General features: G+C 44.6%; 2 protein-coding genes across 13 annotated transcripts; both read left to right on the forward strand.

Annotated features, from left to right (window-relative positions):
* The first annotated feature begins 18,682 nt into the window (after positions 1-18,682).
* LOC139537886 (la-related protein 1-like) lies at positions 18,683-72,122 on the forward strand. Of its 5 annotated transcripts, none has more exons than XM_071339758.1 (20): positions 18,683-19,354; positions 36,641-36,711; positions 37,129-37,194; positions 39,673-39,729; positions 42,771-42,921; positions 45,312-45,446; positions 48,046-48,198; positions 49,101-49,263; positions 50,182-50,326; positions 50,755-50,932; positions 52,267-52,451; positions 53,229-53,657; positions 55,035-55,158; positions 56,948-57,153; positions 57,944-58,050; positions 58,281-58,438; positions 58,951-59,095; positions 66,538-66,647; positions 66,892-67,019; positions 68,928-72,122. In XM_071339758.1, exons 1-20 carry the CDS (start codon positions 18,958-18,960, stop codon positions 69,147-69,149), a joined length of 3,330 nt encoding a protein of 1,109 aa, XP_071195859.1. In that variant the 5' UTR covers positions 18,683-18,957; the 3' UTR covers positions 69,150-72,122. The 5 variants fall into 5 exon arrangements, with proteins under 5 accessions (XP_071195859.1, XP_071195856.1, XP_071195857.1 ...); XM_071339755.1 differs by having other exon boundaries at positions 18,695-19,354; positions 39,673-39,753; XM_071339756.1 differs by having other exon boundaries at positions 18,695-19,354; positions 39,673-39,753; positions 53,244-53,657.
* A 20,602-nt stretch (positions 72,123-92,724) lies between these two features.
* macroh2a1 (macroH2A.1 histone) lies at positions 92,725-117,337 on the forward strand. 8 transcript variants are annotated; one of them, XM_071339762.1, is made up of 9 exons: positions 92,725-92,839; positions 94,574-94,793; positions 95,901-96,007; positions 96,279-96,473; positions 99,106-99,216; positions 109,407-109,506; positions 111,492-111,581; positions 116,382-116,556; positions 117,043-117,337. In XM_071339762.1, exons 2-9 carry the CDS (start codon positions 94,622-94,624, stop codon positions 117,206-117,208), a joined length of 1,116 nt encoding a protein of 371 aa, XP_071195863.1. In that variant the 5' UTR covers positions 92,725-92,839; positions 94,574-94,621; the 3' UTR covers positions 117,209-117,337. The 8 variants fall into 8 exon arrangements, with proteins under 8 accessions (XP_071195863.1, XP_071195861.1, XP_071195866.1 ...); XM_071339760.1 differs by having other exon boundaries at positions 94,599-94,793; XM_071339765.1 differs by lacking the exon at positions 109,407-109,506 and adding an exon at positions 109,938-110,028 and having other exon boundaries at positions 94,599-94,793.
* The last annotated feature ends 26,842 nt before the right edge of the window (positions 117,338-144,179 follow it).

The following is a 144,179-nucleotide window of genomic DNA, read 5'->3' on the forward strand; positions in this document are numbered from 1 at the left end:
TAGAGCGCACGGTGTCTCCTGTACGTGTGCATAGCCCGGTGCGGGTTATTCCACCTCCCCGCACTGGCAGGGCTAGATTGAGTATTGAGCCGGATGTCATGAAGCCGGCCCTACATATCTGGCCACCAGTGCGTCTCCTCGGGCCGGTTTACATGGCACCAGCCTTACGCATGGTGTCCCCGGTTCGCCTACATAGCCCGGTGCGGGTTATTCCACCTCCCCGCACTGGTCGGGCAACGGGGAGCATTCAACCAGGTAAGGTTGGTCAGGCTCAATGCTCAAGGGAGCCAATACGCCTGCACGGTCCGGTATTTCCGGCGCCACCTCCCCGCCCCGGTTCAGTGCCACCTGTGCCTACACCACGTAACAGGCTTCCAGTGTGTCTCCAGAGCCCTGTTCCTCCTCCACGCACTCGTCCTATGGTGCGTGTCTCCAGCCCGGTATCACCAATTCCGGCACCACGCACTAAGCCTTTTGTGCGTCTCCAGAGTCCTGTGCATCCTGTTGCTGCTCCCCGCATTAGCCCTGAGATGCGAGTCCCCAGTCCGGTACCACCAGTTCCGGCCCCACGCACTAGGCCTAATGTGCGTCCCCAGGGTCCAGTATGCCCTGTTCCTGCTCCCCGCACTAGCCCTGAGATGCGTGTCCCCAGCCCGGTGCCACCAGTCCCGGCACCACGCACCAGGCCTACAGTGCGCCTCAGCCGGCAGGAGTCTGCCGTCTGCACAGCGATGACTGAACTGCTCGTCTCCCCAGCGCCATCTGAGCCATCCGTCTCCCCAGCGCCATCTGAGCCATCCGTCTCCCCAGCGCCATCTGAGCCATCCGTCTGCAATGAGCCTGCAAAGCCGCCCGTCTGCCATGAGCCTGCAAAGCCGCCCGTCTGCCATGAGCCCACTGAGCCGTCCGCCAGACAGGAGCCGCTAGAGCCGCCAGCCAGACAGGAGCCGCTAGAGCCGTCCGTCAGACAGGATCTGCCAGAGCCGCCAACCAGACAGGATCTGCCAGAGCCGCCAACCAGACAGGATCTGCCAGAGCCGCCAACCAGACAGGAGCAGCCAGATCAGTCAGCCAGCCATGAGCAGCCAGATCCGTCAGCTAGCCATGAGCAGCCAGATCCGTCAGCTAGCCATGAGCAGCCAGATCCGTCAGCTAGCCATGAGCAGCCAGATCCGTCAGCTAGCCATGAGCAGCCAGATCCGTCAGCTAGCCATGAGCAGCCAGATCCGTCAGCTAGCCATGAGCAGCCAGATCCGTCAGCTAGCCATGAGCAGCCAGATCCGTCAGCTAGCCATGAGCAGCCAGATCCGTCAGCTAGCCATGAGCAGCCAGATCCGTCAGCCAGCCATGGGCCATCCCTCAGTCCGGAGCTGCAGTCCTTCAGTCCGGAGCTGCAGTCCCTCAGTCCGGAGCTGCCATTCTTCAGTCCGGAGCTGCCCCTTATCCTGGTGCTGCCCCTTACCCTGGTGCTGCCCCTTACCCTGGTGCTGCCCCTTACCCTGGTACTGCCCCTGACCCTGGTACTGGCCCTGACCCTAGTACTGCCCCTGACCCTGGTACTGCCTCTTACCCTGGTACTGCCCCTTAGTCCGGAACTGCCCCTGAATGCAATGGGGTTAAGGTGGAGGGGGGTCGTTTGGAGGAAGCCTAGGAGGTGTTTAGGTACTGTGGTGACGTGGGGACCACGACCAGAGCCGGAGCCGCCACCGTGGATGGAAGCCCACCCAGACCCTCCCCTAGACTGTGTATGGTGCGCCCGGAGTTCGCGCCTCAAGGGGGGGGTTATGTCACGCCCTGGCCTTAGTATTCTTTGTTTTCTTTATTATTTTAGTTAGGTCAGGGTGTGACATGGGGAATGTTTATGTTTTGTTAGTTTTGGGTGTTTATATGGTAAAGGGGTTATGGGGTGTAGTATATGGGTTTGTGTTGAGTGTAGATGTCTAGCGTTGTCTATGTATGTTTAGTTGTCTAGGAGAGTCTATGGTTACCTGAATGAGTTCCCAATTAGAGACAGCTGATTTCGGTTGTCTCTGATTGGGAGCCTTATTTAGGGTAGCCATAGGCTCTCATTGGTTGTGGGTAATTGTCTATGTAAGAACGTTTGTAGCCAGTGTGTGTAAGTGCACAACGTTTGTAGCTTCACGGTCGTTTTGTTATTTTGTTGTTTTGTTAAAGTGTTTTTGTGTCGTGTTCATCTTCGTGGTGTTAATAAAAGAAGATGGCTTATTTTCCAACTGCTGCATTTTGGTCCGTTAATCCGCCACACGATCGTGACACAGATAGAACAAAATGATACAGATACAGCCACCAAGTATTAGGTTTTGTTGTGGAATTTGTTAGATATTAGGTTTTGTTGTGGAATTTGTTAGATATTAGATTTTGTTGTGTAATTGTTAGATATTACCTGTTAGATGCTGCTGCACTGTCAGATCTAGAAGTATAAGCATTTCGCTACACTCGCAATAACATCTGCTAACCATGTGTATGTGACCAATAACATATGCTGACCATGTGTATGTGACCAATAACATCTGCTGACCCTGTGTATGTGACCAATAACATCTGCTGACCCTGTGTATGTGACCAATAACATCTGCTGACCATGTGTATGTGACCAATAACATCTGCTAACCATGTGTATGTGACCAATAACATCTGCTAACCATGTGTATGTGACCAATAACATCTGCTAACCATGTGTATGTGACCAATAACATCTGCTAACCATGTGTATGTGACCAATACCATTGGATTTGATTTGATGGTATTTAAATAAAACAATCTAATGAATGTAAGGATACATAAATTGTGTTACTTTTTCGGCCTGGGGCGATCTAGAAGTTACTGCTGCCTCCCCCCCTAATCTCTCATCTACTACCGTCTATCAATCAAACATGCTTGTGTTTTTAAATCGTAAGGAATGGGAACTTCCCCCGCACTCATTAAAATAAATGGTGTTACTGTTGATAACCATGTCATTCAGCTTCCTGCTAACATGCTAATATCTTCCACAGAGATGGTAGCCTGAGTCTACTCCCTTCAACATTGTCCTTGCCTGGCCCTGGGCTAATCTGTAGAATAATGAGCAAAACGATCAGGCTTCCTTCAACATTGTCCCTGCCTGGCCCTGGGCTAATCTGTAGAATAATGAGCAAAACGATCAGGCTCCCTTCAACATTGTCCCTGCCTGGTCCTGTGCTAATCTGTAGAATAATGAGCAAAACGATCAGGCTTCCTTCAACATTGTCCCTGCCTGGTCCTGTGCTAATCTGTAGAATAATGAGCAAAATGATCAGGCTCCCTTCAACATTGTCCCTGCCTGGTCCTGGGCTAATCTGTAGAATAATGAGCAAAACGATCAGGCTTCCTTCAACATTGTCCCTGCCTGGTCCTGGGCTAATATGTAGAATAATGGGCAAAATGATCAGGCTCCCTTCAACATTGTCCCTGCCTGGTCCTGGGCTAATCTGTAGAATAATGAGCAAAACGATCAGGCTCCCTTCAACATTGTCCCTGCCTGGTCCTGGGCTAATCTGTAGAATAATGAGCAAAACGATCAGGCTCCCTTCAACATTGTCCCTGCCTGGTCCTGGGCTAATCTGTAGAATAATGAGCAAAACGATCAGGCTCCCTTCAACATTGTCCCTGCCTGGTCCTGGGCTAATCTGTAGAATAATGAGCAAAACGATCAGGCTCCCTTCAACATTGTCCCTGCCTGGTCCTGGGCTAATCTGTAGAATAATGAGCAAAACGATCAGGCTCCCTTCAACATTGTCCCTGCCTGGTCCTGGGCTAATCTGTAGAATAATGAGCAAAACGATCAGGCTCCCTTCAACATTGTCCCTGCCTGGTCCTGGGCTAATCTGTAGAATAATGAGCAAAACGATCAGGCTCCCTTCAACATTGTCCCTGCCTGGTCCTGGGCTAATCTGTAGAATAATGAGCAAAACGATCAGGCTTCCTTCAACATTGTCCCTGCCTGGCCCTGGGCTAATCTGTAGAATAATGAGCAAAACGATCAGGCTTCCTTCAACATTGTCCCTGCCTGGCCCTGGGCTAATCTGTAGAATAATGAGCAAAACGATCAGGCTCCCTTCAACATTGTCCCTGCCTGGCCCTGGGCTAATCTGTAGAATAATGAGCAAAACGATCAGGCTCCCTTCAACATTGTCCCTGCCTGGCCCTGGGCTAATCTGTAGAATAATGAGCAAAACGATCAGGCTCCCTTCAACATTGTCCCTGCCTGGCCCTGGGCTAATCTGTAGAATAATGAGCAAAACGATCAGGCTCCCTTCAACATTGTCCCTGCCTGGTCCTGGGCTAATCTGTAGAATAATGAGCAAAACGATCAGGCTCCCTTCAACATTGTCCCTGCCTGGTCCTGGGCTAATCTGTAGAATAATGAGCAAAACGATCAGGCTCCCTTCAACATTGTCCCTGCCTGGTCCTGGGCTAATCTGTAGAATAATGGGCAAAACGATCAGGCTTCAAAGGGAAAGACAGACACTTGTTGACCCTGTGTGTGATCCTGAGTGGCCAGCTTGTTTGTCTGTCAGCTGGCTAGTTGTGGGTACTGGGTAGGTAGTTAAAGTAACAGTAGTCAGATAGTATTAGTAGTAGTAGTTTGATTTCAACTAATTTAAACATTCTGTCATAAAGAACACATGTCCATAAAAAACATGTTTTCCCGTCTCAAAAATACTATAGTAAGTGCCTATTAAGTGCCAAATAAAATAACAGGGTTGACAATTGTATCTTTTAAATCAGCCATAAATCCCCTTGTGACAGAGGGAATGAAAGCTTGTTGTGTGCAACAGGGAGGGGCAATTGAAGGCAAGCTTCACAAAGAAAATGCAATTGTTCTATTTCTAGGCTGTGTATCTATGGGTAACAGGGTTGACATGTTACGCTCGAACACACTTATTTTCCCATCACAAAACACCAGAAAATGGCCGGCTCACCTGCTTCTACACTATGACTTGACAATTAGATGTTAAGTGTTTCTTTTGAATATATACTGTATCTATTTTTTTTAAAGGAATAGTTTCCCCATATTAAAATGATAGTTCAGTTCACATAACAAGGTCGACCTGAAAATGAGGGACAGGCGTAAATGAATTGTCACGGCCGTGAAAAGAAGAGGACCAAGGTGCAGCGTGGTGAGCATACGTACTTTTAATAGTAGATGTCGCCAACAAAACAATAAACAATACCAAAACAAACCGTGAAGCTTAAGGCAATGTGCCATCAAACAAAGTTAACTTCCCACAAAGACAGGTGGAAAAAAAAAAAGTATGGTTCTCAATCAGAGACAACGATAGACAGCTGCCTCTGATTGAGAACCATACCCGGCCGAACACAAAGAAATAGAAAACATAGAAATAAAGAAACTAGAATGCCCACCCTAGTCACACCCTGGCCTAACCAAAATATAGAATCAAAGCCTCTCTATGGCCATGGCGTGACATTAATCACTAATGATATGCAATAAATAAGAATCTTCAGAAATGACTTTATCAAAGCAACAAAATAACTAGAGCTTTACATTGATGGTGAACATTTTAGAAGTTTGGGGATTAAGTTGAGGGAGGGACATGTAAAAAGGCTGAATTTTGTCACTTTACCAAAAAAAAATATCAATAAAGGCTTTCTAGAGATTTATAATTCTCTATGTGGTCTATATTAAAAGAGCACTTCATTTAACTTCTTTGGGGTAGGGGGCAGTATTTTCACGTCCGGATGAAAAGCATGCCCAGAGTAAACGGCCTGCTACAAAGCCATAAAAGCTAGAATAGGCATATTATTAGTAGATTTGGATAGAAAACACTCTGAAGTTTCTAAAACTGTTTGAATAATGTCTGTGAGTATAACAGAACTCATATGGCAGGCAAAAGCCTGAGAAAACATCCAACCAGGAAGTGGGAAATGTGAGGTTGGTCGATTTTCAACTCAGCTCCTATTGAAGACACAGTGGGATATTGGTAATGTTGCACTTCCTACGGCTTCCACTAGGTCAACAGTCTTTAGAACCTTGTCTGATGCTTCTACTGTGAAGTGGTGCCGAAGGAGAGGGGAATGAGTAAGGTCTGCCATGAGCTGACCATGCTCTGACCGTGCGCGTTCACATGAGAGGTAGCTCCTGTTCCATTTGCTTTTCTGAAGACAAAGGAATTCTCCGGTTGGAACATTATTGAAGAATTATGTTAAAAACATCCTAAAGATTGATTCAATACTTCGTTTGGCATGTTTTTACAGACTGTAATATAACTTTTTTAACTTTCCGTCCGTACTTTCCGCTGGACTTGCCCGCGCGTCGTGAGTTTGGAAAGTGTACTGAACGCTAGAACAACAAGGAGGAATTTGGACATAAATGATGGACATTATCGAACAAAACAAACATTTATTGTGGAACTGGGATTCCTGGGAGTGCATTCTGATGAAGATCATCAAAGGTAAGTGAATGTTTATAATGTTATTTCTGACTTCTGTTGACTGCAAAATATGGCGGATATATTTGTGTCTTGATTGGGCTCTGAGCGCCGACTCAGATTATTGCATGGTTTGCTTTTTCCGTAAAGCTTTTTTGAAATCTGACACAGCGGTTGCATTAAGGAAAAGTGCATCTAAAATTCCATGTATAACAGTTGTATCTTTTAGCAATGTTTATTATGAGTATTCCTGTAAATTGATGTGGCTCTCTGCAAAATCAAAGGATGTTTGGGAACTTCTAAACGTAACGCACCAATGTACACTCAGATTTTTGGATATAAATATGAACTTTACCGAACAAAACATACATGTATTGTGTTACATGACGTCCTATGAGTGTCATCTGATGAATCATTTTATCTATATTTCTGCTTTTTGTGAATCCTCTCTTTGGCAGGAAAAATGGCTGTGTTATTCTGTGAATAGGCACTCACCTAACATAATCGTTTACTTTGCTTTCGTCGTAAAGCCTTTTTGAAATCGGACACTGTGGCTGGATTTTTAATTATGGGATTTCTGTTGTTTTGAATTTGGCGCCCTGCAGTTTCACTGGCTGTTGAAGAGGTGGGACGCTACCGTCTCACGTACCCTAGAGATGTTAATATAACAGGGTTTTAATATGCAGTATTGGTGCACAATTTCTTCTTAAAATATGAAAGTCATTCATTTAAGCCACTCATTTAATTTAACTCATTTTCAACAGAAGGCCCTAGGATCTCACGTGGGCTGTTTACAACAGGCCCAGAGATGCATGTCAGGGTTTGCAGGCCTCATCATGTCCACCACTCCCCTGAAGCGTAGTAGGTGTAACAGGTGTCACTATTCCTGTTTAACAGGCCCAGTAATCCGTTAGAAACACTATGCCTGTTTAACAGGCCCAGTAATCCGTTATAAAGACAACAGGGCTAGAGAGCACATAAACCCTCCTACAATTGCCTGACTGCCTCGGTGTAGTGGTGAGGGCTCTTTCCTTAGGGGCGACATCACAGAGGATGGGACGGACAGTTGTAGCCCAATGGAGTGTTCTCAGGGCGTGGACCTGAGAAATTCCCCAGGGGAAGCTCCTAGGCTGTAACTTTCTCTCTCACAAACGCTCACTCTCTGTCATCACCACTAGCTGGCAAGCAAATCCAACAACATTTACAGATAACTAGCTAGGTAGTTTAATCAAAGGAAAGTTAGCTTGTTACCTAGCTGGCCAAATTGACATGATTTGTCATTAGAGTACCCCAGTGTGAGTCATAATACCCATAAAACCTTGCAGTCAAACACGGAAATGGTTCCAAACGTTTTTTCACCATTCATTTTTTCCCATAGGGGATTTTAGAAACACTTAAAATAAGGGCTGTGTTTCGTGTCGGCTTACCCTGATGTGGCATTTTGATAACCGTGTAAATCACTCTCGGACAAGCTGACTTCTATCAATATTTTGCCTGTATTTACCCCTCCAAAGTGCTAACTAGCCACTAATGTGCCTATCATACAGAACTACACATGCCTGTCCAATGCTTCACGCCACTCACCAGTGCAATGATGATCTGGACGAGACTGACGAATCAAGGCAAAGGTTAGAATACAAGCCCCAAATCCAGAACAAATTCAAGAAAGCGTATAGTATTATATTGAACCCTTATTGCATGGAACTTCCTTCCATCTCATATTGCTCAAATTAACAGCAAACCTGGTTTCAAATAAACAGATAAAGCAACACCTCACGGCACAACGCCTCTCCCCTATTGGACCTGGATAGTTTGTGTGTATGAATTGATATGTAGGCTACGTGTGCCTTTAAAAAGAAAATGTATATAGCTGTTCTTGCCTATTGATGTTCTGTATTATGTCATTCTGTATTATGTTTCATGTTTTGTGAGGACCACAGGAAGAGTACAAGTGCAACAGCTAATGGGGATCCTAATCAAATACCAAATACCAAAAATACTCTTAGCTAAATTCAGTAATTAATATATTGGCTAAATTTGTTTAAATGGACAATTCTATGAACTGTCTTGGGCAAGTTTTCAAGTTTACACACTACCTGTTATCTAGCTAGCTAGCTCGTGGTTGCTTGATAGAAAATTAGTCTAGCTAGATGTCTAGATTAGTGGGGGCTTTTATAAACCAACAGTCTAACTTGATAGTTAACTAGCTACCTAACTTAGATGCCGGTCTTGATAATGTTGATTTGTGTCTTTGTGGCTTAGTTATTTAGTTAGTTACTATTATGACTTGTAGCTACCCTAACTAGCTGTATTATTTAGGTTTGGCTTTTTGAGAGATTTCAGAGATGGACTGATTTAGCATCCTCTCTTGAGTCAACAGTGTGCTAACTTTACTGCGGGAAGACATTGATCTGTTTGCTGTCACTCTCTGGACAGCATGTGCTTATTAGTGTAGCTACTAGGCAAGGTTATGTAACCTTATTTAGTCCTACCTGCTATGGTGGGTTTTAAATTAATTGGTATTCACACATTTGTTGTTAAATTAGAATTACTGTCATATTATTGATGCCAAATTGCTAACTTTATTTGCACTTTCTCTATTCCAGAACCAATGGGTGTGCCTGAGTCTCATCACCTCTCAACTAGGTCAGCTGGTTCAACCTGGAACACTATTCTCTTGCTTTGGGCTGTTTCAGTCGTTGTAGGAAGTCCTGAAGAGCAAGTGTGAGAGCAGCCCAGCTCTAACACCCGACTTAAATAATAAACTTAACGAATCAAGGCGATAGGCTATGAGCTGGGCTGGAACAAAACCTTGCACACACTCCTGTCCATTCAGATCTGGAGCAGTCCACCCTTCGATGATATTGATATATATATATTTGGGCTCCCGAGTGGTGCAGTGGTCTAGAGGTGTCACTACAGATCCTGGTTCAATTCCAGGCTGTATCACAACCGGCTGTGATTGGGTGTCCCATAGGGCGGTGCACAATTGGCCAAGCGTCGTCCAGGTTTGGCCGGGTAGGCCGTCATTGTAAATAAGAATTTGTAAATAAGAATTTGCTCTTAACTGACTTGCCTAGTTAAATTAAAAAGATATAACTCATGCTCCACTCTCAAGTAGAAGTTGAACTTGTTGAACGATGACAAGGTGGTTGCTGCTACGGAGGGAGCAGCTGGGAACCAGAAGACTGCAGCCGAGGCAGCACTGGCCCACACCTGCCCTGTCTGTCAGGAGAGTAGTATTGGTTAGGTACTGTATGTGCCTTTAGGTTCCTCTCCATGTGTAGACTAATGTACTGGCCTGTGTGGTACAGTCTTTCATATGTGTAGTAGTTTGTTGCATCGTATTGCTTAGTTTATCGTTTGTGTCAATTTTTGAATGAAATCAAAGGCACAGATTGTTAATGTCCTCCATTTTCTGTCCTTGACCTCTATAGACGCAGACCTGATGACGTTCAAGCAGCACTTTGAGAGCAAGTATCCTTTTTACTGCAGTGGGCTAAATCAGAGTGTTTCTTGGTAGTCTTTAACAAATCTACTTTGAAACAAAAGTATACAGTATACCTCACACACGATTCTAATTATTATTACATATATTTTTTAATGTAACCTTTATTTAACTAATGCAAGTCAGTTAAGAAACAAATTCTTATTTACAATGACGGCCTACTCCGGTCAAACTCGGGAACGACGCTGGGCCAATTGTGCGCCGCCCTAATAAGGGACACCCAATCACAGCCGGATGTGTTACAGTCTGGATATGGACTTAAAAACAAAGAAAACACCATAAAGTTGAAATGTATTCAATTTTGAGTTTGCATGCCAATATTACACTTTATATACATCACAGAAGAATGAAATATAACAAAACTGTTTGACATAGAAACACCGGATTTTCGGCATTAATTTTTTTTCCGGCATTAATAAAATATACATTCATATTAATTATGAAATTATGAAAAATATTAATAACGTTCCACCCGTGAGGCCACCAGAGGGCGCTTTGATCATTTGACTGCAGGAAAGGGTTACAAGTGTCGTACTGTTTTTGTTACCTTTTTTTCTCCTCACCTGTGTAATGCTGTCCTCATCCTGCTTATTCTGGGGTTCAGACAGAGGTATATGTGCTGCTCACAATTTACATGAGTGTTCTTGCCCACACATAGCTGTGTATATAGACTTCGGTGTGCCTAAACTACTGTTTGGCTAATGATTACACTCCAGGTGTTTCTCCATTTACAACTCACCCGCCAAAAATCACTATGTGCTATTTTACATTTGATTTTATTTCCTATAATTCTGAAAACGGAAAATAACAAGAATATGTTCTGCTCTCGGATAGTAATAATAGAATGAACAAAAATATAAACATAACTTGTAAAGTGTTGGTCACATGTTTCATGAGCGGAAAAAAAATATCCTAGAAATGTTCAATACCCACAAAAAAAGCTTATTTATCAAAAAATGTTGCGCACAAATTTGTTTACATCCTTGTTAGTGAGCATTTTCTCTGTTGCCAAGATAATCCATACACCTGACAGGTGTGGCATTTCAAGAAGCTGATTAAACAGCATGATCAATACACAGGTGCACCTTGTGCTGGAGACTATAGAAGGCCACTCTAATATATGTAGTTTTGCCACACAACACAATGCTACAGATGTCTCAAGTTTTGAGGGAGTGTGCAATTGGCATGCTGACTGCAGGAATATCCTCCAGAGCTGTTGACAGAGAATTGAATGTTCATTTCTCCACCATAAGCCGTCTCCGACTTAGTTTTCGGCATTACGTCCAACCGGCCTCACAACCGTAGACCACGTGTAACCCCGCCAGCCCAGGACCTCCACATCTGGTTTCTTCACCTGTGAGATAGTCTGAGACCAGCCACCTGGACAGCTGATGAAACTGTGGGTTTGCACAACCAAAGAAGTTCTGTACAAACTATCAGAATTCCCTCTTGGGGAAGTTCATCTGCGTGCTCATCGTCCTCACCAGGGTCTTGATCCGACTGCAGTTTGGCATTATAATGAACTTCACCGAACACACCTTCGATGGCACACTGGAGAAGTGTTTTTTTTTTTTTCACCCCTTTTTTCTCCCCAATTTCGTGGTATCCAATTGGTAGTAGTTACAGTCTTGTCTCATCGCTGCAACTCCCGTACGGACTCGGGAGAGGTGAAGGTCGAGAGCCATGCGTCCTCCGAAACACAACCCAACCAAGCCACACTGCTTCTTAACACAGCGCCCATCCAACCCGGAAGCCAGCCGCACCAATGTGTCGGAGGAAACACCGTACACCTGGCGACCGTGTCAGCGTGTACTGCGCCCGGCCCGCCACAGGAGTCGCTAGTGCGCGATGGGACAAGGATATCCCTGCCGGCCAAACTCTCCCCTAACCCGGACGACGCTGGGCCAATTGTGTGCCGCTCCATGGGCCTACCGGTCCCGGCCGGCTGCGACAGAGCCTGGACTCGAACCCAGAATCTCTAGTGGCACAGCTAGCACTGCGATGCAGTGCCTTAGACCACTGCACCACTCGGGAGGCAGAAGTGTGTTTTTACGGATGAATCCTAGTTTTAACTGTATCGGTCAGATGGTTAACAGCGTGTATGGCGTCATGTGGTTTGCCGATGTCAATGTTGTGAACAGAGTGCCCCATGGTGGTGGTGGGGTTATGGTATAGGCAGGCATAAGTTACGGACAACGAACACAATTGCATTTTATCGATGGTTATTTGAATGCACAGAGATACTGTGACGAGATCCTGAGGCCCCGTTGTTGTGTCATTCATACGACGCCATCACCTCATGTTTCAGCATGATAATGCACGGTCCCATGTCTCAAGTATCTGTACACAATTCCTGGAAGTTGAAAATGTCCCTGTTCTTCCATGACCTGCATACTCAGTCACCAGACATAATGCTCTGGATCGACACATTCCGGTTCCTGACAACATCCAGCAACTTTACACAGCTATTGAAGAGGAATGGGACAACATTCCACAGGCCACAATCAAAAGCCTGTTGAATGATATGCGAAGGAGATGTGTCGTGCTGCATGAGGCAAATAGTGGTCACACCAGATACTGACTGGTTTTCCAATCCACGACCCTACTTTTTTTTAAGGTATCTGTGACCGACAGATGCATATCGGTATTCCCAGTCATGTGAAATCCATAGATTAGGGCCTAATAAATTTATTTCAATTGACTGATTTCCTTTTAAATGAACTGTAACTCAGTAACATCTTTGAAATTGTTGCATGTTGCATTTATATTTTTGTTCAGTGTAGTTCATATGGCGCACTTTGAAGTCCCAGGTGTGTGGCATTGATGAATAAATAATTTTAGCTTTACTTAAAGTCAGATGTTTATGTAGAAAAGGCATCTGAACCTGGTGTAGCTTTCAGCCTTTTTGCAGATGTCTTCAATACTATTGTGGATAATTTATGCTCCCATTCAAAAAAATTAAGCGTTAAAGGTAGATCGAATGTCTGGTACACTCCGGAGTTATCAGAAGTCATTCATAAAAGAGATTAGATTTGGGTCAAGGCCAGGAACACAGGCTAAGATCCTGACTCCTAAACAGCTAATCAAATGGCTACCCACACTATTTGCATGGGTGATTTGTGATGATTTCTTTGTGATTTCCATGACTGTGTTTTTGTATTTCAATCTGTATATGGTTTGGGTATAATGTGTATATTTATGTTTGTATATAAAGGCCACATTTGTAAAAGAGACCTCGGTCTCAATATGTTTTCCCTGTTAAAATAAAGATGAATATAGATCTACACATTTTAACGGTAGTGTATATATATATGATGTATTGTTTACTATTTGCCGTGATTGATTGGCGACTAGATCTATTCTACTTGTTCACTCATGATTACGGATACATTCTACAATGAGTTTCTCAAATTCAATAAATCAAATTGATTTTAGAAAGTCATTTTTACATCAGCAGTCGTCACAAAGAGCTATACAGATACCCAGCCTAAAACACCAAAGAGCAAGCAATGCAGATGTAGAAGCACGGTGGCTAGGAAAAACTCCCTAGATAGGCAGTAAACTAGGAAGAAACCTACAGAGGAACCAGGCACTGAGGGGGTGACATTCCTGTTCTGGCTGTGCCGGGTGGAGATTAAGAGTACATGACCAGATCTTTCTTCAAGATGTTTATACATTCATAGATGACCAGCAGGGTCAAGAGTATTTAGTATTTTATTAGGATCCCTATTATCTGTTGCCAAGGCAGCCACTAATCTTCCTGGAGTCCAAATAGGAGCAAAAATAACACAACACATCACAACAAAACAATAGTCTACATCATGAATAATAAAATAATACATCATACAAGACATTGCGCACTATACAAATTTACGCAGGTTAGCGTTTTTCGTATTGAATCTTGTTCTGGAGGCATCTGTGCAGAGTGATCACAAGCTGGCACAGCCACAAAGAATTATTCTATTCTACTGAGCCATTTACTTTATGTTCGTATTATTATATTTTATGAATTGTTGCATTGTCGAGAATCAAATCAAATCAAATTGTATTTGTCAGAGAGAGAGAGAGAGCGAGAGAGAGAGAGAGAGAGAGAGAGAGAGAGAGAGAGAGAGAGAGAGAGAGAGAGAGAGAGAGAGAGAGAGTTGAAACAGCAGGTCCAGGACAAAGTAGCCCGTCCGGTGAAACAGGTCAGGGTTCCATGGACACAGGCAGAACAGCAGAACTGGATTGGCAGCATGACCGGGTGGAATGGGGACAGGAACAGCCAGGAGTCGTTAGGCTAGGTAATTCTGAGGCATGGTCCTAGGGCTCAGGTCCTCCGGCTAATCTGGCTTTGAATCTGCAACAGAACATGTCAACAAGGTACTTCTGAAATCTGACACCATGAATTGAAATAGATTTCACCTCGTTATAGTTGGCAGAAATTGTAAGGGATTAAATATTAGACCACTGGCTGAAGAAGTAGAGGATCTGGTCAAATAAGTATATGTTGCTAATATCATCTAGGTAGCAGAAAACTAGCCTATTCGTGGCACATTGTAAATGTCATTGACTGTGTCATCGACTGACAGATTGCTATACCATATGATGTGGTTAGCTGATACGCACAAATATCTATCTAGGCGTTTTATGATCTAGCGGGCGTCAGCAACGCCTGGGCAGAGGAGTGTGGCCATGATGTGGTTAGCTGATACTTTATGCCTCGTTCACGTGCTAGGAAACTCTGAAATGTTCTGCTGCATTCACGTACTAGTCGGATCTAGGAATCTCTGAAATGTCACTCACTAACTGGTTGTCGTTATACACGTGGCACGTTCAACAAATCAGCAAGTCGGAAATGTCAGAGTTTCCTAGTTCTGACTAACATGTGAACGCGGCATTCGACTTGCTAACTGGTTGTAGCTATACACACCCCACATTCAACCAGTTAACGAGTCGGAACATTTTTAGTTCTGACCGGCACCGGAACGCGGCATTAAAGTCCTACTTCACTCTCCTTTTCAGGTAATTTATCACCTGGTTAACTTAACAAAAGGCACATCTCAATAGGTGGTCCAGGTGTCCTTATGACACGGCACAAGTGGAGGTGTGTGCCTTTGCTCTTCTCTTCTCTAATGCTCCTCCATTGTTCCTCAAGCAAGGGAGGAGACCGATGACATCACGAATTCCCATCAGACCAACTCCTTGAATGCCCTACTCATGGAAGTTTTGCAGGTGTCTAAACAACACATTTCTTTCTCAAAACGAATTCGTTTACCCTTTAGTGTGTGTGCTTTACTGTATTTATACTTGGGATATCGCTTTTGAACAGTAACAGTTTAAAAAAAAAAAGTTGGAGGATGTCTTTAAAACACCTATCAGAAGCTGTAAGATCTGGCATGCATCAGCAACGCCTGGGCATAGGAACGAGCCCGTTGTCATGTCTGTCTTCGGCAGGAGCAGAGGTGATTAAACGGTCTCAAGAAAATGTTGATATGGGGATAATGTTAACTATCTTAAGTTTCAAGTTTTAATATCACATGCACAAGTACAGTGAAATACCTTTCTTCACCACATGCACACGTACAGTGAAATACCTTTCTTCACCACATGCACACGTACAGTGAAATACCTTTCTTCACCACATGCACACGTACAGTGAAATACCTTTCTTCACCACATGCACACGTACAGTGAAATACCTTTCTTCACCACATGCACACGTACAGTGAAATACCTTTCTTCACCACATGCACACGTACAGTGAAATACCTTTCTTCACCACATGCACACGTACAGTGAAATACCTTTCTTCACCACATGCACAAGTACAGTGAAATACCTTTCTTCACCACATGCACACGTACAGTGAAATACCTTTCTTCACCACATGCACACGTACAGTGAAATACCTTTCTTCACCACATGCACAAGTACAGTGAAATACCTTTCTTCACCACATGCACAAGTACAGTGAAATACCTTTCTTCACCACATGCACACGTACAGTGAAATACCTTTCTTCACCACATGCACACGTACAGTGAAATACCTTTCTTCACCACATGCACACGTACAGTGAAATACCTTTCTTCACCACATGCACACGTACAGTGAAATACCTTTCTTCACCACATGCACACGTACAGTGAAATACCTTTCTTCACCACATGCACACGTACAGTGAAATACCTTTCTTCACCACATGCACAAGTACAGTGAAATACCTTTCTTCACCACATGCACAAGTACAGTGAAATACCTTTCTTCACCACATGCACACGTACAGTGAAATACCTTTCTTCACCACATGCACACGTACAGTGAAATACCTTTCTTCACCACATGCACAAGTACAGTGAAATACCTTTCTTCACCACATGCACACGTACAGTGAAATACCTTTCTTCACCACATGCACACGTACAGTGAAATACCTTTCTTCACCACATGCACACGTACAGTGAAATACCTTTCTTCACCACATGCACAAGTACAGTGAAATACCTTTCTTCACCACATGCACAAGTACAGTGAAATACCTTTCTTCACCACATGCACACGTACAGTGAAATACCTTTCTTCACCACATGCACACGTACAGTGAAATACCTTTCTTCACCACATGCACAAGTACAGTGAAATATCTTTCTTCACCACATGCACAAGTACAGTGAAATACCTTTCTTCACTGTACTTGTGCATGTGACATTAAAACTTGAAACTAAGCTAGCTAACATTATCCCCTTATCAACATTGTTTTAAGACCGTTTAATCACCACTGCTGCTGCACAACGAGACAGATATGACAATGGGCTCGTTCCTCTGCCCAGGCGTTGATGATGCGTAGGTACATTGGTTGGAGAAAAAAGTACATAGCTAATTTACCACAATGTTTAGGCAGATTTACAACGTTTCTAGCTAACTTGTAAACATTACTTCTAGCTAGCTTGCTAGATGGGAAAATGATCCCTTCTGCTGCTTGACAGGCAGAAACCACAATGGATTTAAAAAATATATACAGTACCAGTCAAAAGTTTGGACACACCTACTCATTTCTTTATTTTTTACTATTTTCTACATTGTAAAATAATAGTGAAGACAACAAAACCATGAAATAACACATATGGAATCATGTAGTAACCAAAAAAGTTTTAAACAAATCAAAATATATTTTATATTTGAGATTCTTCAAAGTAGACACCCTTTGCCTAGATGACAGGTTTGCACATTCTTGGCATTCTCTCAACCAGCTTCAACTGGAATGCTTTTCCAACTGTCTTGAAGGAGTTCCCACATATGCTGAGCACTTGTTGGTTGCTTTTCCTTCACTCTGCGGTCCAACTCATCACAAACCATCTCAATTGGGTTGAGGTCGGGTGATTGTGGAGGCCAGGTCATCTGATGCAGCACTCCATCACTTTCCTTATTGGTCAAATAGCCCTTACACAGCCTGGAGGTGTGTTTTGGGTCATTGTCATGTGGAAAAACAAATGACAGTCCCACTAAGCGCAAACTAGATGGGATGGCGTATCGCTGCGTAGCCATGCTGGTTAAGTGTGCCTTGAATTCTAAATAAATCACCAACAGTGTCACCAGCAAAGCACCCCACACCATCACACCTCCTCCTCCATGCTTCACAGTGGGAACCACACATTCGGAGATCATCCGTTCACCTACCCTGCGTCTCACAAAGACACAACGGTTGGAACCAAAAATCGAACATTTGGACTCATCAGATCAAAGGACAGATTTCCACCGGTCTAATGTCCATTGCTCGTGTTTCTTGGCCCAAGCAAGTCTCTTCTTCTTATTGATGTCCTTTAGTAGTTTTGCTGTTGTTGTAGCAATTGGACCATGAAGGCCTGATTCACACAGTCTCCTCTGAACAGTTGATGTTGAGATGTGTCTGTTACTTGAACTCGGTGAAGCATTTATTTGGGCTTCAATTTCTGAGGTGCAGTTAACTCTAATGAACTTATCTCCTGCAGCAGAGGTAACTCTGGGTCTTCCTTTCCTGTGGTGGTCCTCATGAGAGCCAATTTCATCATAGTGCTTGATGGTTTTTGCAACTGCACTTGAAGAAACTTTTAAAGTTCTTGACATTTTCCCTATTGACTGACCTTCATGTCTTAAAGTAATGATGGACTGTCATTTTATTTGAGCTGTTCTTGCCATAATATGGACTTGGTCTTTTACCACATAGGGCTATCTTCTGTATACCACCCCTACCTTGTCACAACACAACTGATTGGCTCAAACGCATTAAGAAGGAAATAAATTCCACAAATTAACTTTTAACAAGGCACACCTGTTAATTGAAATGCATTCCAGGTGACTACCTCATGAAGCTGGTTGAGGAAATGCCAAGAGTGTGAAAATCTCAAATATAAAATATATTTTGATTTGTTTAACACTTTTTTGGTTACTACATGATTTCTACAATGTAGAAAATAGTACAAAATAAAGAAACACCCTGAAATTACGAGGTGTGTCCAAACGTTTGACTGGTACTGAAAATGGCTAAAACATTTACCTAAAAACAATACTTGTCACGTAGAGTACACATGTATTTTTATATCACTCAAATCGAATTAAATTGTGGCCAATATTGAGAGATAGAGGTATACTCCAGCGATGTTTTGCACTGTAAATCCATTGGAGTAGGTTGTCGGTTTGCCACCCAGCTGGAAATGGATTGCTTTTTAAACGTAACGAAATATGGCGTTATTGATAACAACCTATTGCGCGCACATCTTTGCGTGGTTACTCCCCTCCATCGTACGTGCGCGCACCCTTTATCGCGTGGTGGTGATCATCCATATTGCTGCTAGTGGTGGAGATTATCTTGTAATTTTAAAGTCTTTCGGACGCTTTTTATATGTTTTAAATCAACACAAACCACTCTGCGTCTTAGACTGAAGGCTATTTGGTCTAGGGGTGGAGTGGAGTAACGATAGAAACGAGTTTACTCGAGGAATACTGGACATTTTCATTCTTGAGTTGAAGGCGAATTTGGGGATATCGTGAGGAAAAGGGGAAATGGCCACTCAGGTGGAGACTCTCCTACCCAACAATCCTCTTATCAAAGAAGAGGAGCATGGGCATGCGAGCAAGATGATACAACACGGAGAGGACTGTCTGGAAAAGGGGGCCAAGCAGACGGGTGTTGCCGACGACGGTAGCAATATGAAAGCAGACAACTCGGAACTGGGGGGGGTCGCAATGAAGGAGCAAAACTCCAAACAGGCTAAAGAAGAGAGTAACAATCAAGAGAAAGACATCCTCGATCAAGAGAAGCACACGACTGGACAAACGGAAGACTGTGTGAAATGTAGCAAAAAGGAGTTTGCTGAAGCACCCCCGCCCAAGGTGAACCCATGGACTAAGAAAATGAATGCGGTGACCGTGGTCAACGTGAATGGACAAGCACATCATGGTTTGTATTCCTCCCATAACAACATTATTTTGTGGTGACTACTGCGTTTATGGTGCATTCACCTGAGCCACATAAATGCCAAGCATGATCTGCTGTCAGATATGATAGTGGGGAGTTCCTCGCAGGATAATGCTGCATTGCAAGCTTGCTCGCATCTAGTAGACTGCTCTAACTAGCTATATATAGAGCAAGGCCCCAAACTATTTCTGGAATAGTCGATTGTAAGCTCCTTCTAAGATCTAATTGGAGTTGACGTTCCAAACATGGTACTCATCTCTTTCAGAAGAACACCTACTTTGTACATTTGTGCAAATGCAATAACAAACGTTAGCTAGCTAAGTTTTCTGTGTGTTTTTTTTTGTTGCTAGCGTCAGGCCTCAGTCGGGTACAAGTTGAACCTAGTGAGGTTTCATGTGTCGTGATATTTTAACACCATCGTTACACTTACTAGACGCCTGGGCGTCATGTTTTCTTTGCACAATTCTGTCTCTTTGTGCTAGTTGCCGATGAAGTGGCTTGCTAACTAATTTAACTAGTTAGCATGGCTGTATAGGCGAAGTCTGACCTGAAGCAGCAATGCGAATGACTACCATTGTCACGGGTGACACGCGCTTTGGGTTTTAACTTTTACTATTAAACGCCAGGTATAGCATAGTCATTTTACTAGGCACTATTTTTGTCCAGGTTTGAAGCACTGTTTACAGTGACATACTACCAATTCGATATTTGAAGCTCCTGTTTTCAGTTGATAAATATTAGCCTAACACGCTGAAAGAGAGTGCTGATGGCTAACAATAGCGACTAGGCCAAGGTAGCTAATCCTCATGTTCGAGCTAGCTTGGTAAAGCAGACAGCTACCGGAATCCAAATCACGTTATTTATAAACACTACACGTATGGCAGATCGTTTGACACATTGCTAAAATATATAATGCAGCCCCCTGAAACAATTTGCGCGGTTTTATCTAACACATAAGACGTTAAACAAATAGCTACATTTAATGGCACGTCACGTGTCCTCTCCACGTGTTCCCGTCCAGTAAATGCATAGGAACAATAGTTGTATTTAAAATGTAGCTGGCTGTGTTTATTACGAATGTCTATCAATTTAATTGGTGTCTGTCGTAGAACACGCCAAGTCGTGTGTTAAGATTAGACTGTCATTACGGGCAGATAGCTGGCTCTTAAATTGTAATGATTCATCATGGCTACATCCATCTCATGATCACATGCTAGCTTGGAGCTAGCCACTAAACTAGCTAGCCCTTTGCTATGCTAGCCACTTAGCTAGATATAAACGTGGACAACCCAATTTGGTTGCTTGTGGACCTGTCGCCAGAGACGAATAGTCGGGTCCGCCTGATAAAGAATAATATGTAGAAAGGACGTCGTTTTAATAGCTCGTTAGTTGGCCGTGTCACCACATGCGTTTGACACCGAGATTGGGAGGAGACCGGTGCAAATGTGTGTTTCCCAGAATTCCTCAGTAGTTATGTCAAGACAACGTGGTCCCTCAGCCATGTGATTTTTCTATATCGTCGATTATAACGGCGGTAACTAATTCTTGGTACAGTCTAACAGCATAACACAGCAGAGTGTGGTCGTTGTCATATTATTTAGGGGGCTTTGTTTGCTTGGCTTTTGCGGGAAGGACAAAACGGGCGTAAACAATGCAACTAGGCCTCACTACTCAAACGCTCTCCCCCTCCCCCACGCACAGTGAGCCAGCCAGCTAGCTACTAGCTAGTATTGCTAGCATCATCAAGTCTGCCACATGTTGTTTTGAAACATGGCGAAATGTTATGCATTACTGTGAAATCGAATGTGAATTGATTCAACACAGTTTTCTTAATCACTAAAGCTGTCATTCAGTGTAAGATTTAAGGTAGTTGACATGTACAAATATTGTCATGTTTGCCTAAATAGTACACGTTGTGCAAAATGCCATATGTCTACATCTTCACAGATCCCTACTCATGTCTCTGATATTATCATGCTTCTTTGAAGCATGGACTATCCCCCAATAAACAGCTGTAAGGGACAATTAAAAAATAAATAATAATAATTAGGACATATAGCTAGATTTATTCAACCAATGTTGTGGCTTCATTTTGTCTTAGAGTAGAGGTCTGAAAGCATCTGACACTTTGATTTTAAAGTTTAATCTCCTTTTTAAGTCTTATTGTTATGTCTGGTTCATATTTTGAGGTTATATGCATACATCTGTTTGTGTGCTATTACCCCTTACAGATGCTTACTTGTTGCCATATTCTCACCACGTTGGATAAGTACAGGAAGGAAGGGAGGGACTGAAGCATGTTTTGAAGATTTTAAACTGACCATATTTAATTTTGTCAAATCTCATCTGGGATGTTTAACTTGAGTCTAGTATGTATGTACTGTAAGGGCTCAGACACCAATAGAGATTGAGTACACCGATATTATTATTTTTACATTGCGTGTAAAATGTCGGCAGTCATTTTCAACACAGCGTACTGAATGATTGGCAGACGAACGCTAGATCAGGACTCTCCAACCCTGTTCCTATAGAGCTTAAAGCCTATTTGTGCTTGATCTGGAAAGGTGGTCAGCGGATCCGTGTGGAAGGTGTGGCTCAAATTGATCTCCGCATCGCTGTGCGCCTCCCAAATTTTGTAACAAAGCGGAGGGCTCTGTATAGCTCCGCATTGACGTGATTGGTTGATGGTAGGTGGTGGGGCGAGAGCATGTTTAAACTCACTTCCTTGACAAGGTCTTTGAATGCCCTGACTTATGCGGAGGCTGTATCACCGGAAGGGGCAGCGCGGCCAATGCAGGTGTCGGATTGACCATGCAGCGCCATTTACTGTCCTGTAGGTTTTTACCGCCAGCGCACCTGATTCTAATAATTATATGGTTGATAAACTGAACCAGGTTAGATACAGCTGTGGTTGGAGTGAAAACCTACAGGAGGGTAGCTGTCCAGGAATGAGTCTGGTGGCCTGATCTGACTTGTTTTGGCGACTCAGGAATGACTGTCAGGTTTAGTCTGAAACGTTAGTATTCCTTTAGTGCTATGGAACCTTCAAACAAGTGAAAATTGAGGCCCTCTGTTTTAATTGCATTCGTACTAGTACAGGGCTCTCCAACCATGTTCCTGAAGAGCTACCCTCGTACTAGGTGTTTTAAATAAAACAATTTTTAGCTTCAACCCCAGTTGTAACTAACCTGATTCAGTTTAACAACTGAATCAGGGTTTAACATCTGTTAGAATCAGGGTGCACTAGATTACGGTTGGCGTGAACCTACAGGACGCTAGCTCTTCTGGAAGAGGGCCCTGTACTAGAGGATCCTCTGATTTTTAAAGTCTTTGTAGAAGGGCCCTCAGACGGTTTTCTTAGTAAGCATAGGCTTAGATTTGATTTGAAGCCCAGTTTAAATCTAAAACACATTTTATTTATTTAACCTTTATTTTTACAAAGTCTTTTATTTAACTAGGCAATTCAGTTAAGAACAAATTCTTCTTTACAGTGACGGCCTGCCGGGGCCAATAATGCACCGCCCTATGGGACAGTGTCTGCGTTCAGTGTCTGCGTTCTCACCTGTCTGTCTCCACTTTAGTGTCTGCGTTCTCACCTGTCTGTCTCCACTTTAGTGTCTGCGTTCTCACCTGTCTGTCTCCACTCTAGTGTCTGCGTTCTCACCCAGGTTCTCAGAGGAGACTCTTTGTTGTTGCCCTGAAACAGAAGGCTACTAGTGAATTGTCCTGAGCCTTTGTAGTTTCAAAGGTGTCAGGACCCTGCTGGGACCACAAGCTGGAAGTGTAGATGGCTGATTGCCTAGTTAAATGAATGAGAGTTAAGGCGTCAGCATGCTTCAGGCTTACCTGTAGGTTTTACCTTCCGTTCGGCTAGCGGCTAACCGAACAAGCGTGCTCGCTAGTGCCGTCCCAGGCAAAAATAAATAAATCGTAAGTCGGCCAGAAGTCGCCTGTTCTTTCGACCAGTCGATTAGTCAAAATTTTAAAATATGTATTTTCCATATAGACACCTTATGTGTTTTAGTGAAATCGACTATACAGGCATTTAGCTCACTGTTTGCTGAAATAAGATACAAACGACTCGAGGGAACCAGACATCAAGATAACCAGACAAAAAATTACCTTAACCTGTCCCGTCCGTCCTCCTCTACTGGCTTTCACAGATTCTGTCGTTACTCTCCGGAAGTTGCCGGTAATGGTCCACGTGAGGAATTAGCAAACTTTTTCATGTGGAATGACAGTTTATCTTACAATTTCTACCGATCTGCGTGCCAGTTATGATTTTTCATATGCACATTGTTGTAGAACAGTTTCATTTATATCTTCGTATCTCAAAATAATTGTCATGTGGTTTAATCAAAACTCTATCTAAATGACTATGATACAAACTTAAAAAGTAACTTTTATTGCCATTGCCAACTATGTAAAAATAGCCTATAAAGCCAACAAATAAAAACATTGCAGCCTGCAGGTAGAACATTTCCTGATTTAAAAATAAAAAATAAATGTCCTATAAATCATATTGGCCAAGCATGGCCCTTCTGCAATGAACTTGAAACATTGTATCAACTAATAACTTGGGTCCAGCCTGAAGCTCCTTAAAACAATGTATAAAATATTCTGGGCCCTCAGAGTTTACCGCACCATTGTGCAGGTAGGCCTATTGTATGACTTTCCACTGGATCAGAGTATGACATTTTTCCCTTTCACGTTGAGTGGTTATCAAAAGGGGGAGAGCTGGAAAGATTTTTGAAATACTATCAGTATTTACATTTCTATGCCTACATTCGTGCGCAGGCCTGGTAGCCTATAGGCCTACTTCTATGTGTAATCATTGACATGAGCGGTTCAAACAAAAGACAATGACTCAACTCGTAAATAGAATGAAATTAACCAAAACTTGTTTCTCGCAAGTGTAAGTTGTGCGTTCTGCAAACAACGTGTCCACTCTGACAATGAGAACCGGTAAAAGACTGGAATACTATATTTTAATACATTAACAGACATTACCGTAACCAAACAAACATTGTAGATTAGGAAATTATATGAATTAATGGTAAGTATGTACTACTGGTGATATATGTAATGGGGAATTGATAGATCCTAACAATCTAAAACAATTCACGCAATGAAGTTATGAAACAATGAATGTGCACAAATTGACGGGAGAGAGCTCATTCTGGAGAGAGAAGTGCATTGTGCAGCCGTCCTCCCATTGGACTGTGCCATTCCTGTGGCCTCCGCAGTGGCTTAGTCTTGGCCTTCGCAATGGATTAGTTCACTGAGATGGGCGCGAATAAGACAGGTGTATCGTGTGCCATTTAAAAATATATATATATCTCAGCAAAAAAAATATGCATCCCCTTTTCAGGATCCTGTCTTTCAAAGATAATTCGTAAAAATCCAAATAACTTCACAGATCTTCATTGTAAAGGGTTTTAAACACTGTTTCCCATGGTTGTTCAATTGAACCATAAACAATTAATGAACATGCACCTGTGAAACGGTCATTAAGAGACTTAAAGCTTACAGACAGTAATGAAAATATAGGACACTAAAGAGGCCTTTCTACTTTATATACATATATATTTACTACTGCTCGACTAAAAATCTTGTTCGACCAGCAGCCTATCAACCAAACAATCGACCAGTCGAATAATTGGGGTGGGCCCAAGTACTCCCTTAAGACATTTGCTTGGAAAAACGAGAAAAAAGCTGAAATAGTATCTGTCCATTTTGATACTCCGTAGCCAGTATACACTTCTTCAAAATAGTCACAATTAATCGAATAACTTAAATTACATTAATTTGACTGTTTTTCCGAGGAGATCTTAGTTGTGCGTTTTTACATCTAACTAAGCTGTATAATTCTGTATTTCTAAATGAAAACGACTAGTCTCTTGTTGCATGACCAAGACTTTACTGAAGAATCCCTACTGTTGACCAGTCTTGTTCGACTAGCAGCCTATCGACCAAACAGTCCCCAACGAAGGAGCGTGGACGTCGGCTACAGGAGACTTCGGCTTGCCTCCAGAAAAAAATGTTGTGCCCGAACAACCGAAAAAACCTTTACCCAAAACAAATTAATAACGTCAGAATATATGCACAAACTCTTCCTATTTTTTGGTGGGGGGCTGGGAAACATGCGGACGCCATTAGTCTGCTTACTAGTTGGTGTAAATTAAGTTCTCTCTCACCGTAGTGAGTGATGCTAGGCTGCAAGTGTTTTGTCTTTTCTTATCAAGTTGTGGCGAAAATAAATAATGTTAGACGTTAATCACTAGTTAGTTGGCTAATAAATGTACTGAGTCTGAGCAAACGTAGCTGACTTGTACAGCCTGATACTAGTGCTGGTGTTGGTCAAAATCAGCAGGTTTATGCAACAGTTTCTTTGAAATCAAGAGGAGAATAGGTGAAGAATTAGCTAGCTACATGAAGTAAAATAAAACATTTTAATGTTGGGTCCCCCTGGGAAATACTAACCAACACTAATGGTTCCTACTGTGGCACAATAACTCCTCACTGGCTTTTACATTCATTGTAATGTCAAACACTGTATTTAAATTACCCACTCATTCAATATAAAAAAGTAAACGATACCACTAAATTTTTTTCTCCAAAAAGTAGATGAATAGACAAATAGTGCCCACTTGTATTCTAATTATAGAAATAGATTAGTTATATTTTCATGATTCCAGCAGTCCACCCATGTGTTTTGACCTAAATTGCATTTGCAATATTTAGTTAAAAATAAGGCCTAGATTTTTGTTGTTGCCCATATCGTGCAGCCCTACGTGGCAGTATGGAAATTCAGAAATGTATGAAAATTGTGGTTGAAATTTGTTTTTATATGGTTATATCAGAATGGAGAAAGACCCATATGAAATCACTTAGAATTTGTATTGCCACTCTAGGGCCATGCAGTACTCATAAAGCAAATGTAGAACTTTTATTATTCAAAAAACATAAAATACCGTCAAAAAATGTGAAAGATATTGTGACATTTTTTGTTGTTGACATTTTCACCCAGCCCTAGTTTGTGGTGGAGTAGACCAGACAGTATGAACTATATATTCAGCTTTGAGTTTTTGTTTGAGAAAGTCCCTTTTGGGTTCACTGAGGTACCAGTCTACCATGATAATAGGCAAAAACTATAGGTAGTGAAGTCCTCCCCTCATTTCTCTCGGCTGTTTCCATAGATCAACTCCGTCTACCCAGGTTTGTGTCTCAGCTATGGCCTTATTTTTATTTTTTTTATCTTTAAAGAGCTGCATCTGTCTGGGCACAGCGATATGGACACTTCCCAGTGAAAACTCACTGTTCTAAGGGTGTGGGGTGGGTGGCCACAGGCAGAGCCGGTGACCTCTCTGCAGCTCAACCAGCACTGTAGTGTCTGAGCCTGTTACTCAGCGGGTGGTGATGTCACCCTTCTGATCATGTGAACTAGCAAGAGTCTTCAAGAGGAGGGGGGGGGGGGGAGGGAGGGGCAGTGTGGCCGCTGTTGGTGGCATGCATCCTGTCTTTTCCTCCATATTTGGTTCTCGCTGGCCTCAGTCATCCTGTGCTGCAGCAGCAGCTCTGCTACTGTGCTCCGTGGATCTAATCCGGCCCAGTTCTAGATCGGGCTTCTGTCCGAAATAACTAGTGCTTTTTAAAAAGAATAAACCAGATTTATTTGGTATCTTTTCATGTCTGCCGCGTGAGGATTTAATAAGCACTTCTCACATGCTCTAATTAAGCTCTCAGACAGACGTCCCATTTGTAGGTTGCTTGCTTCGATTATATTGTTTGTGGCAACTGGGATGTTTAATCCAATTCCAAATGTTAGCTGGTTAGCTGTGCTTCTTACCGTGGCTTGCAACACAGCTGAGCACAGTACAAACGTACTACGTGTCCTAGAGTAGCAACATGATTGGCTAGCAGTGGCCCTGTTCCATTCCGTCTCCTTCTGGTGGCTCTCTGCTCACTAACAGGGTTGGATGGATATTGCCCCCCCTGTGTACAGTGTTTAAGACCTTGGTGTTACGTGGCACCATGCTTATTAATAGCCCCCATATCGTGTTTTTGTTTGTTTGTTGTTGCTGATTTTCAGGGACTCTGCACTGAGAATGAGGCTTTGGTCTCCACCTGAAGAGGTTTGGAGGGGATGGAGGGGGCTATGAGTATGAGGGAGTGACGCAAGGTGGATAGAGGGACGCTGGTTTGGGGGGGGGAAGCGTCCATGACAGCTGGCTAATGCTAATCATTGCCTCTGGCTGTGTGTGCACGACTGCAGAGACTTGCTCTGATCTTGACTGCAGGGAGGGAGAAATGGACTGAGGGAGACAGACGGCGGTGATTGAGAGAGAGAGAGGGCGACTGGGCATAGTGCTGCGTTTCCCAGGAGCTGTCACAGGGCTGCAGCCCCCACGTGGTTGACGATCCCTCACAGGTGGAGGTTGGACCAGAGCGGCTTGCTGCTAGGCTGAACACACACACACACTGGAGTGGTGTAACAGAACAGTTATCAATGCTCTCACGGGGTTAAGCAGGTTGAGCACACTGCTGTACTTCCCTTGAAGTCCTAACTACACACACACACACACACACACACACACACACACACGGTCATAAGCCACGGTATATATATTTTACTAAAAGTGTAATTGTTTCAACTTCTTTACTTTTTGGAAAAAAAGTCAAACACCTGATATCGATCTGGAGACATCATTTCAACTTTGTTTTACAGTGTAAAACTTCCCATCAGCTAAACTGAAATTGTATTAAAATATGAACAGAGGCTCTATGTATCATATTCCAGGTAATTACATGTTATTTCTGATAACGCACGGTTGGTTCTGCCTTATCGCTGGTGTTCTGCAGTACAGGCTACAGCGGGGATCATCAACTACATACCACCTCTACCCCTTCTCTACCCTCTCTCTCCTTCCCTACTCCCTCTCTCCCTCCTCTACCCTCTCTCTTTCCTTGTCTACCCTCTCTTTCCTTGTCTACCCTCTCTATGGCCCCCCCCCAAAAAAATAATAATTTTGTGTGCCTGTTGCTGACCCTGAACTACTGATTAGCAGATGCTCTTATCCAGTGCGACTTACATGAGAAATTAGAGTTAAGTGCCTAACTGAAGGGCGAATCAACAGATTTTTCACCGAGTTGGCTTGGGGCTTTGAACCAGCGACCTTTCGGGTTACTGGCCCAACGCTCTTAACTGCCAGGCTACCCCCTATACCAATAGGCCATTTGAGACGTAGCCCGTCTTCTCACAGCTGTCCTTTTTTTTAAAATATCATCTGATTTGCTTGGAGCACAGTGTTGACGGCGTACCTAATACCCACATGGGATACATAGTTCACCACTGAACACACCATCCCTGAGTTTGGTCCGTGTTCAGAGAACTGTTTTGAAGAGAGGGCATGTACAAAGTAAAGTTTTTTTTCCCTTTTTTCTCAATCCCTCTGGACAGTTTGGTTAACTGTATTACTGCGGTCCCTGGATCATTTAACTCTCCTGCGTCTTAACCTTAGACTGTGTGTTGCTTTCGTTCCAATGGCTTTATTATCTTTTTCAATGAACGAGACCATTTTGGCACAGTTCTTTAATCAGTGTGACAAAGGGTTTGAGTGCTACTGCTTAAGTATGAAACGCACTATGTTAAGACCTTATCTTTGTTTCAGCATTATTTAAAAAAAATTAAATAACAAAAATAATTTTTTTGTTTGAAAGGTCTTACTGAAAACCCTCTGAGTTCACTATCAGCTTCGCTGATAACATTTAGGATTTTGAGAACTGGGGACATTTATCTTTTGAAAGTTAATGTTTAATCTTTTTTTTTTTGAGACCAGAGTACATACACCTTTTTTATTTTTTTAAAAAATGAGACTGGCTTGTTGCCGAGGGTACGACTGTTGCCTGAAAATCAGTAGCTTAGGTGGTGTAATAAAATAAATTCTAGTTGGGCTGTCCGGCATAAGTTCTTGCGATAGAAAACGATTGGTGTCATCAGCTTTTGGCACGTCAATACCTTTTTATCTAATAAATAGTTGAGGAAACCATGTTGTAAGCACATGGCAATCAACATAGGCCTATAACACCCCTCTCCTGCCGTGCGCACAACTGTTTGCCCAATATATCAGGTCAGAAGCGTTCAAGTTCTTTGACAGCCATTACCTTCGACTGTGGAACTCTCGGGTAATTCCCCCCCCACCACCACCCCCTTATCAAAAAGGTCAGGAGGTTATTGGAAAGGGTCATAGTAAAACTTAAATGACCAGTTCTGGGCTCCCCCTTTTAGTCCTATGAGTTCAGTTCCACCCTGCCCTCACGCCTCGTCGCTCTGGATATGGCCCAGTTGGCTCGGCTTCTCCTTTTTTCATGTTCGGTAACCACACATTCTTTTATTCAGAGGTGAAAATCTGTCGCAATCTTATTAGTCGAGATGAATATGATGAATCCTACAGATGGGTTTGTTGACGAGTGGCGCAGTAGTCTAAGGCTGTGCTTGAGGCGTCACTACAGACCCGGGTCTGTGTTGTCGTGACCGGAAAACCCATGAGGCGGCGCACAATTTGGCCCCGGTTTAGGGGAGGTTCTTGGCTGGGATGTCCTTGTACCCATCGCTCTCTAGCGACTCCCTGTGGCAGGCCAGGCTCAGTGCACGCTGATACGGTCGTCAGTTGTACGGTGTTTCCTACGACACATTGGTGCGGCCGGCTTCCGGGTTAAGCGAGCAGTGTGTCAAGAAGCAGTGTGGCTTGGCAGAGTTGTGTTTTTGGAGGACGCATGGCTCTTGACCTTCGCCTCTCCCGAGTCCGTACGGGACTTGCTGAGATGGGACAAGACTGTAACTACCAATTAGATATCACGGAATTGGGGTAAAAAGATGTTTTAAAACAATGGCATGCATGCTTGGGAAGGGTTTTGGCAGAAGTTGGGCATAGAAAACTACTGCCTCAGAATATAACCGATGCAGTTTGTTTCCCTACTGGTCTTGGCTCTGTTCACCTGAATCCTCGTTCATTAGTGCGCATGTAGTACCTCCCTGTTTCAGTCCATTTTCTTCCGTTCGTTACCTAGGTAAATATGACCCTGTCCCAGCTCGTAACGCGGGATGCCGTGAGCACTACCACCTGTTTGAGAGTACTGCGGCCATCAGCACTTTTCACCACAACTGCTATTAATAACAAGACTCTTACTGACAGACAACATTTCGTCGAAGCGAGGTGGCACATTGTAGTTATTAGCCATCCTCTGCTACCAATGTTAACTCGAAATGACACAACAACAAGGTTCCAGTTTAACAAAGTTTACTATACCATATGAACACCCTCAAAGGTCGCCATTACACTCAAGGCTAGGTCCATCAACGACAAGACTTCCTGCGCATGCGCACTCTTGACTGAGTGATAGCCCCGTAATAACAGAAATATAGGGATACTTAACATGAACTTAACAGCCATCAGCACTTTTCACCAGAACTGCTATTAAGAAGACTCTTACTGACAGACAACATTTGCAAAGTTAAACAGGGAAATTCCCTTACAAAGATTAGGAAATTAGCTGTAATCTACGCAGTAAGTGTAGCTAGTGTTAGTGCTGCAATGGCTCTTAACCAGTTCATCTTACCGATGAACATATAAAGCGATTTGAGTGGTATACAGTTCCTAAGTTGACGTTGTAATTAAGAACACCGGATAGGGGGGTGTACTCCTCCTCCTACTCATTGTAGCTGTCGGTCGGTCACCATGCCGATCTTTAGTTGCTAATCGGTGGATTTGTTAATCCACATGAAAGGATTGTAATGCTGTATGAGTAATTTTTTAAATCTGTACATTGAAACACAAGAAAAGTTAATCTCGTGCTGTTTTTTCCCCCCGTCCTTGATTACAATTATATTTTTATCAAAACTATGAAATTATGCATATGGAATCATGTAGTAACCAAAAAAGTGTTAAACAAATCAAAATATATTTTAGATTCTTCAAATAGCCACCCTTTGCCTTGATCGGAGCTTTGCATGCTATTGGCATTCTCTCAACTAGCTTCACCTGGAATGCTTTTCCAACAGTCTTGAAGGAGTTCCCACATATGCTGAGCACTTGTTGGCTGCTTTTCCTTCACTCTGCTGTCCAACTCATCCCAAACCATCTCAATTGGGTTGAGGTCGGGTGATTGTGTAGGCCAGGTCATCTGATGCAGCGCTCCATCACTCTCCTTCTTGGTCAAATAGCCCTTACATAGCCTGGAGGTGTGTTGGGTCATTGTCCTGTTGAAAAACAAATGATAGTCCCACTAAGCGCAAACTAGATGGGATGGCGTATCGCTGCAGAAGGCTTTGGTAGCCGTGCTGGTTAAGTGTGCCTTGGAATTCTAAATAAATCACAGACAGTGTCACCAGCTAAGCACCATCACACCACCACCTCCATGCTTCACGGTGGGAACTACACATGCGGAGATCATCTGTTCACCTACTCTGCGTCATACAAAGACATGGCGGTTGGAACCAAAAATCTCAAATTTGGACTCATCAGAACGAAGGACAGGTTTCCACCAGTCTAATGTCCATTGGTCATGTTTCTTGGTCCAAGCAAGTCTCTTTTTGTTATTATTATTCATGACATAAAGTAATGATGGACTGTAATTTCTCTTTGCTTATTTGAGCTGTTCTTGCCATAATATGGACTTGGTCTTTTACCAAATAAGGCTATCTTCTGTATACCACCCCTACCATGTCACAACACAACTGATTTGGCTCAAACGCATTAAGAAGGAAAGAGATTACACAAATTAACTTTTAACAAGGCACACCTGTTAATTGAAATGCATTCCAGGTGACTATCTCATGAAACTGGTTGAGAGAATGCCAAGAGTGTGCAAAGCTCTCATCAAGGTAAAGGGTGGCTACTTTGAAGAATCTCAAATATAAAATATATTTTGATTTGTTTCACACTTTTTGGGTTACTACATGATTCCATGTGTTATTTCATAGTCTTGATGTCTTCACTGTTATTCTACAATGTAGAACATAGTGAAAATATCGAAAACCCTTGAATGAGTAGGTGTTCAAACTTTTGACTGGTACTGTACTCAGTGCATTCAGACCCCCTTGACTTTCCCCACATTTTGTTACGTTACACCCTTAACTTCTCTGGGATATGTGGGATGGCCAAAATCCAGAAAAAATGTAGCGCGCCAAATTCAAATATATTACTATAAAAATCAATCTTTCATGAAATCACACATGAAAGACACCAAATTAAAGCTACACATGTTGTGAATCCAGCCAACACGTCTGATTTCAAAAAGGATTTAATGGCGAAAGCACCCCAAACGATTGTTAGCTCAGCACATAGCCACAGAAAAACACAGCCATTTAAAAGATAGTAGTCACAAAAAGCAGAAAGAGATACAATTAATCACTAACCTTTGATGATCTTCATCAGATGACACTCATAGGACATCATGTTACACAATACATTTATGTTTTGTTCGATAATGTGCATATTTATATCCACAAATCTCGGTTTACATTGGCGCCATGTTCAGAAATGCCTCCAAAATATCCAGAGAAATTGCAGAGAGCCACGTCAAATAACAGAAATACTCATCATAAACTTTGAAAGATACATGTTTTACATAGAATTAAAGATACACTTGTTCTTAATGCAATCGCTGTGTCAGATTTAAAAAAAACTTTGCGTAAAAAGCACGCCATGCAATAATCTGAGACGGCGCTCAAAAATAACAACATTTCTCCGCCATGTTGGAGTCAACAAAAATATGAAATTACATCATAAATATTCTCTTACCTTTGATCATCCTCATCAGAATGCACTCCCAGGAATCCTAGTTCCACAATAAATTGTTGTTTTGTTCGATAATGTCCATTACTTATGTCTAAGTAGCTACTTTTGCTAGCATGTTTAGTGCACATGTCCAAACGCTCGCGCAGATGCAGGCGAACTCGGACGAAAACTTCATAAAGTTATATAACAGGTCGAATAAACTGGTCAAACTAAGTAGAGAATCAATCTTCAGGATGTTGTTATCATAACTATCCAATAACGTTCCAACTGGAGAATTCCTTTGTGTCTCTAGAAGTTATGGAAAGCAAGACGATATCGTTTGGAACGCGCGTTACCAGGAACTGGCATTCTGCCAGACCAATGACTGAAACACCTCCCATCCGGCCCCACATCACACTAGAGGCTTCATTCCACGTTCTACAGACTGTTGATATCTAGTGGAAGGCGTAGGAAGTGCAAACAGATCCATATCTTACAGGGAATTGAATAGGCGATGAGTTGAACATTGACCAGTCTCAGAATTCTCACTTCCTGTTTGGATTTTTTCTCATGTTTTTGCCTGCCATATGAGTTCTGTTATACTCACAGACATCATTCAAACAGTTTTAGAAACTTCAGTGTTTTCTATCCAATAGTAATAATAATATGCATATATTAGCATCTGGGATAGAGTAGGAGGCAGTTCACTAAGGGCACGCAATTCATCCAAAAGTGAAAATGCTGCCCCCTATCATAAAGAAGTTAATGTAACAATTTACACAATAGCTCATAATGACAAAGCAAAAACATATATTCTTAAAAAAACAAAAAAAAAAACAGCCTAAAACCCCAAACGGCAAGCAATGCAGATGTAGAATCACGGTGGCTAGGAAAAACTCCCTAGAAAGGCAGGAACCTAAGAAGAAACTTAGAGAGGAACCAGTCTATGAGGGGTGGCGAGTCCTCTTCTGGCTGTGCCGGGTGGAGATTATAACAGAACATGGCCAAGATGTTCAAACGTTCATAGATGACCAGCCAAATAATTATCACAGTGGTTGTAGAGGGTGCAACAGGTCAGCACCTCAGGAGTAAATGTCAGTTGGCTTTTCATAGCTGATCAAGGGGCTTTGGCTCTAGGAAGTGTCTTTGTGGTTCCAAATGAATGATGGAGGCCAATGTGTTCTTTGGGACCTTCAATGCGGTAGAATTTTGTGTCTGTGTGTGTACCTTTCCAAATCCTGTCCAATCAATTGAATTTACCACAGGTGGTCTCCAATCAAGTTGTAGAAACATCTCAAGGGATGATCAATGGAAACAGGATGCACCTGAGCTTAATTTCTAGTCTCAAAGCAAAGGGTCTGAATACTTTTGTAAGTAAGGTATTTCTGTTTTTGTGGAAAAGGTTAAGGGGTCTGAATACTTTCCCAATGTACTGTGCATGCATTCATGCAAACATACAAGCTGATTTAAAGAAGTGAGCACGAAGAGGTCATGTCCTGCTATAGTTTGAAATTCATAACTCTTAGTGGAGGGCAGGCCCAACACAGAAATCCCACTCCACACACACACACACGTCTGTTCACACATTTTCTTTGTAAGTGGCTTTGGCAGAGTTATTTTTTTTTTTACTTCTCACTGTGTGTCTGGCTTTGTCCGAGGCCATGATTGCCAGTAAGGAGATTTATACAGATTTGCACGGGTTGTCAACAGCTCAGCAACTGAGCAGAGCGCTACACGACCTCACCAGCTCAATGCTTCCTTCTTAGCTTCCTTATGGTAGTCAGTTGTGCGACTACTTTCACAGCCATCAGGTTCACAATGGACAGGCTTTGGGGAAGAGTACAGTATGGTCTACATAATCAGATGAATGTGAACCTCCGGTCAGGTGCAGTACTTTCACGGTCAGTCCTAATTCAACTTAAACACAGTGCAGTCTTTTAGCGGTTCAGTTTCTGCAGTATCACCAGAGCACATCATTTCAAACAGTCCCGTGCTGTTACTTAGGCCTTTATCAAGAGTTGACTGTGACTGCTTTCGTAATGCCTGCTCGCACATAACCGCTGCCCCCCCGCACATTGACTCTGTACCGGTACCCCCCTGTGTATTGCCTCGCTACTGTTATTTTACTGCTGCTCTTTAAACTATTTGTTTAAATTTTTTGCTTATCTCTTCTTCTTTTTTTTAACTTAACCAACGATGCTGTTTTAAGAAAAATAAGTGTTAAGGGCTTGTCAGTAAGCATTTCACTAAGGTCTACTACACAAATAAAATTTGATTTGAAATGTCACCCTATTCCCTATTATAGTACACTACTTTTAACCTTTGACCTATGGAGAACTTTGGAGGACTGAGAAGGTTTAGCAGCTTCATAATGGGCTGTTATAACCTCCTAAATGAGATATCAGACAGGCTCAATGATGGGCTGTTATAACCTCCTAAATGAGATATCAGACAGGCTCAATGATGGCCTGTTATAACCTCCTAAATGAGATATCAGACAGGCTCAATGATGGCCTGTTATAACCTCCTAAATGAGATATCAGACAGGCTCAATAATGGGCTGTTATAACCTCCTAAGTGGGATATCAGACAGGCTCAATAATGGGCTGTTATAACCTCTTAAATGAAGTATCAGACAGGCTCAATAATGGGCTGTTATAACCTCTTAAATGAAGTATCAGACAGGCTCAATAATGGGCTGTTATAACCTCTTAAATGAAATATCAGACAGGCTCAATAATGGCCACTAAGAGTGTTCAAAGTTGTCATCAAGGCAAAAGGTACTTTGAAGAATCTCAAATATAAAATATATTTTGATTTGGTTTAACACTTTTTTTGTTATTACACGATTCCTTGTGTTATTTCATAGTTTTGTCTTCACTATTATTCTACAATGTTGAACATTTTTAAAAAGAAAAACCCTTAAATGAGTAGGTGTTGACTGGTACTGTACATTTTAGTTAAGTGTTGCATTTTGTGCACAGAATTAGCACTTAAAAAATGAATGTGGTCCACTAGATAGAGAATAGGGAGCCATTTGTGAGCCTGTGACTCGCTTTGAACCGGGAGAGGTGTTCCTTCTGCCAACGCCATGAGCCATCGGATATCCTCCTCACTGACACAACGTCTTCCTAGTTTGTTCTGCTAGTGGAATTGAAGGGGATTAAAAAACATGAATACATGGCTCCGTGACTGTGTGTAGTTATTCAGATTTTTTTTTTTAGGAGACTCGTTAAATCCTAAAGACGACCCAGGTCTGCTTCCCAATTGGCACCTTGTTCCCTATACATTGTGTTACTGCTGTCCAGAGCCCATAAGGTTTTGATCCAAAGTAGTGTACTACATAGTGAACGAGGTGCTATTTGGGACGCTTCCAAGAGGTTATGTAGAACTCTTAAAAAATATATATATGTGTTTTTAGCCTGTTTTTATTGATGGCTGTACAAGGCAGACTTGTTGTGATGTCCACCATCTTTTGTTGTTTCTACAGAGCTGCCGCCCACGACAGGCCCGGCCAAGGTGGTGAAGGCCCCAAATCCCCGGCCTCGGAGAGGAGGAAAGGTAACAATCCACCTACTGCTGGCCAATCCATTGCCTGTGTGTGTGTGTTTAGAAACAGGCCATGCTTTCTGGTATGCAAATGATAGAAACCATTTAAAGAGCTTCATTCACACAGCTTGGATTTTTTTCTCTCTTCCCTTTGTTGTAAATGATGACATTTTCTGGGCCACACCTTGTTGATTGATTGTAGTGGAGCTTTAATATGATCAGCATGAAGTCATGTTGGCTTCCGGAATGGCACCCTATCCCCTATATGGTGCACTCCTTTCAAATGGGCCCCCTCTTGTCTTTCTCTCTCTGTCCATATGGGGCTTGGTCAAAAGTAGTGCACTATATAGGGGTTAGGGTCCCATTCGGGACAAACACTCTAAACCATGTTACATTCCTTGGATGCTTTAAAAAAAATATATTTTTTAGGTTGGAGATTTTGGCGATGCTATGAACTGGCCAACACCAGGGGAGATCGCAACTAAAGAGACGCAGGTAAGTCAGCGCCCGGAGATAGATCTGCTAACACACACACACACACACACACACACACACACACACACACACACACACACACACACACACCAGTGGCCAGTTGAGTAGGGCACAGTGCTGTTTGCAGTAGTAGTGAACACATAGCCTCTCTAGATATCAGGTTTTCCTCCCACAATAAAATAATAATAATACAAATTCCTGTTTTAAAACGTCTGTACGTAACAGAAGGTAAGCTTGGCATAGAGGAACTATTTCACCACCTTAATCCGCTTGAATTAAATAGTAGCTAGCAAGATGGAGGGAGATCGAGGAGTTTGTATTTCTAACATTTTTTAAAGAGTGCATTTCACAGGTGGCTAGTTGGCATCAACTACCTTCACTTAAACCAAGATTTTTCCTGAAATATCCTCGGTTTTGAATCGCAACGTTCTGGCATGTCTGCCTCCGTTATTTGTTTGAGAGAGTTGTCTGTCTGAAGAGAACCCACCCCAGAATATATATATATATATATTTTCTTTCTTATCCAAGTTGACGAAAGAGTCCGTCATTGAAACTAGAGCCCTAGTTACTGCTGTTGCCTAGGGTCGGGTTTTTGGAGACTAGAGAACACGCAGCTCTTGTTTATTCAGAAGGTTTACAGGACCTCTACAGACACGACAGCCTCAACCAGTCTTAACCAGTCACCTTGACTTATCAATGAATAATACCTCTTAGAGCAGGAGACTTGTTCTAGCCTCTCATTGGTGGGGAAACAACGGTGTGCAGGCTAGGCAGAGATGCAGAGTTTGTGGAACGACACAGGAGAGGAGAATAGTCACTAGGAGGGGAGGACGAGACGTAAATAAAGTTGGCTCTCTATTCCCCCCTGATTATGATGCCGCTGTGGGTGTTTTGTGGTGGGGGGAAGGGGGAGTGTAATTGTAGAACGCTTTCAGACAAGTGGACCCGACTGGCTCTTTTGTCTCTTAGGTTGCTAGTTAGCAACACAGTGGGACTACGTGAGGCTGCACATAGATTGGGTTCTCTTAAATGGCACCCTATTCTCTACATAGTGTGAGAAATTAGTCTATTTTGAGAGTACACTTGACTATGGCCCTGCAGTTAGAAAAATACCCCTCTTTCCCCTTCCCAGAAAAATACCCCTCTTTCCCCTTCCCGAGAGGTATAGGACCCCCCCCGCCCCCACCCCGAGAGATCGACTTGGGGCAAACATGAACTCCAAGACTCAGCACTGCAGGCTTAAATACACATCTGAGACTGGTAGAGGGGCTCTGAGCTATAGCGGTGCAGTCACCTGAGGCATCCATACGTTCCAACCTTCATTTCCCCCCAGGTGCTGGGTACCACGGACAGGAGGATGCAACTCATTTGTGACCTCTTACAGTAGCATATCCCTGCAGGCTATTTCTGACAACTGGGATCGGGGAGATAGTTTCTCACTGGCAGAGTGACCCCAAGTATTAAACCCCTTTTTTAGACAGGTGGGGGTGGTGGGGGGAGTGGCTGCTCTGCGTACGTTCTGCCAGGCTAGCGTAGGCCTGAGGAGATGTAGGTCAGAGCAGGGCCAGGAATAACCAGGCCTGGACGGGTCCCTATAGATGGGATGTCCTTTTAGGGATCCCCACAATAACCCCAGGACATCTGCTGCTATTCTGGGTGGTTGTCGGCAACCAAACTTATCCAAACGCTGCTTAATCAGTCAGTTACTTGAAGAAAGAAAAATTTGGTATCAGAATTTGATATTTTTGTACTTTTTTTAAGCTTTTAAAATAGGTTGGCTGTTTTTCCCAGAAAGGCTGTGAAGGTTTTGGTTCAGTACTGCAATGAAACTAAAGCTTTAGTATTGTCATTACCATGTTCCCAAGGGCCATTGTATCTTTTGCTAAGACAACTTCACTGCCCATAATTTCCTCTGAGAATTGTTCAGTTATTTTAGGTGGTTTTCTAGAATTGGTTGGAATTGAGGTTAACACGATTAAAAGGTTGTGTTTTTACTCAGTGGTTAGGTTTGTGTTGGGTGGAGGGCCCGACTGTAGATGCCACACCTCAACTATCACAACCCTCCCCAGACACAAAACCTTTATTCTCCATTCTGTGGCGTTTTGTAAAGTCTTTTAGAATCATGCCTGTAAAATGAGAATATTTTCTGTAGAATTCTGCCCATAGAATTTTCTGTAGAATTCTGTCAGCAAATTTCTATAGAATGAATCAGCATTCTTTAGTTTTAGAGGACATCTCATAAGCAGTCACATAACAATGATGAATTACATACAATTTTCAAAACACACTCCAGTTACATGGCATTGAAACACAGGCATATACATCATCATCATCTTATCATTGTCTCTGTGTGTGTGTTGTTGAAATGGCATTTAAAAAAATATATATATATTTCTTTTCATCCAGGACGCAATCCTGTAATTGTGATTTGCGCCCTTATCCTAAAAATACCTTCCCTTCTGTCCCCCCTGTGCTCAGATTGAAGTTGTGACTGGGATTGTGTCATGCCCCATGCCTGTCAGGCAGGTCAGAGAGGTGAGCTCCCCACGGAGATCCCCAGTAAGTTCACCCTTCACATGGACCTGAAAGCCGCCTGGTCTAGGAGCCTCCACGGCCTCCTTGGCTTCCGTAGAACCCGAATGACCTGAAACAAAGGATACTCCGTAGGAGTATAGTGGTTGTGACGTTAACCAATCAAAAAGCTTGCTGGGGAATTTATAATAATAATAATTGGGGAGACGGTTGCACGCACCCTGATTTTTTTTAAGCCAACTCCTGGGTTGAACAGAACTATGGAGACCCAGCATGAAAATGGTTTAGTCCAACCGTAGACGTAATGTGGGTCTGTGCAACCAGTAGTTTGTGGATGCCCAGAAGGAGTATGATGGTGGAACGGCTTGCTGGTGGGGTGAACATAGCCATTGGAAAGCTTGATGAGTGGTATTGATTTAACTTCCAATCGCACACAAGGAATCAGTATTTCATCAGAAATTGGGTATCAGGTTTGCGGTGGCCACAGGAAATTAGCATTATAGTAGGTATTCAGTGCTCAGTGGACGTTAACTTCCCATTTTAGGCTATTGGTTTTCCGTTAGTTGCTCATTCATACTTGGCAATGTTAACAGCTATTCCGGTTCCTGTTCAAAAACAGAAAAGTGTACAGTATTTCTATTTGAATGTGATTTACAAAGGTTTGTATAGAAAGTGAGTTATCTATTCCAGTGCTTTGTTAGGGGGGGTCTTTGCTCACCAAGTGACTTTTTTTTTGTTGTTGTGTGGATTACTTTCATTTTTTGCGACATGAAGAAGAAAAATGGAGAGAGAGAGAGAAAAAACAACTACGTTTTGAAATGCGTGTAGTACAAGTGTGAAAAAACGACTAGGCCTTGTCTTGCCAAACTAACCTTTTAACTGGATGCTTTGCATGGGGCTTCCTATGCAAAGTGCCCTGATTAAAAGTTATTTAACTTAGTGAGTGAGCTCAAACATCCAAGTGAACTAAACTTGCATTTTAATTTGACTAAGTCTCAAATGGACACGCTGCATGACTAATTGAGCAGAGGTGATTAAACACAGGATCTGCAACTGTCTCTAGGCAGCTCTCTGGCCATGTTAAGACTTGGCAGTTAATGCTGTTTTTCTATTCTGATCATGGAATTTCTGATCTTGGAATTCCGAACACATCGTGTGTCTCTACACTTAGGTTTAAATGTGTCTGACATAGCCACATAGTGGATTCCCTTTTTCCCTGCACTGTTTTCAAATGCCAGTATGCATACTGCAAATGGTGGAATAGGCTAAATATGGTGACACAACTTGATGCCAGTAGCTAACCTCTGTAGCAACGTTAAAGGGATTGCAAACAGGTTACCGTAACTGTAGCCAAACCCCCAAAAAAATATTCTAAATATTAGCTTGCTGGCTAGCAAAACATGTTCCTCACACGCTAGGAACGTATTTCTTCAACATTTATAATGAAAATGAGCATGTCGCATGAATGAAATCTAAAAATGTATTAATTAAAACAAATTGGACTGAGACTGGACCGTTCAGGATAATCCACCGCAGTCTTATGAATGTCTAACCCTGGGGTAATTTCATTTTTCAGCTGGACAATTAAATTTATTAATTAAATTTATTCCAAAGACACGCCAGAATAGCTTCCAATAGGCGTTGAGGTTTCCTGAGTGGTCCAGTCTCAATCTTGACTTAAATTTGCTTGAAAATCTGAGACAAGGTTTGAATGTGTTCTGACCTGCCAGACTCTGTTTTTATTTTATTTTATATAACTTAAAGTTCAAATAAGCTAAACCATAGTCTGTCACATCACATAGCGATCGACGACGGCTGACCGAACATCATCGCTCGACTGATGACCGCAGTCAGCCTGCAGGCGTCCGGCCCACCACAAGCGTGTGATGAGCCAAGTCATCATCCCAGGCCAAACCCTGACCTAACCCGGCGCTGCCCTTTGGGACTCCCAGTCACAGCCAGTTATGACACAGTCTGGGATCGAACCCGGGTCTGTAGTGACACCTCAAGCCTTAGACACTGCGCCACTTTGGAGGCCCTATAGTAATACATTTTATTGTAATACCGCCCAACCCTACTCACTAATCTTAACCCCCGGGACAGGTTGTGTCCCAGAACAAGGAGGAATAGAAAGGTATGTCTTTGTCAAATTGTTACCCTGTTAGAGCTGGCCCGGTCAACTGTAAAGTTTGGTGGAGAAGGAATAATGGTCTGGGGCTGTTTTTAATGGTTCCCGGTCAACTGTAAACGTCTAGGAGCAACAACGGCTCAGCCGCGAAGTGGTAGGCAGAGTCCAGGAGAACACTACCTAACCCCAATGCACAGTGCCAACTGTAAAGTTTGGTGGAGAAGGAATAATGGTCTGGGGCTGTTTTTTGTGGTTCGGGCTAGGGCCCCTTAGTTCCAGTGAAGGGAAATCGTAAATGACTAAAACCATATTTTAATGTATGTAGAAAATATATTGGAGCAATATTTTTTCTTCTTCTGAGATCATCTTTGAGAACTAACAATCATCAAAATAAAAAAACGAGACAGTCAGAATCTAAAATGTCATGTCATTCGGCACCGTATTGATTGTGTTTATAAGCTTGAGTCGCTCAGATGGCATAAGAACACGGCGTAAGGCAAAATGTGTAGAATTTCAGGATATTAGCTTTATAGCAGCGGACGGCCTTTAGCACTGCGCCATTGCCCACACCTACACACAAACGCCGCTACTCCTGGAGGAAACGCTAACGTCAAAATGTAATATTTGTTGACAAATATTCTGTGTTCGTGTTTTTCACTAAATCATTGGAATGAACGGTTTCGTGTGGTTTCTCCTCAGTGTACTGTAGGTGACCGGTGACCTTTAACCTTAATGTTAGTCTCAAATGGCTCCTTATTGCCTATTCATTGCGTTACTTTTGACCAGGGACCAAATTGAGAATAAGGTGCCATTTGGAATACACACTTAAGTGATGCTCCTAAACCTGGTTGTTGGGAAGAAAAGAAAAAAAAAACCCTGCTGGAAACATTGTACCTTGTGTTAACCTACTCCCCAGGCCCCCAAGAAGCTCGTGGTTAAGAAAGAGTGGAAAGAGAAACGTGACACCAACGAAGAGAGCAAGGAGAACCAGAAGGCCAAGTCGGACGACTCTGGAGAGGAGAAGAACGGAGACGAGGACTCTCAGAAGAATGGACAGAAGAAAAAAGGTGGGTGATTTTTATTTTATTTTTTACTAAGGGTTGACCTCTTACTCTTTTTAACTAAACTACAGAGTGTATGGAAAGTGCATTTTCACATATGTAGACACCGGAGATGGTGAATATGAGGTTAAAAAGTGGTGTAATTTCCCTTTAAAAAAAAATTGTTTTTACAGAGCTCAGGGAAACAGAACCCTGTGCGGTAGGACATCCGACCTAAGGGCTTTTACACAGAACAAATGTTTGTCTGACACACAAACTATAACAAATAGCCAATCATTGTGTTAACATCAATGACGTCGTGACTTGATTAACAGTATTCGGGAAAAGCTGTCTTTTGTTTTTAATTTACACTCATGCTGTAGGCCTAAACAATGTAGGAATATCCATTCCCACTTGAGGAAAATTAATCATGTTTACTAAATGTTTTGCATGGTGCAGGCCCCAGTCTGGCTTTGTAGTGACTACTACTCCGAGTCTAACCCTCACGGAGTAGGAGGCGATGCAGGCAGGGAGATGTTTTGGCAGTAATAAAGGGTTGAAATTCCACTGGTCTGCCAGCCAGCGAGTGTTTTCTGACCTTCGGAATGAGGTTTTTCCTCACTGACTAGAGCGAGAGAGGGAGAGCGAGAGACTTGCCTCTTTCTGGCTCTGCAATGCTCTTATTCCCCCTTCCCTTTCACCCCGGGCACCCTGTCTTTAAAAGAGTCCCCTCGGGCAAACGGTTCAGGTCTATCACAACCAAACCCTCCTGTCACCCGAACAGTGTTGCCTCCCCCCCCCTGTGGCCCTCACCAACTGCCCACCTGGTCCACGTTTACCTTCCTACTTGGACTATGCACCCTGCACTTTCATCCTGCAACTGCACTCCGCACTGCCTTAGATCTCTGCCACTGACAGACTCTCGTGTGTGTGTGTGCCTCTTTCTGGCTCTGCAATGCTCTTTTTCTCTCTCTCGATCTCCCTCCCTTTATCCATCCCTCCCTTTATATAAATGCAACATGTAAAGTCTTGGTTTTTAATGAGCTGAAATAAAATTACCGAGAATTTTTCCAAATGCACTAAAAAATATATTTCTCTCAAATTGTGCACAAATTTGTTTACATCCCTGTTAGTGAACAGTTCTTTCTTGCCAAGATAATCCATCCACCAGACAGTTGTGGCATGCCAAGAAGCGGATTAAACGGCATGATCATTACACAGGTGCACCTTGTGCTGGGGCCAATAAGGCTACTCTAAAATGTGCAGTTTTGTCACACAACACAATGCCACAGATGTCTCAAGTTTTGAGGGAGTGTGGAATTGGTATGCTGACTGCAGGAATGTCCACCAGAGCTGTTGCCAGAGAATTAAATGTTCATTTTCTCTTCCATAAGACTCCTCTAATGTCGTTTTAGAGAATTTGGCAGTACGTCCAACCGGCCTCACAACCACAGACCACGTGTATCCACGCCAGCCCAGGACCTGCAACCATCCTGCTTCTTAACATGCGGGAGATATATGGTTGTTCCTGTGACTGTAGTCATTTGGCTGACCAAAAATGTCATCCAAAATTCCAAAATGAGTATCACAGCCCTAATCTCTACACATAGTTGTAATTTATAGTGCAGTCTGTACTGTTTATAGCTTCAGTGTTCATAGTGCGGTCTCTAGTGTTTACCTTCAGTGTTCATAGTGCAGTCTAGTGTTTATAGCTTCAGTGTTGATAGTGTACATACTATATGTGGATATATTGTATTTTTTTTGCGTATTGTCTCTAACTCTGCAGCACCGTTTCACTGAGTGAAATTCGTGTTCATGCAAATGTATTTGGAGAAATAAATATGATTGGTTATTCTCTCACCGACGCCTTCAGCAGACAGGGCCACGTCACTCTTACTCTCCCAGAGTGCACTGTCAAGAGTGACGTGGCCCTGTGCCTATCTGCTGACGGTGTAGGTGAGAATCACTTCTGTTCAACGTGCTCGCTCTAGTCTCCTGCCCTCGAGCACACTCCACTAACAGAGCACTGACACCGCCAACTGGCCAGAAAGGGTACTACACCTCTGGCTGAATAAAAACTGTTCCAGCAATTACAAAACGGATTTGTGCAGAAGACGGAGTAAAACGTGAGGTATTTATTTTAGATGTCAGTGTTTTTATCAGATTTCTCAATAGGGTTTACAGTTCTAGCTGTGAAATCTTATAGGACCTAATAGGCCTACCAGGAGAAGTTACAGAGCGCTTGTTGAGTGCTGCTCTGTCATTTCCCCTGCAACATCAACTAGTTTCCTACTATCCCGGGCCGCCTGCATCTCACACTTGGTCGGACACTAATCAAAACTATTGGTGTTGTGTAAATGTGACAGACAGGCGCCGTTCTAACGTGTGTGTGTGTGTGTGTGTGTGTGTGTGTGTAGGGAACAAGCACAAGTGGGTGCCGCTGATGATGGAGGTGAAGTCAGAGGGGCCCAGAGAGCGCTCTGCATCCAGGAACAACACCCGTCAGAACGAGGTTCCCAGGATGCCCCCCAACAACAGGAACGACCTCCGAGGTGACTGACATCACCCAGCAACAGCCTGACCCCATATGTCTGCCTGGTTGGGTACCATATGGCACCCTATTCCCTATATAGTGCACTACTATAGCACCCTATTCCCTATATAGTGCACTACTTTTGACCAGGTTCAGTATTCCCTTCAGAAAATATTCACACCCCTTTACTTTTTCTACATTGTGTTGTTACAGCCTGAATTTAATATAGATTAAATTAATATTTTTTTGGGGGGGGGGCTCCCCCCCCCATTGATCTAAACACAATACCCCAAGTGGAATTGTTTTTAGACATACATTTTTACAAATGAACTACAAATGAAAAGCTGACATGGTGTTAGTCCATAAGTGTTTAACCCTTTTGTTACGGCGAGCCTAAATCAGTTCAGGAGTACAAAATGTGCTTAACAAGTCACACAATAAGTTACATAGACTCATTCTGGTTGCAATATGTGGATAATGTGATTTTTTTTGATTTACTACCTCATCTCTGTTACCCCACTCATACAATTATCTGTAAGGTCTCTCAGTCGAGCAGTGAATTTCAAAGGAAACCGTTCAGGGATTTCACTGAGGCCAATGGTGACTTTAAAATGGCTGTGATAGGAGAGAACTTGACCTTGTTGTGGTCCGGTCCCAGCTAAATAAAGGTTAAATAAATGTAAAAATATACACACACAGACAGACTCACAGCTGTAATCGTTGCCAAAGGTGATTCTAACATGTATTGACTCAGGGGGTTATCTAATCCAAATTGTTTTTATGTAGTTGTATTTAATTCTTTTTTTATGTTGACCTTAGTGTTTTGTTTAGATTGCTGTAAAAAAACACACACTTAACTCTATTTTGTTCTCACTTTGTAACACAACAAAATGTGAAGTCAAGGGGTGTGAATACTTCTTGAAGGCACTGTAGTGCATTGAATCTGACTGGGCCAATGGGGGATGGATAGGTGCAGTGATGATTTTAGCATATAAATCTTGATGGGGCAAAAGAAAATACAACATTTGGGGTGCATGCCAGCAAAGCCACAACACAACACTAAACAATACATTAATTGCACTATAACGGTGACAAACGGTGCCCACAAACTGTTAGGGCCTACATAAAGCTGTCCCAACAGCAGAGCTTTCTTTTCAGCAACATGGAGTGAATCCTTACCTCTGCTACACCTGGTTATCAGCGGAGCCATGTCTGGCAGCGAAACAGTTAATTCAGCCTCATTTACTGCCTTTAAAAAAAATAAAACAAGTTGATATGGCGGACTTGTTTAAACAAATGTAGTTTCTGCTGACAATCTACACCTGCATTGCTTGCTGTTTGGGGTTTTAGGCTGGGTTTCTGTACAGCACTTCGAGATATTAGCTGATGTACGAAGGGCTATATATAAAAAAATATTTAAAAAATAAATAAATAATGTACAAACTATGGAATAATGGGACGGTGAGCGGATAAGAGACAATCTGTAATTTCGATTAAGACGTTAATGAGCAAGCTAGGATGGACGTAACGTTCGTCAATATAACTATTTGTATAGCACTTTTTAAATGTACAGAGACAGAATTCATAACATGGGCCATTCTTAGTGTTCTCCCTGTACGAGTCAGAACCGTAGGATAACTGAAGGGGGCATATAAACACACAATGAAAGTGATTACAATATTTGATGATTACATTTCTCTAAAACAGGTTATCGGCTATATGTGCACCACCAAGCCAGATCAATAGCCAAAATTAATAGGTGAAAGTCCACATTAAGTACACAATAATGAGAAAATATTTTTTTAAAGGGTGTACCCTTTAATTAATCTGGTACCTAGCAAGGGACCATTGTGTTGTTTGTGGTGTTTCTGTACTGCACGTTCTGGTTTGTTTTTATATGGCCCTGTATCTTAGTCCTTTATCTTACCTTAGAAGTGTTTACTTCAAGCGGACTAGCATCTAGAGTTGCCATGTCCCATGAATTGAATGTCCAAATTAAATTTTTACACAAAATAAGTTTTGCAGCGACACAATCCAAAAGGTATGCCACAGCTAACAATTTATTATTTTGACTGTTCACAATACACAAATGATAATTTTGATTCCCGTGATTCGATTCACCATGTTTGAACCGAACCCCAACTACTATAATGGCGAAGCAAATAATTTGATTTGTAAATTCATATAAATTAATATATATGTATATATTTATTTTAACTTTAAAAACATTTTTTTTAAGTGAGACATCCGTTTATACAGTAATTTAACATTTGTATGGTCAATGCTATATGTAAAATGTAATAATTTGACTCTGCGGGAACAAGGCTTAGTTTATCTTTATAAAGTGGTCAACATTTTACATTTTAATTTAGTTTATTTTTGTGTGTTTTGTTAACTTAAAATGACACAACGATTAGGTTCCAGTTCAACGTTTTACTAAACCGTATGTCCACAGTACATGGTTGCCATAGCACTCAGGTCAGGTCCATCTCCAGTGACACTCCCGCGCAGGCGTACTAACAACAGACTGATGGCACCGTAATAACAGAAATATATAGGGATACTTTAAAATAAACTTAACAGTTTTACATGGTTTTTATATATATTTTTTTTCTCAGACTGGCACAGCGGGAAGTACGAGCGTGAATGTCGTGAGGACCATGATGAGGTGTCCAGCGTGAAGAGTGAGGGTGCTCCCTTCCGTGCCGGGTTCCGGGGGCGTGGTCGTGGCAGAGGCAGGGGCCGGGGACGAGGCAGAGGAGGTAGCAGAGGTAAGCTCTCTGTGTAAATGAACAGATATGGTATCGCGTTGGATGAGAGCCACGCTCTCAGTGATTGAAGAACAGCAATGTCCTAATAGCATTTTATTGAGAGTAGTGTGTAGAAAGTAACACAGTACACTAGCAAAGATTTAAAACTCCATTTCAGGTCTGTTTTTAGTACTGAAGTCTTAAAATACATAATTATTTTCATTTGTGTGGTTCCAAGGCTCTCTCTCTCGCGCTCTCTCTCTCTCTCTCTGTGTGGCTGTGCTCATGGCTTTGCCTTTGTCCGATGTAACCCTGATCTGGCCCCACTAAGGATACAGTAAAAACTATTTCATAACAACCGGAGTGTGGTAGTACTAGGCGAGCCCTGTGATCCCTCAGTGCCACGGGTGGAGGCAGGGAGCCTGGGCCTGCTGGTTCTAGCTACCAGTCTCTCCCCTCTGGCTTCGCCACAGGAAAACACTGCCCCCCCCCCCTTTCGTTTGAGGGGAAAGTGGGAGGAACAAGGGAAGTAGAGCAAAGTTAACACACTCCTTCCACCTGACCCACCCACTGTCATTATGAAACCTGCCGTTCTTCTCCTTCTTACTAGGCCGAGATCCCCCTGTTTGGAGTTTTATCCCCCCCCCCCCCCCCCCCCCTCCCACAGGAACACACCGTTTCAGCAATCTAAGAATGTTTTCCTGACAGGAAGCCATATTTAAATTCTCTCTCTCTTTGCTGATCTTTAGACGAATATTTACTCTCTAGCTCTGTCAGCTTGCTCTGATTTTTAGAGTGTATTCGCACGCCTTCCTAGGCTCAACAGCTGTGCTGCAAATGTGTCTCTGCTGTAGCTTTGTTTATTTTAGTAGGTATGTGACAGCCGCCCAGTAATGGTTGACTACTGCCTTGTCTCCTGCCAGGTCACTATGACTACCATTACGGCTACAAGGCCTACGACGGGAAGGACGGCGCCTACGGCCAGAAGTTTGGCGCTCCAGTGACCTACTACTATGACAACATGAGCAGCAACGACCTGTACTCCGTAGACCAGGACCTGCTCAAGGACTACATCAAGAGGCAGATGTGAGTACTGCCGTTGGTTACTATGCTTTAGAACTACTGCCGTTGGTTACTACGGTTACTACGCTTTAGAACTACTGCCGTTGGTTACTGCGCTTTAGAACTACTGCCGTTGGTTACTACGGTTACTACGCTTTAGAACTACTGCCGTTGGTTACTGCGCTTTAGAACTACTGCCGTTGGTTACTACGGTTACTATGCTTTAGAACTACTGCCGTTGGTTACTACGGTTACTACGCTTTAGAACTACTGCCGTTGGTTACTGCGCTTTAGAACTACTGCCGTTGGTTACTACGGTTACTATGCTTTAGAACTACTGCCGTTGGTTACGGCGCTTTAGAACTACCGCCGTTGGTTACGGCGCTTTAGAACTACCGCCGTTGGTTACGGCGCTTTAGAACTACTGCCGTTGGTTACGGCGCTTTAGAACTACTGCCGTTGGTTACGGCGCTTTAGAACTACTGCCGTTGGTTACGGCGCTTTAGAACTACTGCCGTTGGTCATTGTTATTTTCAGGGTTGAAATAATGTAAATAACCTATGCTGTTTTAGCAGACACTTTCAACCAAAAGGATTGGCATTCATGCGTGTATACTTTGTCATATGGGTGGCCCAAGAATATAACATGGAATCTGAATTTAGGTGTACATAGGCGGCCTATAATTTCCATGATCAAATTCCATCTTCAATACAACGGATTGTAGTTGAAATTCCAGTTATTTTCAGTCCAAAACGAAGCTGAGAACATAGCCAAATATTTAGTCTCAACACTTTCCCCATTGTATCATTGTACTCCCTGACGAGGGCTTTGCCAACAACAAAAACATTCTTCAGATTTTGTTCTATTGAGCATGTCTTCATAATAAAGGCATTGTGATTCTAGGAAGACTGATTTTGTTGACTTCCTGCATTTTCTCCGTAGTGAGTATTACTTCAGCCTTGACAACCTGGAGCGGGACTTCTTCCTGCGTAGGAAGATGGATCAGGAAGGCTTCCTGTCTCTTGGCCTGGTCGCTAGCTTCCACAGGGTGCAGGCCCTCACCACCGACGTCAACCTCATCATAGAGGTACGTACGTTCCCCTTCTTAGCTGTTTCTAGCAAGATGGCGGATGGCTCTAGAAATAAATACGTTTCTCTACCTTCAGAACTCATCAGTTTTTAGAATTTGTAGATAATTCAAGGCTTTTTCATCGAGTTTTGACTTCTCAACAAAAAAACACTGCAGTAGTTTCTTTCCCTCTTAAGTTTTTAGAAGTGTTTGAATGTAATGCAGGAATGTGGTTCCAACTTGCCAGGCACTGAGAATAATCTAGATCAGGGATGTCGAACATTCAGGCAGGGTGCCTGATTCGGTCAGCAAAGGGGTCCAATCCTGCCCTTGTGTGGTTTTTGTAAAAAAATAAAAACACACAAAACACACATGCGTATACGATAGATGGGTAGATACTATTTCATTGTGTTTCATACCCTGAACACTCTTAAATCTACCCCTAGTCTTTAAAGGGTAGCAAAGAGGTGGAGATTATTGAAATGAAGATCCGCCGAAAGGTGGAACCCGAGAAGTGGCCTCTACCGGGTCTTTCCATGGGACCGGACCACAACCAAGTCGATCTGACCCAGCTCATCCACTGCCCAGAGTTCGTGCCCCGGCAGACGCCCGCTGAGCAGACAGGTAATAGCAGCTACACCCCTCCAACTGTAGAACAGATACCCATCCGTTCTGTTTGACTATCCCGTTTAGCTACTCAAAACGGGTATATTGATCCATCCAGTCAGCCACATGCACTTTAACAGACTGTGTATTTAGAATCCTATCGAACAGACCTGTGTATGTATGTACCTGTCTGTCTGTCCATGTATTCACTATGAAAACAGACGGTTGTACACTTGGCCATACAGAGTTGCTATATAAGCAGATGGCTATACTCAGCTGTCTAGCCAGCCACAGTCACCGTATACTTGCTAGTGTCTCACTATCCACTTATAGCATTACAACACCCTGGTGAAGGCTAAACGCCTCACATGTTGGCTCAGTTTTGGGCCCAGCCTAGACACCTGAGTTTGTTTTATTATTATTATTTTTTAAGGGTGGGGGTATACAGTGTGATACTGTGAGGTGGACTCATTCTGATTCAGTCAAGGGCTCTCTTGCTGTGTCAAGTAGACCCTGATTAGGCACAGCTGATTTAGTCCATTGGGTTGCTTATCTGGTGAGCTCACTCACCTGTCTCTCCACCTTGTACATCTGTAGGCTTGTCTAGTGACCGTCGTGTCTGTCTGTCCACCTTGCACATCTGTAGGCTTGTGTAGACTAGGGATCACCTGTCTGTCCACATGGTACATCCTGTAGGCTCGTCTAGACTAGGGATCACCTGTCTGTCCACATGGTACATCCTGTAGGCTTGTCTAGACTAGGGATCACCTGTCTGTCCACATGGTACATCCTGTAGGCTTGTCTAGACTAGGGATCACCTGTCTGTCCACATGGTACATCCTGTAGGCTTGTCTAGACTAGGGATCACCTGTCTGTCCACATGGTACATCCTGTAGGCTTGTCTAGACTAGGGATCACCTGTCTGTCCACATGGTACATCCTGTAGGCTTGTCTAGACTAGGGATCACCTGTCTGTCCACATGGTACATCCTGTAGGCTTGTCTAGACTAGGGATCACCTGTCTGTCCACATGGTACATCCTGTAGGCTTGTCTAGACTAGGGATCACCTGTCTGTCCACATGGTACATCCTGTAGGCTTGTCTAGACTAGGGATCACCTGTCTGTCCACATGGTACATCCTGTAGGCTTGTCTAGACTAGGGATCACCTGTCTGTCCACATGGTACATCCTGTAGGCTTGTCTAGACTAGGGATCACCTGTCTGTCCACATGGTACATCCTGTAGGCTTGTCTAGACTAGGGATCACCTGTCTGTCCACATGGTACATCCTGTAGGCTCGTCTAGACTAGGTATCACCTCTAGTCAATCTAATCGACATAATCTGCTCCAGGGTCTCCCCGGTCCTCCACGCCCGCCAGGGGCTCGACCAGGGCCTCCAAGCAGCCCAAGGTGGAGCAGGACGTGTCCAACCTGAAGAGCATGTCCAAGGGCCTGTCGGCAAGTCTCCCCGACCTGGACTCTGAGTCCTGGATCGAGGTGAAAAAGAGGCCCAGGCCCTCCCCGGCCCGACCCAAGGTGAGGAGAGGGACGGAAGGAGGATTCTAACCTCACAATACGATATTATCGCCATACTTGGGTGCCGATATGATTATATATTGCAATTCTCACAATTCTATGTGTGTTTGCGATTTCAACACTGATTTTATTGCGATTTGATGTTCCAAACATATTGCTCACCATGTGTCTGCTGCAGAGGGACGAGAGTCATGAGAAAATTAGTTTTGATCAGTCAATTAAATAGAAGTGCTGAAAAACAGAGTTGTCTCCCTATTTAAAAATATATAAAAAAACAAGATGGAGGACAAGCTATGAAGGAAAAATACTGGAGTTTTGGTGCAGGTAAAGCTAACTAGCGCAAAAAAATAATATTGCGAAATTGTCAAAACGATATGACAGAATGTGTGATATTCCTAATGTAGTCTACATTTATTCCACCCCCCATTCGCTTATATGGATATCAGGGCAATGTTGCATCGTCATGCTTGCAACAAAACCCAATCCTTGCAACATGATGCTTGCTACAAAACCCAATGGTTATAAAGGCTTCCTTCAAGACACCTACAACCAATTCCATGATCTAATATCAGCATCCCAAATGGCACCCTATTCCCTATTTAGTGCACTACTTTGGACCAGATCCCTAGTCAAAAGTAGTGCACTACATAGGGAATAGGGTGCCATTTGGGGGTATGTCCATACCTCTACATTGCCCTCTCTCCACTTGTCTCCCTCTCCCCCTTTGTCATCCATCCATACCTCCCTCCCTCCTCCCTGGGCGTTAACTGATGGTAGACCCCCTCGTTGCAGCAGAAGGAAGAGGCTGTCTCCCCGGTGCCTCAGCCAGGACCCAGCCCGATCCCCTCGGCCTCCCCAGCCCAGGCCTCAGCCACGGGAGCCAAGGAGGAGCAGGACGAGCCCGAGGAGCTGGACTTCATGTTTGACGAGGAGATGGAGCAGATAGATGGTCGCAGGAACACCTTCACCGACTGGTCCGACGACGACTCGGACTGCGAGATCGCCGACAACGACGTTAACAAAATCCTCATCGTGACTCAGACGCCGCCCTACCTACGCAAGCATCCGGGTGGCGACCGCACAGGCCACCACACGTCACGCTCTAAGCTGACCAACGAGCTGGTGAAGGTGATCAACGACGGCCTGTACTACTACGAAGCGGATCTTTGGGATGACAACTACGAACCCGAGTACGCCACCATCAAGGTCAGTCCCTTTCACGTCGACTCCGTAGTCGGGTATCAAGCACTCTTAACTAGAATAGATAGTCATGAAAGAAAGGAAAGTCGAGTTAAACCCACAGGGATTAGTATTTGTTTGTTTTCAATTCGTTTTTACGAGTGTTGCCGATGGGAATGTGGTGAATAGCAGAATTCTTTCCCTAACTAACTATTTAGGGAATAGCCTAGCCAATTCCATATCTCTAGTTAAATTAGGCATGTTACCAAGCTTCCACCAGGCCCAGAAACTATTTCTACAATAATAAACGATAACAAACAAACTGTTATGAACATCGTTTGTGTACCACTGATATATAACTTAAGTGGGCTATTCTGAAAAGTTCCAGGTGTCTATTCTGGCTGCAGTGTGGACGTTTCTGTCCAAGGCCTTATCACACGCGTGGTGTCTGTTTCTGGATGTGGCGGGCCACAGGATGGTCGTATTTTGAATGTGTGTTTGTTGTCCCTGCTCTCATTGTGACAGGGCTCTTTGTGTCGTTCACGTGCCCCCCCCCCCCCCCCAATCCAGTGGTGTGTGGAAAAAGAGTTCCCTTGTTTATAAATAAACCCTAACTAGGCTGCCTCCGCTTAGCTAAGGGCTTTGTAAAGTGGGTTACAGGGGGGGAAATATGGCTCTTCAAATGTCTTCAGAGGTAACTTCGCTAGACTTCGCGATGGCTGGGGCTGGAAATGTAAGTGTTGTTTCAAAATGGCACCCGTTTCCTCATTTTGGTGTGCTGCTTTTGACCAGAGTCCTATGGGCCCTGGTCAAAGCAGTGCTCTATATAGGAACTATCTTGCCATTTAGGACGCAGTGTAGAATTACAGTTTAGTCGTTGTTGTTTTTGCTATTTTTATACCAGTTTTGTCTTAGAGGAAAGTTGATGATTCTGTTGTGTTTTGGAGATCGTTACCGTTGACATTCAGACCAGTTTGAAATGGACTGGGATGAAATGGCAGTTAGATTGAAGGCTGTAATGTAGCCTTGTAGTTTCTTGGTCACCATGCCCTCTTGGCGTGTGTGTCCAACCATCACCAAACCATTAGAAGGTACATTAGGCTACATAGATCATTGCTGATGACAGGCCATTAACTATTTCCTCCGGCTTTTATTGTTTTGGCTCTTGAGAAAAACAACAAAATGTTTTGGACATGAAATGAGGCATGGTCAAATGTTTGGCTTTTTGAATGATCATCGCCTGGACACATAACTGCTAGTCCTGGACTAAAAAGCACTTTCAATGGAGAATCTCACATTTCTATTCTAGGACTGGGCTTAAATCTACCTTTCTGGGGAAACAAACCAGCCCATTTAAGTTTGACCACTGTCTCACTGAGGCTCTCTGCCATGTTGTCTCTGCAGCAAGAGGTGGAGAACTTCAAGAAGGTTCACCTGATCAGCCGAGAGGAGTTTGACTGTCTGACCCCAGAGCCCCCTGTCGACCCCAACCAGGAAGTACCCCCGGGACCCCCCAAGCCCCAGCAGAGTGAGTACCACGGACTACACACACACACACACACACACACACACACACACACACACACACACACACACACACACACACACACACACACACACACACACACACACACACACACACACGGCAGACACAGACTACACACACACACACACACACACACACACGGCAGACACAGACTATACAAACACACACACACACACACACACACACACACACACGGCAGACACAGACTACACACACACACACACACACACGGCAGACACAGACTACACACACACACACACACACACACACACACACACACACACACACACACACACACACACACACACACACACGAGGCAGACACAGACTAGACACACACACACACACACACACACACACACACACGAGGCAGACACAGACTACACACACACACACACACACACACACACGAGGCAGACACAGACTAGACACACACACACACACACACACACACACACACACACACACACACACACAGAGACACACACACACACACACGAGGCAGACACAGACTACACACACACACACACACACACAGACACACACACACACACACGAGGCAGACACAGACTACACACACACACACACACACACACACACACACACACACACACACACGGCAGACACAGACTACACACACACACACACACACACACGGCAGACACAGACTACACACACACACACACACACACACACACGGCAGACACAGACTACACACACACACACACACACACACGGCAGACACAGACTATACAAACACACACACACACACACACACACACGGCAGACACAGACTACACACACACACACACACACACACGGCAGACACAGACTACACACACACACACACACACACACACACGAGGCAGACACAGACTAGACACACACACACACACACACACACACACACACACACGAGGCAGACACAGACTACACACCACACACACACACACACACACACACACACACACACACACACACACACACACACACACACACACGAGGCAGACACAGACTAGACACACACACACACACACACACACACACACACACACACACACGAGGCAGACACAGACTACACACACACACACAGACACACACACACACACACGAGGCACACACACACACACACACACACGAGGCAGACACAGACTACACACACACGAGGCAGACACAGACTACACACACACACACACACACACACGAGGCAGACACAGACTACACACACACACACACACACGAGGCAGACACAGACTACACACACACACACACACACACACACGAGGCAGACACAGACTACACACACACACACACACACACACACACACACACACACACACACACACGAGGCAGACACGGACTACACACACACACACACACACACACACGAGGCAGACACACACACGCACACGAGGCAGACACGGACCACACACACACACACACACACACAAACTGGGCAGACACGGATGGGCGCGTGCGCACAGACAAGACGCAGACCTCTCAATAAAACGGGTTACACAGTTGTGGCCTATCCAGTGCCAAGCTCAACCACTCAACTGAACCAACAGGAAATGACACCATAGAGCAGAATAATGAGTTGGAAGTGGTTCTATGGCTTTTGCAACACACACTGAAAAGCTTGGAAACTATAGCAATACCTCCACATAAGATACCTGTCTTACTCATGTGCATATCCTTTATATAGCTGTGGTACTAAAATGACCCATAACTGTATTCCAGATATCACTCATGACTCTCTCGCATCTCTCAGTTCCTGTAGACGCCTTGGCGAACAAACTGTTCGGTGCCCCTGAGCCTTCCACAATAGCACGCTCCCTCCCGACTACTGTGCCTGACTCACCCAACTACCGCAGTGCCCGGACACCCCGCACGCCTCGCACCCCGCATCGGAAGGACCCCCCCATGACGCCCCGCTTCTACCCTGTGGTGAAGGAGAGCCGGCCTGTCGACGCCATGGTAACAAATAAGAGTTTCTGCCATTTAGCTTCAACTCATGTTGATCTCCTAGGGAACAGCCTGTTAGATCTCCCAGGGAACAGCCTGTTAGATCTCCCAGGGAGCAGCCTGTTAGATCTCCCAGGGAGCAGCCTGTTAGATCTCCCAGGGAACCGCCTGTTAGATCTCCCAGGGAACCACCTGTTAGATCTCCCAGGGAACCGCCTGTTAGATCTCCCAGGGAACCGCCTGTTAGATCTCCCAGGGAGCCGCCTGTTAGATCTCCCAGCGAACAGCCTGTTAGATCTCCCAGGGAGTAGTGCCATGAAAAGTATTTGCCCCTTTTCAAATTTTTGCAACTTTTGCATATTTTTGATACAGAATGTTATCAGATCTACAACCAAAAGCTAATATTAAATAAAGGAAACCTGAGTGAACAAATAACACAACAATTACATATTTCAGAAACAAAGTTATGTAACACACAATTCCCCCGTGTGGAAAAATGAATTGCCCCCTTTCCACTCGACAGATGGTTGTGCCATGTTTAGCTGCAATGACTGCAACCAAATGCTTCCTGTAATATATTCAGAAAAGGGGGCAAATACTTTTCCGCAGCAATGTACATATAGATGCTATCAGACTTATACTGCGCATCTGTTTATACATATGATTTGTAAAGTGTCTTTCACTTCAAACTGGTGACTAGGGCTGGTTTTGGGTGTGGGCGTCTTGAATTCTGTCGTTCTCTTGGTGTAGTTAACTGTCCTCTCTCTCTCTCTCTCGATCCCTCTCCCCCTTCTCTCTCCAGACCCCCAGGAAAAGGAAGACCAGACACAGCTCTAACCCCCCCATGGAGTGCCACGTTGGCTGGGTGATGGACTCACGAGAACACCGGTCCCGCACTGCCTCCGTCAGGTGAGACAAGTCTCCTCTCCTGTGGTGGTTTGCGAACGTGTACACTTGTTTATTTGACCTACAAAAGGCTTTATCTTATGTCATAATTAGAACATTTCACCACAATAACAATTGTTGAAGTTATTGAGTGGTTTACCACTTACACATTGGTAAATCTACTTCTATGTTCATTTCAGGTTTTATTTATTGTTGATGTTTGTGTATTTAATGACTCGTCCCCTTCTCTCCAGCTCCAACGCCAGCCCCTCAGAGGGTACCCCTGCATTGGGGGGAATTGGCTGCACCCCCCAGTCGCTCCCCAAGTTCCAGCATCCCTCCCACGAACTGCTCAAGGAGAACGGCTTCACTCAACATGTTTACCACAAATACCGTCGGCGCTGCCTAAACGGTACTCATAGATACCCATATTTTTTCCCCCCTGAACACACACACACACACACACACACACACACACACACACACACACACACACACACACACACACACACACACACACACACACACACACACACACACACACACACACACACACACACACACAGAGAGAGATGGTTCAGCACTCATTACACACTTAACCAGTACAGGCGTGGCACCTTTACCATTTCATATACGGCTTCTATTGCTCACTATCTTCCATTCAGAAACGTTTGACTTTCTAGACTGTGACAAAGTCAGGTTGTCACACACATTTCACATTACACATGTGTATAAATGATGAGAAACACAGCATATAAATATAAATTGCAGTGGCTTACTTTGATACACAGGTCTACATCCCAAATAGCAACCTGTTCCCTACATAGTGCACTACTTTTTGAAAATATGGGGAATAAGTTGGCATTTAGAACACAGCACAGCCATAGTGTCTGACCTTTCACCCCTCTACTCCACCAATCACAGAGCGCAAGCGGTTGGGCATCGGCCAATCCCAGGAGATGAACACGCTGTTCCGTTTCTGGTCGTTCTTCCTAAGGGATCACTTCAACAGGAAGATGTATGAGGAGTTCAGACAGCTGGTGGTGGAGGACGGCAAGGAGGGATACAGGTAAATGTTTCCTTTCATTATTTGCTTAATACTCATCCATCTACAGATTATACATAGATATTTGATTGTATGGCGTGGCCGCGGATCCGACTTTTCCTCGACCTTTCTTCCCGACAGCGAAAGGTTTGAGAGGGTCTGCTCATGTGTGCAGTGTACTCTAGGTAGCGACACAGACGGGCAGTTTAAATAGCGATCGATTGTTCTGTTTTCACCATTTCAAACATTGACTAAGCAGGGGGGGCAGTCAGTCAAAAGTAGAAGTGGTCTTTTTCAGCAACTCAGGCTACGATATGGCAGCATAACTATATAAAGATTACAGCGTCACAAATGTACACGTGTGGTTAAAATGCAGGTTGTTTGTGTAGAACCTCCCCCTGTTTGTGCTACTGCATTATCCTTAGTTACAACAGACAGAAGGTTGATGCCTACCGGGGCGGGGGGAAAGGTTGGTCGATGCGGGGGGGGGGTAGGTTGACTTTTGGTATGTTCGTTCAAATAGCTGCAGTGTTTTTAATTCTGCCGTTCATAAATACGAGGCAGAGACATTGGCTATATCATTATGGTTCAGAAGAGGATAAGTAGAGAGAAGTGGGGGGGGGGGATTGAGCAGCAACTATGTAGAAAATGTGTGCGTAAAATAACACATGAAGGTAATGTGAATCGGATCTTCATGAGGGGGAGGGGGGGGGTGTAAATCAAGGTTACCTTGATTGTATAGTGTTTTACTTAATGGGCCAGTCACGATATATCTACATTTTAAAATAAATGTTCTCTAAATTAGCTTTGTTGCACAATTTAAAGTAAAAAGGCTTGTAAAAGTATACCTAGGCTAAATATTAACCTTCCATAACAATAACAAGACACACTAACAATTTAATTATTGTATCAAAATAGTTGAACCTGTTTTTTTTTTTGTTTTTTTGCAATGATCATTGTTCTGGCTTTCAAGTCTGTCTTTGAAAATGCACTTTTTGTTTTATAATTTTTTTATACCAGCACCTTGCCTAATGCACAACCAGTAATATTTTTTATTTAACCTTAATTTTACCTTTATTTAACTAGTTAAGTCAGTTAAGAACAAATTGTTATTGACAATGATGGCCTACCAAAAGGCAAAAGGCCTCCTGCGGGGACGGGGGCCTGGGATTAAAATATATAAATGTATACACCACCGGTCAAACGTTTTAGAACACCTACTCATTCAAGGGGTTTTCTTTTTTTGTACTATTTTCTACATTGTAGAATAACAGTGAAGACATCAAAACTATGAGATCACATATGGAATCATGTAGTAACCAAAAAAGTGTTAAACAAATGAAAATATATTTTATTTTCTTCAAAGTAGCCACCCTTTGCACGCTCTTGGCATTCTCTCAACCAGCTTTACCTGGAATGCTTTTCCAACCGTCTTGAAGGAGTTCCCAAATATGCTGTGCACTTGTTGGCTGCTTTTCCTTCACTCTGCTGTCCGACATATCCCAAACCATCTCGATTTGGTTGAGGTCGGGTGATTGTGGAGGCCAGGTCATCTGATACAGCACTCCATCACTCTCCTTATTGGTCAAATAGCCCTTACACAGCCTGTAGGTGTTTTGGGTCATTGTCCTGTTGAAAAACAAATGCTAAGCCCAAACCAGATGGAAAGGTGTATCGCTGCAGAATGCTGTGGTAGCCATGCTGGTTAAATGTGCCTTGAATTCTAAATAAATCACAGACAGTGTCACCCCCACACCATAACACCTCTTCCTCCATGCTTTACGTTGGGAAACACACATACGGAGATCATTCGTTCACCCACACCGCGTCTCACAAAGGCATGGCGGTTGGAACCAAAAATTTCACATTTGGACTCCAGACCAAAGGACAGATTTCCAGCAGTCTAATGTCCATTGTTCGTGTTTCTTGGCCCAAGCAAGTTTCTTCTTATGATTGGTGTTTTTTAGTAGTGGATTCTTTACAGCAATTCGACCATGAAGGCCTGATTTACGCAGTCTCCTGTGAACAGTTGATGTTGAGATGTCTGTGACTTGAACTCTCAAGCATTTATTTGGCCTGCAATTTCTGAGGCTGGTAACTCTAATGAACTTGTCCTCTGCAGCAGAGGTAACTCTGGGTCTTCCTTTCCTGTGGTGGTCCTCATGAGAGCCAGTTTCATCATAGCGCTTGGTTTTTTTCGACTGCACTTGAAGAAACTTTCAAAGTTCTTGACATTTTCCGTATACTGACCTTCATGTCTTAAAGTAATGATGGACTGTCATTTCTCTTCTTCTGTTCTTGCCATAATATGGACTTGGTATTTTACCAAATAGGGCTATCTTCTGTATACCACCCCTACCTTGTCACAACAAAACTGATTGGCTCAAATGCACTAAGAAGGAAATACATTCCACAAATTAACTTTTAACAAGGCACACCTGTTAATTGAAATGCATTCCAGGTGACTACCTCATGAAGCTGGTTGAGAGAATGCCAAGTGTGTGCAAAGCTGTCATCAAGGCAAAGGGTGGCTACTTTGAAGAATCTCAAATATAAAATATATTTGTTTTTTTTTAACCCTTTTTTTTTGGTTACTACATGATTCCGTATGTCTTATTTTATAGTTTTGATGTCTTCACTATTATTCTACAATGTAGTAAAAAATATAGAAAACCCCTTGAATGAGTAGGTGTTCTAAAACGTTTGACTGTGTGTAGATGGATAGTTGTGACAGAACACACCACGACAAGAGACAACACTACATAGAAACCTAAGACAACAACATAGCAAGGCAGCAACACAACATAACAACAGCATGGTAGCAACACAACATAACAACATGGTAGCATCACAACATAACAACATGGTAGCATCACAACATAACAACATGGTAGCAACACAACATAACAACAACATGGTAGCAACACAACATAACAACAACATGGTAGCAACACAACATAACAACAACATGGTAGCAACATAACAACAACATGGTAGCAACATAACAACAACATGGTAGCAACATAACAACAACATGGTAGCAACATAACAACAACATGGTAGCAACATAACAACAACATGGTAGCAACATAACAACAACATGGTAGCAACACATGACAACATGGTAGCAACACATGACAACAACATGGCAGCAACACAACATGACAACAACATGGCAGCAACACAACATGACAACAACATGGCAGCAACACAACATGACAACAACATGGCAGCAACACAACATGACAACAACATGGCAGCAACACAACATGACAACAACATGGTAGCAACACAACATGACAACATGGCAGCAACACAACATGACAACAACATGGCAGCAACACATGACAACAACATGGCAGCAACACAACATGACAACAACATGGCAGCAACACAACATGACAACAACATGGCAGCAACACAACATGACAACAACATGGCAGCAACACAACATGACAACAACATGGCAGCAACACAACATGACAACATGGCAGCAACACAACATGACGACAACATGGCAGCAACACAACATGACAACAACATGGCAGCAACACAACATGGCAGCAACACAACATGACAACAACATGGCAGCAACACATGACAACAACATGGCAGCAACACATGACAACAACATGGCAGCAACACAACATGACAACAACATGGCAGCAACACAACATGACAACAACATGGCAGCAACACAACATGACAACAACATGATACAAACATTATTGGGCACAGACAACAACAATACATCACACAAAGCAGCCACAACTGTCAGTGTCCATGATTGAGTCTTTTTTGAATGAAGAGATGGAGATTAAACTGTCCAGTTTGAGTGTTTGTTGCAGCTCGTTCCAGTCGCTAGCTGCAACGAACTGAAAAGAGGAGCGATCCAGTGGATGTGTGCGCTTCGGGGACCTTTAACGGAATGTGACTGGCAGAATCAAATCAAGTTTATTTTATATAGCCCTTCGTACATCAGCTAATATCTCGAAGTGCTGCTATGAGGGGTGGCCAGTCCTCTTCTGGCTGTGCCAGAACGGGGGGAGGATGAGGGCTGCAGTAGATATTTCAGATAGGGGGGTATAATAATAATGACCGACCTCTTCTAGGATGCAGTAGAACAAATTTAGCCCAGGTCTCATAAACACTCTCAAGCCCACGTGCTAGTGTGTAGCCAGCTGAACTTTATATTCACCAGCAGAACTGTTGAACTGTTGTGAGTACACATTCCTGTTCGTTGTTTGATCAACATGGCCTGTAAACTTTGTTTTAGATGTTTAAATCAAGTGGTCTAGATAAGGTGATGTTTATTTCTCAGAATGAGTTGCCAATTCCTTTATAACAATGCATATTATTATGCTCATTGCACATTTAGAAAAACACAAACTAGACAACTAGAAACACAACGAGTGTTTGTCTAAAATGGGGTACGTGGTATTTTCCACAATCATGTTCCTTGATGATCTCGTTTTAGTAGGGTTTACTGTGTTCTACATTTTGGGAGTTGAGACATTAAAAGGGGAGAAAGGTTAAGTTCTCGTATTTTACAGTAAAGTACTGTCTAAGCACTTTGGTGTCCATATGACGTTTTTTTTTTCTTTTCTCCCTGTTGGGCCAGTCCTCAAATGCAAATAGCTAGTTTAAATGGCTAGTTTTAAACTGCTTGTCAGAGATTAAGTTAATATTCTGTTGTGAGTGGCAAGGGGAGGGGCTTGTGGGAAGATGTACAGGAGGAGGGGCTTGGTGTCTGTGAAGTGGGAAGATGTGCAGGAGGAGGGGCTTGGTGTCTGTGAAGTGGGAAGATGTACAGGAGGAGGGGCTTGGTGTCTGTGAAGTGGGAAGATGTACAGGAGGAGGGGCTTGGTGTCTGTGAAATGGGAAGATGTACAGGAGGAGGGGCTTGGTGTCTGTGAAGTGGGAAGATGTACAGGAGGAGGGGCTTGGTGTCTGTGAAATGGGAAGATGTACAGGAGGAGGGGCTTGGTGTCTGTGAAGTGGGAAGATGTACAGGAGGAGGGGCTTGGTGTCTGTGAAGTGGGAAGATGTACAGGAGGAGGGGCTTGGTGTCTGTGAAGTGGGAAGATGTACAGGAGGAGGGGCTTGGTGTCTGTGAAGTGGGAAGATGCACAGGAGGAGGGGCTTGGTGTCTGTGAAGTGGGAAGATGCACAGGAGGAGGGGCTTGGTGTCTGTGAAGTGGGAAGATGTACAGGAGGAGGGGCTTGGTGTCTGTGAAGTGGGAAGATGCACAGGAGGAGGGGCTTGGTGTCTGAAGTGGGAAGATGTACAGGAGGAGGGGCTTGGTGTCTGTGAAGTGGGAAGATGTACAGGAGGAGGGGCTTGGTGTCTGTGAAGTGGGAAGATGTACAGGAGGAGGGGCTTGGTGTCTGTGAAGTGGGAAGATGTACAGGAGGAGGGGCTTGGTGTCTGTGAAGTGGGAAGATGTACAGGAGGAGGGGCTTGGTGTCTGTGAAGTGGGAAGATGTACAGGAGGAGGGGCTTGGTCTCTGTGAAGTGGGAAGATGCACAGGAGGAGGGGCTTGGTCTCTGTGAAGTGGGAAGATGCACAGGAGGAGGGGCTTGGTGTCTGTGAAGTGGGAAGATGTACAGGAGGAGGGGCTTGGTGTCTGTGAAGTGGGAAGATGTACAGGAGGAGGGGCTTGGTCTCTGTGAAGTGGGAAGATGTACAGGAGGAGGGGCTTGGTGTCTGTGAAGTGGGAAGATGTACAGGAGGAGGGGCTTGGTCTCTGTGAAGTGGGAAGATGCACAGGAGGAGGGGCTTGGTCTCTGTGAAGTGGGAAGATGCACAGGAGGAGGGGCTTGGTGTCTGTGAAGTGGGAAGATGCACAGGAGGAGGGGCTTGGTGTCTGTGAAGTGGGAAGATGCACAGGAGGAGGGGCTTGGTGTCTGTGAAGTGGGAAGATGCACAGGAGGAGGGGCTTGGTGTCTGTGAAGTGGGAAGATGTACAGGAGGAGGGGCTTGGTGTCTGTGAAGTGGGAAGATGCACAGGAGGAGGGGCTTGGTGTCTGTGAAGTGGGAAGATGTACAGGAGGAGGGGCTTGGTGTCTGTGAAGTGGGAAGATGTACAGGAGGAGGGGCTTGGTGTCTGTGAAGTGGGAAGATGTACAGGAGGAGGGGCTTGGTGTCTGTGAAGTGGGAAGATGCACAGGAGGAGGGGCTTGGTCTCTGTGAAGTGGGAAGATGTACAGGAGGAGGGGCTTGGTGTCTGTGAAGTGGGAAGATGTACAGGAGGAGGGGCTTGGTGTCTGTGAAGTGGGAAGATGTACAGGAGGAGGGGCTTGGTCTCTGTGAAGTGGGAAGATGTACAGGAGGAGGGGCTTGGTGTCTGTGAAGTGGGAAGATGCACAGGAGGAGGGGCTTGGTGTCTGTGAAGTGGGAAGATGCACAGGAGGAGGGGCTTGGTGTCTGTGAAGTGGGAAGATGTACAGGAGGAGGGGCTTGGTGTCTGTGAAGTGGGAAGATGTACAGGAGGAGGGGCTTGGTCTCTGTGAATTGGGAAGATGTACAGGAGGAGGGGCTTGGTGTCTGTGAAGTGGGAAGATGTACAGGAGGAGGGGCTTGGTGTCTGTGAAGTGGGAAGATGTACAGGAGGAGGGGCTTGGTCTCTGTGAAGTGGGAAGATGCACAGGAGGAGGGGCTTGGTGTCTGTGAAGTGGGAAGATGTACAGGAGGAGGGGCTTGGTGTCTGTGAAGTGGGAAGATGTACAGGAGGAGGGGCTTGGTCTCTGTGAAGTGGGAAGATGTACAGGAGGAGGGGCTTGGTGTCTGTGAAGTGGGAAGATGCACAGGAGGAGGGGCTTGGTGTCTGTGAAGTGGGAAGATGCACAGGAGGAGGGGCTTGGTCTCTGTGAAGTGGGAAGATGCACAGGAGGAGGGGCTTGGTCTCTGTGAAGTGGGAAGATGTACAGGAGGAGGGGCTTGGTGTCTGTGAAGTGGGAAGATGCACAGGAGGAGGGGCTTGGTGTCTGTGAAGTGGGAAGATGCACAGGAGGAGGGGCTTGGTCTCTGTGAAGTGGGAAGATGCACAGGAGGAGGGGCTTGGTCTCTGTGAAGTGGGAAGATGCACAGGAGATGAAACCAAAAAGACACAGAACATTATTTATTTTTAAATGTAAAAGAAACGTGATTCTTGCGACAGGCATTTGGGACATTGGTTTTAGCGTAATTAATTTGAATGAATTCTATATATCGCCCAGCCCTAGCTCTTAAAACACCTGATTCAATCAGTCTTCCATTTAGACTACTGCAATTAGTTGAATCGGACATCTTACTGCTGGGTTGGAACAAAAGCCAGAACTCATTATGGCCTTCCAGGATCTGAGTTGCCAACTACTGGTGTTAGATGGGTGTTTGTTTAGTCTGCTTGATCACCACACAAGGCAGATTTAAAAAATAAATAAATAATAATAATAATAATAATTAAATCCCTGTTGTATGTTGCAGGTACGGTCTGGAGTGTCTGTTCAGGTACTATAGCTACGGACTAGAGAGAAAATTCAGACCAGACATCTTCAAAGACTTCCAGGAGGAGACCATGAAAGACTACGAAGCTGGTGAGGGGTCGCCTAGGGAACGCCAACTGTACACATTCTCACCGCGCAGTAACTCTCCATACTATGCTTCCAAAAGGAGTGTATTTCTATGTCCCAAATGGCACCCTATTCCCCATTAAAGTGGGCATCTTTTGACCCAGAGCCTTACATAGGGAATAGGTTGCCATTTTGAAATGTATCCTTAATGACGTAGCCCCCCCCACCCCTTAACACTGTCCCCTTTCTGTGTCCCTGTCTCTCACAGGCCAGCTGTATGGACTAGAGAAGTTTTGGGCGTTTCTTAAATACTCCAAAAACAAGAACATGGAGATCGACCCCAAGCTGCAGGAGTGCCTGAGCAAGTTCAAGCGTCTTGAGGATTTCAGAATCGATGTAAGTAGAGAAACCTGTGAAAGAATTGTTTTGTTTTTCTACATCAACTTTTTACTACACGATGAAACCTGTTTTTCTGTTTGTTTTTTTTTGTGTGAATTTAGACACGTTTACTACAACTTTTACTACCAGCCACATGTGTGAATAACAACGGTTTTACAAGGCTGTTATCAGAGTGGTATCAGCAGGGCTCCTAATGTGCGAACAATTCGGTCGAAATATTTTGCCGTGCGACCAGAAGTTCTATTGTGGAAGTACTGTGCGACCTATGAAAGAAAAAGACAAATCTCCCAGATAATAATTGTTTTAATGATAAGGCGTTGGTTCAGTCACGCGCTGTAGCATTGTGTCCCGAGTTTCCGAGGAAAGAGGGTGAAGATTCGACAGTGTTAGCTGTATCATTATTACAGAAAAGGGAAAAAAATGGATTGCTTCTAGCCCAATCAGGTCAAACCCGGTCCCGGTTTCCTGGTAGTGATGGAACTTAGGCTTACGAGTTTTTTTTTTATAAACTATGTAAAAATGCTTTTCCCAAAAAAACTTCACTCAGAGAACGGTCGCTTAGTGTGTCGTTGGAGAACGTGTTGATACTGATAGGATCGAAAGAAAGGGAGCGTTGCTGCTCTCGGATCAGCTTTCTACATTCAAATATATTTCCCGAACATTAGAATTATTTCACGATACTGACGACAGATCAGCTCCTAGAGCAGGGTTTCCCAAACTTGGTCCTGGGGACACCAAGGGGTGCATGTTTTTAGTTTTGGCCCTAACACTACACAGCTGGTTTAAATGATGAACTCTTGGGGGTCCCCGGGACCGAGTTTGGGAAACGCTGTCCAAGAGAGAGATTACCATCTATGGCTGCAAATCGAGACGGCTTATTCTAGTGCTTACCCTATAATAATGCACTTTATAGTTTGGGGTCGGCAGGTAGTCTAGTGGTTAGTGCGTTGGTAAAGTAACCGAAAGGTTAGGTTTGATCGAATCCCCGAGCTGACAAAGTAAATCTCATTCTGCTCCTGAACAAGGCAGTTAACCCACTGTTCCCCGGTAGGCCGTCATTGTAAATAAGAATTCGTTTTTAACTGACTTGCCTAGTTAAATAATATGTATTTTTTTTTTTTTTTTTTTAGGCTTAAGATGCTTTTTGGGAAACTAGGCTGTGGTAATTTGACCAGTTTATTTAAACATTTGGGGGGCACAGAGAAGATTAATGATCATCGCAATGAGTTAATTACACATTTCTTGCATGTCCTCGTCACAAACCTGACATTTTGAGACATTATCTATGTAATGCATCTCAATAGGAAAATAGTACTCATACACAATGTAGGAACCTAATATTCCACAAATTACTTTGTAATTTCAATGACAGGTGTTCGTATCAATATTTGAGCTTTTATAATAAACGAATGTATTTAGTGTTACATATTAGCTTCTAAGGCACATGTGTTTCCATACTAGCTAGAATTCATTATATTGTATTTTCTGGTGCTTGTAAATTTCACGTGGTGCTCCTAACCTTTTTAAGTAGGAGCACCAGTGCTACCATTTTTTATTTATTTATTATTATTTAAAGCTTTGGCTATCATTCTCGTTTGACAAGGCTTCTATCAGAGTGCTCTCGTGCTCTGTCAGGCTTTTGTAGGTTCAAAGTACTGAGCAAGTGGGTTTGTTAAAACATTAACAAAATGGCAGCCATTGCTACAAGACTCATCTCTTGGCTGCCCTGTTCACCCTGTAGTGTTTGACTCCACCTCATATGTTTACGTAAGACTCTGGTCAAAGTTGTGTACTATAGGGAATAACGTGTAATTTGGTGACGCAGACTTTGTTACAGAACGTTCTGTTATAATGTCTGTATGGGCCCCAGTCAATCCCAAATCTCACCATTGTGCTTCATTTCAGCCTCCGATGGAGGAGGGAGGTCGCAAGAGACACTCATCCAGCGGAGACGGTCGTCGCCGCCACACCTCCCAGGGTTCCAGCCGCCCCCAAAGCCAAACTGGCTTCGGCCCGGCCCCGTTCGCCCAGGGCCCCGCCAAGGATGATGCCAAAAACAGCAGCCAGAGCCAGCGACCCGCAGCCCAGGCCTCGGCAACCGCATCAGACACCAAGCCACCAAAGTAACACCCCCGGACAACCCTCGGATCAACGTGGATCAACTCAACGTCATCAAATCCTTTCTGCAACACAAGGGGGTCCAATGGTTCACGCAAAGCATGAGAGAATGACTTTGATGAATGTCTCGTGATTTAAATAAATCAAGGCTCTTCCATTTTTTTAATTTCTTTTGTTTGAAACAGAGTTTTGTCTTGTTGGAGACAAAGACTATTGAAGGAATGGATCAAGTGTTCCATTTGTTTTTTGTTGCAAACCTTAGCATATATTTTCCCGGTGGTTACTATGTGGGAATGAACATGGTTTTTGAGCACGTTTGATGGCAACTGCAAACCTTGCGGCCCCCTTTCTATCGTTGGACCTCCTTTCCATTTGACACCATCTGTTGGCTGACAGATGAGTGATTCTTCAAGATCTGATCATTTTTTTCTTCTTCTATGGGGTGAGTGGTGGATTGGAAACTGATACTTTGAAAAAAATTAAGGAAAACAATATTTTACTTGTTTTTGGGCTGGAGGGAAGAGGAGAGAGAAAAAAAAATCAAGAAGAAACCAAATGATTAAAATAAAAGACTTGTACCAGTCCCTCAGTATGAGCAAGATCGTTGAAAGTTGCCTTATTTTAATGGTTTTTCTGCTTAATTTGTGCCCGCCACCTTAATGTCGATTGTACAGCATTGATAATTGCAAATATGCAACATCGGTCATCACCTACAGTAGTGGCCACTCAGTGACACCCCCCCTCCCGCCTGCCAAACAGCACCCCTTTTGAACTGTCTTCCAAGTGTCATATGGTCTGTTACAAAGCCTACCCACCCCTCGGTGTGTTTGCAATTTGTGGCTCTTTGTGCTAAAATGCTTTGCTGGGGGGGAGGCACACCCACCCCTGACGCCACCCCCCCCCCCCCCCAATCACCATCCTCCCAAGGACAGTCTGCGTCCAGCCATCGATCTGTTCATCCTATCATCCATCCACAGTACATCATTCAGGCAACAGGACTGGAATCACCAATCCGGATGACTTGACGACAGAAGAAAGGCATGCTGTGGCAGGTGTTTTAGGTGTGTGGTGGGCTTTGTTTGGGGGGGGGTGTAATGGCCTGCTTTCCAGGGCTAAACAAGGCTTCAGTCTGCAGCTTGGCATGGCCTATACCCTCGCATCCCACCACCGCTCACACACACACCAGTGTTTCTTCCAGAGAGTGGCGGCTCTACTCTGTTCTTCTGGAGGACTATAACCAATGGACAGGCTATGTATCCCCTCTGACCCCCAACCGACCTGTTATATTCCCCTACATCCAGTCAGATCAATTATAATAATCTAGTTTAGATAACTTAATCTTTATCTGACATGAGTACTGATGATATCAAATAGATGTGTTTTTTTTTTTTGGTCCACTAATGTAAATGTGAATTGGACAGATGAAGAGAAATTACACCTCCCGGCTACTTGTTTTATTGTTTATAGAACAGATTATATATTCGCCTTACATGTATACGTATTCAACCTTTTTTTTTCATTTTTTTTTTTTCATGTTCTCATCTTTATTGCTTTTTAATTTGCTGTGTTTCAAGCTAGGATTTGTCTCTGTATTGAATATGTGTGTTTGAAACCTCTGGACTTTCAAGAAATGGGAAAATTAGTATAGTATAAATAAAGGGAAATTTACATTAGGGCATCAACTGACATTCAATGCAACAACATAAATTACACATTTCCAGGAAGTTGAGTTAAATTTCAAATCAAAGTTAATTTGCTCAATTTTATTTTAATTGTATTTTAATTTTGTTGACAAATTTGCGTGATGTGAATCGCTGGTGTGTTCACGCAACGGCAATTTAGAACGAATTGTATCATGAGGTTAAAGTTGGTGGTTGAATAGTCCCCCTAACTAGTTATTGATCAGTGACGTACAATGGTCCTCTTTTTAGTTAAATATCAATTAGCTTAAATAACAGTTAAACTATATCTTCTGCTGGAGGTCCAATGGAGTGAATCAATTTCACTGGTGGTTCCCCTGTGTTAGAATGTCCAGTTGTCTTCATGTTTTGTTTTTGTTTCAAATGGAGTCTTTATTAACCCGCCATTGTTGAACAATTTACAAGAGTTTAGTGAGAATTAGCTATGTTTTAGCTCTTTTTTTTTCTTTTCTGTTTTTGTTGTGGGCTTAGCTCAAGGGAGCTGCGGGTCAATTCAGGAGGCTGATATGAATCACTCAAGAAATCATTTACTCAAGGAATAAAGACGAAACTCCCAACCATTTCCCAACCCAGTTAATCCTCTGAGAGGATGTGGTGTGTCACCAGGGGGCGCCCTTCCAGACAGCCACACAGACAGATGTCTCCCACCCCCACCCCCCCAGTGAATGTCACCTGTGCCCCCTCTGCCAGGATAGAGGGGACAGGTGCTCTGGGGTCCAGCCTTTTCTTTAGCATAGTGACGAACCCTGCGGATGGATCAGCTGGCGCTCCGATGAACTCTATGGGGCGCCATGTCTGGCGTCCTGCAGGGTCAGGTGGACTGGGCCAGACTTTTGAAGAGAAAAGGGGAAGGGAGGATGAGGAAGATGGACGTAACCCGCCTTGGGTTTGTCAATGATGTCACTATTTTAGAGGATGTGAATGGCTATGATGTCTGGGAACTGAACTAGGAGAAACAATTCCATAAAGCCATATAAATAGAAAAACAGCTGTATATGAACCATTAAAAAAATGTTTAATAGTTCATTATCTTTACAATATCCCCGGCTTGTCATGAGAAAAAAAAAAAAGATTTAAAATAAAGAAAAAATAACAAAAAAAATATATAAAACAGAAAAATGTAAAATACTTGAATGAGATCTTGTATTATAACATTTAATATTCATAATATCTGCTTTGTAGGCTGATGTGATTCGCTATTAGTGTTATTTGTAATTTGTAGTAATTATGCTTTTCCTTATTAAATACACAAAAAAAAACACAAAATGGACAAAAAACTTCACCACCGCCTGTCTTCGTCCTCCTTATTTACTTGTTTGTCTTTTCCTGTGGGGATCTCCAGAAAGCCGGATTATTAAATTAGCCAGCTAACTTTGGTAAACCGCTACATATAACTCTTGTTTTTCTGGTTGAATAAGAAAGCAAAATGTATATACAGTGCATTCGGGAAGTATTCAGATGTTGTTTGTAGATTGATGAGGAAAGTGTTTTATTTAATCCATTTTAGAATAAGGCTGTAACGTAACAAAGTGGTCTGAATACTTTCTGAATGCACGGTAACCTGCTCCAGGTTAGGCTAAATAAGGGCTAATGCAGCGTTCAAATGCTAGGAAACTCAAATGTACGACTTGCTAACTGGTTGTAGTTATACACGGGCCTCGTTCAACCAGTTAGCAAGACGGAAATGTCAGTTTTCTAGTGTTGGTTTAGCACGTGAACGCGGCATTACTCCATTTATCCCGAATGATGTCTGAGCTGCAAATTGAGGACCAATGAGATCAGATTAATCCGTATTACAATGGTGGATGTTGCTCGTCCACCTGCCATTAACTCTAGCAGGCTTGTAATTGCCCGTGTATGTCGCACATGGCTAGTCGAACGCCGAGGTTTTCATTGAGACAACGCTGAAACATTCATCCGTGGGTGAATCAGTGCAACATTTTCACGTGTCAACTTCTTTCATTTTGATTATCTTGCAAATTCAGCAGGCTACGGTGTGAAATAGGCTTTTAGAAGTGAAGTCTTTATTTTTTACTTCTCGTTAAATGCCGTCTTTGGTGTTTTTATCAATGCACAACCACAATCAGTCGTCGTCGTCCCCCCAATCGTATGATATAAGGATTGTATTAAGTCATACGAAAGTGTGCCTGACATTTTTAAATGCATTCTTTCATTACTAAATGTGTGATGTGATAGGTATTTTAACATGACCATTTTCTAAAAATGATTTAATCAGTCTTCCTCAAATGAAGGGGATGATGACGCAATCTTTTGAGAGCGGGAGGGAATCTGATTTCATTGGTGGAGTTAACCCCGAGTTAGCTTGCCGGTTAGTTCTGAGGGATTCGTTACCATAGAAATGTGCCTGGCTAATTTGGTGAGCCATATCCGTGGTACCGATTATCCCAAATTGAACTCGGAGTTGACCAAAGTTACCTCGCTAATTTCGCAAACCTGGTTTGTAGTGTAATAAGGCTCTGACCACTGATAGATGATATTGTTTAGAAGAATACTAGGGTTGCAAAATTCCGCTAACTTTTACAGAAATCTTGGTTGGAGGATTCCGGATGTCCTGTTTATTCCAACCGGGAGTTTTGGGGGAAAGTTACCTTCATTTTCCCAACCCTTACTGTAGCAGACTATTGATTATGTGTGAGAGAATGAGTATAAAATATTTACAGATGTAACGATGCTGTTGAATGCTGATTTTGTGTCGACGCTTAGAAGAAATTCAAATAACACATCTAATTTCTTTCAAAGGTTTTATGCTACAATGCACAGATTCGGACAGATTACACCCTTCAAAGGCCCCATTTATCAATCAGGCCAGAGGTTGTACATTACAAAATGGTGACAAGGATGGGATTGTTGTATGGTTTTCCATGGATCTACAAACCTAAAATTTAGGCCTGTCAATTGATGGAAAAAATTGGATTTTTTATATGAAATATAATTTGCTGTGATTTGCTCAAATGGACTGTAATTTAAGAATTTTCATACGAAAAATATGGATGTAACAGTTAATCAAATGAGTTAAATGGAGAGCACACTTTCTTTAATCTCAATGTCCACTTGTTTTTTACATGGCATTGTGGATTTTAGCTGTATAGATGATGTATTTTGTATATTTTCAGTAAATTTACAATGCTTTCAGACAATGTGATTCATCGCAGGGGGAAAAAGTGCACAAAAATTACAAGAAGTTAACTGATTAACTCTTGACAGTCCTAACAAGAAAACAAGCTTACATGCATTTAAAGGGACACTTCGGGATTTTGGCAATAAGGCCCTTTATCTACTTCCCCAGAATCAGATGAACTAGTGGAAACGTCTGTGTCTAGTATGAAGAAAGTTAGAGTTTCACAAGCCAATGCTAACTAGCGTTAGCACAATGACTGGAAGTCTATGGGTATGTGCTAGCCTGCTTTTTGGGTAAGTAGATAAAGGGCATCATTGCCAAAATCCCAAAGCAATCCGATTGATAAAATATAGAGATAAAAAAACAAACTTGCAGCAGAGAAGAGGGTTAGACTGAAGAGAACAAGGTTAGACTGAAGAGAACAAGGTTAGACTGAAGAGAACAAGGTTAGACTGAAGAGAACAAGGTTAGACTGAAGAGAACAAGGTTAGACTGAAGAGAACAAGGTTAGACTGAAGAGAACAAGGTTAGACTAAAGAGAACAAGGTTAGACTGAGACGGTAGAAAATGCTATTGCTATCAACATTCACATTTCTTAAATAATAAAACAAAAGTCAATCTTCTGATCAAGCAGGTAAAAAGTTGTGAAGTACCACATGATGTGCGTTCAGTGAGAAAGTGTCAAACTTAATAAGGACCCCGCTGTCTCTACTACCAAGAGTAAACTGACCAGTGAGAGTCAAATCATCTCAGTGCCACAACTGAGGATAGGAATTCTCTGATCGCATCACAGTATCTCCTTTAAAGAGCCACTGAACGCCGATTGGCACGTGTGTTTCTGTTGTTCATTAGAAAAATGAAATTTCAGTCTTGGGAGGTGTGTTTCCTGGCCGAGTCCGCTTTTGGCTAATGATTGTCCCCCATGAGACACTAGGCTCGGAATTTATCACTTATCACAATTGACTTCTTTAGTGAATAAGAGTTCAAATTTCATACCAAGTTGCCATACTTTAAGCTCATGCTATATTCTGGCTGGTATAGTCGAAATTCATCCTTCCGGCGTGTAGGTCTTCACTTTCACATTGAAATTCGATGTTAATTTCGTTAGGTTCTTGCTGAGGTTGGCTTAGTTCTGTAGGTGGCCTTTGTACTTTCAACGTGGGGATGGTAAGTCCTCACGTCCTTGGAACAGGAAGTTACATTTTTGTTAAAGGGGCTTATATAGGGTTGGGAGAGAGGGCAGTGTTTCATAGTTTACAACCAGTGTCTGTTCACATGGGCGGGGCCACTGAGTTGAGCATAGTTCACTCATGAAAACCAATTCTCTCATTTAGAAGCTAAAATTACATTTAATCTTTTCACAAATAGTTTCATATTTAAATATTTCAATTGCACAACAATTCCATTTGAATCTGATAACTAGAATGTGTAGACTTTCCAAGATACAGTTTGTCATCTTATCAGTAATAATGTTTCAGACGCCAACTGATCTGACATCATATTCATTAAGTACCAACGCATATTTTCAACTGGTTGGATTACGGAAATATGGTTCAGTTTCCCACCTTTTGATTTTTACCAGACTCCATGTTAACAAAGGGATTTCATTTTCTCCCCTTTTTCTCCCCAATTTCATGGTATCCAATTGTTAGTAGTTACTGTCTTGTCTTATCGCTACAACTCCCGCACGGACTCGGGAGAGGCGAAGGTCAAGAGCCATGCGTCCTCCGAAAAACAACCCAACCAAGCCGCACTGCTTCTTAACACAGCGCGCCTCCAACCCGAAGCCAGCCGCACCAATGCGCCCGGCCCGCCACAGGAGTCGCTAGTGCGCGATAAGATCCCTTCCGGCCAAACCCTCCCTAACCCAGACGACGCTGGGCCAATTGTGCGCCGCCCCATAGGCCTCCGGGTCGTGGCCGGCTGCGACAGAGCCTGGGTTCAAACCCATAGTCTCTGGTGGCACAGCTACCACTGCAATGCAGTGCCTTAGACCACTGCACCACCCGGGAGGCCAACAAAGGGATTTTCAATAGTCACATCGGAAGAGTAGAGAGAGGAAAAAGGGGAAAGGTATTTATGGGGGTCATAAACCTCCCCCAACAGGCCAACGTCATTACACAGCCATGGTCCTTACATGCTGAAGGTCAGAGGTGACATTTGGGTTGGGGGAGCATCACTGGATCTTCTTCAGAGGGGTGTGGCTGAGCAGCAGGGTGTGACGCTCGTAGGCATTGGTCTTCCTGAAGTTGGCGTCGGTGCCGTGTAGCCTGTCCAAAACCCACAGGACTTCAAAGTTCTGGTTGAACCTGCGGAGATTGAGGACATATTTGGTACAAAATAAACCAGTGTACTGTACATGAAAGAAACCTGAGAAGAATGTACTTTTTCTTCAAATTAAATCCCAAGAATGAAGAACAATGGGAAACGGCGGCTGAAAATAAAAAGGTGAAATTTGCTGACGTCTTTTTGTCCTTTAAAAAAATGTATGTTCTTAAACTTGGGATTTCATTTTAAGTCATTGTCACATATGGCAGAGCACCCAGTGAATAAAGCGAGATAGCACACCTGTTACCCACTCCACAATTCACGTTTTCTCCTTTGAATTTTACTTCTACATTTACTTGTACATCCTAAAGCCACAGACTTGTTGTGGGTCTGCGTGTCAGGCCCACAAATCCTAAACCAATCCCAGTGCCCCACTTTTTTTGTACTTATCAACTGCCCTTTTCAGGATGAGTGAAGAGGCGACTCCGGGATGCTGGAGTTGCTCTGTCCAGTGTCTGTGCTCTTTTGCCCATCTTAATCTTTTCTTTTTATTGGCCAGTCTGAGATATGTTTTTTTCTCTGCAACTCTGCCTAGAAGGTCAGCATCCTGGAGTCGCCTCTTCACTGTTGACGTTGAGACTGGTGTTTTGCGGGTACTATTTAATGAAGTTGCCAGTTGAGGACTTGTGAGGTGTCTGTTTCTCAAACTAGACACTCATGTACTTGTCCTCTTGCTCAGTTGTGCACCGGGGCCTCCCACTCCTCTTTCTATTCTGGTGAGAGCCAGTTTGCGCTGTTCTGTGAAGGGAGTAGTACACGCCGCTGTATGTTTATTGCTTCTTTAATCAGGACAACAGTTTTCAGCTGTGCTAACATAATTGCAAAAGTTTTTAAAAAATCTCCCAATTTCGTGGTATCCAATTGGTAGTAGTCACTGTCTTGTCTCATCGCTGCAACTCCCGTACGGACTCGGGAGAGGCGAAGGTCGAGAGCCATGCGTCCTCCAAAACACAACCCAACCAAGCCACTGCACATCCAACCAGGAAGCCAGCCGCACCAATGTGTCGGAGGAAACACCGTACACCTAGCGACCTGGTCAGCGTGCACTGCGCCCGGCCCGCCACAGGAGTCACTAGTGTGCGATGAGACAAGGATATCCCTGCCGGCCAAACCCTCCCTAACCCGGACGACACTGGGCCAATTGTGCATCGCCCCTCTGCCTCCCGGTCGCGGACGGCTGCGGCAGAGCCTGGGCTCGAACCCAGAATCTCAGAGTGCCTTAGACCACTGCGCCACCCGGGAGGCCCTTGCAAAAGTGTTTTCTAATGATCAATTAGCCTTTTAAAATTATAAACTTGGATTAGCTAACACAACATGACATTGGAACACAGGAGTGATGGTTGCTGATAATGGGCCTCTGTAGGCCCATGTAGAAATCCCATAAAAAATCTGCTGTTTCCAGCTACAAAAGTCATTTACAACATTAACAATGTCTACGGAGCTGTGAGGGGAACGGCACCTCCGTACCTTCAGGCTCTGATCAGGCCCTACACCCAAACAAGGGCACTGCGTTCATCCACCTCTGGCCTGCTCGCCTCCCTACCTCTGAGGAAGTACAGTTCCCGCTCAGCCCAGTCAAAACTGTTCGCTGCTCTGGCACCCCAATGGTGGAACAAACTCCCTCACGACGCCAGGTCAGCGGAGTCAATCACCACCTTCCGGAGACACCTGAAACCCCACCTCTTTAAGGAATACCTAGGATAGGATAAAGTAATCCTTCTAACCCCCCCCCCCTTAAAAGAGTTAGATGCACTATTGTAAAGTGGTTGTTCCACTGGATATCATAAGGTGAATGCACCAATTTGTAAGTCGCTCTGGATAAGAGCGTCTGCTAAATGACTTAAATGTAAATGTACACTCTATTTCTGATCAATTTGATGTTATTTTAATGGACAAAAAAAATTGCTTTTCTTTCAAAAACAAGGACATTTCTAAGTGACGTTTGAACGGTAGTGTGTGTGTCTGTATATACAGTTGAAGTCAGAAGTTTAAATAAACCTTAGACAAATACATTTAAACTCAGTTTTTCACAATTCCTGACATTTAATCCTAGTTAAGATTCCCTGTCTTAGGTCAGTTAGGATTACCACTTTTTTTAAAGAATGTGAAATGTCAGAATAATAGTAGAGAGAATGATTTATTTCAGCTTTTATTTCTTTCATCACCTTCCCAGTGGGTCAGAAGTTGGTATGGTGTTCTTCGGCTTATAAGACCCCCCCCCCCCCCCCCTTTTCCTCCAAACAGAACGATGGTCATTATGGCCAAACAGTTCTATTTTTGTTTCATCAGATCAGAGGACATTTCCAAAAAGTACGATCTTTGTCCCCATGTGCAGTTGCAAACCGCAGTCTGGCTTTTTTATGGCGGTTTTGGAGCAGTGGCTTCTTCCTTGCTGAGCGGCCTTTCACGTTATGTTGATATAGGACTTGTTTTACTGTGGATATAGATACTTTTGTACCCGTTTCATCCAGCATCTTCACAAGGTCCTTTGCTGTTGTTCTGGGATTTTTTTTTGCACTTTTCGCACCAAAGTACGTTCATCTCTAAGACTGAACGCGTCTCCTTCCTGAGCGGTATGACAGCTGCGTGGTGCCATGGTGTTTATACTTGCGTACTATTGTTTGTACAGATGAACGTGGTACCTTTTAGGCGTTTGGAAATTGCTCCCAAGGATGAACTAGACTTGTGGAGGTCTACAAGTTTTTTTCCCGAGGTCTTGGCTGATTTCTTTAGATTTTCCCATGATATTAAGTAAAGAGGCACTGAGTTTTGAAGGTAGGCCTTGAAATACATCCACAGGGGGGGTCAAAATCAAAAGTAACAGTCAGTATCTGGTGTGGCCTCCAGCTGCATTAAGTACTGCAGTGCATCTCCTCCTCATGGACTGCAAATCGATCCCGCTCCGGAGTACAGGCCTCGGTGTAACGCTCATTCCTTCAATGATAAACGCGAATCCAACCATCACCCCTGGTGAGACAAAACTGCGACTCGTCAGTGAAAAGCACTTTTTGCCAGTCCTGTCTGGTCCAGGAAAGGAGGGGTTTGTGCCCATATGCGACGTTGTTGCCGGTGATGTCTGGTGAGGACCTGCCTTACAACAGGCCTACACGCCCTCAGTCCAGCCTCTCTCAGCCTATTGCGGACAGTCTGAGCAACTGATGGAGGGATTGTGCGTTCCCAGCTTCACCCGGTCAACCTACGGGATAGGGAACGTGTGATGACACTGGGTGTCAAGTGAAGTGTTACCTGATCATTGATGGGTTCGCTTATTAGTTAGACAAACCAAACTCAAATCAAACACTTGCTGCATACTTCTGGGAGTATACAACATCGTAACATCTTTCAATCTTAATTTCAGAATTAGATTTATTAAATAACAATTCAACAGATCTCTGCTTTCTAATCAGATAACGAGGTTATGTCTGACTGGTAAAGTATCATTGACCTCTGTCCTGTCATTTTTCCTGAGCTTTGCACCCTCACATGGACGTTATCACAAAATGTTGAAACTCACAGGGATGTTCTTCAATGTCTCGCCACATCTTTTTTTTGCTACCTAAGGTGATCATCTAGCTGCATTTGGCACACATTATAAACAGGGAATATTTATGACTTATAAAATACAGGCTTGGGTTATGCTAGGTCACTAGAGTATCTTCTACAGATTGCAGGAGGGGGTAGGCACTGGGTAAACACTGTAAAGGGTCAATCTGCAGTTCCTACATTCATTTTTGGACTTATAAATTAATTTAACTTATAAATGCCTCATGAGCTTGGTTTCATTGTCATACCCCATCAGAATCCAAAATATAAGTTTTACTCCAATGTTTAAACCTTATTTAGCCTCAACATGGTTTAAACAGTCCTTGCATCCATAGCTCTGTCTATGAATTTGAGAGTGATTACATCTCTCAGCTTTCTTTACCAAAACAGGGGCGGGGATGACGCTTTGTTATTGTTTCAACTGCTGATTGCTGCTTTAAGTAACCAGCGGTTATCAGTAATGGTGGTCGTTATCTCGCCAATGTCCTGTCCAACAACATCTATTAATTAAACTCCGTCAGAGTACTTTGGACCGATCGACAGATGGGCATGCCGTTCATAGGGACCGGAGTTTTCCCTGATCACGTGACCTGAACAGGAGAGAAACTCCTGGTCCTATTTACAGTGTGATTATTATGAATTTCCCAACACACATGCTAGTACAAAACACACACGCACACCAGTGAAAATATGAGGATTTCATAAGGATGGTGATTATCCGTGTTGGACGCCTACTGTAATAATGTGGAGGTCATGGTGAGATATAGGAGGATATTTTGTATTTTGTGTGTGTGTGTGTGTGTGTGTGTGTGTGTGTGTGTGTGTGTGTGTGTGTGTGTGTGTGTGTGTGTGTGTGTGTGTGTGTGTGTGTGTGTGTGTGTGTGTGTGTGTGGAACAGGATTCGATTGACTGTACCGGGTGATGTTGGGCTTTCCAGTGTAATCAACCAGCATGAGCAGAAGATTGGAGCCCCAGAAAGCCACAAAGGGCCCCATGGTCAGCACAACACAAATCAATGCATTATAACGTCCAATACAAAACAACAACCACATCACGTACACAAGGTCCAATTCAAGATACAGCATCATGTCCTAACACTGTCATAGAACAGCTCGGCGTGCTTCACTCAGTCCAGTACATTTAACATCTCTTAAAAGTGATCATGCCTTTTTAATAAGCTTCTGGATATGACACACCTGTCAGGTAGATGGATCATCTTGGCAAAGGAGAAAAGCTCACTAAAAGGGATGTAAACAAATTTGTGCACAAAATTTGAGAGAAATAAGCTTCTTTTTGTGCCTATAGAACATTTCTGGGGTCTTTTTATTTCAGCTCATGAAACATGGGACCAACACTTTACACGTTGCGTTTTTATATTTTTGTTCAGTGTATATGTATTGCGATTCGATACTGTGATTTTTTTATTGCGATTTGATGTTCCAAACATATTGCTCACTATATGTCTGCTGCAGAGGGACGAGAGAGAGAGAGAGAACATTTGTTTTGATCAGTAATGGAAATAAAAAAGTGCTGAAAACATGTTGGCTCACTATTTTTTTAAAGAAGATAGCGAACAAGCTATAGGATGAAAAATACTGGCGTTTTGAAGCAGGTACAGCCGACTAGCGCTTTTTTACAAATTGGAGTAAAATATCGTCCAAAAATAATATTGTGATTTGTAACTGTATCGATTATTTTCCCCATCACTATTGTTTATACCTTCTATGACATGCTAACCCTGATCCTGACCAATCACAGGGGAGTATTACCACCCTAGAGCACAGGGCTTCGTCTGCTCGTTCTCACCTTTGACCTTACGGTCCCGCCTTCTTTTCTTGGAATAATAACTCATCTAACACGGTGGAGGGGTAGCTCGGTTTAGAAGAAAGAGGGTTTGGGTCAGGTTGTTGGACTGTGCTCTCTGCCCAGTTAAAGAGTAAGCAATCTTGGGGGGTTTGTGTGTGTGTTGCTTTAATAAGCAGTGTTATCAGGGCCAAGCTGTAGCCTGATTTGAGGTCATGGGGTCAGTCTGAGCTCTAAGCTGCAGGCCAGAAAGCAATACTCTCTACAAAGATGGTGGATAAATGAAGATTCGCCACTCAGGCCATGAATCATTGGGGGAAAAATGGCCACAGTTCCGGTCTGCTTAAGGGGTGGCTCTCCCATAGGCAGCAATGCATTAGCAGTTAGATATGGTCTGCTTAGTTCATTGACTGTTAATGAACTAGAAAAAAGGAGAGCGAGTGTCTCTCTTCCTCTTCCATATCTGCTCTCTTTCACTCTCCCCCTCGCTCTGTTCTGAACGTCTTTAAACATTTGGTTAAATCATATTAAAGGTTTGGACACTGGAGGCCAGAGCCACTCGAGACCTGTGTCCTGTGGGGTTGACAACTCAAAGAGTATTGACGTCACTGTCAAATGACCTGGCATTAAACAAAGCCTGCGTGTCCATGTATGCTGATGATTCAACCATATACGCATCAGCAACCACAGCTAATGAAGTCACTGAAACCCTTAACAAAGAGTTGCAGTCAGTTTTGGAATGGGTGGCCAGTAATTAACTGTTCCTGAACATCTCTAAAACTAAGAGCATTATATTTGGTACAAATCATTCCCTAAGCTCTAGACCTCAGCTGAATCTGGTAGTGAATGGTGTGGCTGTTGAACAAGCTGAGGAGACTAAATTACTTGGTGTTACTTTAGATTGTAAACTGTCATGGTCAAAACATATAGATTCAATGGTTGTAAAGATGGAGAGGTACAGTGGGGCAAAAAAGTATTTAGTCAGCCACCAATTGTGCAAGTTCTCCCACTTAAAAAGATGAGAGGCCTGTAATTTTCATCATAGGTACACTTCAACTATGACAGACAAAATGAGAAAAAAAATCCAGAAAATCACATTGTAGGATTTTTAATTAATTTATTTGCAAATTATGGTGGAAAATAAGTATTTGGTCAATAACAAAAGTTTATCTCAATACTTTGTTATATACCCTTTGTTGGCAATGACAGAGGTCAAACGTTTTCTGTAAGTCTTCACAAGGTTTTCACACACTGTTGCTGGTATTTTGGCCCATTCTTCCATGCAGATCTCCTCTAGAGCAGTGATGTTTTGGGGCTGTTGCTGGGCAACACAGACTTTCAACTCTCTCCAAAGATTTTCTATGGGGTTGAGATCTGGAGACTGGCTAGGCCACTCCAGGACCTTGAAATGCTTCTTACGAAGCCACTCCTTCGTTGCCCGGGCGGTGTGTTTGGGATCATTGTCATGCTGAAAGATCCAGCCACGTTTCATCTTCAATGCCCTTGCTGATGGTAGGCTTTGTTACTTTGGTCCCAGCTCTCTGCAGGTCATTCACTAGGTCCCCCCGTGTGGTTCTGGGATTTTTGCTCACCGTTCTTGTGATCATTTTGACCCCACGGGGTGAGATCTTGCGTGGAGCCCCAGATCGAGGGAGATTATCAGTGGTCTTGTATGTCTTCCATTTCCTAATAATTGCTCCCACAGTTGATTTCTTCAAACCAAGCTGCTTACCTATTGCAGATTCAGTCTTCCCAGCCTGGTGCAGGTCTACAATTTTGTTTCTGGTGTCCTTTGACAGCTCTTTGGTCTTGGCCATAGTGGAGTTTGAAGTGTGACTGTTTGAGGTTGTGGACAGGTGTCTTTTATACTGATAACAAGTTCAAACAGGTGCCATTAATACAGGTAACGAGTGGAGGACAGAGGAGCCTCTTAAAGAAGAAGTTACAGGTCTGTGAGAGCCAGAAATCTTGCTTGTTTGTAGGTGACCAAATACATATTTTCCACTAATTTGCAAATAAATTCATAAGAAATCCTACAATGTGATTTTCTGGATTTCTTTTCTCATTTTGTCTGTCATAGTTGAAGTGTACCTATGATGAAAATTACAGGCCTCATCTTTTTAAGTGGGAGAACTTGCACAATTGGTGGCTGACTAAATACTTTTTTGCCCCACTGTATATCAGTCGTTGGTTGGCCACGAGTTGGTCATACCCCACCCTATGGTTTGACCAACGCATTGCTGTGGAGAAAGAGAGAGAAACGCATCTGTATCTCTCACAGAACTAGATTCACTTTATATGATCTTCCTATCTCCATCTGCTCTGATAGACATGAGCCTGCAACTCCCATCTCTCCAGGGTTGCACTTCGTCATTTATTTCCTGATAGAATCTTAGCCGCTGGAAGGGTTCTGCCGCAGCGCCGCCCTGATGAAATGGAATACATTTGCCAAAGTTCTAGAATCCCTGCCGTCTGTTCAGAAAGAAATGAAATAATTCAGAACACTACATCTGCTTCCGAGTGGCGTAGCAGTCTAAGGCAAGTGCATCGCAGTGCTAGAGGTGTCACTACAGTCCCTGGTTTGAATCCAGGCTGTATCACATCTGGCCGTGATTGGGAGTCCCATAAGGCGGCGCACAATTGGCCCAGTGTCGTCTGGGTTTGGCCGGTGTAGGCCGTCATTGTAAATAAGAATTTGTTCTTAACTGACTTGCCTGGTTAAATGAAGGTTAAAATAGAAACAACAGGAGTAGGCCTATAATTTTGCCACAGAGAATCAATAGCTTTAAAAAATAAACGTATAGCCTAGCTGTGGATTGCGTGTAGCCCAATCACAAGGCATGCCTACAGTTGGGAATGTGTGGCGAATCTGTCAGTGAACACAGTATTAAGCCAAAATAAGCCAATTTTGCGATTTTTCAAATACAATCACGGGAAAACATGGGTTGGTTAGCAAACGGCTCCTGCTAAAAAAAGAAGACTAGTCTGTCTGTAGGCTACCAAATATGTTATCAACTTCCAAATAAGCCTATTGAGCGAACAGCATTGTTTTACAAAGCAGAACAAGAGAGAGATAGGCTTTTGTCAGGACCTCATTGGCCATCACCGCTGAGTGAGCTACGCATCATTAGGTGAGTGTTTTCAGGGCTATAATTTCCTCCTCAAATTGTACAACACATGTGTCTCCACACACCTAGGCCTAAGCTATTGATGGATTCAAGACCAGGTCGTTTTTTAAATATTTTTTTTTAGCTCAGATTCTCAGTTTGTCTGTGTCAAAGTATAGCCTGTCATTTTCGATAATTTGTGAGGTATTAAAAAAGGAATCTGCTAAAGTCTCCAATCATTTGAAATGATGTAGAATTGCATAAAATGCGTTTATAAAAGGCCACATTTTTTGTTCCTGGACCCTAGGCTTAAAAAATTATCCCCATGTGTGCAACTTGTCCAAGCGCCTCTACTGCTCTACACCAGCACGCAAAAAGCAATGATAATACAGTTGAAGTCGGAAGTTGACATACACCTTAGACAAATACATTTAAACTCAGTTTTTCACAATTCCTGACATTTAATCCTAGTAAAGATTCCCTGTCTTAGGTCAGTTAGGATCACCACTTTATTTAAAGAATGTGAAATGTCAGAATAATAGTAGAGAGAATGATTTATTTCAGCTTTTTATTTTTTTCATCACATTCCCAGTGGGTCAGAAGTTTACATACACTTAATTAGTATTTGGTAGTATTGCCTTTAAATTGTTTCATTTGGGTCAAACGTTCCGGGTAGCCTTCCAAAAGTTTCCCACAATAAGTTGGGTGTATTTTGGCCCATTCCTTCTGACAGTGCTGGTGTAACTGAGTCAGGTTTGTAGGTCTCCTTGCTCGCACACGCTTTTTCAGTTCTGCCCACAGATTTTCTATAGGATTGAGGTCAGGCCTTTTGAGGGCCACTCCAATACCTTGACTTTGTTGTCCTTAAGCCATTTTGCCACAACTTTGGAAGTTTGCTTGGGGTCAATGTCCATTTGGAAGACCCATTTGCGACAAAGCTTTAACTTCCTGACTGATGTCTTGAGATGTTGCTTCAATATATCCAAATAATTTTACTTCCTCATGATGTCATCTATTTTGTGAAGTGCACCAGTCCCTCTTGCAGCAAAGCCCCCCCACAACATGATGCTGCCACCCCCGTGCTTCACGGTTGGGAGGGTGTTCTTTGGCTTGCAAGCCTCCCCCTTTTCCTCCAAACATAACGGTGGTCATTATGGCCAAACAGTCTATTTTTGTTTCATCAGATCAGAGGCCATTTCTCCAAAAAGTACAATCTTTGTCCCCATGTTCAGTTGCAAACCGTAGTCTGGCTTTTTTATGGCGGTTTTGGAGCAGTGGCTTCTTCCTTGCTGAGCGGCCTTTCAGGTTATGTTGATATAGGACTCGTTTTACTGTGGCTATAGATACTTTTGTACCCGTTTCCTCCAGCATCTTCACAAGGTCCTTTGCTGTTGATCTGGGATTGAATTGCACTTTTCGCACCAAAGTACGTTCATCTCTAGGAGACATAACGCGTCTCCTTCCTGAGCGGTATGACGGCTGCGTGGTCCCATGGTGTTTATACTTGCGTACTGTTATTCATCCCATGGATGAACCAGACTTGTGGAGGTCTACAATTTTTCTTGGCTGATTTCTTTAGATTTTCCCATGATGTCAAGTAAAGAGGCACTGAGTTTGAAGGTAGGCCTTGAAATATATCCACAGGTACGCCTCCAATTGACTCAAATTATGTCAATTACCCTATCAGAAGCTTCTAAAGTCATGACATAATTTTCTGAAATTTTCCAAGCTGTTTAAAGGCACAGTCAACTTAGTGTATGTAAACTTCTGACCCACTGGAATTGTGATACAGTGAAATAATCTGTCTGTAAACAATTGTTGGAAAAATGACTTGTGTCATGCACAAAGTAGATGTCCTAACCGACTTGCCAAAACTATAGTTTGTTAACAAGAAATTTGTGGAGTGGTTGAAAAACAAGTTTTAATGACTCCAACCTAAGTGTATGTAAACTTTCGACTTCAACTGTTCATGCAATGTTTTATTATAAAGGTGATTTTCTTTCTTCATGCGTTCCGGTACCTCACAACCCCCCCAGATCATCCCCATCTTGGCTCACTTTTTGTTCTGGCACCTCCCAATTTACAACTTAAGCACTGAGTGCACATGTGAAGTTGGACTGTGTAAATAGTGGTGTCAGTTCAGATAAAGCTAAACTAAGCTAAGCTAAATCTAAACCTAAACTAAGCTAAAGCTAAACTAAGCTAAACCTAAGCTAAGCTAAAGCTAAACTAAGCTAAAGCTAAACTAAGCTAAGCTAAGCTAAAGCTAAGGGTATGGCAAGGAATTTTTTGGAAGTTGAAACTCATTTATTGCACAATTTAAAAACTCTAAAATGCTATTTGGAGAACAGCAAAAACGAACAAGAATGAAACCAGACATTAATTATCGCGGCAATATTAGGTTTAAAGGTCTGTGGAACAGTATATATATTTGATTTCATTTACATCCCAGTCGTTTAGCACAATGTTTCCCAACCCTGGTCCTCCAGTACCCCACACAGCCCAACCCTGGTCTTCAGTACCCCCAACAACCCAACCCTGGTCCTCCAGTACCCCCAACAGCCCAACACTGGTCTCCAGTACCCCCAACAACCCAACCCAACCCTGGTCCTCCAGTACCCCCAACAACCCAACCCTGGTCCTCCAGTACCCCCAACAACCCAACCCTGGTCCTTCAGTACCCCAACAACCCAACCCTGGTCCTCCAGTACCCCCAACAACCCAACCCTGGTCCTCCAGTACCCCCAACAACCCAACCCTGGTCTTCAGTACCCCTAACAACCCAACACTGGTCCTCCAGTACCCCCAACAACCCAACCCTGGTCCTTCAGTACCCCCAACAACCCAACCCTGGTCCTCAGTACCCCAACAACCCAACCCTGGTCCTCCAGTACCCCCAACAACCCAACCCTGGTCTTCAGTACCCCAACAACCCAACCCTGGTCCTCCAGTACCCCCAACAACCCAACCCTGGTCCTCCAGTACCCCCAACAACCCAACACTGGTCCTCCAGTACCCCCAACAACCCAACCCTGGTCCTCCAGTACCCCCAACAACCCAACCCTGGTCCTCCAGTAACCCCAACAACCCAACCCTGGTCTTCAGTACCCCTAACAACCCAACACTGGTCCTCAGTACCCCTAACAACCCAACACTGGTCCTCAGTACCCCTAACAACCCAACACTGGTCCTCCAGTACCCCCAACAACCCAACCCTGGTCCTCCAGTACCCCAACAACCCAACCCTGGTCCTCCAGTACCCCCAACAACCCAACCCTGGTCCTCCAGTACCCCCAACAACCCAACCCTGGTCCTCAGTACCCCTAACAACCCAACACTGGTCCTCCAGTACCCCCAACAACCCAACACTGGTCCTCCAGTACCCCCAACAACCCAACCCTGGTCCTCAGTACCCCTAACAACCCAACACTGGTCCTCCAGTACCCCCAACAACCCAACACTGGTCCTCCAGTACCCCCAACAACCCAACACTGGTCCTCCAGTACCCCTAACAACCCAACACTGGTCCTCCAGTACCCCTAACAACCCAACACTGGTCCTCCAGTACCCCTAACAACCCAACACTGGTCCTCCAGTACCCCTAACAACCCAACACTGGTCCTCCAGTACCCCTAACAACCCAACACTGGTCCTCCAGTACCCCTAACAACCCAACCCTGGTCCTCAGTACCCCTAACAACCCAACACTGGTCCTCCAGTACCCCTAACAACCCAACCCTGGTCCTCAGTACCCCTAACAACCCAACCCTGGTCCTCAGTACCCCAACAACCCAACCCTGGTCCTCCAGTACCCCCAACAACCCAACCCTGGTCCTCAGTACCCCTAACAACCCAACACTGGTCCTCCAGTACCCCTAACAACCCAACACTGGTCCTCCAGTACACATTTTTATTGTAACCGTGGACATGCACAACTGATTTAACTTGTCAACTAATCATCAAGCCCTCAATGAGTTGACTCAGGTATGTCCAGGGCTACAACAACAATGTGAACTGTTGAGGGTACTGTAGGACTGGAGTTGGGCTGTTGGAGGTACTGTAGGAGTGGATTTGTGCTGTTGGGGGTACTGGAGGAGTGGAGTTGTGCTGTTGGGGGTACTGGAAGACTGGAGTTGTGCTGTTGGGGATACTGAAGGAGTGGAGTTGTGCTGGTGGGGGTACTGTAGGACTGGAGTTGGGCTGTTGGAGGTACTGGAAGACTGGATTTGTGCTGTTGGGGGTACTGGAGGAGTGGAGTTGTGCTGTTGGGGGTACTGGAAGACTGGAGTTGTGCTGTTGGGGGTACTGTAGAACTGAAGTTGGGCTGTTGGAGGTACTGGAAGACTGGAGTTGTGCTGTTGGGGGTACTGAAGGAGTGGAGTTGGGCTGTTGGGGGTAATTAAAACATAAAGTGGATAGCAGAGAACATGTCTAGGTACCCATTATATAAATTTAGATCCATCCCTTATTGGATGTGCCGCTTATGCCGACAGCAATGTGAAAGCAACTAGTGAATAAACCAGCTAGCCAGGCGAGGCTTACAAAGCCGAGTTCAAATGACAACATCAAATTCAAAGCAATCGGCGTACTGCCTAAACAGCTGACCTGCAAAGCAAACTGTCTGGCAATGTCTCCGCTTTCTTAAAAGACAAAGTGCTCTTTAACAGAAGCTTGCAGTGAACGGTCGTTCCATGTCATTTCATCAAGCCATGACGACTACCATCTCAGGCTATTCTGCAATGGTTCCAGTAAGTTAGAAGGACCATTTATTATGATTCCTCGTGTGTAACTCATTGTTAGGAAAAAAAAGTTTGGATGTCGGATGTTAAGTATTATATGAATCCTATAAATGAAAATGTCCTAATGGAGGCCCTAATGGAGGCCCTAATGGAGGCCCTAATGGAGGTCCTAATGGAGGCCCTAATGGAGGCCCTAATGGAGGTCCTAATGGAGGCCCTAATGCAGGTCCTAATAGAGGCCCTAATGGAGGCCCTAATGGAGGCCCTAATGCAGGTCCTAATAGAGGCCCTAATGGAGGTGAACGGTGTCTGAGGAAGACTAGTAGTCGTAACACGTTGCAGTTGTGCGTCCTGATGTACTATGCTTACTGCTCCTATATGTATTATTTTGTAAATATATTCTGTTAATAGTTCACTAAAGTGTATTGCAATGTATCGGCCCTACTCATCTTCTTCCCTAATGGAGGCCCTAATGGAGGTGTCAAATACCGATTATTAGCAGGTAATTATTTGAGAAGTCAACTGCTTCTAATACAGCTAGCCTAGACCAGGTCTGGCAGAATCTGTGCAGAAGATCTAGGTGCTGCTGTAGGCCCTCCTTGGTTGGTGACAGAAGCACCAGATCATCAGCAAACAGTAGACACTTGACTTTAGATTCTAGTAGGGTGAGACCGGGTGATGCAGACTGTTCTAGTGCCCTCGCCAATTTGTTGATATATATGTTGAAGAGGGTGGGGCTTAAGCTGTATCCCTGTCTCACCCCACGGCCCTTTGGAAAGAAATATGTGTTTTTTGTCAAATTTATCCTCACACTTGTTGTTTGTGTACATGGATTTTATAATGTCGTATGTTTTCCCCCCAACACCACTTTCCATCAATTTGTAAAGCAGACCCTCGTTTGAAATTGAGTCAAAGGATTTTTTGAAATCAGCAAAGCATGAGAAGACTTTGCCTTTGTTTTGGTTTGTTTGTTTGTCAATTAGGGTGTGCAGGGTGAATACGTGGTCTGTCGTACGATAATTTGGTAAAGAGCCAATTTGATATTTGATCAGTACATTGTTTTCGCTGAGAAAATGTACGAGTCTGCTGTTAATGATAATGCAGAGGATTTCCCCAAGGTTGCTGTTGACGCATATCCCATGGTAGTTAATTGGGGTCAAATTTGTCTCCACTTTTGTGGATTGGGGTGATCAGTCCTTGGTTCCAAATATTGGGGAAGATGCCAGAGCTAAGGATGGTGTTAAAGAGTTTATGTATAGCCAATTGGAATTTGTTGTCTGTATATTTTATAATTTCATTGAGGATACCATCAACACCACAGGCCTTTTTGGGTTGGAGGGTTTTTATTTTGTCCTGTAGTTCATTCAAGGCAATTGGATAATCCAGTGGGTTCTGGTAGTCTCTCTCTCCCACTCTCTCATGACCTCTAGTGTGGTAACAGCCTCACTACACATGTTCGTATGTAGCAGATGGGTATCTGTGAAACTCATTCAGTCCAAAGTGTCTCCACTTCCACTGGCAAATATCTATGGCGCAAATGGGTAAGACTCTCCAGGAAGGCCGTCACGTGTGCTTGCGAGGCGTAGGTCCTGGGTTCGAGGTATGAGCTGAATCAGGAGACCGCGGTACTCGCTAGGCAGCCAGCCTGAAGTTCCAAATACCAGTGGAAGCTGCTGAAGGACGGACGTCTCATAATAACTGCTGGAATGGAGTTAATGGAATGGTATAAAACACACCAAATACCTGGTTTCCATGTGGTTGATACCATTCCATTGACTCCATTCCAGCTATTATTAGGAGCCGTCCTCCCCTCAGCAGCCTCCACTGCTTTACACATAGACATAACATTCAACCTCTTGCAGAGATCTTTGATATTAAAAAGTGCTTGATAGGATACTATTGAATGCTGCAGAAAAAAAAACATAATTAGCACAGTCAGCTTCCATATGAGTTACTGAGTTCCATATACTCAGACATGCATGAATCGAGAGCGAATCGAGTGAATAACATGATTTTATGAATGACAATATCATATCCCCATTGGAGATGGGTTTCATGAGTACTGATCTAAGACAGCGACATGATCTGTGTGGTGTTTTAAAAAGCACTAACCCAGTCACTGATATCCATATGATCGACATCATTTATTCACTCCTGAAACAAAATGTTCTCGCATTCCATTATAAAAAAAAAAAAACATGTTAATAAGCCGGTGTGGAATTCAGCACACGTCTGTTTGACAGGTGTGATGTGAAATGTTTAACTTTTAGTGTGATGTTTAGACAGTGGTGGATTTAGGTATAAGCGACATGGACAGCTGCCCGGGGCGGCATCTTGCCAGGGGGCGGCACGGGGCGCCCGCATTTTTTATTTTTTGGGAATGGTTACATTTGCGCAATTGGTTTTCTATCGCTCATTTGAACGTCACATCAATGATATCGTGTCACCGTGTGGGACTGTGGATCAATTAACCTTGTCGGAGTGGGCACCCTGATTCTAGTTTGTTAGCTAGTCAGGCTACTGCCTGGGAAGGTCTCCTACTCAGAAGTATGAGATGGGGAGGGGGCGGGGGTAGGTTGACCTCAGGTCTCCCCACTGGAAGCCCGAGGTAGGGGGAGCGGGGGAATCTATCAAATAGCGCACCTCTAACTTTGTACAGTACTAATGCAATTAGTAAAATCAGTCACACTATGAAACGCTACCAAATTAATCACAATACTGTGAATATATAGTTTCACAGACATATTGTTGCATTTTCTTCCAGTTTGTGCGAAATCGTTAAGAATAATTTAAAACCAGTCTGCACACCACCAAGGTGAATTGGTTTAGTCTTAGACTCTTGGTTGACAGTGTTGGGGCATGGGTAATGTATTAATGCTCGAGTGCCAAATCAACATTTGTCTTTGTTACTTCTTTTTGACATTTATGAGTCTTATATTTGTATATATTTTTATAGTTTTAAATTTACATTATTATTTATTTGTGTTGTTCCAAATGTCTGAATAAAAAAGTAGTTTTTTGGGGGGGAGGTTCGCCCAGGGAGCCATACAAGCTAGAAACGTCACTGTGTTTAGGGATATTTATATATGTATTACCAATCATGTGCTTAGGAATAGTTGGCAATAGTGGGTTTAGCGCACAGGGTAGGTTAAATTTCACAGCGCGCATACGGAGAGTTGAGTTTCTTGCAGTCTAAAATCTATTCATTCCAGAACAGGATACAGCGCTGGCCCAGTTCAATATATTCTTTCGCTGTGGATTCTGGGAGTTGAGGACACTGTCCAAGCTTGTTGTAGCCTACCGGGTGTTGACAGAAGACACGTTGCTGTTCCCCTTTTCTGTAAGTAATGAACCTCTTTTGGTTAACAATAACATTTACATCGTTGAGCCAGATGCTTCCGGTATGTCACAGTTATCCTTCCCTCGATCGCTCACGTTGCTACTTTGTCTTTATCTTGCAAGTACGGCAAAATTGTAGGCTATTTATGGCTATGAGGGCTAACTGGAAATATGACGTTAGGATTTGCAACTCAAACGCGCGACGTGAGCAAGCGAATGTCCTTGGGTTCGCGTGTGTGCAGTTCTCCCTTAAGCGCCATTTAATTCAATTCCATTTTGTAAACATTCTACAGGCCTACATGTGGACGAGATCAAATGGACCGTTTACACCAGGAAATCGTTCTCTTGACAGACCCCGCAACAACAACAAAAATAACTCTTAAATCGCGGTCTTGTGCACCTGGATGGCTCTGACTTTCTGACAGATGTTGCTCTGTTCATTTGTCAGTCAATTGGAGTGCATTTACGTCTCAATCTGGTCATTGCAAATTTGTATATTTTATTCTTCAGAAAGAAATGTCTTCACCCCTTTGTAGCAGCATGATATGCATTTGTTTTAGGCCCATTGTATTATAACGTATCAATTGATCCTTTATTGCGTATAAGTGAGCTTGAGGTAGGCTACTTTATAGAAAGTAGGCCTGTTCTTAGCTACAGATTGTTACACCAGAATGTGATTTAACCAAAGATTTGTTACATCAGATAATGTTATTTAAACAAAGATTTTTGGTATCTATTATAGTACTGGGAGTTACAGGTTTGCCTATACAAAACGTCGCCAGAGAATTGAACCTGGTATTGGCGATACGATCTTCGTTCTCGATTCAGCCAAACATGTATCTTCTAAAATGTTTTTTTTGTCCAGTTACAGGTGGTGTGTTTTGAAGTTAGAAAATGATCCATTATTTAAATAACAAAACATTTTCCTCCATGAAGTAATCCAACAATGTGTATGCCGCCATCTTGTATATTTCAAATCTTCTCTCATTGATCAAGACAGGTGAGTGTCATCATGACATGCGGCACATTGTGGTGGACCCACCTGTTCAACCAATGAGAGAAGATTTGAAATATATAAGATGTCGGCTTACACATTTGTATTTATTTTAGTAACGGATAATTTTTTTTACTTCTAACGCACCACCTGCAACTGGACACAAACATTTTAGAAGATACATGTTTGGCCAAATCGTTGAACGACAATAGCATCGCCAATACCAGGTTAGTTGAAAAATCTCTGGCAACGTTTTCTATAGACAAACTTGTTACTCCCAGTAATGGGATTGAACCTACAATCTTTGTTTAAATCCCATTATCTGGTGTGTAACCATCTGTAGCTAGCCTGTACTAGGCCTGTGACGGGAAAGGATATGTTTTCATGAATAATAGCCTAGTGCTGATGAATTGCCAACTTGGCATTCCCTAGGTAGTTGTAATACACTTACAACTCTCACATCATTCTTTTAAAATAATATAATTTATATTATATAAATGTATCGTTCACAAAAAGAGAAACATATTGTCTCAAGATTTTGAGTGTATTGAGAAAATATGTTAATTTAGGCATTTCCACTGCAAATAATGACCTAATAAAAGAAAATCATATTTATATTCTGGTAGTGTGACTTGATGTATTATACATGATAGAAAAGTGGGTATTATTCGAACACAGTATTTTATAGGCCTTTTGTTTGATTAGTATACTACTCACAACAACTCGATTGTGACCAAACAGATATGAATCTGTCCTGTAAAAGCAGAACATCACACTGGTAGCGACACCATGTCCAGCCGAGGAGGAAAAAAGAAGATGACCAAGATGTCCAGGTCGACGAAGGCCGGAGTCATCTTCCCTGTGGGCCGAATGCTGCGCTACATCAAGAAGGGTCTGCCCAAGTACAGGGTCGGTGTGGGTGCCCCAGTCTACATGGCCGCTGTTCTGGAGTACCTCACTGGTGAGGAAGCAAAACAAATCATATGAAGACACCGGATCTATCCCAAATTACCCCCCTTGTATGGTAGTTAACTTTTAAATCAGTCAAACTGTTCACGTTGGTGATGAGCTATTTAGCTAAATAAAGTTGGCTGCTCAACCCTACCGTGTTGGGAGATTAACTGATCAGTGAGAGGAGATGTTAAAGCCCCATTCAGTTTTTTGTAATAATATATATATTTTTAAACATCACTGTTTATTTAATGACGCTGTGTGGTCTGCAAAGCGTATGCACTTGCATCTCAGATGGTATTTTTGCATCTCAAACGGTATGTAGGCGCACAACCTGGTGACATTTGTTGGTCTCCAGTCAGTTTGGTGTCAGTCAGTCAGTAGCTCTGGTCCAGGGCGCCAGTGTGCTATGCACATACCAGTCGGTGCACTAGCTCTTGTCCAGGGTGTTCTGTTAACCACTGATGCATGTGCAGCTCGCTAATACACGCTAGCTGGCTAATACACGCTAGCTGGCTAGTACACGCTAGCTGGCTAGTACACGCTAGCTGGCTAGTACACACTAGCTGGCTATCTAGTACACTAGCTAGTACCTAGTTTATCATTCTAAATGTAATTTCACCACCCGTGCTGTTGGTGGCAGTAACGCGCCATCCTCTGGCACCATTTGACATCCTGTCTCATTTTGTGTCTCACAGCGTCTGTTGCGTGAGAAGGTATCTGCTGGAGCCAGACTTGGAAATTCCATGCATTTTTTTTCAAACAGCTCTTACACAAAAAGGGCATTATAATTTTCACATTCATTGTTATTTTGACCTCATAGTGTGGAAATGCCATTTAAAAAAAAAACAGGACAGTCCTGTTATTAACTGCACTGCTCCTTAAAGATATCGATATATTCTTAATCCCTCCTGTGGACCTGCATTCCCAGTGCCCTCACTACTCTACACTGTTCTTCCACTTCTGAAAGCAGCTTAGTTCTGACTTATCTTCAATGCTGCTGGTCTTGGGCTTATTTGGCTGCTGGCCTGTGGATGCTTTTGAGTTACATTGTCAGACCTCTGCACCAGGTCAAGCTGTGTTAACAAAATTAACTATCTCTATTCTTGTGTTCCAGCTGAAATTCTGGAGCTGGCGGGCAATGCAGCCAGGGACAATAAGAAAGGACGTGTCACACCACGACACATCCTTCTAGCCATCGCCAACGACGAGGAGCTCAACCAGGTCAGCTGTTATTCTGGTAACTTTCCCCAAAAATTCCCGGGTTTTCCAGAAATACTGGTTGGAAGGTTCCTGGAATCTGGAGGAGAATAAACAGGAAATCTGTGAATCCTCCGACCGGGATTTTTGGAAAAACCTTGGGAGTTTGGGAAAGTTACCAGCTTTTTGCAACCTTAGTTTAAATACATGCCCCATCTTTGTGAGGTCATCCGCTGGTTAGAGAAGGGTGCAGTCCAATGCAGACCACATGATTTCACCCACTGTCTCTCTGCAGCTGCTAAAAGGTGTGACCATCGCAGCCGGCGGAGTCTTACCTAACATCCACCCTGAGCTGCTAGCTAAGAAGAGGGGGTCAAAGGGCAAGCTGGAGGCTGTCATCACGCCTCCTCCCGCCATCAAGAAATCCAAGATGTCCTCCACTAAGAAATCGTCCAAAAAGGCAGCTGCAGGGAAAAGGGCCAAAGCAAAGGTATACAATATGTGAGGGATAAATGCAAACATTCTGTGTAGGGGTGAACGACTCCAGGATCCTGTGATTTAAAAAAAGAATAATCATGTTTTTGTAGTTGGAGTGGACTCTTGCTCGACTCCCAAAACACGCTGAAGCGGCTACGTACACACCACCTCATTATGGCAGAATCCTACTAGGGAGAATACTATTGCGTACCAGAAAGGACGAGCATGAAGCTTTCAATTTGCTCATCAATTTAGCCTATAAAAAGCCTATGTTGTTTGAGTGTAGAAGGTGGTGTGTAGGGACTAGAATATTTCGGTCATATTTCCGCTTTGCACCGCCTTGACCGATCCCGTGGGATGATGCAGCGCACTATTCTTTGCCGTGTTATAGTCCTATTGGACGGGACTAGTATTACTAGAGCCCTATTGGACGGGACTAGTATTACTAGAGCCCTATTGGACGGGACTAGTATTACTAGAGCCCTATTGGACGGGACTAGTATTACTAGAGCCCTATTGGACGGGACTAGTATTACTAGAGCCCTATTGGACGGGACTAGTATTACTAGAGCCCCATTGGACGGGACTAGTATTACTAGAGCCCTATTGGACGGGACTAGTATTACTAGAGCCCTATTGGACGGGGCTAGTATTACTAGAGTCCTATTGAACGGGACTAGTATTACTAGAGTCCTATTGGATGGGACTAGTATTACTAGAGCCCTATTGGACGGGACTAGTATTATCAGAGACGTTGGTTATGTAAATATACTGAACAGAAATATAAATGCAACATGCATCAATTTCAAAGATTTTACTGAGTTACAGTTCACAGAAGGAAATCAGTCAATTGAAAGGAATTCATTAGGCCCTAATCTATGGATTTCACATGACTGGGTAGGGGTGCAGCCATTGGTTGGGCCTGGGAGGGTGTAGTCCTACCCACTTGGGAGCCAGGCCCACTAGGGTAGGATTCTAGGCGAACCTGGGCTGGCTCTTCTGTTCTAAGATCATCAGGGCCAGAGCTAGCTAGAGATCAGGAGCATCATCGCTGCTGGGTTCAGCCTCGGCTGTTTGATTTCTAATATCAACCGTGGCAGATGATCTGGTTAGAGCTAAAATAGACTTATAACACTAATACCTTTTACAGCTAGCTAAGACGCTAACTTAACTCTAGTGGTGGGGTGTGAGGCCAGAGTTGCGTGAAGCAGCTTTAACTGGGAACTTAACCCCGTCCATATAAATCAGGCGTCTCAGGTTATTCACGTAGCCTACCACTTGTTATGGAAACCCAGAGGAGTCCTACCTAACCGCCCGTGGCTTCACATAGCCCCCCCTACACACAAACACTCCGCAACGCGCTCCGATACAGTACAAATTTCGCTCCAATCTGTCACTCAATCATTCTAACTTTTTTAGCCATTTTTATATAGGGACATTAAACTAAAACTGAGGCGGCACAAGTTTCAACTGAGGGGCGAGGCCCCCTTTTGGCCCCTCGTGGAGCAGAGCTGTTTTATCATAAATATCCTGTGCTTTTTTCGTTTGGCGCATACAGACCCAGCTAGGCTACATTGTAACCGTCGAAGCGGCCATGGCGCTCACATATGGGGCTCAGCCAGGACTATTACATTTGTAACTGAATGAAAACATACAAGAAAAGTGATTTTAAATGATTTCAAGTTGTGAAAATAGATGACAAAAATGCAGAATGGTGTTAAAGGCCTGTAAACAGCTTGGGGAGGGAAATCATTTCACAGATTTAATCATGTAATATTAAGTCTACCGATTTATTTCTCACTATGTACTTGCGAGTATTGACTGACTGGTCCGTTGTGACAAAGCTCTTAAAAGAAAAGGAGAAAAAATTAGAATGGACTCTACCTACATGTGTATTTACCCTGCTGTTATTACCAAACGAATGCCTGGATACAGCCCGTAGCCACGCTAAATGGCTGGATACAGCCCGTAGCCACGCTAAATGGCTAGATACAGCCCGTAGCCACGCTAAATGGCTAGATACAGCCCGTAGCCACGCTAAATGGCTAGATACAGCCCGTAGCCACGCTAAATGCCTGGATACAGCCCTTAGCCACGCTAAATGCCTGGATACAGCCCGTAGCCACGCCAAATGCCTGGATACAGCCCGTAGCCACGCCAAATGCCTGGATACAGCCCGTAGCCACGCCAAATGCCTGGATACAGCCCGTAGCCACGCCAAATGCCTGGATACAGCCCTTAGCCATTTAGCGTGGCTAAGGTGCCTTATTGCTATTATAAACAGGTTAATAAAAAATGCCATACCAGTGGTATACGGTCTGATATACCACGGCTTTCAGAGTCTGATATACCACGGCTTTCAGACAATCTGCATTCTGGCCTTGAACCACCCGGTTTATAATATAACTTAAGGCTAAGGTATACAATATTTTATACAGGCAAGTTGGTTCAGGTGGAGACTTTGAATGTAGACCCCATAAATATCAACATGATAAAACAATTTAGGTTGTCCCACTCAGCGTACCACAACTTTATTATGTTAAACTCCCTTACGCAAATGTCCTGATGTCACTGAATGTTTTGGACTGTGTTGTCTAGGCCTACATAATATCACCTGATGTTTCTCATATGTCTCTCTGGCCCAGCAGAAACAGGGAGAGGTGAGCAAAGCTGCCTCGGCAGACAGCACCACGGAAGGAACACCTACGGACGGATTCACTGTCCTCTCCACCAAGAGTCTTTTCCTGGGTCAGAAGGTAGGTTCGTCGGTCACTACTACCACGTCACTTCTCATAGAGGCCTCGCAGCTTCTCCTCATTGAGATGAACAAAGGGTTCCATGCATTCAGGGTGACGTTGCTGATAGTAGATGGTGTATTGAGGGGAAATATGATGGGATATTCATATGCGCACTCACAGGAACCAAGACATTATAGTGGAGAATATAGAGGGGATGACATCATCTTATGTACTGCTTTACTTAACATTGTTTTCTCATTTCCTAAACATAGCTTTTTTTTTTTATATATACCATTATTTGTTTTGTATATAGATGAATTGTTCTGAAACTTTAACTATGGCAGCAAAATGTATAACAGTTTTTTTTATGGATCAACCTTTCACATAAATGTATGTTTCTCCATGGTCAATCAGCATGAGTTTCCTGTAGGGAAACCTTCATAAAGTGTTCATACCTCTTGACTTATTCCATATTCTGTTGTGTTAGAGCCTGAAATCAAAAAGGTATTAAATGTTAATTTTTTTCACCCATCGATACACAATACCCCATAATGACAAAGTGAAGACATGTTTTTAGACATTTTTGCAAATGTATTGAAAATTAAATACAGAAATATATTCACACTTCTGAGTCAATCAAATCAAATGTATTTATATAGCCCTTCTTACATCAGCTAATATCTCAAAGTGCTGTACAGAAACCAAGCCTAAAACCCCAAACAGCAAGAAATGCAGGTGTAGAAGCACGGTGGCTAGGAAAAACTCCCTAGAAAGGCCAAAACCTAGAGAGGAACCAGGCTATGAGGGGTGGCCAGTGCTCTTCTGGCTGTGCCGGGTGGAGATTATAACAGAACATGGCCAAGATGTTCATAAATCACCAGCATGGTCAAATAATAATAATCACAGTAGTTGTCGAGGGTGCAACAGGTCAGAACCTCAGGAGTAAATGTCATTTGGCTTTTCATAGCCGATCATTAAGAGTATCTCTACCGCTCCTGCTGTCTCTAGAGAGTTGAAAACAGCAGGTCTGGGACAGGTAGCACGTCCGGTGAACAGGTCAGGGTTCCATAGCCGCAGGCAGAACAGTTGAAACTGGAGCAGCAGCGCGGCCAGGTGGACTGGGAACAGCAAGGCGTCATCATGCCAGGTAGTCCTGAGGCATGGTCCTAGGGCTCAGGTCCCCAGAGAGAGAGAATTAGAGAGAGCATACTTAAATTCACACAGGACACTGGAGAAATACTCCAGATATTGGAGGCTGAGACAGGAGGGGGCAGGAGAGACTGGTCCCATCCGATGATACCACCGGACAGGGCCAAACAGGCAGGATATAACCCCACCCACTTTACCGAAGCACAGCCCCCACACCACTAGAGGGATATCTTCAACCACCAACTTACCATCCTGAGACAAGGCCGAGTATAGCCCACTAAGATCTCCGCCACGGCACAACCCAAGGGGGGCCGCCAACCCAGACAGGAAGACCACGTCAGTGACTCAACCCACTCAAGTGACGGACCCCTCCTAGTGACGGCATGGAAGAGCACCAGTAAGCCAGTGACTCGGCCCCTGTAATAGGGTTAGAGGCAGGGAATCCCAGTGGAGAGAGGGGAACCGTCTAGGCAGAGACAGCAAGGGCGGTTCGTTGCTCCAGTGCCTTTCCGTTCACCTTCACACTCCTGGGCCAGACTACACTCAATCATAGGACCTACTGAAGAGATGAGTCTTCAATAAAGACTTAAAGGTTGAGACCGAGTCTGCGTCTCTCACATGGGTAGGCAGACCATTCCATAAAAATTGAGCTCTATAGGAGAAAGCCCTGCCTTCAGCTGTTTGCTTAGAAATTCTAGGGACAATTAGGAGGCCTGCGTCTTGTGACCGTAGCGTACGTGTAGGTATGTACGGCAGGACCAAATCGGAAAGATGGGTAGGAGCAAGCCCATGTAATGCTTTGTAGGTTATCAGTAAAACCTTGAAATCAGCCCTTGCCTTAACAGGAAGCCAGTGTAGGGAGGCTAGCACTGGAGTAAAATTATCAAATTTTTTGGTTCTAGTCAGAATTCTAGCAGCCGTATTTAGCACTAACTGAAGTTTATTTAATGCTTTATCCGGGTAGCCGGAAAGTAGAGCATTGCAGTAGTCTAAACTAGATGTAACAAAAGCATGGATTAATTTTTCTGCATCAATTTTGGACAGAACATTTCTGATATTTGCAGATGGAAAAATCTTGATATGTTCGTCAAAAGAGAGATCAGGGTCCAGAGGAACGCCGAGGTCCTTCAGTTTTATTTGAGACGACTGTACAACCATCAAGATTAATTGTCAGATTCAGCAGAAGATCTCTTTGTTTCTTGGGACCTAGAACAAGCATCTCTGTTTTGTCCGAGTTTAAAAGTAGAACATTTGCAGCCATCCACTTCCTTATGTCTGAAACACAGGCTTCCAGCGATGGAAATTTTGGGGCTTCACCATGTTTCATTGAAATGTACAGCTGTGTGTCATCTGCATAGCAGTGAAAGTTAACATTATGTTTTCGAATGACATCCCCAAGAGGTAAAATATATAGAGAAAACAATAGTGGTCCTAAAACGGAACCTTGAGGAATACAGAAATGTACAGTTGATTTGTCAGAGGACAAACCATTCACAGAGACAAACTGATATCTTTCCGACAGATAAGATCTAAACCAGGCCAGAACTTCTCCGTGTAAACCAATTTGAGTTTCCAATCTCTCCAAAAGAATGTGGTGATCGATGGTATCAAAAGCAGCACTAAGGTCTAGGAGCACGAGGACAGATGCAGGGCCTCGGTCTGACGCCATTAAAAGGTCACTTACCACCTTCACAAGTGCAGTCTCAGTGCTATGATGGGGTCTAAAACCAGACTGAAGCAATTCGTATACATTGTTTGTCTTCAGGAAGGCAGTGAGTTGCTGCGCAGCAGCTTTTTAATTTTCTTTTGAGAGGAATGGAAGATTTGATATAGGCTGATAGTTTTTTTTATATTTTCTCGGTCAAGGTTTGGCTTTTTCAAGAGAGGCTTTATTACTGCCGCTTTTAGTGAGTTTGGTACACATCCGGTGGATAGAGATCCGTTTATTATGTTCAACATAGGAGGGCCAAGCACAGGAAGCAGCTCTTTCAGTAGTTTAGTTGGAATAGGGTCCAGTATGCAGCTTGAAGGTTTAGAGGCCATGATTATTTTCATCATTGTGTCAAGAGATATAGTACTAAAACACTTGAGTGTCGCCCTTGATCCTAGGTCCTGACAGAGTTGTGCAGACTCAGGACAACTGAGCTTTGGAGGAATACGCAGATTTAAGTCCATAATTTGCTTTCAAATGATCATGATCATTTCCTCAAAGAAGTTCATGAATTTATTACTGCTGAAGTGAAAGCCATCCTCTCTTGGGGAATGCTGCTTTTTAGTTAGCTTTGCGACAGTATCAAAAATAAAATTTGGATTGTTCTTATTTTCCTCAATTGATCGAGCAGCGGTGAGGGCTCTTCGATACTGCATGGTACTGTCTTTCCAAGCTAGTCGGAAGACTTCCAGTTCGGTGTGGCGCCATTTCCGTTCCAATTTTCTGGAAGCTTGCTTCAGAGCTCGGGTATTTTCTGTATACCAGGGAGCTAGTTTCTTGTGACAAATGTTTTTAGTTTTTAGGGGTGTAACTGCATCTAGGGTATTGCACAAGGTTAAATTGAGTTCCTCAGTTAGGTGGTTAACAGATTTTTGTCCTCTGACGTCCTTGGGTAGGCAGAGGGAGTCTGGAAGGGCATCAAGGAATCTTTGGGTTGTCTGAGAATTTATAGCACGACTTTTGTTGCTCCTTGGTTGGGGTCTGAGCAGATTATTTGTTGCGATTGCAAACTTAATAAAATGGTGGTCCGATAGTACTGGATTATGAGGAAAAATATTAAGATCCACAACATTTATTCCATGGGACAAAACTAGGTCCAGAGTATGACTGTGGCAGTGAGTAGGTCTGGAGACATTTTGGACAAAACCCACTGAGTCGATGATGGCTCCGAAAGCCTTTTGGAGTGGCTCTGTGGACTTTTCCATGTGAATATTAAAGTCACCAAAAATTAGAATATTATCTGCTATGACTACAAGGTCCGAAAGGAATTCAGGGACCTCAGTGAGGAATGCTGTAAATTTGAATTTGATTTTGATTTGATTTGTATATGGCCCAGGAGGCCTGTAAACAGTAGCATGACTAGAAGCTCAAAAGACGAAAACGTCTTTTTTTTTTCATTAATTGAAATTTGCTTTCTTAAATGTTAGCAACACCTCCGCCTTTGCGGGATGTGCGGGGGATATGGTCACTAGTGTAACCAGGAGGTGAGTCCTCATTTAACACAGTAAATTCATCAGGCTTAAGCCATGTTTCAATTAGGCCAATCACATCAAGTTTATGATCAGTGATTAGTTCATTGACTATAACTGCCTTTGAAGATAAAACATTAAGTAGCCCTATTTTGAGATGTGAGGTATCACGATCTCTTTCAATAATGGCAGGAATGGAGGTGGTCTTTATTCCAGTGAGATTGCTAAGGCGAACACCGCCATGTTTAGTTTTGCCCAACCTAGGTCGAGGCACAGACACAGTCATCACGATCTCTTTCAATAATGGCAGGAATGGAGGTGGTCTTTATTCCAGTGAGATTGCTAAGGCGAACACCGCCATGTTTAGTTTTGCCCAACCTAGGTCGAGGCACAGACACAGTCTCAATGGGGATAGCTGAGCTGACTACACTGACTTTGCTAGTGGCAGACTCCACTAAGCTGGCTAACAGCCTGCTGCCTGGCCTGCACCCTATTTCATTGTGGAGCTAAGGGAGTTAGAGCCATGTCTATGTTCGTAGATAAGATGAGAGCACCCCTCCAGCTAGGATGGAGTCCGTCACTCCTCAACAAGCCAGGCTTGGTCCTGTTTGTGGGTGAGTCCCAGAAAGAGGGCCAATTATCTACAAATTCTATCTTTTGGGAGGGGCAGAAAACAGTTTTCAACCAGCGATTGAGTTGTGAGACTCTGCTGTAGAGCTCATCACTCCCCCTAACTGGGAGGGGGCCAGAGACAATTACTCGATGCCGACACATCTTTCTAGCTGATTTACACGCTGAAGCTATGTTGTGCTTGGTGACCTCTGACTGTTTCATCTTAACATCGTTGGTGGCGACGTGGATAACAATATCCCTATACTCTCTACACTCGCCAGTTTTAGCTTTAGCCAGCACTATCTTCAGATTAGCCTTAACGTCGGTAGCCCTGCCCCCTGGTAAACAGTGTATGATCGCTGGATGATTATTTTTAAGTCTAATACTACGGGTAATGGAGTCGCCAATGACTAGGGTTTTCAATTTGTCAGAGCTAATGGTGGGAGCCTTCGGCGTCTCAGATCCCATAACGGGAGGAGTAGAGACCAGAGAAGGCTCGGCCTCTGACTCCCGACTCGCTGCTTAATGGGGAGAACCGGTTGAAAGTTTCTGTCGGCTGAATGAGCGACATGTTGGAATCACCTTTGGCAGTGATTACAGCTGTTAATCTTTCTGGATAAGTCTCTAAGAGCTTTGCACACCTGCATTGTACAATATTTGCACATTTAAAATTCTGCAAGCTCTGTCAAGTTAAATAAATACAAGTTGGATGTTGATCATTGCTAGTCAGCCATTTTCAAGTCTTGCCGTAGATTTTCAAGCTGATTTAAGTCAAAACTGTAACTAGGCCACTCAGGAACATTCAATGTTGTCTTGATAATCAACTCCAGTGTATATTTGGTCTTGCATTTTTGGTTATTGTCCTGCTGAAAGGTGAATGTGTCTGTTGGAAAGCAGACTGAACCAGGGTTTCCTCTAGGATTTTGCCTGTGCTTACGTAGCTCTTCTGTTTCTTTTTATCCTAAAAAACTCCCTTTTACTTGCCGATGACAAGCATACCCATAACATGATGCAGCCACCACCATGCTTAAAAATGTGATGTGCTGGTTGGATTTTCCCCAAACATAACACATAGCAAAACCATAGCAAAGCAAAGTTAATTCCTTTGCCACATTTTTTGCAGTTTTATTTAGTGCCTTATTGCCAACAGGATGCACATTTTGGAATATTTTTTAATTCTGTACAGGCTTCCTTCTTTTCCCTCTGTCATTTAGGTTAGTATTGTGGAGTAACTACAAAGGTGTTGAGCCATCCTCAGTTTTCTCCTATCACAGCCATTAAACTCTTAACTGTTTTAAAGTCACCATTGGTCTCATGGTGAAATCCCTGAGCGATTTCCTTCCTTTCCGGCAACTGAGTTAGGAAGGACGCCTGTATCTTTGTAGTGACTGAGTATATTGATGCACCATCCAAAGTGTATTTAGTAACCTCACCATGCTCAAAGGGATATTCAATGTCTGCTTTAAAAAAATAAATGTTTATCCATCTACCAAAAGGTGACCTTCTTTGCTTATTGACTCGAGACATTTAATCTTTCAATTAAAAAAAAAATTATAATTTGCAAACATTTCTAAAAACATGAATCCACTTTGATATTATGGGGTATTTTGTGTAGGCCAGTGATGCGAAATATCAATGTAATTAATTTTAAATTCAGGCTGTAACACAACAATATGTGGAAGAAGTGACACTTCCTCAAGGCATTTGTAAAAGGATATCCTTCCAGTGTCGACTGTTAGACCAGTAACACCCCGTGAATCCCATGAGCTCCAAATGGCAACTTATGGCACCCTATTGCCCAAAGAGGGCACCCTATTGCCCAAAGAGCTATTGCCCAAAGAGGGCACCCTATTGCCCAAAGAGGGCACCCTATTGCCCAAAGAGCTATTGCCCAAAGAGGGCACCCTATTGCCCAAAGAGCTATTGCCCAAAGAGGGCACCCTATTGCCTCTACAGTGCATTACTTTTGACCAGGGCACATAGATTTGTGGTCAAATGTAGTGCACTATATAGGGACTAGGGTGCCATTTCAGACACATGATTGGTTACTGCTACATGATTGGTTACTGTGTATCCGTGAAAAGAGTTCCCCTCCCTCCTCGCTGCTGCTACCCTGCAATGAAGACAATCGAGTGCTTTATTTTCTTTGTTCACTTGCTGATGTCACCTCGTACTTTGGCCTCGCAAACATACGCTAACAAACCAGGCTGCCGCACTAAACTAACCAGTTTATCTACTGTAGAGTGGGTGCCGCCATAGTTGGCAGCTAGGATGGTGTGAGTGAGAAGGTGTTTGTGGTTTGTAGTTCATCAGGCTATTTGCTCGTTGAGACTGTTTTTGCAGTGAAGTGCCCCTTGTTGAACGAAAGTTTGGAAAACATCATTAGTCGATGTCAGTTTTTTTTTCTTCATATCTGTCCAATGATTTTTATGCCCAATTCTATAAAACATTTATGACCTTTTAAAAAAATATATATGTTTGTTAGATTTTATGGAAAGAAATCTACATTAAATCAATGGAATTCAAGTAATTTAGCTTGAGTATGTGGTTGGCAGTTAGATGTTCTACTGTTAGGGGTAGAGCAGTTGATGAAGGAGCTAATCACAGATTGCTGCATTTCGTTGAAATCGATGGAAAATGTAATAATGAATGTCATTAACCTAATTTACCATTCACTGGTGGTGGGTTCTTCTGACTGAAAGCAGACTTGATCTATTCAGACATACAGTTGAAGTCAGAAGTTTACATACACTTAGGTTGGAGTCATTAAAACTCGTTTTTCAACCACTCCACACATTTCTTGTTAACGAACTATAGTTTTGGCAAGTCGGTTAGGACATCTACTTTGTGCATGACACAAGTAATTTGTCCAACAATTGTTTACAGACAGATTATTTCATTTATAATTCACTGTATCGCAATTCCAGTGGATCAGAAGTTTACATACACTAAGTTGACTGTGCCTTTAAACAGCTTGGAAAATTCTAGAAAATTATGTCATGGCTTTAGAAGCTTCTGATAGGCTAATTGATATCATTTGTGTCAATTGGAGGTATACCTGTGGATGTATTTCAAGGCTTACCTTCAAACTCAGTGCCTCTTTGCTTGACATCATGGGAAAATCTAAAGAAATCAGCCAAGACCTCAGAAAATTTTTTGTAGACCTCCACAAGTCTGGTTCATCCTTGGGAGCAATTTCCAAACGCCTGAAGGTACCACGTTCATCTGTACAAACAATAGTATGCAAGTATAAATACCATGGGACCATGCAGCGCCATACCGCTCAGGAAGGAGACTCGTACTTTGGTGCGAAAAGTGCAAATCAATCCCAGAACAACTGCAAAGGACCTTGTGAAGATGCTGGAGGAAACAGGTACAAAAGTATCTATATCCACAGTAAAACGAGTCCTGTATCGACATAACCTGAAAGGCCGCTCAGCAAGGAAGAAGCCACTGCTCCAAAACCGCCATAAAAAAGCCAGACTACGCTTTGCAAGTGTACATGGGGACATATATAGTACTTTTTAGAGAAATGTCCTCTGGTCTGATGAAACAAAAATAGACTGTTTGGCCATAATGACCATCATTATGTTTAAAGGAAAAAGGGGGAGGCTTGCAAGCCAAAGAACACCATCTCAACCGTGAAGCACGGGGGTGGCAGCATCATGTTGTGGGGGTGCTTTGCTGCAGGAGGGACTGGTGCACTTCACAAAATAGATGGCATCATGAGGAAGTCAAATGATGTGGATATATTGAAGAAACATCTCAAGACATCAGACAGGAAGTTAAAGCTTGGTTGCAAATGGGTCTTCCAAATGGACAATGACTCCAAGCATACTTCCAAAGTAGTGGCAAAATGGCCTAAGGACAACAAAGTCAAGGTAAAACTGAAAAAGCGTATGCTAACAAGGAGGCCTACAAACCTGACTCAGTTACACCAGCTCTGTCAGGAGGAATGGGCCAAAATTCACCCAACTTATTGTGGGAAGCTTGTGGAAGGCTACCCAAAACGTTTGACCCAAGTTAAACAATTTAAAGGCAATGCTACAAAATACTAATTCAGTGTATGTAAACTTCTGACCCACTGGGAATGTGATGAAAGAAATAAAAGCTGAAAGAAATAATTCTCTCTACTATGATTCTGACATTTCGCATTCTTAAAATAAAATGGTGATCCTAACTGACCTAAGACAGGGGATTTTTTACAAGGATTAAATGTCAGGAATTGTGAAAAACTGAGTTTAAATGTATTTGGCTAAGGTGTATGTAAACTTCCGACTTCAACTGTATGTACAAGTCATCTCACTTTGATCGTTTCCTGGCTCTGTGTTTTCAGACACAAATGGTTGTGGGAGGAGACTTGACTATAAGTCTGCATCCCTACATACTATTGGCCTATTTATTGCCTTACCTCCTTACTTCATTTGCACACACTGTATACAGATTTTTCTATTGTGTTATTGACTGTATGTTTTGTTTATTCCATGTGTAACTCTGTGTTAGTTTTTGGTCGCACTGCTTTGCTTTATCTTGGGCAGAGGTCGCAGTTGTAAATGAGAACTTGTTCTCAACTGGCCTACCTGGTTAAATAAAGGTGAAATAAATAAAACTAACTAATTTTAAAAAAGTGTGCTTTGGGGGTACAGGGTGCCGTTTGGGATGTAGGCCAAATAATTTTGTTTATGTACTGTATTCGTTGCGTCTTCCTTCTTTAAAATAAAAAATAGTTTTATCTTTTTGGAGATGTCACAGTAGAAATGAATCGGCATGTCTTCATTCATGCATATCAAGTCATTTTCTGGGCTATTGTAAACATTTTGAATTAGTTTGATATCTACTCTGTGATTTGTGTCGTTCTGGTTTGGGATTGTTTTTTGACTGAAACAGATTGTTCTATCCTTCTCTGCTTCTAAATTCTATGGGCAATTTTATGTACCTCACTGCCAGTTGCCTAAAATCTGAAACACCTGGCTCAATACTCAGTAACTATGTAATCGGGAATGTTTTTCTAGAAGTTCATATCTTTTTTTTGTTTTTCTCAGTGCAGTGTCTCAAACTAACAGGCTAATAGGATAACTATTTCATGTTCCTTTTCTGCGACGCTTGCTTTCTGATTCCTGCACTCTTCTAAATTCTACTTGTACCAAATCAGTCCTGCACTAAGGTGTGGTTTGATCGATCTAACGGCTTTGCTCCCCCCTTCCCCCCCACCCCCCTCCCTGCTTGCTGGCGGCATGCTCTCTTTCCCCCCCCCCCCCCCCCCACAGCTAAACCTGGTTCACAGTGAGGTCAGTAACTTGGCTGGCTTTGACGTGGAGGGGGTCATCAACCCCACCAATGCAGACATTGACCTTAAAGATGATCTAGGTGAGCTCCCTTTCACTCTGTGGTTTGAAAGATCCTTGAATGCTGAACTTAAATGGGACACCGTCCCCAAATTGACCACTTTATTAGAAACAAATGTGAAAAATGAATACATACATTGCATCTCAGGCTTATCCCTCAGATGAAATTCTAGGATTTTGTCAAATCTCTGCAGAGCAGTTGTCAACACCCCCTCCCCTGCCTGTCATGGATGTTATTGTTGGGTCTGTCTCTCTGGATTGTTCAGTCAGTCTCCTGTGTTTCTGAAATAAGTAAATAAGGAGCACAGCACTCTCACCTCCTCTCGTTCTTTCTCCCCGATCCCTTTCTTTATGTTTTTACGTTCCTCATTTTTTTCCCCCCCTTCCTCTTCCCCCTTCCCCACTCACTGTGTTTTACCTCCCATGTTGATTGCCTGTTGTCATTGTTTGTAGTTGCAAGTTGTGCAAGCCGACATTTCCACCATTGACAGCGAGGCTGTTGTTCACCCGACCAATTCCACCCTCTACACTGGTGGTGAAGTAGGTAATAGAACCCTCCCTCATCACCATGGGTACAACGTGTTACCATGCCGACACCTGTAGCAAAGCATCCCATAATGCATCTTCTTCCTCCTCTTAAGACAAATTTGTTCTCAGGGTGGAATTCTAACATTTTAGATGTAATTCAGACTTTTTCTGTGTTAATCATGTGCATTGATCAATAAGAGATTGACGTCAACGCATGAGAGTGTCTGTTTTTGGATCTGAAGTTTGGTTGCCTAGCCATACTACGTGTATGAAAGTAGAACTTTTTTTCAACCACCAATTACTGTGTAACTAATAACTTTTAAAAAAGAGCATACTTCATGTTGTCAGCTATTGTATGAGGAGTTGGAAGAACATGCACCAATGCTTTGTGTTTTGATAACCTCTAAAAGGCCTCAATTCCCTCTTTTTCTTTAAAAAAATATATAGATTTTCTTACATCTGCCTGTATTTCCCTGTATTTGTTTTATGTGGATGTTTTTTTTGTGTGAACAGTCTTACATTATACTTCCTCTCTCTCCTCTCTGATTTACCTGCCTGCATCGCTTCCCACTCTAAGGACAGACCAGAAGGGAATCAATGCTAAATCTGAAATTTAACACCTAGGAAGTGTCTTTAAAAATGTCACCATCTGATCAAGTGGAAAGGAAAAGCCTACTACAGTAGTAGCTAGATAAGGACTGTTTTAATAACTGGTAGTAATATTTAGTTGCTTTATACACAGAGTATAAAACCATTAAGAACATCTTCCTAATAGTGAGTTGCCCCCCCCCCCCCCCCCCTTGCCCTCATTACAGCCTCAATTCGTCAGGGAATGGACTACAAGGTGTCGAAAGCATTCCACAGGGATGCTAGGCTCATGTTGACTCCAATGCTTCCCACACTTGTGTCAAGGTGGTGGACCGTTCTTGATACCCAACAGCATTGCAGTTCTTGACACATATGGGTGCGCCTGGAACTCACTACCATACCCCTGTTCAAAGGCACTTCCAATATTTTGTCTTGCCCCATTTAACTCTCTGAATGGCACACATACACAATCCATGAATCAATTGTCTCGAGGCTTAAAGATGATTATTTTAACCCTGTCTCTTCCACTTCATCTACACTGATTTTTTCAAATTCGATTTAACAAGGGACATCAATAAAGGATCATGGCTTCCACCTGGCTTCACTTGGTCAGTCTGTCATGGAAAGAACAGCTGTTCTTAATGTTTAGTCCACTCGGTGTACATGGGAACTGTGGTGTACAGTGGGCAAAGAGATTCAGAGAGGGTCAAATGAAAGAACAGTCTTGCCTCTCTCATACACACAGCTCTCACTCAGCTCAGACCCATGATGCATGCCTGCTGTCTGTCCGCTTGTCCGTCCCTTTCCCTCAGTATGTCTGTCTGTCTGCACTCACCACAGCAACAACAACAACAGGAGGACACTAAAGACCCCAGACTGTTTCCCCTACAGGTGGTGCTCTGGAGAAGAAGGGAGGGGAGGAGTTTGTGGATGCCATGTTGGAGTTACGGAAGAAGAACGGTCCCCTGGAGGTGGCTGGAGGTAAGGAGAAACAAGACCAGTCCCCCGGAGGTGGCTGGAGGTAGGGAGAAAGCAATACCAGTCCCTTGGAGATGGCTGGAGGTAGGGAGAAAGCAATACCAGTCCCCCGGAGGTGGCTGGAGGTAGGGAGAAAGCAATACCAGTCCCCCGGAGGTGGCTGGAGGTAGGGAGAAAGCAATACCAGTCCCCCGGAGGTGGCTGGAGGTAGGGAGAAAGCAAGACCAGTCCCTTGGAGATGGCTGGAGGTAGGGCGAAAGCAAGACCAGTCCCTTGGAGGTGGCTGGAGGTAGGGAGAAAGCAAGACCAGTCCCCCGGAGGTGGCTGGAGGTAGGGAGAAAGCAAGACCAGTCCCCTGAAGGTAGCTGGAGGTAGGGAGAAAGCAAGACCAGTCCCTTGGAGGTGGCTGGAGGTAGGGAGAAAGCAAGACCAGTCCCTTGGAGGTGGCTGGAGGTAGGGAGAAAGCAAGACCAGTCCCTTGGAGGTGGCTGGAATTAGGGAGAAAGCAAGACCAGTCCCTTGGAGGTGGCTGGAGGTAGGGAGAAAGCAATACCAGTCCCCTGGAGGTGGCTGGAGGTAGGGAGAAAGCAAGACCAGTCCCTTGGAGGTGGCTGGAGGTAGGGAGAAAGCAATACCAGTCCCCTGGAGGTGGCTGGAGGTAGGGAGAAAGCAAGACCAGTCCCCTGGAGCTGGCTGGAGGTAGGGAGAAAGCAAGACCAGTCCCCTGGAGCTGGCTGGAGGTAGGGAGAAAGCAAGACCAGTCCCTTGGAGGTAGCTGGAGGTAGGGAGAAAGCAAGACCAGTCCCTTGGAGGTGGCTGGAGGTAGGGATAAAGCAAGACCAGTCCCTTGGAGGTGGCTGGAGGTAGGGAGAAAGCAAGACCAGTCCCTTGGAGGTAGCTGGAGGTAGGGAGAAAGCAAGACCAGTCCCTTGGAGGTGGCTGGAGGTAGGGAGAAAGCAATACCAGTCCCCTGGAGGTAGGGAGAAAGCAAGACCAGTCCCCTGGAGGTAGCTGGAGGTAGGGAGAAAGCAAGACCAGTCCCTTGGAGGTGGCTGGAGGTAGGGAGAAAGCAAGACCAGTCCCTTGGAGGTGGCTGGAGGTAGGGAGAAAGCAAGACCAGTCCCCTGGAGGTGGCTGGAAATAGGGAGAAAGCAAGACCAGTCCCTTGGAGGTGGCTGGAGGTAGGGAGAAAGCAAGACCAGTCCCTTGGAGGTGGCTGGAGGTAGGGAGAAAGCAAGACCAGTCCCCTGGAGGTAGGGAGAAAGCAAGACCAGTCCCCTGGAGGTAGGGAGAAAGCAAGACCAACAGTTAGGATGGCTACCCTCTGCTTTGATCTCCTCTGACATCAACCCTCATTTTCTTGTTGAATCACAACCGTTCGTGGACACCCAGCAGGTGATCTAATGCGTGGCTGACGTTCATTATTGGAACTATTTACCTTTACCAGGATTAATCAACAAACACTTTCAGAAATGATTGTCCAAAAATAGCTTTCAGGATCCCCATGATGTTGACCTGTGATGTGTCCAGTAGAGAGAGAGGGGGGGTGGGGGGGGGGGGTTATGCATGTGTCCACTGTCCAGTGATGGGATTTGCACAGGTAGAAGTTTCAACTCAAACCGTGAACATGTTGTGGCTAACAGGCGAGGCTGGACCTGCACGGCATGGGATGTTCTGAAAGACTCCTGTTAGGTTACTACATCACAACCTAATTACATGAACATCTTATGGTCTGATTTTGTAATCAACGTTGCACCAACCTGAGGAGCATCTTATTCGTCGAGACATTTGACCCAATAGGCTGTGGTTTTGGTAAGATCTGGCTTTGTGATCATGTCATTCCTGTAATGAATTCAAAACCTCAGTTTTCTTTGTTGTCCATAGACAGGGTAAGGAAACCAATGGCATTTTGGGAATTGGGGGAATTATCCTTTTAATCCCCGGCGCAGTCTGTCAGTCATCATTAACTCCCCTCTATACAGTCTCAGTCATCATTAACTCCCCTTCTATACAGTCGGTCAGTAATTCACTCCCCCTCTACACAGTCTCTGTCAGTAATTCACTCCCCCTCTACACAGTCTCTGTCAGTAATTCTCACTCCCCCGTCTATACAGTCTCTCTCAGTAATTCTCACTCCCCCGTCTATACAGTCTCTCAGTAATTCTCACTCCCCCGTCTATACAGTCTCTGTCAGTAATTCACTCCCCCGTCTATACAGTCTCTCTCAGTAATTCTCACTCCCCCGTCTATACAGTCTCTGTCATCATTCACTCCCCCTCTATACAGTCAGTCAGTCATTCACACTCCCCCTCTATACAGTCTCTGTCAGTAATTCTCACTCCCCCGTCTATACAGTCTCTGTCAGTACTTCACTCCCCCGTCTATACAGTCTCTGTCAGTAATTCTCACTCCCCCGTCTATACAGTCTCTCTCAGTAATTCTCACTCCCCCGTCTATACAGTCTCTGTCATCATTCACTCCCCCTCTATACAGTCAGTCAGTCATTCACACTCCCCCGTCTAGACCGTCTCTGTCAGTACTTCACTCCCCCTCTATACAGTCTCTGTCAGTAATTCACTCCCCCGTCTATACAGTCTCTGTCATCATTCACTCCCCCTCTATACAGTCAGTCAGTCATTCACACTCCCCCTCTATACAGTCTCTGTCAGTAATTCACTCCCCCGTCTATACCGTCTCTGTCAGTAATTCACTCCCCCGTCTATACAGTCTCTGTCATCATTCACTCCCCCTCTATACAGTCAGTCAGTCATTCACACTCCCCCGTCTAGACCGTCTCTGTCAGTACTTCACTCCCCCTCTATACAGTCTCTGTCAGTAATTCACTCCCCCGTCTATACAGTCTCTGTCATCATTCACTCCCCCTCTATACAGTCAGTCAGTCATTCACACTCCCCCTCTATACAGTCTCTGTCAGTAATTCACTCCCCCGTCTATACCGTCTCTGTCAGTAATTCACTCCCCCGTCTATACAGTCTCTGTCATCATTCACTCCCCCTCTACACAGTCTCGGTCAGTAATTCACTCCCCCGTCTATACAGTCTCTGTCAGTAATTCACTCCCCCGTCTATACAGTCTCTCTCAGTAATTCTCACTCCCCCGTCTATACAGTCTCTGTCAGTAATTCACTCCCCCGTCTATACAGTCTCTCTCAGTAATTCTCACTCCCCCGTCTATACAGTCTCTGTCATCATTCACTCCCCCTCTATACAGTCAGTCAGTCATTCACACTCCCCCTCTATACAGTCTCTGTCAGTAATTCTCACTCCCCCGTCTATACAGTCTCTGTCAGTACTTCACTCCCCCGTCTATACAGTCTCTGTCAGTAATTCTCACTCCCCCGTCTATACAGTCTCTCTCAGTAATTCTCACTCCCCCGTCTATACAGTCTCTGTCATCATTCACTCCCCCGTCTATACAGTCTCTGTCATCATTCACTCCCCCGTCTATACAGTCTCTGTCAGTAATTCTCACTCCCCCGTCTATACAGTCTCTGTCAGTAATTCTCACTCCCCCGTCTATACAGTCTCTGTCATCATTCACTCCCCCGTCTATACAGTCTCTGTCAGTAATTCTCACTCCCCCGTCTATACAGTCTCTGTCAGTAATTCACTCCCCCGTCTATACAGTCTCTGTCAGTAATTCACTCCCCCGTCTATACAGTCTCTGTCAGTAATTCTCACTCCCCCGTCTATACAGTCTCTCTCAGTAATTCTCACTCCCCCGTCTATACAGTCTCTGTCATCATTCACTCCCCCGTCTATACAGTCTCTGTCAGTAATTCTCACTCCCCCGTCTATACAGTCTCTGTCAGTAATTCTCACTCCCCCGTCTATACAGTCTCTGTCATCATTCACTCCCCCGTCTATACAGTCTCTGTCAGTAATTCTCACTCCCCCGTCTATACAGTCTCTGTCAGTAATTCACTCCCCCGTCTATACAGTCTCTGTCAGTAATTCACTCCCCCGTCTATACAGTCTCTGTCAGTAATTCTCACTCCCCCGTCTATACAGTCTCTCTCAGTAATTCTCACTCCCCCGTCTATACAGTCTCTCTCAGTAATTCTCACTCCTCCGTCTATACAGTCTCTGTCAGTAATTCACTCCCCCGTCTATACAGTCTCTGTCATCATTCACTCCCCCTCTATACAGTCTCTGTCAGTAATTCATGTCTCTGGCTCTCTGCCTTCATCTGGAGATCAACGTTTTGGGTTCACTTTGAGTCTTAAGCCAGTCACACACTCAGAGGCCTAATGAAGTACAACTGGGGGGTCACTTCACAGGATCAGGGCCTTTTAGCTGAGTTACAGTGTGTGTGTATGGGGGGGCTTGCCTGATGCTATGTGCTCCAGAGATGAACAGTCACTCAATTACCTCCAGCCCTGAGGGGGGGAAAAGTCTCTCTCTCTCTCTCTCTCTCTCTCTCTCTCTCTCTCTCTCTCTCTCTCTCTCTCTCTCTCTCTCTCTCTCTCGCTTCCAAGAGATCAGTCCCTCTGGAGAAGTGATTTCTCCAACCCTCCTCGTCTAATTCCCTGTTATCAACAGCATTAAGTTATTGGAGCACCCCCCCCCCCCCCCCTGTATTTTCATTTGACATGAATGTTGTGTTCATGTAATTGTGTATCACGAGTGTGACTTTGCAGTATGTCAGTATTTTGTAATTATTGGACGAGTGTCAGTTGTCTTCACACTTAGGAAAAGATTCAACACATGCAGAGGAAGTCTAATGCTAATTTCTGTCTCACTTTCGCTCTCTCTTCTGCCTCTCTCTGCTTTCCTCTGTTAGCGGTGCTGTCCTCTGGCTATGGGCTTCCTGCCAAGTTTGTGATCCACTGCAACAGTCCAGGCTGGGGTTCGGACAAGTGTGAGGAGCTGCTGGATAAGACCGTGAAGAACTGCCTGGCCCTGGCGGACGAGAAGAAGCTCAAGTCTGTGGCCTTCCCTTCGATTGGCAGTGGAAGGTACTATACAACCTCCCGTCCCCTAGCAACAAGCCTCATCACGCTCCCAAGGCCTTTGTGTCTCCCATGGTATCCATCCACATGGTTATCACCATGGTGCTTTTCTTGTGGAGGAAAAGCATGCTACTTAATCTGACTGTTTTGGTGGAGGTAACGGTTGTCACATTAAGATACGATGCATAAGTTAGCGTAGTAGTATGTAATATAGCTTGCTGTGATGTATTGAAAGTGACTGTATCGCTTTAAGATGTGTAACCACGAACCCTAACAGTCCTATCCCTCCTGTTCACGTGAGGAAAAAAGCTTTACAACTAACATTCTCACCGTATTACTGTCGTCATTATCAGTTATTTAACCTTTTCTTTAAATCCTGATCTTTCAAAATGGCTTTTCCCCCCCCCTCGATTTTAAAGTGCTTTGATGTTATTTATGTAATGAAAAGCGCTATAAAAGTGAATTAAATGGTATTATTATTTCTTCCCTCAGGAATGGCTTCCCGAAGCAGACGGCTGCCCAGCTCATTTTAAAAGCCATCTCCAGTTACTTTGTTGCCACCATGTCTTCTTCCATCAAGACGGTCTACTTCGTGTTGTTCGACAGCGAGAGCATAGGGATCTATGTGCAGGAAATGGCCAAGCTTGACACAAACTAAGCCCCCCCCCCATTTGCATTACTACAGGCTTGTTTAGAATTTTATTTGGAGAGAAAAATGAAAGATGTTTACCAGGGATTTTGTAAAAAAAATTAAAAAAAACAACTAAACTTTATTGAGAGGAAGTGATTTACGTTATGTTTTATTTGTTGAGATGAATCGTTGGAGTTCAGATGGTAATGTGTCCCTGGTGGCGTCAGACCTGGGTCCCGCTCAGAAGGGCGACACGTTCTGAATGTCATCTTCTTCTCTCTGACATGATTCCCCAATTTGTACATGACACAGTCTGTTCTGTTGTGTTTCCACTGAGCAAGGACCTGGTCGAATGTTTCCGTAATGTTCCACCCCGCTGAGCAAGGCCCTGGTCGAATGTTTCCGTAATGTTCCACCCCGCTGAGCAAGGACCTGGTCGAATGTTTCCGTAATGTTCCACCCCGCTGAGCAAGGCCCTGGTCCATCAGGATGGTGTTCCTTAAGTTCCTTGTGGTAATTATTTCTTACGTTCTGTGTTGCTAAAACTGAAAAGGTTGCATTCCGAGTGTTGTAGTACTGTGGTCTTTGTGAGATTTGTCTCAATTTGTCTTTAAAAAAAAAATTTGGGAACAGAACCTTTTTATGTTCATGCTGTATTAACAGTGGTATGTCCTAGATGGAGTGAGTGAAATGTTTTAGTAAAATATTAGACAGTGACAAGGTTTTCCTATTTTTTTTTTTACGGTTTGCTTTTATTCTGATTTTCACTTTGCCAACTCTAAAAGAAACGTATTTGAAAAGAAAAGTGATTTGTGTTTTTATTCAGTTATAAAGCTATTGACAGTGTGTCGCTTTTTGTTTTGAGGAGTTGAAAGAAGTACAGGCTTTTGCTTATAGGCAATTAGTCCCCTCTCTGCTTACAGGCAATTAGTCCCCTCTCTGCTTACAGGCAATTAGTCCCCTCTCTGCTTACAGGCAATTAGTCCCCTCTCTGCTTACAGGCAATTAGTCCCCTCTCTGCTCACAGGCAATTAGTCCCCTCTCTGCTCACAGGCAATTAGTCTCCTCTCTGCTCACAGGCAATTAGTCCTCTCTCTGCTATTAGGCAATTAGTCCTCTCTCTGCTCACAGGCAATTAGTCCCCTTTCTGCTTACAGGCAATTAGTCCCCTTTCTGCTTACAGGCAATTAGTCCCCTTTCTGCTCACAGGCAATTAGTCCCCTTTCTGCTCACAGGCAATTAGTCCCCTTTCTGCTTACAGGCAATTAGTCCCCTCTCTGCTCACAGGCAATTAGTCCCCTCTCTGCTCACAGGCAATTAGTCCCCTCTCTGCTCACAGGCAATTAGTCCCCTCTCTGCTCACAGGCAATTAGTCCCCTCTCTGCTTACAGGCAATTAGTCCCCTCTCTGCTCACAGGCAATTAGTCCCCTCTCTGCTCACAGGCAATTAGTCCTCTCTCTGCTATTAGGCAATTAGTCCTCTCTCTGCTCACAGGCAATTAGTCCCCTTTCTGCTCACAGGCAATTAGTCCCCTTTCTGCTTACAGGCAATTAGTCCCCTTTCTGCTCACAGGCAATTAGTCCCCTTTCTGCTTACAGGCAATTAGTCCTTTCTGCTTACAGGCAATTAGTCCTCTCTGCTTACAGGCAATTAGTCCCCTCTCTGCTCACAGGCAATTAGTCCCCTCTCTGCTCACAGGCAATTAGTCCCCTCTCTGCTCACAGGCAATTAGTCCCCTCTCTGCTTACAGGCAATTAGTCTCCTCTCTGCTCACAGGCAATTAGTCCCCTCTCTGCCTACAGGCAATTAGTCCTCTCTCACCAGTAGATGGCTCCCTATCGTCAGGAGTGAGGTCTTTCACTGAGCCATTTTGTGCTGGAAAGACCTTTTTCATTAAGATGTCTAAAATGAAGTGTCTGATACAATGGGTGGATCAGAATGGACGTTGCACTAACTATTTGCTGTAAGCACTGTGTTTTGGAGTTTTCCATATCTTTCTAATGATGACTAGACGATGAAAAGCCTTCTTAGTATTGCTAAACATGACAATACAGAACTATCCAATAAAGTATATTGAAAACATGTTTGTACTCTCTAGTAACTAATGTAACCATATCAGAAAGTGTGTCTGTGTGTCTACCTATCTGTGTGTCTACCTATCTGTGTGTCTACCTGTCTGTGTCTACCTGTCTGTGTGTGTGTGTCTACCTGTCTGTGTGTGTGTGTGTGTCTACCTGTCTGTGTGTGTGTGTCTACCTGTCTGTGTGTGTGTGTGTCTATCTGTGTCTACCTGTCTGTGTGTGTGTGTCTACCTGTCTGTGTGTGTGTGTGTGTGTGTGTGTGTGTGTGTGTGTCTACCTCTCTCTGTGTGTCTGTGTGACTGAGTGAACATGGAGGGATAGTTGTTGTAGCCTACTAACATTTTAGGTAGTGTGTAGCCGGTGGGTGCAGAGACCCTAGGCCTCTGTCTCATCCGGTGGATATGTTGGCAGGGCGCTCTGAGGACCAGGAGTCAGACGGGGGTCACTTTCCCAGCACCACAGCGCGAGAGCGGGAGGCAGAGACCCAGGACCTCCTCGAAGGGCGCCCATCTGACGACTAATCCCCAGGAAATACACGCAGGTCCCCCCTCCTCTCGCAGGGAAAGCTCCGTAAATTCAAAGCATCTGTACAAGGCCGGGGCCAGTCCTTCTCCACTGTACAGGGCCGCGTTCCCAGAGTCCCTTGCAGATGAAATTGTATTCTTTGCGAGGAAAAAAATACACAGAGAGAGAGAGAGAGGGGGGAAAACTAAATAAAGTAAAACAAACACTGGCGAAGATCAAGGACGTGGCCAGTCCTCCACACTGTGAACAGGGCCGCGTTCCCAGAGTCCCTTGCAGATCAAGGACGGTAAGAAGTTGTTCATCAAAGATCTTGCCAGTGTTCATCATGAAAGGAATGTAGTAGTACCCTCAGATACATACACCAGCCCCGTTCAAACCACTGGTGATTTTATCTGAATTACTCATCGTCCTGCTCAAGTGTTTGGGTTCCACTGGTTTTGTTTTCTGTCAATGTATGTAAGCGTCAGTCATTTGAAAAGAGCTGAATATTCAGAGAATGCGGCGGAGGTTGTGTGCCTGGTAGCAAAGTCTGAGTTGATCCTATGTCATGACTTCTGTGGTCTGTCACGTGAGGACATGGAGTTGTGTTGCTTTCACCCACATCATGTTCTCTGCCAAATGGCAATATGAATGGAGAACCAGTTCTTTCCTGACTCTCTCCGATCACATGACTATATTGAAACGGAATTCCTACCTTTTAGTGGTAGAGCTAAGTAGAACAGTCAGTGGCTAAGTAACAGCGGTAGTAGTTTTTCCTATCCAATATGGCCTCCCTACTTACATAGACACAGTACCTTCTTTCACTACCGTCGAGAACATATCTGACTTTACTAAGCTTCAATGGAACTCACGGAACTGGGAAGTCCAGTTCCGTCCACAGCCAATAGGATGGGCCGAAGCGAAAGTTACACGAAAGCAGTGAAGGAGGGAGTGGCACCTCTTAGCAACTGTCACTCTGCCATGCCTGCCTGTGTTTTGCTTGTGTTTCTGGGCCTGCGGTCTCCGAGCCGTCAGTCGATGAATTAGAAGGAACAGCCAGGGTGTTGCCGCTCGTCTCCAAGCACCAGCAAAGGGTTAAGGCGGATCCCAGTCTTCGCCACGTCGCACTGTGGACCCGTTAGCACAGGAAACCTGATAGTTTTGTTCGTTTTGATGGCCTGATTCCCTGGCTTACAAGAATAAATTAAATGCAATCCCAGCTAGGCTTCAGCTGCAATGGAGGGGCATACTACTTTATCTTCTTCATCTGGGGAGTTTAAAGCCAACCTCTCCCCCCCGCTGACCCCACAGCCAACCAAAAGGAGATTGGGAATATGCAGCCCTAATCTGGTTAAACCGTGCAAAAGGCCCAGAGAGAGCCACGAGTTTAATGCTAGGGGAGAATAACAGCACCAGTCTAATGCTAGGGGAGGATAGCAGCACCAGTCTAATACTAGGGGAGAATAGCAGCACCAGTCTAATGCTAGGGGAGAATAGCAGCACCAGTCTAATGCTAGGGGAGAATAGCAGCACCAGTCTAATGCTAGGGGAGAATAGCAGCACCAGTCTAATGCTAGGGGAGAATAGCAGCACCAGTCTAATGCTAGGGGAGAATAGCAGCACCAGTCTAATGCTAGGGGAGAATAGCAGCACCAGTCTAATGCTAGGGGAGAATAGCAGCACCAGTCTAATGCTAGGGGAGAATAGCAGCACCAGTCTAATGCTAGGGGAGAATAGCAGCACCAGTCTAATGCTAGGGGAGAATAGCAGCACCAGTCTAATGCTAGGGGAGAATAACAGCACCAGTCTAATGCTAGGGGAGACTAGCAATACCAGTCTAATGCTAGGGGAGAATAACAGCACCAGTCTAATGCTAGGGGAGAATAACAGCACCAGTCTAATGCTAGGGGAGACTAGCAATACCAGTCTAATGCTAGGGGAGACTAGCAGCACCAGTCTAATGCTAGGGGAGAATAACAGCACCAGTCTAATGCTAGGGGAGACTAGCAATACCAGTCTAATGCTAGGGGAGAATAACAGCACCAGTCAAATGCTAGGGGAGAATAACAGCACCAGTCTAATGCTAGGGGAGACTAGCAATACCAGTCTAATGCTAGGGGAGAATAGCAGCACCAGTCTAATGCTAGGGGAGAATAACAGCACCAGTCTAATGCTAGGGGAGAATAGCAGCACCAGTCTAATGCTAGGGGATAATAGCAGCACCAGTCTAATGCTAGGGGAGAATAACAGCACCAGTCTAATGCTAGGGGAGAATAGCAGCACCAGTCTAATGCTAGGGGAGAATAGCAGCACCAGTCTAATGCTAGGGGAGACAAGCAGCACCAGTCTAATGCTAGGGGAGAATAGCAGCACCAGTCTAATGCTAGGGGAGAATAACAGCACCAGTCTAATGCTAGGGGAGACTAGCAGCACCAGTCTAATGCTAGGGGAGAATAGCAGCACCAGTCTAATGCTAGGGGAGAATAACTGCACCAGTCTAATGCTAGGGGAGAATAGCAGCACCAGTCTAATGCTAGGGGAGACAAGCAGCACCAGTCTAATGCTAGGGGAGAATAACAGCACCAGTCTAATGCTAGGGGAGACTAGCAGCACCAGTCTAATGCTAGGGGAGACTAGCAGCACCAGTCTAATGCTAGGGGAGAATAGCAGCACCAGTCTAATGCTAGGGGAGACTAGCAGCACCAGTCTAATGTGTTTAGACTGCATATCTTTGTGTGTTGCCGACCACGTGCTGTCTCCTTGTCTGTTACAGTACTGTTAGTGGTGCTGTCTCCCTGTCTGTTACAGTACTGTTAGTGGTGCTGTCTCCTTGTCTGTTACAGTACTGTTAGTGGTGCTGTCTCCCTGTCTGTTACAGTACTGTTAGTGGTGCTGTCTCCTTGTCTGTTACAGTACTGTTAGTGGTGCTGTCTCCCTGTCTGTTACAGTTCTGTTAGTGGTGCTGTCTCCCTGTCTGTCTGTTACAGTACTGTTAGTGGTGCTGTCTCCCTGTCTGTTACAGTACTGTTAGTGGTGCTGTCTCCCTGTCTGTTACAGTACTGTTAGTGGTGCTGTCTCCTTGTCTGTTACAGTACTGTTAGTGGTGCTGTCTCCTTGTCTGTTACAGTACTGTTAGTGGTGCTGTCTCCCTGTCTGTTACAGTACTGTTAGTGGTGCTGTCTCCTTGTCTGTTACAGTACTGTTAGTGGTGCTGTCTCCCTGTCTGTTACAGTTCTGTTAGTGGTGCTGTCTCCCTGTCTGTCTGTTACAGTACTGTTAGTGGTGCTGTCTCCCTGTCTGTTACAGTACTGTTAGTGGTGCTGTCTCCCTGTCTGTTACAGTACTGTTAGTGGTGCTGTCTCCTTGTCTGTTACAGTACTGTTAGTGGTGCTGTCTCCTTGTCTGTTACAGTACTGTTAGTGGTGCTGTCTCCCTGTCTGTTACAGTACTGTTAGTGGTGCTGTCTCCCTGTCTGTTACAGTACTGTTAGTGGTGCTGTCTCCCTGTCTGTTACAGTACTGTTAGTGGTGCTGTCTCCCTGTCCTGTTACAGTACTGTTAGTGGTGCTGTCTCCCTGTCTGTTACAGTACTGTTAGTGGTGCTGTCTCCTTGTCTGTTACAGTACTGTTAGTGGTGCTGTCTCCCTGTCTGTTACAGTACTGTTAGTGGTGCTGTCTCCTTGTCTGTTACAGTACTGTTAGTGGTGCTGTCTCCCTGTCTGTTACAGTACTGTTAGTGGTGCTGTCTCCCTGTCTGTTACAGTTCTGTTAGTGGTGCTGTCTCCCTGTCTGTCTGTTACAGTACTGTTAGTGGTGCTGTCTCCCTGTCTGTTACAGTACTGTTAGTGGTGCTGTCTCCCTGTCTGTTACAGTACTGTTAGTGGTGCTGTCTCCTTGTCTGTTACAGTACTGTTAGTGGTGCTGTCTCCTTGTCTGTTACAGTACTGTTAGTGGTGCTGTCTCCCTGTCTGTTACAGTACTGTTAGTGGTGCTGTCTCCTTGTCTGTTACAGTACTGTTAGTGGTGCTGTCTCCTTGTCTGTTACAGTACTGTTAGTGGTGCTGTCTCCTTGTCTGTTACAGTACTGTTAGTGGTGCTGTCTCCCTGTCTGTCTGTTACAGTACTGTTAGTGGTGCTGTCTCCCTGTCTGTTACAGTACTGTTAGTGGTGCTGTCTCCTTGTCTGTTACAGTACTGTTAGTGGTGCTGTCTCCTTGTCTGTTACAGTACTGTTAGTGGTGCTGTCTCCCTGTCTGTTACAGTACTGTTAGTGGTGCTGTCTCCCTGTCTGTTACAGTACTGTTAGTGGTGCTGTCTCCCTGTCTGTTACAGTACTGTTAGTGGTGCTGTCTCCGTCCTGTTACAGTACTGTTAGTGGTGCTGTCTCCCTGTCTGTTACAGTACTGTTAGTGGTGCTGTCTCCCTGTCTGTTACAGTACTGTTAGTGGTGCTGTCTCCCTGTCTGTTACAGTACTGTTAGTGGTGCTGTCTCCCTGTCTGTTACAGTACTGTTAGTGGTGCTGTCTCCCTGTCTGTTACAGTACTGTTAGTGGTGCTGTCTCCCTGTCTGTTACAGTACTGTTAGTGGTGCTGTCTCCCTGTCTGTTACAGTACTGTTAGTGGTGCTGTCTCCCTGTCTGTTACAGTACTGTTAGTGGTGCTGTCTCCCTGTCTGTCTGTTACAGTACTGTTAGTGGTGCTGTCTCCCTGTCTGTCTGTTACAGTACTGTTAGTGGTGCTGTCTCCCTGTCTGTCTGTTACAGTGCTGTTAGTGGTGCTGTCTGTCTGTCTGTTACAGTACTGTTAGTGGTGCTGTCTGTCTGTCTGTTACAGTACTGTTAGTGGTGCTGTCTGTCTGTCTGTTACAGTACTGTTAGTGGTGCTGTCTGTCTGTCTGTTGTAGTACTGTTAGTGGTGCTGTCTCCCTGTCTGTCTGTTACAGTACTGTTAGTGGTGCTGTCTCCCTGTCTGTTACAGTACTGTTAGTGGTGCTGTCTCCCTGTCTGTTACAGTACTGTTAGTGGTGCTGTCTCCCTGTCTGTTACAGTACTGTTAGTGGTGCTGTCTCCCTGTCTGTTACAGTACTGTTAGTGGTGCTGTCTCCCTGTCTGTTACAGTACTGTTAGTGGTGCTGTCTCCCTGTCTGTTACAGTACTGTTAGTGGTGCTGTCTCCCTGTCTGTTACAGTACTGTTAGTGGTGCTGTTTCCCTGTCTGTTACAGTACTGTTAGTGGTGCTGTCTCCCTGTCTGTTACAGTACTGTTAGTGGTGCTGTCTCCCTGTCTGTTACAGTACTGTTAGTGGTGCTGTCTCCCTGTCTGTTACAGTACTGTTAGTGGTGCTATCTCCCTCTCTGTTACAGTACTGTTAGTGGTGCTGTCTCCCTGTCTGTTACAGTACTGTTAGTGGTGCTGTCTCCCTGTCCGTTACAGTACTGTTAGTGGTGCTTTCTCCCTCTCTGTTACAGTACTGTTAGTGGTGCTGTCTCCTTCTCTGTTACAGTACTGTTAGTGGTGCTGTCTCCCTGTCTGTCTGTTACAGTACTGTTAGTGGTGCTGTCTCCCTGTCTGTCTGTTACAGTACTGTTAGTGGTGCTGTCTCCCTGTCTGTTACAGTACTGTTAGTGGTGCTGTCTCCCTGTCTGTTACAGTACTGTTAGTGGTGCTGTCTCCCTGTCTGTCTGTTACAGTACTGTTAGTGGTGCTGTCTCCCTGTCTGTTGCAGTACTGTTAGTGGTACTGTCTCCCTGTCTGTTACAGTACTGTTAGTGGTACTGTCTCCCTGTCTGTTACAGTACTGTTAGTGGTACTGTCTCCCTGTCTGTTACAGTACTGTTAGTGGTGCTGTCTCCCTGTCTGTTACAGTACTGTTAGTGGTGCTGTCTCCCTGTCTGTCTGTTACAGTACTGTTAGTGGTGCTGTCTCCCTCTCTGTTACAGTACTGTTAGTGGTGCTGTCTCCCTGTCTGTTGCAGTACTGTTAGTGGTGCTGTCTCCCTGTCTGTTGCAGTACTGTTAGTGGTGCTGTCTCCCTGTCTGTTACAGTACTGTTAGTGGTGCTGTCTCCCTGTCTGTTACAGTACTGTTAGTGGTGCTGTCTCCCTGTCTGTCTGTTACAGTACTGTTAGTGGTGCTGTCTCCCTGTCTGTTGCAGTACTGTTAGTGGTGCTGTCTCCTTGTCTGTTACAGTACTGTTAGTGGTGCTGTCTCCCTGTCTGTTACAGTACTGTTAGTGGTGCTGTCTCCTTGTCTGTTACAGTACTGTTAGTGGTGCTGTCTCCCTGTCTGTTACAGTACTGTTAGTGGTGCTGTCTCCTTGTCTGTTACAGTACTGTTAGTGGTGCTGTCTCCCTGTCTGTTACAGTTCTGTTAGTGGTGCTGTCTCCCTGTCTGTCTGTTACAGTACTGTTAGTGGTGCTGTCTCCCTGTCTGTTACAGTACTGTTAGTGGTGCTGTCTCCCTGTCTGTTACAGTACTGTTAGTGGTGCTGTCTCCTTGTCTGTTACAGTACTGTTAGTGGTGCTGTCTCCTTGTCTGTTACAGTACTGTTAGTGGTGCTGTCTCCCTGTCTGTTACAGTACTGTTAGTGGTGCTGTCTCCTTGTCTGTTACAGTACTGTTAGTGGTGCTGTCTCACTGTCTGTTACAGTTCTGTTAGTGGTGCTGTCTCCCTGTCTGTCTGTTACAGTACTGTTAGTGGTGCTGTCTCCCTGTCTGTTACAGTACTGTTAGTGGTGCTGTCTCCCTGTCTGTTACAGTACTGTTAGTGGTGCTGTCTCCTTGTCTGTTACAGTACTGTTAGTGGTGCTGTCTCCTTGTCTGTTACAGTAATGTTAGTGGTGCTGTCTCCCTGTCTGTTACAGTACTGTTAGTGGTGCTGTCTCCCTGTCTGTTACAGTACTGTTAGTGGTGCTGTCTCCCTGTCTGTTACAGTACTGTTAGTGGTGCTGTCTCCCTGTCCTGTTACAGTACTGTTAGTGGTGCTGTCTCCCTGTCTGTTACAGTACTGTTAGTGGTGCTGTCTCCCTGTCTGTTACAGTACTGTTAGTGGTGCTGTCTCCCTGTCTGTTACAGTACTGTTAGTGGTGCTGTCTCCCTGTCTGTTACAGTACTGTTAGTGGTGCTGTCTCCCTGTCTGTTACAGTACTGTTAGTGGTGCTGTCTCCCTGTCTGTTACAGTACTGTTAGTGGTGCTGTCTCCCTGTCTGTTACAGTACTGTTAGTGGTGCTGTCTCCCTGTCTGTCTGTTACAGTACTGTTAGTGGTGCTGTCTCCCTGTCTGTTGCAGTACTGTTAGTGGTGCTGTCTCCTTGTCTGTTACAGTACTGTTAGTGGTGCTGTCTCCCTGTCTGTTACAGTACTGTTAGTGGTGCTGTCTCCTTGTCTGTTACAGTACTGTTAGTGGTGCTGTCTCCCTGTCTGTTACAGTACTGTTAGTGGTGCTGTCTCCTTGTCTGTTACAGTACTGTTAGTGGTGCTGTCTCCCTGTCTGTTACAGTTCTGTTAGTGGTGCTGTCTCCCTGTCTGTCTGTTACAGTACTGTTAGTGGTGCTGTCTCCCTGTCTGTTACAGTACTGTTAGTGGTGCTGTCTCCCTGTCTGTTACAGTACTGTTAGTGGTGCTGTCTCCTTGTCTGTTACAGTACTGTTAGTGGTGCTGTCTCCTTGTCTGTTACAGTACTGTTAGTGGTGCTGTCTCCCTGTCTGTTACAGTACTGTTAGTGGTGCTGTCTCCTTGTCTGTTACAGTACTGTTAGTGGTGCTGTCTCACTGTCTGTTACAGTTCTGTTAGTGGTGCTGTCTCCCTGTCTGTCTGTTACAGTACTGTTAGTGGTGCTGTCTCCCTGTCTGTTACAGTACTGTTAGTGGTGCTGTCTCCCTGTCTGTTACAGTACTGTTAGTGGTGCTGTCTCCTTGTCTGTTACAGTACTGTTAGTGGTGCTGTCTCCTTGTCTGTTACAGTAATGTTAGTGGTGCTGTCTCCCTGTCTGTTACAGTACTGTTAGTGGTGCTGTCTCCCTGTCTGTTACAGTACTGTTAGTGGTGCTGTCTCCCTGTCTGTTACAGTACTGTTAGTGGTGCTGTCTCCCTGTCCTGTTACAGTACTGTTAGTGGTGCTGTCTCCCTGTCTGTTACAGTACTGTTAGTGGTGCTGTCTCCCTGTCTGTTACAGTACTGTTAGTGGTGCTGTCTCCCTGTCTGTTACAGTACTGTTAGTGGTGCTGTCTCCCTGTCTGTTACAGTACTGTTAGTGGTGCTGTCTCCCTGTCTGTTACAGTACTGTTAGTGGTGCTGTCTCCCTGTCTGTTACAGTACTGTTAGTGGTGCTGTCTCCCTGTCTGTTACAGTACTGTTAGTGGTGCTGTCTCCCTGTCTGTCTGTTACAGTACTGTTAGTGGTGCTGTCTCCCTGTCTGTCTGTTACAGTACTGTTAGTGGTGCTGTCTCCCTGTCTGTCTGTTACAGTGCTGTTAGTGGTGCTGTCTGTCTGTCTGTTACAGTACTGTTAGTGGTGCTGTCTGTCTGTCTGTTACAGTACTGTTAGTGGTGCTGTCTGTCTGTCTGTCTGTTACAGTACTGTTAGTGGTGCTGTCTGTCTGTCTGTTACAGTACTGTTAGTGGTGCTGTCTCCCTGTCTGTTGTAGTACTGTTAGTGGTGCTGTCTCCCTGTCTGTCTGTTACAGTACTGTTAGTGGTGCTGTCTCCCTGTCTGTTACAGTACTGTTAGTGGTGCTGTCTCCCTGTCTGTTACAGTACTGTTAGTGGTGCTGTCTCCCTGTCTGTTACAGTACTGTTAGTGGTGCTGTCTCCCTGTCTGTTACAGTACTGTTAGTGGTGCTGTCTCCCTGTCTGTTACAGTACTGTTAGTGGTGCTGTCTCCCTGTCTGTTACAGTACTGTTAGTGGTGCTGTCTCCCTGTCTGTTACAGTACTGTTAGTGGTGCTGTCTCCCTGTCTGTTACAGTACTGTTAGTGGTGCTGTCTCCCTGTCTGTTACAGTACTGTTAGTGGTGCTGTCTCCCTGTCTGTTACAGTACTGTTAGTGGTGCTGTCTCCCTGTCTGTTACAGTACTGTTAGTGGTGCTGTCTCCCTGTCTGTTACAGTACTGTTAGTGGTGCTGTCTCCCTGTCTGTTACAGTACTGTTAGTGGTGCTGTCTCCCTGTCTGTTACAGTACTGTTAGTGGTGCTGTCTCCCTGTCTGTTACAGTACTGTTAGTGGTGCTATCTCCCTCTCTGTTACAGTACTGTTAGTGGTGCTGTCTCCCTGTCTGTTACAGTACTGTTAGTGGTGCTGTCTCCCTGTCTGTTACAGTACTGTTAGTGGTGCTTTCTCCCTCTCTGTTACAGTACTGTTAGTGGTGCTTTCTCCCTCTCTGTTACAGTACTGTTAGTGGTGCTGTCTCCTTCTCTGTTACAGTACTGTTAGTGGTGCTGTCTCCCTGTCTGTCTGTTACAGTACTGTTAGTGGTGCTGTCTCCCTGTCTGTCTGTTACAGTACTGTTAGTGGTGCTGTCTCCCTGTCTGTTACAGTACTGTTAGTGGTGCTGTCTCCCTGTCTGTTACAGTACTGTTAGTGGTGCTGTCTCCCTGTCTGTCTGTTACAGTACTGTTAGTGGTGCTGTCTCCCTGTCTGTTGCAGTACTGTTAGTGGTACTGTCTCCCTGTCTGTTACAGTACTGTTAGTGGTACTGTCTCCCTGTCTGTTACAGTACTGTTAGTGGTACTGTCTCCCTGTCTGTTACAGTACTGTTAGTGGTGCTGTCTCCCTGTCTGTCTGTTACAGTACTGTTAGTGGTGCTGTCTCCCTCTCTGTTACAGTACTGTTAGTGGTGCTGTCTCCCTCTCTGTTACAGTACTGTTAGTGGTGCTGTCTCCCTGTCTGTTGCAGTACTGTTAGTGGTGCTGTCTCCCTGTCTGTTGCAGTACTGTTAGTGGTGCTGTCTCCCTGTCTGTTACAGTACTGTTAGTGGTGCTGTCTCCCTGTCTGTTACAGTACTGTTAGTGGTGCTGTCTCCCTGTCTGTCTGTTACAGTACTGTTAGTGGTGCTGTCTCCCTGTCTGTTACAGGACTGTTAGTGGTGCTGTCTCCCTCTCTGTTACAGTACTGTTAGTGGTGCTGTCTCCCTGTCTGTTACAGTACTGTTAGTGGTGCTGTCTCCCTGTCTGTTACAGTACTGTTAGTGGTGCTGTCTCCCTGTCTGTTACAGTACTGTTAGTGGTGCTGTCTCCCTCTCTGTTACAGTACTGTTAGTGGTGCTGTCTCCCTGTCTGTCTGTTACAGTACTGTTAGTGGTGCTGTCTCCCTGTCTGTTACAGTACTGTTAGTGGTGCTGTCTCCCTCTCTGTTACAGTACTGTTAGTGGTGCTGTCTCCCTGTCTGTCTGTTACAGTACTGTTAGTGGTGCTGTCTCCCTCTCTGGTACAGTACTGTTAGTGGTGCTGTCTCCCTCTCTGTTACAGTACTGTTAGTGGTGCTGTCTCCCTGTCTGTCTGTTACAGTACTGTTAGTGGTGCTGTCTCCCTGTCTGTTACAGTACTGTTAGTGGTGCTGTCTCCCTGTCTGTTACAGTACTGTTAGTGGTGCTGTCTCCCTGTCTGTCTGTTACAGTACTGTTAGTGGTGCTGTCTCCCTGTCTGTTACAGTACTGTTAGTGGTGCTGTCTCCCTGTCTGTTACAGTACTGTTAGTGGTGCTGTCTCCTTGTCTGTTACAGTACTGTTAGTGGTGCTGTCTCCCTGTCTGTCTGTTACAGTACTGTTAGTGGTGCTGTCTCCCTCTCTGTTACAGTACTGTTAGTGGTGCTGTCTCCCTGTCTGTTACAGTACTGTTAGTGGTGCTGTCTCCCTGTCTGTTACAGTACAGTTAGTGGTGCTGTCTCCCTGTCTGTTACAGTACTGTTAGTGGTGCTGTCTTCCTGTCTGTTACAGTACTGTTAGTGGTGCTGTCTCCCTGTCTGTCTGTTACAGTACTGTTAGTGGTGCTGTCTCCCTGTTTGTTACAGTACTGTTAGTGGTGCTGTCTCCCTGTCTGTTACAGTACTGTTAGTGGTGCTGTCTCCCTCTCTGTTACAGTACTGTTAGTGGTGCTGTCTCCCTGTCTGTTACAGTACTGTTAGTGGTGCTGTCTCCCTGTCTGTTACAGTGCTGTTAGTGGTGCTGTCTCCCTGTCTGTTACAGTACTGTTAGTGGTGCTGTCTCCCTGTCTGTTACAGTACTGTTAGTGGTGCTATCTCCCTGTCTGTTACAGTACTGTTAGTGGTGCTGTCTCCCTGTCTGTTACAGTACTGTTAGTGGTGCTGTCTCCCTGTCTGTTACAGTACTGTTAGTGGTGCTGTCTCCCTGTCTGTTGCAGTACTGTTAGTGGTGCTGTCTCCCTGTCTGTCTGTTACAGTACTGTTAGTGGTGCTGTCTCCCTGTCTGTTACAGTACTGTTAGTGGTGCTGTCTCCCTGTCTGTTGCAGTACTGTTAGTGGTGCTGTCTCCCTGTCTGTCTGTTACAGTACTGTTAGTGGTGCTGTCTCCCTCTCTGTTACAGTACTGTTAGTGGTGCTGTCTCCCTGTCTGTTACAGTACTGTTAGTGGTGCTGTCTCCCTGTCTGTTACAGTACTGTTAGTGGTGCTGTCTCCCTGTCTGTTACAGTACTGTTAGTGGTGCTGTCTGCCTGTCTGTTACAGTACTGTTAGTGGTGCTGTCTCCCTGTCTGTTACAGTACTGTTAGTGGTGCTGTCTCCCTGTCTGTTACAGTACTGTTAGTGGTGCTGTCTCCCTCTCTGTTACAGTACTGTTAGTGGTGCTGTCTCCCTGTCTGTTACAGTACTGTTAGTGGTGCTGTCTCCCTGTCTGTTACAGTACTGTTAGTGGTGCTTTCTCCCTCTCTGTTACAGTACTGCTAGTGGTGCTGTCTCCCTGTCTGTCTGTTACAGTACTGTTAGTGGTGCTGTCTCCCTGTCTGTTACAGTACTGTTAGTGGTGCTGTCTCCCTGTCTGTTACAGTACTGTTAGTGGTGCTTTCTCCCTCTCTGTTACAGTACTGTTAGTGGTGCTTTCTCCCTCTCTGTTACAGTACTGTTAGTGGTGCTGTCTCCTTCTCTGTTACAGTACTGTTAGTGGTGCTGTCTCCCTGTCTGTCTGTTACAGTACTGTTAGTGGTGCTGTCTCCCTGTCTGTCTGTTACAGTACTGTTAGTGGTGCTGTCTCCCTGTCTGTTACAGTACTGTTAGTGGTGCTGTCTCCCTGTCTGTTACAGTACTGTTAGTGGTGCTGTCTCCCTGTCTGTCTGTTACAGTACTGTTAGTGGTGCTGTCTCCCTGTCTGTTGCAGTACTGTTAGTGGTACTGTCTCCCTGTCTGTTACAGTACTGTTAGTGGTACTGTCTCCCTGTCTGTTACAGTACTGTTAGTGGTACTGTCTCCCTGTCTGTTACAGTACTGTTAGTGGTGCTGTCTCCCTGTCTGTCTGTTACAGTACTGTTAGTGGTGCTGTCTCCCTCTCTGTTACAGTACTGTTAGTGGTGCTGTCTCCCTCTCTGTTACAGTACTGTTAGTGGTGCTGTCTCCCTGTCTGTTGCAGTACTGTTAGTGGTGCTGTCTCCCTGTCTGTTGCAGTACTGTTAGTGGTGCTGTCTCCCTGTCTGTTACAGTACTGTTAGTGGTGCTGTCTCCCTGTCTGTTACAGTACTGTTAGTGGTGCTGTCTCCCTGTCTGTCTGTTACAGTACTGTTAGTGGTGCTGTCTCCCTGTCTGTTACAGGACTGTTAGTGGTGCTGTCTCCCTCTCTGTTACAGTACTGTTAGTGGTGCTGTCTCCCTGTCTGTTACAGTACTGTTAGTGGTGCTGTCTCCCTGTCTGTTACAGTACTGTTAGTGGTGCTGTCTCCCTGTCTGTTACAGTACTGTTAGTGGTGCTGTCTCCCTCTCTGTTACAGTACTGTTAGTGGTGCTGTCTCCCTGTCTGTCTGTTACAGTACTGTTAGTGGTGCTGTCTCCCTGTCTGTTACAGTACTGTTAGTGGTGCTGTCTCCCTCTCTGTTACAGTACTGTTAGTGGTGCTGTCTCCCTGTCTGTCTGTTACAGTACTGTTAGTGGTGCTGTCTCCCTCTCTGGTACAGTACTGTTAGTGGTGCTGTCTCCCTCTCTGTTACAGTACTGTTAGTGGTGCTGTCTCCCTGTCTGTCTGTTACAGTACTGTTAGTGGTGCTGTCTCCCTGTCTGTTACAGTACTGTTAGTGGTGCTGTCTCCCTGTCTGTTACAGTACTGTTAGTGGTGCTGTCTCCCTGTCTGTCTGTTACAGTACTGTTAGTGGTGCTGTCTCCCTGTCTGTTACAGTACTGTTAGTGGTGCTGTCTCCCTGTCTGTTACAGTACTGTTAGTGGTGCTGTCTCCTTGTCTGTTACAGTACTGTTAGTGGTGCTGTCTCCCTGTCTGTCTGTTACAGTACTGTTAGTGGTGCTGTCTCCCTCTCTGTTACAGTACTGTTAGTGGTGCTGTCTCCCTGTCTGTTACAGTACTGTTAGTGGTGCTGTCTCCCTGTCTGTTACAGTACAGTTAGTGGTGCTGTCTCCCTGTCTGTTACAGTACTGTTAGTGGTGCTGTCTTCCTGTCTGTTACAGTACTGTTAGTGGTGCTGTCTCCCTGTCTGTCTGTTACAGTACTGTTAGTGGTGCTGTCTCCCTGTTTGTTACAGTACTGTTAGTGGTGCTGTCTCCCTGTCTGTTACAGTACTGTTAGTGGTGCTGTCTCCCTCTCTGTTACAGTACTGTTAGTGGTGCTGTCTCCCTGTCTGTTACAGTACTGTTAGTGGTGCTGTCTCCCTGTCTGTTACAGTGCTGTTAGTGGTGCTGTCTCCCTGTCTGTTACAGTACTGTTAGTGGTGCTGTCTCCCTGTCTGTTACAGTACTGTTAGTGGTGCTATCTCCCTGTCTGTTACAGTACTGTTAGTGGTGCTGTCTCCCTGTCTGTTACAGTACTGTTAGTGGTGCTGTCTCCCTGTCTGTTACAGTACTGTTAGTGGTGCTGTCTCCCTGTCTGTTGCAGTACTGTTAGTGGTGCTGTCTCCCTGTCTGTCTGTTACAGTACTGTTAGTGGTGCTGTCTCCCTGTCTGTTACAGTACTGTTAGTGGTGCTGTCTCCCTGTCTGTTGCAGTACTGTTAGTGGTGCTGTCTCCCTGTCTGTCTGTTACAGTACTGTTAGTGGTGCTGTCTCCCTCTCTGTTACAGTACTGTTAGTGGTGCTGTCTCCCTGTCTGTTACAGTACTGTTAGTGGTGCTGTCTCCCTGTCTGTTACAGTACTGTTAGTGGTGCTGTCTCCCTGTCTGTTACAGTACTGTTAGTGGTGCTGTCTGCCTGTCTGTTACAGTACTGTTAGTGGTGCTGTCTCCCTGTCTGTTACAGTACTGTTAGTGGTGCTGTCTCCCTGTCTGTTACAGTACTGTTAGTGGTGCTGTCTCCCTCTCTGTTACAGTACTGTTAGTGGTGCTGTCTCCCTGTCTGTTACAGTACTGTTAGTGGTGCTGTCTCCCTGTCTGTTACAGTACTGTTAGTGGTGCTTTCTCCCTCTCTGTTACAGTACTGTTAGTGGTGCTGTCTCCCTGTCTGTCTGTTACAGTACTGTTAGTGGTGCTGTCTCCTTCTCTGTTACAGTACTGTTAGTGGTGCTGTCTCCCTGTCTGTCTGTTACAGTACTGTTAGTGGTGCTGTCTCCCTGTCTGTCTGTTACAGTACTGTTAGTGGTGCTGTCTCCCTGTCTGTTGCAGTACTGCTAGTGGTGCTGTCTCCCTGTCTGTTACAGTACTGTTAGTGGTGCTGTCTCCCTCTCTGTTACAGTACTGTTAGTGGTGCTGTCTCCCGCTCTGTTACAGTACTGTTAGTGGTGCTGTCTCCCTGTCTGTTAAAGTACTGTTAGTGGTGCTGTCTCCCTGTCTGTTACAGTACTGTTAGTGGTGCTGTCTCCCTGTCTGTTGCAGTACTGTTAGTGGTGCTGTCTCCCTGTCTGTTGCAGTACTGTTAGTGGTGCTGTCTCCCTGTCTGTCTGTTACAGTACTGTTAGTGGTGCTGTCTCCCTGTCTGTTGCAGTACTGTTAGTGGTGCTGTCTCCCGCTCTGTTACAGTACTGTTAGTGGTGCTGTCTCCCTGTCTGTTAAAGTACTGTTAGTGGTGCTGTCTCCCTGTCTGTTACAGTACTGTTAGTGGTGCTGTCTCCCTGTCTGTTGCAGTACTGTTAGTGGTGCTGTCTCCCTGTCTGTTGCAGTACTGTTAGTGGTGCTGTCTCCCTGTCTGTTACAGTACTGTTAGTGGTGCTGTCTCCCTGTCTGTTACAGTACTGTTAGTGGTGCTGTCTCCCTGTCTGTCTGTTACAGTACTGTTAGTGGTGCTGTCTCCCTGTCTGTTACAGGACTGTTAGTGGTGCTGTCTCCCTCTCTGTTACAGTACTGTTAGTGGTGCTGTCTCCCTGTCTGTTACAGTACTGTTAGTGGTGCTGTCTCCCTCTCTGTTACAGTACTGTTAGTGGTGCTGTCTCCCTGTCTGTTACAGTACTGTTAGTGGTGCTGTCTCCCTCTCTGTTACAGTACTGTTAGTGGTGCTGTCTCCCTGTCTGTCTGTTACAGTACTGTTAGTGGTGCTGTCTCCCTGTCTGTTACAGTACTGTTAGTGGTGCTGTCTCCCTCTCTGTTACAGTGCTGTTAGTGGTACTGTCTCCCTCTCTGTTACAGTACTGTTAGTGGTGCTGTCTCCCTGTCTGTCTGTTACAGTACTGTTAGTGGTGCTGTCTCCCTCTCTGGTACAGTACTGTTAGTGGTGCTGTCTCCCTCTCTGTTACAGTACTGTTAGTGGTGCTGTCTCCCTGTCTGTCTGTTACAGTACTGTTAGTGGTGCTGTCTCCCTGTCTGTTGCAGTACTGTTAGTGGTGCTGTCTCCCTGTCTGTTACAGTACTGTTAGTGGTGCTGTCTCCCTCTCTGTTACAGTACTGTTAGTGGTGCTGTCTCCCTGTCTGTTGCAGTACTGTTAGTGGTGCTGTCTCCCTGTCTGTTACAGTACTGTTAGTGGTGCTGTCTCCCTGTCTGTTACAGTACTGTTAGTGGTGCTGTCTCCCTGTCTGTTACAGTACTGTTAGTGGTGCTGTCTCCCTGTCTGTCTGTTACAGTACTGTTAGTGGTGCTGTCTCCCTGTTTGTTACAGTACTGTTAGTGGTGCTGTCTCCCTGTCTGTTGCAGTACTGTTAGTGGTGCTGTCTCCCTGTCTGTCTGTTACAGTACTGTTAGTGGTGCTGTCTCCCTGTCTGTTACAGTACTGTTAGTGGTGCTGTCTCCCTGTCTGTCTGTTACAGTACTGTTAGTGGTGCTGTCTCCCTGTCTGTTACAGTACTGTTAGTGGTGCTGTCTCCCTGTCTGTCTGTTACAGTACTGTTAGTGGTGCTGTCTCCCTGTCTGTTGCAGTACTGTTAGTGGTGCTGTCTCCCTGTCTGTCTGTTACAGTACTGTTAGTGGTGCTGTCTCCCTCTCTGTTACAGTACTGTTAGTGGTGCTGTCTCCCTCTCTGTTACAGTACTGTTAGTGGTGCTGTCTCCCTGTCTGTTACAGTACTGTTAGCGGTGCTGTCTCCCTGTCTGTTACAGTACTGTTAGTGGTGCTGTCTCCCTGTCTGTTACAGTACTGTTAGTGGTGCTGTCTCCCTGTCTGTTACAGTACTGTTAGTGGTGCTGTCTCCCTGTCTGTTACAGTACTGTTAGTGGTGCTGTCTCCCTGTCTGTTACATTACTGTTAGTGGTGCTGTCTCCCTGTCTGTTACAGTACTGTTAGTGGTGCTGTCTCCCTGTCTGTTACAGTACTGTTAGTGGTGCTGTCTCCCTCTCTGTTACAGTACTGTTAGTGGTGCTGTCTCCCTGTCTGTTACAGTACTGTTAGTGGTGCTGTCTCCCTGTCTGTTACAGTACTGTTAGTGGTGCTGTCTCCCTGTCTGTCTGTTACAGTACTGTTAGTGGTGCTGTCTCCCTGTCTGTTACAGTACTGTTAGTGGTGCTTTCTCCCTCTCTGTTACAGTACTGTTAGTGGTGCTGTCTCCCTGTCTGTCTGTTACAGTACTGTTAGTGGTGCTGTCTCCTTCTCTGTTACAGTACTGTTAGTGGTGCTGTCTCCCTGTCTGTCTGTTACAGTACTGTTAGTGGTGCTGTCTCCCTGTCTGTCTGTTACAGTACTGTTAGTGGTGCTGTCTCCCTGTCTGTTACAGTACTGTTAGTGGTGCTGTCTCCCTGTCTGTTACAGTACTGTTAGTGGTGCTGTCTCCCTGTCTGTCTGTTACAGTACTGTTAGTGGTGCTGTCTCCCTGTCTGTTGCAGTACTGTTAGTGGTGCTGTCTCCCTGTCTGTTACAGTACTGTTAGTGGTGCTGTCTCCCTCTCTGTTACAGTACTGTTAGTGGTGCTGTCTCCCTCTCTGTTACAGTACTGTTAGTGGTGCTGTCTCCCTGTCTGTTACAGTACTGTTAGTGGTGCTGTCTCCCTGTCTGTTACAGTACTGTTAGTGGTGCTGTCTCCCTGTCTGTCTGTTACAGTACTGTTAGTGGTGCTGTCTCCTTCTCTGTTACAGTACTGTTAGTGGTGCTGTCTCCCTGTCTGTCTGTTACAGTACTGTTAGTGGTGCTGTCTCCCTGTCTGTTACAGTACTGTTAGTGGTGCTGTCTCCCTGTCTGTTACAGTACTGTTAGTGGTGCTGTCTCCCTGTCTGTTACAGTACTGTTAGTGGTGCTTTCTCCCTCTCTGTTACAGTACTGTTAGTGGTGCTGTCTCCCTGTCTGTCTGTTACAGTACTGTTAGTGGTGCTGTCTCCTTCTCTGTTACAGTACTGTTAGTGGTGCTGTCTCCCTGTCTGTCTGTTACAGTACTGTTAGTGGTGCTGTCTCCCTGTCTGTCTGTTACAGTACTGTTAGTGGTGCTGTCTCCCTGTCTGTTACAGTACTGTTAGTGGTGCTGTCTCCCTGTCTGTTACAGTACTGTTAGTGGTGCTGTCTCCCTGTCTGTCTGTTACAGTACTGTTAGTGGTGCTGTCTCCCTGTCTGTTGCAGTACTGTTAGTGGTGCTGTCTCCCTGTCTGTTACAGTACTGTTAGTGGTGCTGTCTCCCTGTCTGTCTGTTACAGTACTGTTAGTGGTGCTGTCTCCCTGTCTGTTGCAGTACTGTTAGTGGTGCTGTCTCCCTGTCTGTTACAGTACTGTTAGTGGTGCTGTCTCCCTCTCTGTTACAGTACTGTTAGTGGTGCTGTCTCCCTCTCTGTTACAGTACTGTTAGTGGTGCTGTCTCCCTGTCTGTTAAAGTACTGTTAGTGGTGCTGTCTCCCTGTCTGTTACAGTACTGTTAGTGGTGCTGTCTCCCTGTCTGTTGCAGTACTGTTAGTGGTGCTGTCTCCCTGTCTGTTGCAGTACTGTTAGTGGTGCTGTCTCCCTGTCTGTTACAGTACTGTTAGTGGTGCTGTCTCCCTGTCTGTTACAGTACTGTTAGTGGTGCTGTCTCCCTGTCTGTCTGTTACAGTACTGTTAGTGGTGCTGTCTCCCTGTCTGTTACAGGACTGTTAGTGGTGCTGTCTCCCTCTCTGTTACAGTACTGTTAGTGGTGCTGTCTCCCTGTCTGTTACAGTACTGTTAGTGGTGCTGTCTGCCTGTCTGTTACAGTACTGTTAGTGGTGCTGTCTCCCTGTCTGTTACAGTACTGTTAGTGGTGCTGTCTCCCTGTCTGTTACAGTACTGTTAGTGGTGCTGTCTCCCTGTCTGTTACAGTACTGTTAGTGGTGCTGTCTCCCTGTCTGTTACAGTACTGTTAGTGGTGCTGTCTCCCTGTTTGTTACAGTACTGTTAGTGGTGCTGTCTCCCTGTCTGTTACAGTACTGTTAGTGGTGCTGTCTCCCTGTCTGTTACAGTACTGTTAGTGGTGCTGTCTCCCTGTCTGTTACAGTACTGTTAGTGGTGCTGTCTCCCTGTCTGTTACAGTACTGTTAGTGGTGCTATCTCCCTGTCTGTTACAGTACTGTTAGTGGTGCTGTCTCCCTGTCTGTTGTAGTACTGTTAGTGTTGCTGTCTCCCTGTCTGTCTGTTACAGTACTGTTAGTGGTGCCTTCTCCCTGTCTGTTACAGTACTGTTAGTGGTGCTGTCTCCCTGTCTGTTACAGTACTGTTAGTGGTGCTGTCTCCCTGTCTGTTGCAGTGCTGTTAGTGGTGCTGTCTCCCTGTCTGTCTGTTACAGTACTGTTAGTGGTGCTGTCTCCCTGTCTGTTACAGTACTGTTAGTGGTGCTGTCTCCCTGTCTGTTACAGTACTGTTAGTGGTGCTGTCTGCCTGTCTGTTACAGTACTGTTAGTGGTGCTGTCTCCCTGTCTGTTACAGTACTGTTAGTGGTGCTGTCTCCCTGTCTGTTACAGTACTGTTAGTGGTGCTGTCTCCCTGTCTGTTACAGTACTGTTAGTGGTGCTGTCTCCCTGTCTGTTACAGTACTGTTAGTGGTGCTGTCTCCCTGTCTGTTACAGTACTGTTAGTGGTGCTGTCTCCCTCTCTGTTACAGTACTGTTAGTGGTGCTGTCTCCCTGTCTGTTACAGTACTGTTAGTGGTGCTGTCTCCCTGTCTGTTACAGTACTGTTAGTGGTGCTTTCTCCCTCTCTGTTACAGTACTGTTAGTGGTGCTGTCTCCCTGTCTGTCTGTTACAGTACTGTTAGTGGTGCTGTCTCCTTCTCTGTTACAGTACTGTTAGTGGTGCTGTCTCCCTGTCTGTCTGTTACAGTACTGTTAGTGGTGCTGTCTCCCTGTCTGTCTGTTACAGTACTGTTAGTGGTGCTGTCTCCCTGTCTGTTACAGTACTGTTAGTGGTGCTGTCTCCCTGTCTGTTACAGTACTGTTAGTGGTGCTGTCTCCCTGTCTGTCTGTTACAGTACTGTTAGTGGTGCTGTCTCCCTGTCTGTTGCAGTACTGTTAGTGGTGCTGTCTCCCTGTCTGTTACAGTACTGTTAGTGGTGCTGTCTCCCTGTCTGTCTGTTACAGTACTGTTAGTGGTGCTGTCTCCCTGTCTGTTGCAGTACTGTTAGTGGTGCTGTCTCCCTGTCTGTTACAGTACTGTTAGTGGTGCTGTCTCCCTCTCTGTTACAGTACTGTTAGTGGTGCTTTCTCCCTCTCTGTTACAGTACTGTTAGTGGTGCTGTCTCCCTGTCTGTCTGTTACAGTACTGTTAGTGGTGCTGTCTCCTTCTCTGTTACAGTACTGTTAGTGGTGCTGTCTCCCTGTCTGTCTGTTACAGTACTGTTAGTGGTGCTGTCTCCCTGTCTGTTACAGTACTGTTAGTGGTGCTGTCTCCCTGTCTGTTACAGTACTGTTAGTGGTGCTGTCTCCCTGTCTGTTACAGTACTGTTAGTGGTGCTGTCTCCCTGTCTGTTGCAGTACTGTTAGTGGTGCTGTCTCCCTGTCTGTTACAGTACTGTTAGTGGTGCTGTCTCCCTGTCTGTCTGTTACAGTACTGTTAGTGGTGCTGTCTCCCTGTCTGTTGCAGTACTGTTAGTGGTGCTGTCTCCCTGTCTGTTACAGTACTGTTAGTGGTGCTGTCTCCCTCTCTGTTACAGTACTGTTAGTGGTGCTGTCTCCCTCTCTGTTACAGTACTGTTAGTGGTGCTGTCTCCCTGTCTGTTAAAGTACTGTTAGTGGTGCTGTCTCCCTGTCTGTTACAGTACTGTTAGTGGTGCTGTCTCCCTGTCTGTTGCAGTACTGTTAGTGGTGCTGTCTCCCTGTCTGTTGCAGTACTGTTAGTGGTGCTGTCTCCCTGTCTGTTACAGTACTGTTAGTGGTGCTGTCTCCCTGTCTGTTACAGTACTGTTAGTGGTGCTGTCTCCCTGTCTGTCTGTTACAGTACTGTTAGTGGTGCTGTCTCCCTGTCTGTTACAGGACTGTTAGTGGTGCTGTCTCCCTCTCTGTTACAGTACTGTTAGTGGTGCTGTCTCCCTGTCTGTTACAGTACTGTTAGTGGTGCTGTCTCCCTCTCTGTTACAGTACTGTTAGTGGTGCTGTCTCCCTGTCTGTTACAGTACTGTTAGTGGTGCTGTCTCCCTCTCTGTTACAGTACTGTTAGTGGTGCTGTCTCCCTGTCTGTCTGTTACAGTACTGTTAGTGGTGCTGTCTCCCTGTCTGTTACAGTACTGTTAGTGGTGCTGTCTCCCTCTCTGTTACAGTGCTGTTAGTGGTGCTGTCTCCCTCTCTGTTACAGTACTGTTAGTGGTGCTGTCTCCCTGTCTGTCTGTTACAGTACTGTTAGTGGTGCTGTCTCCCTCTCTGGTACAGTACTGTTAGTGGTGCTGTCTCCCTCTCTGTTACAGTACTGTTAGTGGTGCTGTCTCCCTGTCTGTCTGTTACAGTACTGTTAGTGGTGCTGTCTCCCTGTCTGTTGCAGTACTGTTAGTGGTGCTGTCTCCCTGTCTGCTACAGTACTGTTAGTGGTGCTGTCTCCCTCTCTGTTACAGTACTGTTAGTGGTGCTGTCTCCCTGTCTGTTGCAGTACTGTTAGTGGTGCTGTCTCCCTGTCTGTTACAGTACTGTTAGTGGTGCTGTCTCCCTGTCTGTTACAGTACTGTTAGTGGTGCTGTCTCCCTGTCTGTCTGTTACAGTACTGTTAGTGGTGCTGTCTCCCTGTCTGTTGTAGTACTGTTAGTGGTGCTGTCTCCCTGTCTGTCTGTTACAGTACTGTTAGTGGTGCTGTCTCCCTGTCTGTTACAGTACTGTTAGTGGTGCTGTCTCCCTGTCTGTTACAGTACTGTTAGTGGTGCTGTCTCCCTGTCTGTTGCAGTACTGTTAGTGGTGCTGTCTCCCTGTCTGTCTGTTACAGTACTGTTAGTGGTGCTGTCTCCCTCTCTGTTACAGTACTGTTAGTGGTGCTGTCTCCCTGTCTGTAACAGTACTGTTAGTGGTGCTGTCTCCCTGTCTGTTACAGTACTGTTAGTGGTGCTGTCTCCCTGTCTGTTACAGTACTGTTAGTGGTGCTGTCTCCCTGTCTGTTACAGTACTGTTAGTGGTGCTGTCTCCCTGTCTGTTACAGTACTGTTAGTGGTGCTGTCTCCCTGTCTGTTACAGTACTGTTAGTGGTGCTGTCTCCCTGTCTGTTACATTACTGTTAGTGGTGCTGTCTCCCTGTCTGTTACAGTACTGTTAGTGGTGCTGTCTCCCTGTCTGTTACAGTACTGTTAGTGGTGCTGTCTCCCTCTCTGTTACAGTACTGTTAGTGGTGCTGTCTCCCTGTCTGTTACAGTACTGTTAGTGGTGCTGTCTCCCTGTCTGTTACAGTACTGTTAGTGGTGCTGTCTCCCTGTCTGTCTGTTACAGTACTGTTAGTGGTGCTTTCTCCCTCTCTGTTACAGTACTGTTAGTGGTGCTGTCTCCCTGTCTGTCTGTTACAGTACTGTTAGTGGTGCTGTCTCCCTGTCTGTCTGTTACAGTACTGTTAGTGGTGCTGTCTCCCTGTCTGTTACAGTACTGTTAGTGGTGCTGTCTCCCTGTCTGTTACAGTACTGTTAGTGGTGCTGTCTCCCTGTCTGTCTGTTACAGTACTGTTAGTGGTGCTGTCTCCCTGTCTGTTACAGTACTGTTAGTGGTGCTGTCTCCCTGTCTGTTACAGTACTGTTAGTGGTGCTGTCTCCCTGTCTGTTACAGTACTGTTAGTGGTGCTATCTCCCTGTCTGTTACAGTACTGTTAGTGGTGCTGTCTCCCTGTCTGTTGTAGTACTGTTAGTGTTGCTGTCTCCCTGTCTGTCTGTTACAGTACTGTTAGTGGTGCCTTCTCCCTGTCTGTTACAGTACTGTTAGTGGTGCTGTCTCCCTGTCTGTTACAGTACTGTTAGTGGTGCTGTCTCCCTGTCTGTTGCAGTGCTGTTAGTGGTGCTGTCTCCCTGTCTGTCTGTTACAGTACTGTTAGTGGTGCTGTCTCCCTGTCTGTTACAGTACTGTTAGTGGTGCTGTCTCCCTGTCTGTTACAGTACTGTTAGTGGTGCTGTCTGCCTGTCTGTTACAGTACTGTTAGTGGTGCTGTCTCCCTGTCTGTTACAGTACTGTTAGTGGTGCTGTCTCCCTGTCTGTTACAGTACTGTTAGTGGTGCTGTCTCCCTGTCTGTTACAGTACTGTTAGTGGTGCTGTCTCCCTGTCTGTTACAGTACTGTTAGTGGTGCTGTCTCCCTGTCTGTTACAGTACTGTTAGTGGTGCTGTCTCCCTCTCTGTTACAGTACTGTTAGTGGTGCTGTCTCCCTGTCTGTTACAGTACTGTTAGTGGTGCTGTCTCCCTGTCTGTTACAGTACTGTTAGTGGTGCTTTCTCCCTCTCTGTTACAGTACTGTTAGTGGTGCTGTCTCCCTGTCTGTCTGTTACAGTACTGTTAGTGGTGCTGTCTCCTTCTCTGTTACAGTACTGTTAGTGGTGCTGTCTCCCTGTCTGTCTGTTACAGTACTGTTAGTGGTGCTGTCTCCCTGTCTGTCTGTTACAGTACTGTTAGTGGTGCTGTCTCCCTGTCTGTTACAGTACTGTTAGTGGTGCTGTCTCCCTGTCTGTTACAGTACTGTTAGTGGTGCTGTCTCCCTGTCTGTCTGTTACAGTACTGTTAGTGGTGCTGTCTCCCTGTCTGTTGCAGTACTGTTAGTGGTGCTGTCTCCCTGTCTGTTACAGTACTGTTAGTGGTGCTGTCTCCCTGTCTGTCTGTTACAGTACTGTTAGTGGTGCTGTCTCCCTGTCTGTTGCAGTACTGTTAGTGGTGCTGTCTCCCTGTCTGTTACAGTACTGTTAGTGGTGCTGTCTCCCTCTCTGTTACAGTACTGTTAGTGGTGCTTTCTCCCTCTCTGTTACAGTACTGTTAGTGGTGCTGTCTCCCTGTCTGTCTGTTACAGTACTGTTAGTGGTGCTGTCTCCTTCTCTGTTACAGTACTGTTAGTGGTGCTGTCTCCCTGTCTGTCTGTTACAGTACTGTTAGTGGTGCTGTCTCCCTGTCTGTTACAGTACTGTTAGTGGTGCTGTCTCCCTGTCTGTTACAGTACTGTTAGTGGTGCTGTCTCCCTGTCTGTTACAGTACTGTTAGTGGTGCTGTCTCCCTGTCTGTTGCAGTACTGTTAGTGGTGCTGTCTCCCTGTCTGTTACAGTACTGTTAGTGGTGCTGTCTCCCTGTCTGTCTGTTACAGTACTGTTAGTGGTGCTGTCTCCCTGTCTGTTGCAGTACTGTTAGTGGTGCTGTCTCCCTGTCTGTTACAGTACTGTTAGTGGTGCTGTCTCCCTCTCTGTTACAGTACTGTTAGTGGTGCTGTCTCCCTCTCTGTTACAGTACTGTTAGTGGTGCTGTCTCCCTGTCTGTTAAAGTACTGTTAGTGGTGCTGTCTCCCTGTCTGTTACAGTACTGTTAGTGGTGCTGTCTCCCTGTCTGTTGCA

This window comes from Salvelinus alpinus, chromosome 13 (genome assembly GCF_045679555.1).
Source record: "Salvelinus alpinus chromosome 13, SLU_Salpinus.1, whole genome shotgun sequence".
NCBI lineage: Eukaryota > Metazoa > Chordata > Actinopteri > Salmoniformes > Salmonidae > Salvelinus > Salvelinus alpinus.

Excerpts from the sequence above, each read along its gene's own strand:
- LOC139537886 (XM_071339755.1), top strand. The coding sequence starts at position 18,958 with ATGGCCACTCAGGTGGAGACTCTCCTACCCAACAATCCTCTTATCAAA. Across the intron at positions 37,195-39,672 it reads TCGCAACTAAAGAGACGCAG|ATTGAAGTTGTGACTGGGAT; the intron begins GTAAGTCAGCGC and ends CCCTGTGCTCAG. Across the intron at positions 39,754-42,770 it reads GCTCCCCACGGAGATCCCCA|GCCCCCAAGAAGCTCGTGGT; the intron begins GTAAGTTCACCC and ends CCTACTCCCCAG.
- macroh2a1 (XM_071339762.1), top strand. The coding sequence starts at position 94,622 with ATGTCCAGCCGAGGAGGAAAAAAGAAGATGACCAAGATGTCCAGGTCG. Across the intron at positions 99,217-109,406 it reads GTCTTTTCCTGGGTCAGAAG|CTAAACCTGGTTCACAGTGA; the intron begins GTAGGTTCGTCG and ends CCCCCCCCACAG. Across the intron at positions 109,507-111,491 it reads TGACCTTAAAGATGATCTAG|GTGGTGCTCTGGAGAAGAAG; the intron begins GTGAGCTCCCTT and ends TTTCCCCTACAG.